The 122,681-nt window shown below is 38.7% G+C and overlaps 4 protein-coding genes across 4 annotated transcripts; 1 reads left to right on the plus strand and 3 right to left on the minus strand.

Annotated features, from left to right (window-relative positions):
• The first annotated feature begins 3,410 nt into the window (after window positions 1-3,410).
• On the plus strand, window positions 3,411-77,635 carry wscd2 (WSC domain containing 2). Its single transcript, XM_026939907.3, has 9 exons — window positions 3,411-4,086; window positions 40,136-40,743; window positions 51,995-52,109; window positions 57,956-58,140; window positions 60,376-60,497; window positions 62,972-63,146; window positions 64,858-65,022; window positions 65,303-65,503; window positions 73,879-77,635. The coding sequence occupies exons 2-9, from the start codon at window positions 40,446-40,448 to the stop codon at window positions 74,229-74,231; spliced, it is 1,614 nt and encodes a 537-aa protein (XP_026795708.1). The 5' UTR covers window positions 3,411-4,086; window positions 40,136-40,445; the 3' UTR covers window positions 74,232-77,635.
• Window positions 77,636-82,445: 4,810 nt separating this feature from the next.
• On the minus strand, window positions 82,446-85,901 carry LOC113542542 (chemerin-like receptor 1). Its single transcript, XM_026940141.3, has 2 exons — window positions 85,193-85,901; window positions 82,446-84,536 (listed from the first exon to the last, which is right to left on the minus strand). The coding sequence occupies exon 2, from the start codon at window positions 84,520-84,522 to the stop codon at window positions 83,494-83,496; it is 1,029 nt and encodes a 342-aa protein (XP_026795942.1). The 5' UTR covers window positions 84,523-84,536; window positions 85,193-85,901; the 3' UTR covers window positions 82,446-83,493.
• Window positions 85,902-86,160: 259 nt separating this feature from the next.
• Window positions 86,161-89,673, minus strand: LOC113542541 (chemerin-like receptor 1). The gene is made up of 2 exons (XM_026940140.3): window positions 89,528-89,673; window positions 86,161-87,920 (listed from the first exon to the last, which is right to left on the minus strand). Exon 2 carries the CDS (start codon window positions 87,896-87,898, stop codon window positions 86,858-86,860), a length of 1,041 nt encoding a protein of 346 aa, XP_026795941.3. The 5' UTR covers window positions 87,899-87,920; window positions 89,528-89,673; the 3' UTR covers window positions 86,161-86,857.
• Window positions 89,674-116,665: 26,992 nt separating this feature from the next.
• Window positions 116,666-119,670, minus strand: LOC113542443 (chemerin-like receptor 1). The gene is made up of 2 exons (XM_026939996.3): window positions 119,522-119,670; window positions 116,666-119,168 (listed from the first exon to the last, which is right to left on the minus strand). The coding sequence occupies exon 2, from the start codon at window positions 119,156-119,158 to the stop codon at window positions 118,214-118,216; it is 945 nt and encodes a 314-aa protein (XP_026795797.1). The 5' UTR covers window positions 119,159-119,168; window positions 119,522-119,670; the 3' UTR covers window positions 116,666-118,213.
• Window positions 119,671-122,681: the final 3,011 nt, after the last annotated feature.

The following is a 122,681-nucleotide window of genomic DNA, read 5'->3' on the forward strand; positions in this document are numbered from 1 at the left end:
TCTGCTAAATAGATGGCCTAAACAAAGTATTATGCTGTTCTATGTCCTTCTGAAGGGCTGTGAGAAATTTCCAGAATGACAGAGGGAGTGAGTATCAGTGGAGATTGAGTGTCACGTATTTGTTGTTTGACCTGGCAGAGGAATGGCATGCTGTATTTATGATCAGAGAAGATGATATCCATACACATATCAGCAATATGAAAAGATGCATGTATTGATGAATTAAATGTATGGATGGATGGATAAATAGGTCTATTAAATACAAAAAAAAACTTTCTGTGCATTGCGAAGCAGTTTCATAAATTATTTTATTATTATTATTATTATTATTATTATTATTATTTTTAATAATACATAAAAAATATTATTCATTTGTATAGTTATTTATTTATTTATTTATTTATTTATTTTAAAAAACAAGAAAAAAGGAAACTTTTTTCTATGAAGACAAAATAACAGGTATAATTATCCAGCATGTGAACATCTAATTTCCAGCACATAAACTGTGCCTTAATTTTACAAAATAAAAATATACAGTATAATGTGTGTGAATCCATGTTATTTAGTCCTTATATACAGGATTTAGATAGACAATGTGGCCTGAGCATGTCTTGGTGGGACCTTCATTGATGGTTGTTTTTATTTGTCTGTGTGTGTCTGTGTGTGTGTGTGTGTGTGTGACACTTCATTGCCTACAGTCACCTAAAAGTTGTTTGCAGTTGAAACGGCACAGGTAAGGGTGAAGCAAGGTATCATTTCCCTTTCAGGTTGAAAATGATCAATTATTAGCTTTGCACTGCCTTTTTTTTTTATTTTTTAAACTTTTCACATCTGATTGAATCCTCGTGGTGTCTGCATTCATACATTGCATGTCCTTGCATTGATTTTCTTTTAGGGACTGGATTTTTCAGGAGCTGTGCCTGTATAGGATGCTTTTAGATCAGACTGGCGGGTTAGTATGAATTTGCCTTATCTCTGCAAAAACCTTCAGATTACATAGAATCTTTGAATGCCTAGGGGTATATTCTTAGAAAACAGGGCTCCTCAGGGATTGTTTGGATGGTTATGGGTTCTAGGTTCTTAAACATGATCTAATTTGCAGTGTTGAATTCTTTGCCTTTTAAAGTGTGTTTTCGCCAGGCATAATATTGCTACCATTATATCAAGGGCTTGTTTCTGTTTATGCAGCCTGTATGCACAAACCTGGATCACACTAACTGATGACATAAGCAGAACGTAGTAATTTTCTTTAAATCACAGGTCTATGGATAGCAGATCTTCATCATATAATCTGACATGGAAGACACATTGCACATTCAGCCAAGATTTTATTGGAACAATCTCATAGACGAATAATAACTGTAAAAAGGCCAGTGTAATTGCACACTCTGGCTTAGTTGTCTCCTCAATGTCTTTGATCAATGTGGGCCAATAGAATATATTCCAGACTTTGTCTTTAGTAGATTCAGTGATATATGACCTTGCTGTTAGATTCTAATGTACTCTGAGTGTAGTGACTCTGTGATAACCACTTTATAGTATTTTTCTAAGCCTAAGGCGCTATGTGGATTGGCTTTCAGAAACTGCTCTGCAATTACCTTGCCTTCTTGTACACATGCTGCTCTGTGTATTTGCTTTAAGGAATCATAATTTGAGTTTGAGATGATTTTTTTGTGTTGTTGTTGAAGTAGTATTGGGCCAGGGAGTTAGATACGAATAGTATGTCTTGTGTGTTTGAGTGTGTGTTTAATGACTCATTAAAATTAAGAATGAATTTTTCAAGATAGTTAGCCATGCCAGGAAAGCTTTAACTACATCTGTGGGTTTAACTACATCTGTGGGTAGTGACATTTTGCTAATCACTTTAGTCTTAGATGGATTAGGACATTTGTCACAGAGAATACTGTAACTGCTTTCACATATTGTTATAGTTTGTAATGAGTCTTTTGGCCTTTGTTTGGAATCTTCTGATTTTTGCTTACAGCTATATTTTTATTTTTTGCATATGGGTTTTTCTGGACCTGGGCAGATTTTTTTAGTTAAGTTGCCTTGTCAGGCTCTCTCACTTCCTCCACATGGACCAACAAACATTCATATTTAGTGACTTCAGATTCTGCAAAATTGAGAGTTTATGCTTGTGTCCATGGGAACATTGGAGCGCATTTGCACCTGCACTGACAATCTCACATCTTCTATATACTCAGAGGCCACTTTATTAGGTAAATGTACCCTGTAGCTACTCTCAATAACCATTTTATCAGGTAAACCTATCATATCAGTGCGCTTTCAGGTGTACAATTACTGACGGGAGCCCATCTGTTGCTGTACACAGTTTGTCAGGCCCCACTACCGTGTCCATCAGTGGAAAGGGAAGGACCACCACTCCGACCAGATGTTATCGGTCCAGCAGTGTCACTGACATGGTAGTGTGTGTGAGATGCTGATAGGAGTGGATCAGTTTGCAGCAGGGTTGGGGTCAGTGTCACTGTTTTACTGAATGACTCATCCTCAAATAATATGCATTCAGCTGTGGTGCTACGATGGGTCTAGAGTGGGACCATCAAACTGTACATTGGGGTACAATCCCAATGTAGGTATACTTACAAAGTTCACTTTTGGTAGGTGAACTAATAAATCAAGTGTAGATACTAGGTAATTGTATCTAATAAAGTGGCCTACAAGTGGTCAGACATCATGTTATATTCAGTCAGTGAACAGAAATAGATGAAATGCATAATTACTACCACACAGTGAGTGACTATGAGGCCCAGACTTCATGTCTGAATGCCGCTGACATTACATGCATGGGTGTACAACCAACAACTGCTGGTGGTAATATTAGTTGGGATTTGAAAATCTAATATCTATAAATATTACAAAAAAGAATGATAGAGTAAACAATCCATCTCATTCATGTTCATTACAATCATGATTGTATTTCTGCTGATAGCGAAGCGGTCTAAAAAAATTTCAGCCCATGAAGATGGATCTAGGGAGCGTGTCACTCTGTGTAATCCTGACGCGACTGTCACTGATAAGCGGAATGAATCCACAGCCTTGGCTAGAAAGAAATCAGCCCCAGGGGTTAGTGCTGCTAGTTCATTTATACCAACTTTGCTCTTCTAAACACTTTAAAAAAGAGATCCAGGAGCCGTAATTAGACACATTCTTTACATCAAAGTGATTGTTGCATTTATTCCCAGTCCTGAATATTTTTTTTTTATAGGACCTGACAGACGTGATGAATTGTGGGATGCATGCCAAAAAAGGCGAATGAAGCGTTACGTGTACACTGCTGTGTTGTGCCTCTTTAAAAGCTGTAGGCAGTGCTGTGGGGCTGCAGAGCGGTGAGGACACACACACACACACACACACACACACACGTCATATTATCCATGTGAGGACCTTCTAGTGACATAATTATTAATGCATACTACCTACACCTAAATCTAACACCATGCTTAACCTCAGCAACCAAAAGGAAACCTTTTTTTTTTCCAAAATAAAAGCTGCAGTTTTTGTGAAACAAACAACAGTTTGCCTTGTGGGGACCAGCCAAATTCCTGTTACCTGCTCAGATATACCTATCCTTGTGGGGACATTTGGTCCCCGTGAGGATATCAAAACAGGCACGCACACACACACACACACACACACACACACACACACACACGAGAGGGGAAGAGAGAGAAAGAGAGAGAGAGAGAGAGGTCTTCACACAGCAGTGGTGTGTCTGCCTTCTCACGAGGACCTTTCACTAGGACCCGATTAATGCAACGGCGAAACTGGGACCACAAACCCACACGCACACGCATACACACACACACACACACCCACACGCACTCGCGCGCGCGCGCGCGCTCTGCGGCAATAATCAGCAAAGATAACGGGTTTGTAGGCGTGCACTTGAGCGTGTACCGAAGCCGATAGTCAAATCGCGACATTGTGTGTCCTCGTCGTTGCCTCAAAGCGCCGGGACGGAAAGAGAAAACGGCAAAACCGAGACAGAAACAGCGCGCGCAGGAAGCCAGTCTCGGCACGAGTTGAGCGAGGCAGCGTCTTTTGCAGCACGAGCCCTCACTTCAGGTAAATCAGTGCAAACACCCACATTAAAGCAAACACCAAGCAAGTGTTCTTGGATCCACTCATAGATTGTAACTGCTGCTTTCATTTTTACACAGACAGATTCACTCCCACGCACTAACTTATAAATCACTGAACGCATGATCATAATTTCCTTATTTCTACTGTTTCCATGATGTCTTTTTTTTATATATATATATTTATTTTTTGCTCGTTGTCCATTTTGGGACAGATTAAGACTGTCTATAGGTGAGTTGTACTGTACATAAAGTGCATTGATGCTTCTCTGTGGTTCAGTGCCAGTTTTTGCAGTGCAGAGGTTCCCAGTCTCACTGCACATTTTGAGCCCTTTCATACTGTAACATCTCTGACCAAACTCATGAAGCATATCATGAGCTTTTTTGGGAAGGCCGAATAAATAAATTACATAGTAATTTTTTTGAGACTTTGCTAAACTAGTTTGAAGAAATTCTAATTTTTATTTTTATTTTCAATGTAATTTCTGTGGCATTTGTGAACAAGAAACCCCAACGTGGACCTGTGGAAAATGAGTGCGAGTTGGATTTGTTTTGACAGGCCATCTAAAGAAGTGATGTCTAATCTGTGTACTCGCAGCAAAAGCTCCAGTGTTGGATTAACACTCAGTTTTGAATGAGCTCTTATTGTCTTTCTGTTTCTGGAAGTCTAGCCGGATGTAAATTAAGGCTGTAGGTCTCTATTCAGCATGGTGTAATTTGCAAGTAAAAAAAAATGTTTTAGAGGCCAATCTATATCATATTTAATTAACTCCTCCAGTGATTAATCAACATCTATTGTGTTGCTATCAAGCTGGACATGAATGAACACGACAAAAAAATTTGCCAGTGGAACAGTGCAGAAAATGTAGCGAGGCACATGCTTCTTGAGGACAGTGCTGACATTTGGATTAAAAGATTAGAGAAAGAGAGAGAGAGAGAGAGATGGTCAGGGTTTGAGGTGGCTGATTCTTGGTTGTTCCATGCTTCGCTGAAATTTCTCTGGCTTTTCTGAAATGTGTCATCACTTTTATTCTATAGTTTTTTTTCCTCAGTCTTTGTGTCTTTGCCAGATTTATTATGGAAACCCCATTTTGTCTTTGAATCTCTCTGTATCTTTCTCCGTGGGTGTGTTAAAACACTTTGCTGAAATGTAATTATACACTGTTAATGCTTTACTCATGGTCTGGTAATGAGAGTGCTTATGCATGCTCACACTCACGCTCTTTCTGTCGTGAGTAAATGCATGCCAGGTCACGATTTATACAGAGACACAACGAACTGCTAAAATCCTCCCAACACTGTAATGCAGTGCTGAGTAGAAACATTTACGTAAATACATAACTCATGGCAGCTGACTAAATTCACTAGCAAGTAGGCCAGTAAGAAAGACATGTACTGTATGAATACTGTTACAGATAGAGATTCAATAATATAGAATCATTCGTCAATCCGTTCTGATAGTTCTGACTGCTAATATCCCATTCGAGCATTGAGCAGGACATGCTGAAATTTTGTGTTTATGATAAAGTTGAAAATTCAAGCTGAAGTTGAAAATTAATACTGACAGATACAGGCTAGCACGTGGAAGCTCTAATGTCTGGTGGAAGCTCTAAACATGGGACTGGGCAGCACATTAGAGCTTCCATGTACTAGCCTGTATCTGTCAGTATTACTTTTCTCTCAATATTTTTTGTTTTTCGCACCATTCTATGTAAACTAGAGCGTTGTGTGTGAAATTCTCAGGAGATCAGCAGTTTCTGAAATACTCAAACCAGCCCATCTGGTACCAACAACCATGTCACAATCAAAGTAACAGAGATTTTGATGTGAACATTATACTGAAGCTTTTGACCTGTATCTGCATGATTTTATGTAGTGCACTGCTGCCACATGATTGGCTGATTGGATAACTGCATGAACGTGCAGGTGTACAGGTGTTCCTAATAAAGTGGCTGGTGAGGGTATATACTGTATACAATTACTAGGTAACTGGCAGGTCCATGTGGTACATTTAAATATTGACAAGAAATGTTATTTTGGAGTCTTTTACTCTCTCTCTCTCTCTCTCATAGTTAATATATGCCTGATCACGGTTTACTTAAGAAATAGTAGGACGACACTTCAGACACTCTTAGAAAATGATTATGGCTATGGCTGAATCATCCTCTGTGGGAATTGCACTTAACTAGCTAACTAACTTGGCATACTTTATTATGTTATATATATTTGCTCCCACTTTTTTTTTTTTTTTTTTTTGCATAATCAATTCAGTTTCCAAAACATAGCACTGGGCAGCATTAGAGCTTCCGCTTGGCTGGTAGGCTAGTCAATAACTTTATGATTTGTCTGCCCCTGAAACTGAATTTTAATTAAATGGCAACACATAAACACTGTAAAGACTCTTAGCAGGTACCGTGTATGCTTTGTATTCTTATGTATTGTTTTGCAAGTCAAGGACAGATTATGCAGTCCTTGATAACATGAGTAAACACACGCAGAACAAATAAATTTGAAAAGCTAAGCAGCTGTCGAGTGGCAGTTTGTATCTTCAGTGTGAGTATGGGCTTATGTTGTGGGACTCATAGTAGGACTATGAAGAATGTCTTGGCCATAAAAGTTAAACAGACCCCATTATTTCCTCCTGAATATGTATCACCAAGTGGAACAAATAGAATCTGACAGTGGTCTGACTTTGATGACTTTGAAGCTGAAGATTTCAGAAATGCCAGTTATTTGGGTCACTAATTGGCATCTTTCCTTATCCTCCCACAGCACGCTTGCAGGGCATTGGTCATTTTGGTCAGGCTGAGTTTACAGTTCACTGGACAGACTGATGGCTTCTGATCTATTCCAGTACACTACAGACGGCTTTTAATTTAATCATTTAGCAAAAAAATGGATGCAAAATGAAGCTTTTTATCCAATAATACATTATTCAGTAATTGATTACTGCATTAGTGAATTATATATATATATATATATAGTACAATATAACAAATGATTGTCTTATTTTTTTAGCTGTATAGAAACCCTAATATGAAATATATGAATAATCTGTTCCCTACATTTTTTTCCAAATTGTTATGACCTACGTGTGTCTAGGATACACAATATGTATCACAATGTATTTGGCTGTTAACAAACTGCCAGCAAAACAGTACTGTTACATTAAAAAAAAAAAAAAAAAGCTTACAAATGAGTTCACAAAATTTTCTATAAGACTTATGGGAGGAGTCTTCAGTGTAAGCGCTTTGTAACAGTCAGAGATAGAGATAAAGATAAAGAGATAAAGTCTTCAGGGTGGAGGGCTCTGTGGTTTATTGGTAAAAATATTAACATATTCCAATTTTAATGATTTAGAACTTATATAACAAAAATTACTTTTCAAGATTCAAAGCAATACAAAATGTTAACATCAAATCAACTGCTCACAGAGTGTGTAATTTTTGTTAAAAACATTTTAAAAAATTGTAAAGACAATGTAAAAAGATATCACAATGCTCTTGATGTCGCTCAAAAGTCTGTTGTGCCAGAGTTTGTCATCATATAAATATTATATCGCCTAGCCCTATGTGACACCATATAATTTTATTCAAATAGTAATTCATATACACTCTAAACAAAGTGTTACTCTCTGAACAGCTAACGCCTCAAGTTGTGCGGTCTTACATGCATCTTTACTGATTTTAATAAATAAAAGCAACTTTTCTCACCAGTGTAACCTCTCAATCTCCCAAATTATTATTTGTTTTAAAGCATATTCAGTAATTACTATCTATCTATCTATCTATATATATATATATATATATATATATATATATATATATATATATATATATATATATATATATATATATATATATATCATTACGAAATACAGTGGAACGAATAGGAAAGATGTGTTACAGGAGTGAAAAGTATATTCTGTTGATGAGTCCTGGGAGTTTAAAGGGTTAAATAATGGAATGTATAATAATATTGGACTCAGACTCACAGGCTCTACTATATTGAAAGAGCTTGGAATTCTGAGAATGGATATGTCCTGAATGATTGTAGTTGAGATTTAGTCTGTTTATATTCATGTAAGCAGGAGTATTTGTGTTTTTTTTTTTTTTTTTTTTTTTTTTTTTTTTTGTAATTTCATCTGGACAGGTTTATACAGTATCTCTGTTATTCATGTCAGAAATACGAACCTCCCCATAACTCGTCACACACTCTCAAGCGTCTGCACTGTTTAAGGCTTTGAACGGTGCACCACATTTCATATCAAGACTCTTGTGACACAGATTCTTGCCAAGCGCTTGGCAGTGGGTGTGTCAGAGCTCTGCGGTATCAAGGACAGGGTGACTTTTAAACTAAGGCCCAATACACCATGGTGATGGAAAATCTATTCCTTATTGAACATGAGATCGAACACAGCCCAGTAGGCGATATACAAGGGTCATCACATCATGAGGCATTCAATCAGTAGAATTAGGGAGCAAGACTAATCATGCTGCTGCTTCTTTTTTTTCTTTTTTGCCTATATAGACATTTTATGGTTTATTGTTGACTGGCTGCTCTAGTCAGTGTCCTTAAGTGAATGTTTGTAGTTGATTTCATATCTGAGTGTATAAACATGCCTTAAAATTATAATAAAAAAAAAAATTAGAATCCACTCCTAACAATTGTTTCTATTTTATCATAGGGTTAGGCAGTGTGGCCAACATATTATATTGTGATACTTTTTTATAAAATTATTTTTGCAAAACATTATTTTTGTAAATCAGTGAAGCCATATTTATGGATAACTAGTACATGATCACATTTTCGTCCAGGATTTAACATTAACATGGAAACGTAGGGAAAATTAGAAGATTTGTATAAAATACATTTTCATGTTTGGTTAGGCTGCTTTCATACCTGACTTTTTTTTTTTTTTTTTCTCAACCGCCAACGCACATTTGAGAAGCATCTGCAAGGTAGGCAGAATACAACTACGCATTTAAAAAGAGCTGCCTGTAGCATTTTTTTTTGCCACAGTGAAGCTTCCAAATGTAAAAAAAAAAAAAAAAAAAAAAGAAAGAAAGAAAGAAAAAAAAGGAAGAAAAAGTTTTTTCAGAAAAGTACTTTTTAGCCTTTTTAACCTCCTGACCAATCAGGTTGCAAGTTGAGGACAAGCAAGCAAACTGCTGGTTAAAAAAAATAAGTCATGTTGTGAGCAAATTATTTATTTGACTTTATTTCATCTTTATTACTGATAATAATAAATTTAATCTAGAGCACAAGCTAGGATACTGATCCTACACAACCTGATACTAGCTAGGACTAGTAAGAGCGGTCTTGTTTTGTGGCATGGTTGGGAGAGTGCAAGTTCTAAAAAAAAAAACAATGAAAATGGGCCTCATGGGGAAAACGTTCAAGTCTGTCTGCTTTACATAATGTATTATTACTGTTCTTTTGGTTTTCAATAAACAGACATGTCAAAAAACATCTCTCGATCTTTAACATTAAGACTGAGTAGTAGTTTTATAACTACAGGAAAGAGAGAGAGAGAGAAAGAGAGAGAGATTCCACCAATTATCAAAGGTAGACAGTCAATCCTCTGACATTTTAAAATCTATTTGAATTACTAAATGGATTTCAGTGATGTTATAACCCATGATAGTACATGCATTTGTCTAAATGCAACCATAAAGATTTCAAACAAAGATAGATTTTCTTCTCTAATTTTTTTCCCCCTCTGATCCTCCACATCTTCACATTAACCACCAAATGACCCAAAACATCATGGAACAGCAAAGCGAACAGCAAGGAAAACATGTGCCAGCTCAGAGAGCTGATCTTTGCATGTAATATTTATGGAAATGAAAAACGAATCTCTGAATCTGCTGTAATAGAAGGAAACCCACTGCTTATATACAAACTTATAACTGTTAAAGCACTTCACACAGTATGCAAAATCATTTAATAGCCTACAGTCTAGAGTTCAGTCCAGAGTCCAAAAGTTTGGGTCCGCATCCTCTAGAAATGTTTTATTTCATTACTATTCAACAATCAGATACATGATGCAATTGAATAATCACATTCAAGAATTTGTTGGTTAAACCTGAAGGTTTTTTTTAGCAGTTAAATATAATTTAGCCATTAAAGTCTATTTTCCCCACATCTGACATTGGTCAGAGGTTTTCCACCATGAGAAAGCCTTCAGGACAGAGGAGTTGACATGACAAGCTGTGTTTTATTTATTTATTTTTTTTAGAAAAACGACAGGCTGCTGAGGGAACGACTTTATAGCTGATGTAGCACGAGTGATAAGAGGAACTAACTTATCTCTTAAAGTTATATATAACTATAAACAGTTAAAAAGTATGATGTGTCATTCATTAGTAAATTAAAAATTGTTATAACTGGCATAAAAGGAATAACAGGTTTATAGGAAAATAATTAATGTCTCAGTTGTTGATTATTTTCTTATAACAGCACAGGCCCATGTTTTTTACTCCCTACTTAATTCATACACAGACTGTCAAATCTTGTTTCTTTAGTTACATTTAACAACGGGAACAACCAGGAATGCCATGTTTTTGAAACTTCCGTGGAGCTTTTGTCCCAAACACAGAATTATGGTGAGAAGCGTACATGTACTGCATTCAAATTTGGGCAAAATACAGTTTGTTAGAAGATACTTATTTATGGTGCCTTTCGAATACATAAAGCAAAATATGAAACCAAGTTCTTGTTGCATGTCCTGGAAGCCAATAATTTTTACGTCTTTATGTTCTGTAGGTCAGTCAGCATCTCTACTGGCTCTCAAGCTATGACTGATGCTCTGTGTGAGCAGTATCACTGTGTGTTGCTGATTGATGCTCATGGCTGAAGGGTGCTCCAGGGGCAGCCCACATAGAGCCATAATGGAGGATGGGGATTTGTGGCTGTGAGGGTGATGGACGTAGGCTCGTCGTGAGCCTTGGCCTGTGGAAAAGGCAAAGAAAGTGGCATGAAAGAACCACAAAAGTGGTCTCATTAAAGAAAACTACCAAGAAGGCTTTGATTGAATGCATATCATACATGTTATGGTAACAGTCTCTTTTAGAACTCAGATGTGTACGATAGATTTCCTGTTGCACACATGATGGATCCGTAGCCATTAAAGCCCAGAGCTGTGATCTGTGATCTAGGATTTGGCAAAACTGAGAGTAATGGATAGGTAATGGTTGAGACCAAAGATGTCATTATCGTCATCAGGCAAAGTGTTTGGGGCCACTGCCAGTGACACAGAGACATCATCAAAATCTAGATTCCTTAAAAACACTATAAAATGCTTTGTATGTACATAAAGATAACAAAGAGGCCAATCAGCTCTCCAAACCAGATTCACAAAGTAAAGAAAAAAATACTGGGCAATCTGTTCAAACAGCATTGATTTCAAGTTCTTGACTGGCTAGGAGTCCAGGGGAGCGTAATTGGTGCCGCTCTGAGGTTGGGAAGAATGACGTTACTTTCTCCCCAGTCAGTGAGAATATATGAATGATGAGAATGAGTATGATGAGAGTGTGAAAAGAAGCAGCGGTGTGAAAAGATGTCCTGGCAGAGTTTCACCTGTCTTAGACGTTTTGTCATGTTTGTCATTTAACCCTCAACTTTCTAATAAGTAAGAGTTATAGCTAGTGGGTAGAAACTGGAAGAAAATTTGGTATAATCTAGGAACTAGGGGAAATGTTATCATGATAAACAATGGAAGTCTTTGCAACCAGACAGCATAAACCAAGATTCCGTTCACAATTCATGAAAACCAATTGTAAAAAAGTTGAAGAAAGCAGGAGAAACCTTTTTTTAATGGTAGTGTTTTCTCTCAAAAACATGTGGCAACATTAGTGACTCATAAATGTTATTTCAAATAAATGCAAACAAATTGCCATCTTTAACAAATTATACTTATTGTAAATTGCTCTCAGTCTTCAGGAACTCTGTGAATATAAAATGAATATAAAATGAATATTAAAAAAATATTTTAAAGCAGTTACAAGTCCCAGTATAGCTGCAAGCAACGATTAGCGGGCCCAAGCATCAAAGTTGCAGCATTGTCTGTTTCACGTTTGAACATACATGTGAACTTTGGCCCTCTTTGTATGATGTACAGTAGAATTATGCCACACCTTCACAATAGCATCTTGGATATCTTGACATCATGCTGACCAAATGTGGTTGGAATCTGATCTGAACTGGACAGGATGAGTAAGTAAAAGTTTGGTACCTGTCAAAACACACAAAATCTAAAATGGCTGACTTCCTGTTGGGCAGAGTTAACGTTATGATCAGGAAGTTTGTCTGTCTTAAGAAGACTCATATGGCTAAATTTGGTGCAAACTGGATTCCCACAATGAAGAAAAATGGCAGAGGGGGTGCTATCAAGCTGATGCTTGGGTCCAAGCTTTGTTTAGACCCTTATGGTCATCAATTCTGATGCATGTTTTGAAGTTTTATGAGTTTTCGAGCATGCCACGCATTTTAAAAAGAAAAATGTCTGGAACAGATACAGTCTCCTCTGAAAGGTGATGGAGAGAAGGACGTCATCCACATTCACAAGGATTTATTTAAATATTTTTTCTAGGAAAAAAGGTATTTGAAATATTCTGGATGAAGAAAGTGTCCAAGATCAACTGAACCTTATTATGCCTTATTAGCAAAAGGTCAGATCAGATTCTTGTCTAAAGGTGAATTGATTAAATGATTTTTTGTGATGTTTGTTTTGGTATGTATGTTCTTTTATATCTCTAGTGGCCTTTTTGCCTTGTATGGGAAAATGATGCTACATGACACAATGTACAGACAGAACTTGATACATGGTGGAGATGGGAAGAGAGGGCCAGAGGCTGTGATAATGTAAAAAATGTCTCATTTTTAATGGAAAAGGGAAAATAATGATAGTAGAAAATAATAATGCAGCTTCTCCTAGTCGCTTATGAACTCAAAATGAAAGCAATTTTGTTCCTGTTAATATTAAATATACTACAGCATAACAACAATTTCACTGTACACAGCACAGTATATTTATGCACTCATATAAAAAATATAAATAAAATGTTTTTCAGAATTTTTTTTTTTTTTTTCATTTCTAGCAATGGCATTGGCGCAAAACTTGCCTTCAGGCCACAGAATCAAAAACAACCAGAACAGAAGGAAAAGGATGAAATGAACCAATCAGGGTGAAGAGTGACGCAAAAACCGGCGTAACTGAGAAACCAGAGAACAAATATAGACTTTATGATCCTATTCATCTTTAAATGAACCGAGCTGTTTGGAAGGGTTGTAGGAAAGAAGCTCTTTGTGAGAGCCTCTCACCAAATGCAGCACTTGAAGTACACTAAGCCTCAGTGAACCATTGGAGTAAGAATCATGTGCTGTGGTCAGATGTGACCAAAATTAAACGTTTTGGCAGTGATGACCTATTAAAACAAGTCTGGTTGCCTCTACCAGGGGGGTTAAAATGGAGCTTTCATTAAATTAATAACTCCAAACATACTTCACAATCAACACATAAATAGTTTTGTGCGTGAGCACAAAAAACATATCTCAGACTCTGGATTAAACCCTATAGAAGAAATATAGATCTTATTATCCTATTAAGCTTCAATGTTATTAAAAATAAACCGAATGGAAGTAGAAAGACCTACTTTTATTTGGCCAGCTTCTCTGCTGATCTTCTGCTAATGCTGCTGTAAGCCTCCACTGCAAAGCCCTATTAATATTAAGCACACAGCTCCTCAAATCCTTATCACACTTAATTCACACAAATTAAGTTCCATATTGGAGTAATTAATACTCTCTCTCTCTCTCTCCCCTTGTAGCGTGTAAGGTAAAGTATTCATTATACATCTCTAATTGATTCAAGTAACACAAGGTGAATGGAAAGCCAAATACAGACAAACAATTTTTTTTTTACATAAACTACACCAGAGTGCTTATTATTTCTGAGTATTATATTGAATATTTTAAAAGATGGTAGCACATAAAGCATGATTCCAGTATGGATAGTAAGAGCTTCTTTCATGTTGAGTACTGGTGTGTGTGTGTGTTTCAGTTGTTTTTCAGGTACCTGAAACCTGAAACTCTCTTTGTCTTTTTTTTTAACATGAGTCTGGAAATTTTTTTCCCTTCAGTTAAGGGTGTGATGATATCCTGCTGGATCAGATGGAAATAGTAGTATTAAGACATTGTGTTGGGCCGTATCACACCATCTAGTCACTGATTAATTTCCTGTAACACCAAGATGACCACATGCAAATATTCCTGAACATGTACTCTCAATACATGAATAGGGCTTTATATATTTTATAATTTCCACATGTTATTATTGTGTATTCTTGTATTTTAATATAAGAAAATTTGCAGCTTAGTTGTGCATTTTCAAACACGGTATTCTTCATCGCATGACAAAAGAAACACGAAGAAAGGACAACATTTCCAGGCGTTGCCAGTCAACACCTGTATTAGACATTCCTCATCCCTCTAGCACGTTTACTTCTGAAATGAAATCATCGAGCATGCGAGGACGGGTCAGCCCCTAGAGCATGTGTGGAGATGTCATAAATTTTTCAGGGCTTGTAGTAACCAGTGCTTAATGGCTGATAAATGTGTAATGTCGAGTTTTATTATACTTACAGAAAAATCCCACTGTTAACTGTAGTAGCTACAGTAGTTGACATCGGTCCTAGAAGAGAACCTTGTAGAATACCTGCTCCCTTGTTAGAGTGAACGGATTCATTCCGCCAGCTGAGGAAGAGGTGGACAATGATTGGGATAATCGTCTTTAAGCAGTTTTAAGAATTACCCTACAGTTCAGTGTGTGTGTGTGTGTGTGTGTGTGTGTGTGTGTGTGTGTGTGTGTGTGTGTGCGCGCACACTTCTGGCAAAGATGGTGAATGTTACGTGCAAAGAGTCGTGGAGCAAATCAGACACACACACCCACACCCACACACACACACACACACACACACACACACACACACACGAGTTTGAATGATGCTAAATCTCTAACAGCTTTTTAAAAATAAAACAGATGCATAAGTAATAGATTTAGCATACTTGTATTATTCAGTCTTAGCTCCAGAACATTGATTATTAATTCACAGTCAAGGGTTTGCATAATTAAGTATTAAGAGTTATTATCACAGATAATAATTACATTTTACAAAACAAATTTCCAGTTATGTAGCAATACTGGTCTTCATGACTAAAGACCAATGCGTAGTACATAATCAAGCTTTATTAAACAAATAGCAAGACCTTAATTAACCCCTTATACGCGTCACCACCTTTCTCTCGTTCTCTATTAGTCTTCTTTTATGCTCTTTTCCTCCATATAATTTACAGAGTAAAGTACTCTCTTTCCTCCTCTCTCGTCTCTCTCTCTCTCTTCCCTTTGTCTGTATTCTTAGTTTGACTTTGACTTTCTCTCTCTCTCTCTCTGCTGGTATTGTGTGTCTGCGCAGCTCATATTTAATTCATGTTTAGAAAGGTTCTCGAATGGAGGGTTTGGCAGTGCCTGCAACATACACACACACACACACACACACACACACACACATAGGCTTGTGACTTCCTGACTGCCATGCTTTTTCAAGTGCACACACACACACACACACACACACACTATGTAAACAACCATAAAAGGCTCCTAGCCACCTGTCATTAGTTTTCTCGTCTCTGTCTTCTGCTCTCTCTCTCTCTTCTCTCTCTCTCTTGCTATCTTTGTCTCTGTCAATCTCCTTCATCTATCTATCTATCTATCTATCTATCTATGTTCTCTCTCTATAATAACCTATAATAAGCTGTTCTGGCAGCTCTGATAGCCACAGTGCCCTTCAGTGCCTGACACACAGATCATGACTGGATTGTGTCTCCTGTGTCCATGGTTGTGTTGAGACAGAAGTAAGTCTCTGGATAGGGGTTCTTCTTGGAAGCCTCTCTGAAAGAAGGAACACTTTGTTGAAGAATCTTTAAGGAATCCTTCAAATGGACAAGCTGAAGAACCATTTAACATTTAGTTAAAAGCAAAAAACTGTGGATGCCAGGCTACATGGCTCTGCATATAATCACCCACTCCAGTGGGATTTTCATTTTGATTTACATCACTGATTACTGAAGTTCTACAGGAAGGATAGCATCTGTATGGAGAGAAGGAAAAATGAAAGAGAGAACTTTCTAGAAGGGAAAAGATCAGAAACCGAAGAGAACTGACGTGGGAGCTGGAGAGAGAAACAGCTAGAAATGGAGAAGTGTTCATGAAAAGTGAAATTCAAATAGAACTTGGAGAGAAATATGAACAGACAAGAAGAAGGAAAACAACAAAGAAATGCAAAAAACAGAAAGACGTGTGTGACTGAGCTCAGCGACATATATCAAACCTTATAATAAAAGAGACTCTCTTAAGAGTCGTTAAATACGTAGAAAGATATCGGTTTATACATAATGAATAAAACAATTGGAACATGCCTCTCTCTCTCTCTCTCTCTCTCTCTCTCTTGCTATCTTTGTCTCTGTCTCTATCTATCTATCTATAAATAAAACAATTGTAGGCATGCTGTTGTGGGAAAATAATCAACAATGTCGTGGTGTGTTCACAGTTTCATTTGTTTGTTAAAGACGACACTTCATACATATTATTTGTTTATACTTACATTTAATATTATCACTTACATTATAGCAGTTATAAATACCTTACCAGTCACAAATTCCCACTCTCAGCACACATCAGAGTTCGAGCACGACAAGTGATGCTTGTGTGTCGTGTGTTTTGTTGTTCGTTCTCCATGTGCTTTTGTTTATTATTACAGTGCGCCTTTGTTTCTGTTATAGTCTTGTCTCTGCCCCTGCCCTATTACTCGTCTGTTACTGATTGTGTTCACCTGTTCTGTGTTTGATTCTTAATTAGTTTGCACTTTTATATCCTCTATGTGTCACTATTTTTCTTATCGAATGTTTCATGCTTTACCAAGCCATAGTTTCCTTTGTTGTAGTTTATGTTCCTCATTGTTTTACCTGTGCCTCTGTATTAGTTTAGTAGGTATTTGGATATAACAGTTATAATCCTATCTGCCTCAATACCTTGATCCCTGTATCATTATTCTTTTTTTTTTTCTAATTATTCACGTACCATGATTCTTGGACTCCTCATAATCAAGATGTACATTACAACCAGCCTATGTTTTTGCAGCCTAGGCAGCCTATAAAGATGAAAACCTTCCAGTGTCACAGCTTTATATGTGAATGTTACAAAGCACTGACACTGGAGACTCCTTCCCAAATTGCTTAATATGTCTCAGGGAAAGTTTCACAATATTAACAATTACACCTTACATACAATTATATACGTTACATACTGCTAATAGCTGTTACTATAGAAAACATAACATACTATAGATAACATATTGGAACGAGCGCATTAATACAAACCTGTGATTTCCCTTACAGCCAGAACTACAGTCAGAGCTGCTCTTAGGTGAACATTCTAGGTGATTCTAGCTGAACATTCACCTGTGAGTTCATGAGAATCAGTTTTGTGAGTCAGTAAATAACAAGAAGGACTGTTATCGGTTTTGTTTGTAAAATAATGGACAATTTGCTTATTATTAATTAGCAGTCACTGCCTGTCTCTTTTTTTTTTTTTTTTTTTTTTTTTTTTTACTGTTGCTTGGCACACACCTGAACAAAGCTAGCTAACACTTACTCTGCATTCCAAAATCACATGCCATAAGGATACAAGAAGTGTCAGATAACTAACAGTGAATATCTTTCACTACTGTTGTAGAGAGTTTATTATCATGTAATGGACATGGACTGGATGCAGACCAGACTGCACTCATGCTATTTTTGTAAACAGGGTTGCCAGGTCACAGCTAAATTTCCAGCCCAACTTAATTTAATAAAAATGCACACACACACACACAATTGAGATGATCCCAAAACATTTCGAGGGTTGAAAAAGATTGACATATTTTTCTTCTTTTTCCTTAGTCTTTCCAGCGTGGGGAAAAAAGGTCACCGTAGTTCGCATGCATTTCTGATTCATAGTATCTTCAATTGGCTTCATCATTCATATCACCAAAAAAAAAAAAAAAAAACACCAATGACGGATTTGTTTGTTTCCACTCACAAGCTTGTTCCAAAACTAGGCCAATTTGGGGTGAAAACCATGACCTTGGCAACCCTGTTTGTAACAGCTGTATAAAATAAGCTTATTAGCTTGTTGCTTATACATCCTTATACATTATTATTTTTGCCACTAGCGTTGAACCATCCCATCCACTGACATATGCTAACAGTTTTGTGGTAAAATTCTGGGTTTTTTTTCTCTCTCTGTCTGCTAGGATTTTCTTTATAGCATTGTAGGCATCTCTGCTACAGTCACACTGACTCAATGCCTCCACCCTTTTGTGAATTCATTTAGTGAACTTCATTTAAGTCTTGCAACAGTCCTTAATATAGAGACAGAAACTAGCCCAAGAGGGCGTTGGATTATTGGAACACAGCCTTGTATATCAATGTTAGGAAAGGGATTTTTAGACTTTGAGTATCATTTTCAAGTTTTATAGAAAATTAATCAACACTTTCTGACCAATCAGAATCGAGAGTTGATAGTTATTATTTGGTCATTCATCTTAAAGCATGTTATTCAATAACTACTATGAGTTGTTCATTAACTACAATAAAAGTATTGTATTTAGTTACAATAGTGAGGAAGTTAAGTCTGGAACCACTGATTCGTTAAATATGAAACTGAATTTCTCAATTAAAAAAAAACTTCTGTTAGAAATGATGTCACTTGGGTTTAGTGTGTGATGGTAAGAAAAACAAACATGACTGCGAGCCAGTCCATTTAGAAAAGATGTAATTCAGAGTTTTCAGGGAAATAAAGCTTTAAAAATGATTGAATATACAGACAAACATTTATTAATTTGGCAGATGGTGAACAAAGTGCTTTACAAATGATGCAGAATCCAACAAACAATCCAACAAATGATAAATAATAAAAAAAAAGACAAAAATGAAGTATAATAACTATGTCATGTTGCATAACAACTATTGCAGGGAAAGAATAGAAGGAAAGTGTGCATGTGCATAAGCGTGGGTTTGAGTATGACTAAATCACACATCATTTTCAGAGAAGCAAGAATCAAAAAATGAAAAAGGAGAGGTGTCAGTGGGGGAAAAAAAAAAGTCACATGCTGCAGCAGTGACTGTAAATGTACATAAAAAGAGAGTGGGTTTGATGCTGAACAAAACGTGACACTGCTCAGGAGATGAGCTAGGCGTGTTAGGCATGAAGGGCAATTCAAATTTAGAATTTGACTTTAGAGATGAAAGAAAATAAGAGAAAGAAAGAGGTAGGAGTGAGAGGTGTGAGAAGGAGGAGATGGAGGAGAGTCATTTCCTTTCTCAGCGAAGTTTCACTTCCTTTTGCAGGTCTGTTGCAGTTGCACAGTTTTGAACGTCATGTGATACACATTCTGCTATTGTTTGTTATATTAAAGATAACTGCAATACTGTGCTTATAAAATGCTGTGTTGTTACTCTGACCGTAGTGATCATAGCCTCATGTTTCAGTGCTGTTTTTAATGTAATATGATGTATTTTCTCTCACAACTTGGAGGTGTGTAGCAACTAACAACTAAATCACGTGTGCATACACAGCACAGGGAGAGAGGGGAAATACACAAGGGGATTTAAAAAAGAAAAAAGAAGAAGAAGAATGGAGAAGTCCAATGTAGTTGAAGCAATTTAACTGCAAATTTTCCTTTAAGCATATATAGAGTCTGTTTAGTGCTCTGGGTATCTGTATTATTATTATTATTATTATTATTGTTATTATTATTTGTAATTTAAATTTTAATTTAAAAAGACAGATGTAGAAATGGCAGCACTTTCAGTATGGCGTGTGAATTCTGCCTCTGACTGTTCCTCAACCTCAGCTACGTCACTCCACTTCCTAAATGTTCTCATCTAGACATGTGCGTGGGAATGATTTTTAAATCCTGCTCACACGGTTATTTTTGTTCTTAACCTGCCTGTGATATTTTCTAACGAATCAAATTGGTTCTAATTTGAAAACTATAAACAGACTAGTAGCCTAATTTCAACCATTGCTTTAAATGACTTTTTCAGTTAAAGTAGCATACAAAACGAACATAAATGAAGGAAAAATCAGTTCACTGAAGGGGAAAGGACACGAAAGGACATTTGCTTCTGGTGTTGGTTACTTTTACTTCACATGGATTCTAGGTGAACATTGACCTGTGAGTTCATGGACGATTTGCTTATTATTAATTAGCAGTCACACCAAATGTTGTTTTGTTTTTTTTTACTGTTGCTTGGCACACACCTGAACAAAGCTAGCTAACACTTACTCTGCATTCCAAAATCACATGCCATAAGGATACAAGAAGTGTCAGATAACTAACAGTGAATATCTTTCACTACTGTTGTAGAGAGTTTATTATCATGTAATGGACATGGACTGGATGCAGACCAGACTGCACTCATGCTATTTTTGTAAACAGGGTTGCCAGGTCACAGCTAAATTTCCAGCTCAACTTAATTTAATCAAAACGCACACACAAACACACACAAAACTGAGATGATCCCAAAAAATTGAAAAAAGGTTAACACATTTTTCTTCTTTTTCCTCAGTCTTTCCAGTGTGGAGAAAAAAGGTCACCGTAGTTCGCATGCATTTCTCATTCATAGTATCTTCAATTGGCTTCATCATTCTTATCACCAGAAAAAAAAAAAAACACCAATGACGGATTTGTTTGTTTCCACTCACAAGCTTGTTCCAAAACTAGGCCAATTTGGGGTGAAAACCATGACCTTGGCAACCCTGTTTGTAACAGCTGTATAAAATAAGCTTATTAGCTTGTTGCTTATACATCCTTATACATTATTATTTTTGCCACTAGCGTTGAACCATCCCATCCACTGACATATGCTAACGGTTTTGTGGTAAAATTCTGGGTTTTTTTTTTCTCTCTGCCTGCTAGGATTTTCTTTATAGCATTGTAGGCATCTCTGCTACAGTCACACTGACTCAATGCCTCCACCCTTTTGTGAATTCATTTAGTGAACTTCATTTAAGTCTTGCAACAGTCCTTAATATGGAGACAGAAACTAGCCCAAGAGGGCGTTGGATTATTGGAACACAGCCTTGTATATCAATGTTAGGAAAGGGATTTTAGACTTTGAGTATCATTTTCATGTTTTCATGGATAATAAAGACCTGTACAACACACAGACACAAAGACATTTCCTAGGGAGCTGTTTGAAAAGGTCTAGATTTCAAAACATTCCGATGGCAACATTTGCCTGCACTTTCTCTATTTCATTGCAACAAATCAAACAAGTATACACAAAACACATGTTTCGTTTAAGGTCGGATCAAATCTGTGGCCTGCAGTGCCTGAGTAAGGCTTGCCAAGGGAAGAAGGCACTGTTTTTCTTAATCGGTTGGAAGATGGAGCATGTCCAATTCACAATTGCAGATCATTTCAAACACAAAATTGTACCATTAGATGAGTTATTGCTTTGTTTAGGATCTTTTAGAATGTCTAGTGCTCCCAAAACTGTAGACGCCACATTTCCAAACATGGCTAGGGTATGTGAGTGTGTACTTTCAGTGGGAAATTGTACCATTCCCTGGCTCAGTTGGGAATCTTTTATTGTTGAGTTGGTGGGAAAAATTTGTTTTCGCTTTGCCTTATGCATTAAAGCCGTGTTCAATTGGAGGAGCTAGTGATTACCAATAGAAAGATTCTCCACTCCATATAAGTGTGTGATAGCCATTAGATAATGCCACAAGAGCCTCTTCTTTTCTTTTGCACCCCCTTTACTTTCATCTAATTTGGCTGTATTGACTTTCTTACTTTATCCAATTCTGGAATCTTTATCTTTTTTCTCCCACTCCATGCTAGCCTACATCCTGGTGAGATGACTGATCTCTGTCAAATCAGATTATTGACAGATCATCTCATTTCATGGGTCCACATCTCAGATATATGCCGGATCGGATATACAGCTAGTCGAGAGTCACAATTGGACAAGGAGAGATATGAGAGGAAGAGGAATAGTGTGAGTGTGCACTCAAAGTGTGATAAGCAAAGTGGTGCGTAGGATGCCATTAAGGAAAATGCCAGTTTTAGTTAAACTAAAAGCAAGGATTTCTTCACGAGGAAACAGCTGTTTAAAAATTCTGTGTAAAATATTCATGTTACTTTATGATTATGTGCAGATCATTATTAGTTCTAAAGGTTGTACAGTACAGTACATTACACTTGCATTACTATGTGATTACGTTATCATTTTATAGCATGTTATTAAAATTTTATGAACCATTAGAGGTTATAAAAATGCTTGCAATTAATTTTTATAAAATTTTTACAAAAATCACCTCTAATGGATTATGAATATGGGCTTTGTAGAAAGTGTTATCAGATCTTCTTTGTGATAAAATGACATACTAATGGTCCTACATACTCAGTGGTAAATCCCTGTAAGTCATTAACAGGATGTGTTTATGAGTTAATTGATGCCTCACAGCTCATATCTTTGTTCCCAAACTGCCGTCATGCATAATCTTATATCTTATTATCTACGCAAGGTGCAAGATGTGTTAAATAGGCCATTGAATAAACTAGTGTGTGCCAATCATAATAGATACATACGGGAGGATTCGCAATTATCTAAATGGACTCTAGGCCAAGCTCCACAATTCGTTACAATGTGATTTAATGAGAGCAGTTAAAAAAAAAAAAAAAAAAGTCCAATCATGGATATTGTTTTCATCCTGGCACATTTGTGCTCATCATCTTGATTAGAATAGCACAAATGCAGTGCTTCAAAATGTTATTACACCAATGTGCTACATATGAACACATCAGTTTTAAGGGTTTATACCACATTCCCATTGAATGTTCATTTCATTAATTAAAAAACTATTTCTATAGTAACACCACACAATGGGACTTGTATGTTGGATACTCACATAAACATATTTAAATAACATGAGTACTTGTTGATATGGTGAAGTCTCTGGTTTCAGCGCTTTGTATGTCAGAGTTAAAGTTTTCTGCCTTGCCTCAGGACAGAGGACTTTGTGGTCTGTGGTTTCTCTGTAGCATGACAAGCTGCATTTTTTGTCTTATTAACTTCAAAAGAGAGAATAAAGAGAGCCTGGTGAGGGAACAACTATTATAGCTGCTACAACACAAGCGTTAACTTGTTTCGTGCACAACAATAAATGTAAATATAAATGGATAAAAAGTACAGTGTGTTGTCCTTTAATAAAAAAAAAAATTACAAAATAGTAAGCACTGGCAAATTGCTATGGTGTTCTTTCTTCAGTTTACAAAAAAATTAAACAAAGATAGTACTATGAGAGGTACTTGATATGAATCATTCATAAGAGCATTCAAACAAGAAATGTGTTACTCAAGAAAATCCAGTTATTTTGGAACATTCTGATATCCTATGAGAGCTGTGCACATTTACATACATAGGGATTTGATTGATCAGCTCCAAAGTGTATAATTTTATTACTGCAATTTTTTATACGTTACACTGTCAAGCTTAAATCTCTTCAATTCACTTGATGATTTGAAATAAAGAAATTTATAAAGGAAGACAAATAAGACTAGCCATTCAGTGGCTGAGCTGCGTTAATGGAAGATTTCGATTCGGGATGCACTCTTACACCGTTCAGTCACCATTTTGTTGTTTTCAGCTCTCTGTGAGATTTGCCTTTTATGGAGTTTTTTTCTGGGCATAAATCAGTTTATGGGGAATTAGCATTCATCAATATATGCACGCGAGTACAAAGAAAATCAGCATTACTGAAAGTTTTGTAACATCTGGCGGCAACTTTTAATTTAATTAGGCCTACGCACAACTAAGCCATTCGTATCATCCATTATCATTCCTAGTCCTTTTACTGAACTTTTATATCCAGTTATATTAGTGAACATGTTGGAATCTTTTTCGAAAAAATATCATATGTCAGTAGTATTAGTGTTTGATTGCTGATTAAATAAATAAAAAATATTTCTTGGTGGTGCACTCAGAATCTTGGACCCCAAAGCAGCCTCACTGGAAACAGTGCAAAGTATCTGAACATCTTGAACACATTTGAACACATTTTCCAAAAGCTTACTTAAATTTCTTCTCACTTTCAAGGATTTTGTAATAAATGGCTGTCCTCCCTCAAAGTGAGTGCTTGATTGGGCAATGATATAACTAGTTCTCTCTATTGACACTGTATCACCTGGAAACAGAAGCTAATCTTTAGCTTGTGAAACCGTAGCTTTGAATGATGAGACTGAAAGGCTCCTCAGGACGGATACACCATGAAGCAGTCCTTTTTTCACTACAACTCAAAGACAGTCTTTGTTCTTTCTGGTGGCTTGAGGACATCATCTGACCTCTTGCTCACAGATTGGCCTCTATTCATTGGTCATTGAAGATAATTAGTCCAAATTGAGCACCCGTTAAGGAGTTGCCCTTTTTTCTGACATCTATCTAGTTGAGCCGTTGCTTTCTATTGAATGATCTGAACAGTCCTTGAGGCACTGTACAAGTTGAATATATTTGATGTGTTAATGCTACAGTTAACAGTACAGAATTCTGTTGGTTTGTTCAGATCATAATTTTAGGGTTGATAAATGTCCTCAAGCTAAGCCAGTGGTCAGCTAATGATGGTGGACCAGTCAAATGTCAAAATGTCCATGAGACTCGAAAGCACTATCAGCTGGATCAGTTTAATTGGAACTGAGTTTTGTAGACTTCGAAGGGCTAGGCTTGTTGACCATGAATCTGTGAAACTAAATTCTGTTCTGAAGTATTCTACTTCAAATTGTCCACCTTCTAAATACAGAAAATGTAATTTAATTAAAGCTTTAATCTAGATGAGCTAAAAATATATTTCGTCATTACCTGCACGTTATATTTATATGTATAACTTATATAAGATATTAATGCTTCAAGCTACTCTTACTGTATGACGCTTGTAAGAGCAGTACAGAGCTTTAATCACTGCAGGACTCCAAAGTGTTGGCGCTTGTAAACGTTTACTAATTCTAAAACTAAATCTTTGACCACATATTTTCAGCACGCTGATAGATTTAGATCTCTTATTGGACACATGCTAATGTAGCTAGGCTTGGTGACCCACTTTCTGAAACTTACTGTATGTCTCACATTCTCAACACAGATGAGGTTAATGATAAAGCTGCATTTGTGCTTATAATCAAGGAGCATGATTTGGGTTTCTAGAAGGTTCTGAGTGATTTTTTTTGTTTTTTTGCCATTATTTGGAAATTAAAACAGGTTTCTTCCTAACTATGCTGGTGGGTAATTGGATAGTTAAAGCCTTCTGTCCAGTTCCTGATGTGCTAAAATGCTTGAGCTTGCTTGGCTTTATTTACCCAGATACAGACACATAAAAAAAAAAAAATTGGTTAATTTTGCATTTGGCATTTCAAGAGTCTAACCCGTTTTATTCTCAATCGAACTTAACCATGGAATAAGGCTACCAACCTGATACCAACCTTTGGGATGTGCTGTTATAGGAAAATAATCAAGATTGGGATGGTGTGATGTGGCACAACATATAGGTTTTATAGTTTTTTTTCCCTCAGCAGTTAGTCAATGCTAACAGTTTTTTTTTAAATTTATTAAAGAACAACGCCTCATACTTTTTATATATTTATAGTTACACTTAATGTTGTGAAATGTCAGCAAATCAAGCTAGGTTTTGTTACCTCTTATGTTATAGCAGCTATAAACATTTGAGGTTAATATGACAAAAAAGTCCAGAAAAACACTTCCATCCTAAAGACCTTCCTGTGTCGGAAAACTAAAAGTGTTACCTCCAGCAGCTTGACCTCTGAGTGTTACTGGAGACTCCTTCCATAAATGCTAAACGAACATTTCCTTACAGAAAATTTCATCATGTCAACAGTTATACATGTTAAGTCCGTTTATGTGGTGTGTCCCTTTGTTACACTGAAAAAGAAAAAAAAAAACATTCGGTGGTTCAGCAAATAAGACAAAAACAAATCTGCGATTTTTACACTTAAAAAGCAAATGATTAGAACTGCTTACTTACTTAAAAGTTCTGTACTAAATTAACTCATGTAAATATGCAACTAAAACCCAAAGTGTATATTTTACTTATTTGACTAGGTTAAATTATTTTGCAAGTGCTCCCAAAACTAGAAAAAAACAATGTTTACATGAACCGATTGCATACTAATGTGGGGGAGTGGTTTTTGAATTAGATTTGCATGTATGTTTTCAAAACTTTAAACTGATTTCATTTTGAGCATTATGGATGGGTTGTTTTAGATGTTGGCTGTTTTCTCGTTGTGTTTCAGGTTTATGGTTTGTGTGTGTGTGTGTGTGTGTGTGTGTGTGTGTACGTACATGCGCAAGTCAGTTAATTAGTCATCTTGGGTTTTTATGAAGGCTGATGTAAATGTGTTTAACCCATTGGAGTTCTACTTGTGGTTGGAAACCATTTAAGTTGTTAGTGGAACAAAAAAATTATTAACTTGTTTTATCTATGCAGAAAGAAAGAAAGAAAGAAAACTGCTTAAATTTTTTTAATGAGAATAATCCTTGGTGCCATGTAAACCTTACTTAAAATACACTTAGTTAAATTTACTAAGATTTCATGTGTGGAAGTTGTTCCCATGCTTTTTTTTTTTTTTTTTTGAGTAAATCTCCAGTATCCAATATTATTTTTTTCACTGTACTATAGAAACGGAGAAACGGTAATGTATTAGACAGAGCTGTCTACTTTGTCTTATAGATGGAACTACTGACAGAGAAAATTAATCAATACCTTCTGACCAATCACAATGGAGAAACCAGCAGTGCTGCGGTATTGAAAAGAACATGTAGTCATTTCCACAAATCCTAAGGCCTTAAGGAAGTGCTAGAAAGCCTAGACTTCTTGGTTCCTTTCTGTTACTAATATTTTAGTATCATTAAAGTTGCTCTGTTATACTGGTTTCAGATGAGCTTTCTAGTTTCACACTGGCTGGTAAATCCAGGATCCTATTGTAGAACCCCGTTCACCTACTTACCTCTCTGTTCCTCTCTTTCTCTCCATTTCACTTCCTCTCTCTGGATTGAATAAAGGCATGGGCACTTAATGGACTGTGGAGTATTACGCAGATTACAATAGGATGCTCCTGGCTGATCCTTTTGCTTAGCTTTCAGTCATTGAATTTGGCTAAACTCGAGTAGGACTGCTGTGTGGGTGGAGGATTTGCATTTGTTTTGTTGTTGTTCATCTAGACTTTGGTGGAGGTGAACATTTTGTTGCCATTGTGATTTGCATTAATTACAGAGGTTCCAATATCTGTGGTGTAGCCATAGTATTTATAAATTTGACCTCTTGCTATGGTGATACAGGAGCCACACTTTTATGCTTTTTATAGTTAAAAAAAACTTTGAACTTTGACCTGGGAATTCACAAGCCTCAGTTTTGTGAATGAATAGAAAACAAAGATGGGGCTGTCGTCTCTGGTCAATCACAGCAGACAGTAGGATTTTGTGATATTGATTTTTTACCTGCTCACGATTTACCATTAAAAAAGTTTCGATTAGCACTTTAATAATCCATAACAGATTTAAAAAATAGCACGCAAAAAATAAAACCTAATATCATGGAATAATGCTGCTGTGTGCCATTAGGTTTACACGTACATGACACGTAAGGCAACTCATAGAGAATAAGCCCATAAGCCCTGTGGAAGAACATTTTAGAGCTGATTCTGAAGATTCGTAGTCTTACCGTCTTTTGTGACTTGTCTGTTACAGATTTTGCACATAACTTCATTCAGATTGAGTATATGACCCTTTTCAAAAATAAATTGACAGACTGGAGCATATTCTGCCATTTTCTTTACACAATTATGGTAGCAATCGTTGGCTACATAACGAGGATGTGGCTCATTTTCGAAAAGTTATTTAAAAGTAAATGCAAAACTAACAAGAATAAAACTCAAATTGAGCATTTTTTTAATGGTAAAACATTTTTACCATTTATAAAGAATCTCATAATTTATGTATGTATTTATTTATTTATTTTTATTTAACCATTATTTAACCAGGTAAAGTCTCATTGAGATTAAAAATCTCTTTTTTAATAGAGACTTGGCCAAGAGGGAAGACAACAACAAATAGCAAACAGACAACAACAAATAGATACAAGACTGTTAGCATAGCATCATATCTACAGCGGCATTTATCGATGGAGCCAGCTTCCATATCCTTTAAAATAGATTTAAATTCTCCCAATGAAACCAATTCAACTAGTTGTCAGTCCTTTTGTACAGTGTTCCAAGCTGAAGGGGTGCATATTGTACCTCTATCCTTTTTTTTTGACCAGTTCTGTCCTGACATGGGGTACAGCCAGATGAAGTCTGTTTTTAGAGCGTAGCACATATCGACCATTTGTGTTCAAAAGATGCGAATAAAGATAGGACGGATCCTTACAAGTTTTAGTAGAGATTTGTAAAGATTCAATTATGCAGGCAGAGGCAGGCAAGTACAGTAGATCACCATAGAGTCAGGTTGACAATAAGCTGTGTAAAGTTAAAACAATCACACACAGATTTAAAAACCATCAGAATTTGAGGATAACCAATCCCAGGTAAAATCCCCAATTAAAAGGATCTCATTAAAACTAAGCTTGGATACTTTGCTGACTTTGGGTGGATAAGGTCTCGGTACATGCAGAAGGTGGTCTATAGCAACCAACAACCGTCAAGGAGTTGTTTTTGCTGAGCTCAATATTCAAAGCCAAAAATTTTAATTTAAATTCTTGGGAGGTCACAGCGGAAAGACTTCCTAACTCTTATTTGCAACATCTTTATCTAAAACACATTTGCTAAGCCAGGTCTCAGACACAAGAATAATATCAGGATCACAAGTTGGTGCCCACAAAGTTGGTTTATATAAATTCTTATGAATTTGCTATCATGTTAAAGCATGTTAAATCTACAAGCTACACCATTTTTCATGTAGCAATTTCATCTCAGTTCATCACAGCGCCGCCAACTCTCTGAACAAGTCTCTGTTGATGTTCTGGCAGATAATCATCTGGCTTCCGGCCTGGAGTCATTTCGCTGCTAATTTCGGGACTGTCATTCTGTTCTGCCAAATATAATTAAAGCATGAGTGAAATGCATGCCTAAAGAAAAAGTGCATATTTTCTATCAGTATAGTACATCTGCAAAGCCACCGAAGTGCAGATCATTGAGTTATACAATATTCATGTAATATTACAGCTTACATTTCATTCAATTGGCAAATGCCTTCAGTGAGTCCAGTCCAAGATTAGAGATGAGCGGTGCTGGTTCTTTCAGGCACTAAAATGCTGAAGTGCTGGGTTATCATTGGCCGCTTGCATAAATGCCCATCTGCTCACACCACCGTCCATTATTTCAATGTAGTTTTGTTCGAGCTGGCTATCCATCACCCATAAAAGCTTCCTCTCATTTTGGCTTACCCGTACAAATTTCATTTAGCATGCAGGCCATTTTTGGTTACGCTCTAGCAGCAGACAGCCAGAATGCCACTAGATCATATCTGGAATAGACACTGACACAAAGCAGCTTTACAAAAATGTAGTTTAAGATTCCTAATGAGCAAGCCAGAGGTGACAGTGCCAAGGGAAGCCAGCCTGAGATGACAAAGAAACTTTGAGAGGAACCAGACGCAAAAGGGAACCCATCCTCTTCTGGGTAATATGATTATAAATCATTACAGTATACAGATGTAGAAGAGTAAAGACAAACAATACTAAGTGTGTTATATTGTGAATTAGAGTCCTGAGTACAGCAGCAGCTCTTAGAAGGTACACTTCAATGGTTTCATCATGTAAAGTCGATTAACACACCTCAGAATCAGATAAGAGCCATCCAATCATATTTATTATGGTATGGAAAAAAGGAAAGTAATGCTACTTGTATATATGAGGTTCAAAAAAGGCTAATGCAGTACTAATGCTGTATCGGACAAGAAATAGAGGATATCAGTGACATTTTTGGTTGTGTTTGGATTCGTTGCACACAAAGTTTGTCTTTTAATCACCAAAACTACCAACATTTTGGCTCATGGTGAAACAGTGGGCACAGTGTAGTTTTCCTACAGGTTCTCCAGTGTCCTCCCACCTCCCAAAACCATGATGATAGTTGGACTGATGACTAAATTCCCTTGTGGCTCGATGGGAACAATATGGAGAGCTGGGTTCAATAAATGCCTTGTGGTCTGCTTTTCTGGCTTTCTATGCAAGCATATGTGTTTTAAGAAAGCCAGAGGAGGGAATGTAGCAATGGTGTGATTTGGGAGAACCTGCGGAGATTGAAAACAACGCGCAGCCGCATTCTGGATCAGTTGCAAAGCTCTGATGGCACGCAGGGGAAGACCTGCCAGGAACGAGTTGCGATAGTCAAAGATAGTTAAATCTTGAGATGACAAGAGCAAGCAGTGACTGGATTCTCCTGTAGTGGCTCAGTGCTAAGGGCTTTGAGCCTTAAGCCAGCGCCTGAAGCCTCAACTGCTCCAGGCGTGACATATCATGGCTGACCGTGTGCTCTGACCCCAGCTTTCAAACACTTTGGGGTATTTGAAGAAAATGTTTTCACTGCACTTGTACAGTATATGTGACAATAAAGGCTGTCTTTCTTGAAAGGAGAAACCTACATGGCCAAGTCAGGTTAGCAACATGAGCAGAGAATAGTAAGGGGCTGTCCAGAACCCCACCATTGTCAGGTCATGGTGTGATCATGAAGTTTTTCAGAAGCTCTTGAGATGACGACGCATCTCAAGGGACACACAGCAGCTCAGCTGACATGAAGCACATCCACATCATAAAAATGAGAAATGCCACAAAGAATTTAGGGTGGTCAAGCATTAAAATATCATAACTAATGTGAGCTCCAGCTGACTCCTCTCTCCTATCATTTAAACACTGGATCTTTCTTCTCTTAAATAGTGAGCATGCTTCAAGAGTGTGTTACGTTATAGAAAAATGCAGCAGAGATTTTTTTTTTCTCGGTATGTAGATCGAGAGGGAAACTATTTTAATGTAGTTAGTGTAACAGAAGATGTTCAGGAAAGTAGAGTGGAGTGGAACAGATTTGATCAGGAAAAGTAGGCTATGAGCTAAATTCACTGGCAGCAAAGACACACACACACACACACACACACACACACACACACACACATGGTTAGAAGCTGCTGGGGCAGTAAAATCTAATGTAAACATCACTGTGCTTGGAGTTTATTTGATTTAATCTGATATGATAGCTGCACTGCTGAACAGACCCTGGAAACGGAAGAATGATCTACACACAGAGAGAGATAGAGAGGGAGAGAGAGAAAGAGAGAGAGAGAGTGTGTTTGTAGGAGGTGCGGAAATAGATGTGTTTATAGATGAGCAGAGAAAGAGAAAAGAAGTGGTCGAGCGCATAGTTGGTTTAATTTAATAAAAAATCACGTCATACTTCACTAATAAGTCAGAAATTGTGTGTTCTTATTTTACTGAACAATAACACACAGTGTTGAAATCAACATCAGGAGTACATCATTTAGAAAGGACAAATTGTTAGGAATGTACACGTATTGACCTCTCAGTGGTCAAAATTCGTCATTATATATTACGTTGACTGTTGGCACGAAAACTCATTATGTTACAATATGCTTTTCTGAAATATTGTGAATATGTGATGCCTTTTTTAAATTAAATTTCTACTTTTTTAAAAATAGTTACTAGCTGCTGTGATGTTAAAATTTTGTACATAATGTTTCAAAATGTTAAGAATGTTCTCTTTTTCTGTTTTTTTCCTATTAAAATTAATAATACAGATGACGTTTTTTACTTTTTCAGTGTAAATTTCCTTTATAAATATATTTGTGATGCATATCGTGCATTGTAGAAATGCCTTCGAGAATCATGATATGATAGTTTTCTCTTAACAAAATGCATAGATGTAAGGAGAAATAGCTACCAGTGTAATAAGCACATATTTCTTTATGTCTTCGCTCTCATTAGTCTGTCTATATGACATTCACAAGTGGCATTTATTATTTTTTAAAATTCTGATATATTTTCCCTCATGAGTATCAACAGTGTTGTATTTAAAAAAAAAAAACTCTTGGTAGTAGATTTTTGGAGTCTACTGTAAGACCACTGATGCTGTCTTGCTACAACCAAACAAGACATGTTAACAAATTGCTTACATACAGTATATTATGGACATATGAAAGTCACAAATGGACAATATTCAAATCCTCAAATGACATTAGCTGAATATTCTGCATACCCAGCTTTACTGCAATTACCCTGACATGGTGCACTATGGTAAACTATGGCCTACAATATTTCTCCAGCTATAATGCCATCAAAAAATATGAAAAGAGGAAGAGTGACCTTTGAAGGATGCTTTCCAATATCCTGCTCTCAAGTGTAGCAAACTTTGAGTGTGGAAGTGTAAGGTTTCTGCTACAATAAGATAAGGCGCATGGGTGGGTGGATTAATTGAATCCACGTGCCTTCACAGAAACCATGGGTGGAAAAGGTCCCCTGTGGTAACGCACTGACAGCTGAAGGAAAGCTTGAAATGAATTGAGGCAAATCTAAACCACACACATGTGAAATGTATTAGCTCCGTACGTTACCATGGGAGGTGTTCTCTTTCGCCAAACCCACACGTTTCACATATTTCCCTGATTTCTCACATTCTGAACAAGTTTGTTCCATTCGGATCCTTATTAATATCCATCCTACAAATATTTTATTCGTCGTAGTCTCACGGCTCGGTGGTCAGGCTGGTAAGTTAGCATTGTACACACTGTTTCTGCACTTTTACTCCTGACCTGAAACTGAGAGTGTGATACGTTTTGTCAGGTGTGAAAATGTTTTTGAACGTCGGAGCAGTCCGGGAAACTGATCAGTTCCGTCAAAATATCACGGTTTGGGGTTTTGCTGCAAACGAACTCAAGTGCAGACTATACCACAAGCGAACACAGTCTGATCCCAGGGTTAGTCAGCAAGTCATATGACTTCAAAAACTTCATTATTTCTTTATGGTCTATAAAGAAAACTGAATACTTCAGTACTGTTTAATATAAATATATATATATTTTTTGCTTATTTTCTCAATTCACCCCAATTCCCACCCACCAGCCAGCTCTTCCCAATCATATGGCAGGTACAGCTAGACATGTGAAGATAACCACACCAATGACATGCTTGGAATGCGCTATCCGCCTTATCGGCATACATGATCTCACAGATGCCAAGATAACCATGATTGGTTAGTGTCGCTGTTATTGACAGAACACCCAGGGAGCACAGCTAGTTTTGCTGTCCTGGCTCCAGGCCTAGGGTGGCTGTGGTGTTATCGAGATTCAACCTCATGATATCCGGGCAATTGGGTGAATGCTTTTCTGTTATGCCCCACTCATGACAGTTAGCTGAACATCTTGTAGCAAGTGACCGAGTTTTTCTTCCATTCTCACAACACGAGCACCAATGCCGAGCTCAAATTTCGTAGTACTCAAACATAGCGTTCATTATCCTGGTTTATACCAATGGCACTGTTCAATTCTTGATGCTGGCTTTTTGGTTGCTGACAACAGTTATTATTCATTATTATATCACAGGTTATTATTAATATGTTATCGTTTCTATAGTAACAACTCATTCACAGCGACTTGAATGGCGGACGCGCCACATAATCTAAACCTGTTACAGACTAAACAGACTAAATTTATGTAGCATATAATCATTGGTATTATGATGTGTTTTTTTGTAAGGAGATGTTTATTGAACATTTTTGAAAGGAGTCAGCTCTTTGTAACAGTCAGACGGAAAACTGTTCTTTGAAGTTTTTCACCAAGTTTTCAAGAAAGTCTTGAGGATTTGCGTTTTCGGTAGCCTGTTTATAGCTGCTATAACGTACCTTGTTTCACGGACAGTCCACATCATAAAATGTAACTATAAATGGATAAAAAGTGCAACATTCTTTTGTAATCATTTGCCAATTTGCCAATGATTACAAATAACAAATGAATATAGTACTTTTTTATTCATTTATAAGAGTTATATGAGAAACACTTATAAGTCCATTTATAGGTGTTATAAGATGTTTAAATGAAAACATCATTGATTATTTTCCTGTAACAGCATGCTCCCAAGTGTTTTTATCATTAATTTAATTAATTACCCTTTATTTCTAACTAGACAATGTAAAGTCATGACCACAGCGAGACCACCTGACCTTCTGGTATTCTTTATTTAGATGTAGTTCAGGTGGTCTCGCTGTGGTCATGGCTTCACACATTGCCATTTGTACCAGTTTCCCCACAATGCATGGCTGCATACCCAGTGGTAATGAATATGTGTGTGTGTGTGTGTGTGTGTGTGTATATATATATATATATATATATATATAGAAGATGGTTAAGATCAGTAGCTTACCATGAAATCCCATGCTACTGCAGATATATAATGGTGGTCAGTATTGTATATGGTGTGCTGAGAATGAACATTGCATTGTTTCAAAAAAATATGAATATGAATAATACACTTGGAGGATTGCAGTGAAGCACTTTTTACGATTTACCTACCTGAAGTATGCAGCATTTAGGCAGACACCCAGTTATACAATAATTTCCTAATATTCAGCACAAATGAAATTGTTATTTTTGGATTATACTATAACTTACTTTGGCCAAAGTTTGAAGGCAACAGGAGGTGTTCACTTTTCTGCAACAATACTTCATGCCAGATGAGTTCTAGTTTTTGGGAAAACTAGACACTACTCTGAACAGAAGCGTAGCTAAGTGCCTGGTTTAAAGCTAACTTTTTTCTTCAACTAGCAAACGTATATAGTCATATTTGTGTCTGTAGATGTTTGTTTTGTTAAATTCTTTTTGTATTGTTGATGTAATCTGACAGGCAGTATGTAACTGAAAAGCTAGTGGACGAACATGAATAAACCAACGTCATCTCGACAGTGTGTTAGCAGTCAGGAATGCATCACAAATGCATTTCCTGCTAATGTTCCTTTTTGGGGTGACATTACATTCCCTTAACTCACATTAGTAAATTATTCACAAAAACATAAACGTCAGAATTTAAAAAAAAAATCCGATGTGATGATAAGACAGTTACAAAATTAATTTAAACCTGTATTAAATAATGTTTACTAAAAATTAATTTACATACATTAGCATGATGAACTCAGGTCTGCAGGAGTAAATATTGAAATGATTTAATATTGTTGGTTATGGACTTATGTATTTTTATTCATGGATGTAACAAACACTGATTAATGAAGATGTTCATTACGCCGCAGCATTTACTACTTTTAACCGCTTGCTACGGCGGTAGAAATGGGCTTTTCTGTATTTTCAGCTAAAGCAGCAGTCAGAACAAACATGAATAAAATTTACCTGGCAGGAAAAAAAAGCCAGTTCACTGAAGAGGAAAAGATACTTGAAGTGAAAGACGTGCAGTTACTTTTGCTTTGCGCCGACTTTATCCACACTGGGGAAAAAAGTTCATTGAATTTACTTAATTCAAATGTGTACGTTGTGTAAATGTGGGCAGCCATGTTGTTTGATTTGTTTATTTTCCTTCCTGTCAGTAATAAAAGTAAAATAAAGATCTTTTTTTCAGGTTGAAATCTTCATACTTATTACATTATATACTCATATGCTTTATTATTTGCAACATCTGACATTGCCTGGACTGTAGACTGGAATGTTAATTTCACAAGAATTGTATAAAGTAAGCTTCTATACTTGGTATTTCTGCCGAGTGCAGCCTGTCCACTGATATTCGCTCAGGTTTTTGTAGTAGAATTCTGTTTCCTCTGACTGCCTGCTAGGATTTCATTGTTAGCAACATTCACACCTCTGCAAGGGTGATTTAAATGGAAAATAGGAGTGTTATTCATTGAAGCATGTTCCCTGAGCAGACAAATCGATGCTGGAATTCACGATGTAACATGTAGTAATTATATTAAATTCAATACTGTGATAATATCATAAAATAGAATAGTCAATTAGGGTAAGTCAATTATGTACAAAAAATTATATAAGCACATGCCTGCATTCAAAGTAATCATAATTTTATATTTTTTTGTCTTGTGTGCACATCATCTGGGTGTTATCTTTACCAGTGCTAGCAGTGTTTATTTAGAAAAACGTGTCCTGATGCTTGTGCTCACCGGGGTGTTCATGATTACTGTACCACCTGTAATGAGACTAACTACCACAGATGCATCATCGAGGCTTGAGACGGAAAAATACACAGTGTTTTTAGTCCTCCTAATCCTGCTAGGAAAGAACCCAGCTGTGCTGAATATATAATAGGGCACACATTGTGTTTTTTTTTTTTTTCTTTTTTTTTTTTCAGTTTATTTTCCTCAACTCTGAATCTAAATCTGCCTGTGTGTGTTGTGCGCAGTGATGCTTGTATTTGTACCTGAAGGAAAAAGTTCAAATGACGAATAAGAGCATTCGCCACCCAGAACAGCCTGTTTACACAATTCCAAAAAATTAAAAAAAGCTTTTTATTTTATTTGTATTTTCTTGGCACACACTAAAACAGGAAATATAGTTTTTTCAAAGAAAAATAGTTTCTACTTGTTTCACCAAACAAAGTCTAGAACTTAAATAGTCATGAATCCAAACATGAGGGAAAATTAATTCATTAATTAATGTGTGTTTTAGTATTAATGGTATTAATGTTTCTGTTTGTAAAACTGTTTTACTTTGTCTTTAAGTTGGCATTAACACACACACACACACACACACACACACAACACACACACAACACACACACAATTTTCCAAAGGTTTGCGTGTCCATAGAAGATTGTGAAAATGCAGACTAGCATGTGTTATCTATTTTGTGCATTTACTTTAAATAATATGCAAATTTGGGATCTTTCTACATAAAGGGTGCCGATGCAAATAGATTCATTTAGCACCAGGACTGTGATTTACTGCAGCCTGAAAGATTTCTGAAATATTTCCTGCAAATGAATACAAGATAAACACAACTGGCAAGTATTACATTTGCATATAAGCCTGTTTCTGTCATTCGTGGACCATTTTATAGAAGCTTCAAAAATTTTTGATCTCAGCATCTCAAAATAATGAGAAATTTCTCAAAATTATGACATCGAAAAGTTGGCTTCATTCACCTCTGATGCCTCTGATGAAAAAGATTTTCTTTACATACATTAATTTAACTTGGAACAGAACACACACTCATGTCTACACTCTTATTTTATCTTCATGTCTTATTTTAAACAATTTTTCAGTGCACCTCACGTTATACTTGGCACATAATTGTGCAATTGTGTGGCAAGTTTTAGTTTTTCTTGAGACAAAATTTGACACACAAAAAATTATTGCTACACAATTCTTTCTTTGTAAATCACCTGCACTCATTTATACACACAAATATACACAAATTAGCACCTTTTTGTTTGGGATGTCAGTAAATCATGGCCTCAGACGCTTAAAAAGAGAGAGAGAACAGACGGGGGAGGTGGGGGGGACGGGTATAGAGAGAGAGAGAGAGAGAGAGAGAGAATAGAGAGGTTTTGGTTATGGAAAATTCTTCTGTCCTTGTAGCAGTGGAGTCCGATTAAGTAGTTTAAACACACTCTCTATGAGCCACTCTGTGTGTGTGTGTGTGTGTGTGTGTGTTTACAACCTCCACACACACTGCAGCCTTTGCGAGAAGGAGAGAACGAAGGATAAAACATCGTCTCCATCTCCTCTCCAAATGATCCATCCATATTGAAAAAAAAAAATACAGACAACAAAAGAAACATAAGATAGAGAAGTCTAAGTGAGTGAAATATAACTGCATCAACTCAAGTGTGTTCATTGTTCAAAGACTTGAAAAAAAAAAGCTGGTTGTTTAAGGGCCTTTAGTGCAGTTTGCTATATAGTACATTTCACAAATAACTACTGAGTCCACTAAACAAAAGGTTTTAATGAGAGGACATTTTTTTTAGTTTAAACAATTCTCTGGTCTCTGAGTAAACATACTACAGTGAACATACTTTAGGCTAATCCAAAATGGATGGATCGTGTTTAACCGAAAGCTGAGGAAATGAACCATCTACAGAGATCTCTTTACACAGTATATGATGCTGATGAGATCTTTTAATTAACAAAAGAGTACTGTGTGATTAAGTGAAACAGAGTGAGTCCACCTCCCTTAGGGTTAAGCCACTTTCTTTTTCTATTCTCACTCACTCTCTCTCTCTTTTTTTCCAGACCAAGATGGCTTATCTTGTCTGAAAACCAGCCAGAAAACACTGGACAAGACCAATTTCAATTACGATTTTTGACCCATGTGGTGGTGATTTAAAAAAATAAAGAGAACCGAGTGCACTAGGGTTCCAAATCTGATCGTCCAAAAGCTTTTTTTTTGTTATATCATCAAAGATATATTAAAGATTTTGTCAAATGATAAGAAACGACTCATTTTTCAATAGTATAAATGAAAAAAGTTTAGGAGTAATAATGCATAACACACAGAGGCACTGTATATAATTGAGCCAATATTAAGATTAGTTGTTATTAAGTTGTATCCATAAATACACAAGGAAATCCTCATATTCAGTTGAGGGTTGAGTTACGCACTTGCTTAAGCTGATTTTCTGCGCTCCCCATTGAGAGTATGCAATTCACCTGCGTGGAGTTCACACCTCCGAAGTTGCCTGATTTCTCTTGAGTTGAAGCAAGATGGTGTTTTTTTTCAATAGCATGTCAAGCCACCACGTTTAAACACAGGCTCTTGCTTTTACGCAAAAAAAAATAAAAATTGGGATAGAAAATGTGGACTGATATAGCAAACAAGAAGTATACATTTTTCTGTGTTGTAAAACACAGACTTAGTATTACTCAAGCTAATATCATGCAAAAAAAAAAAATTATGAGTCTGAGGTCAGAATCTTGTGTAACTGAGACACGCCTCTGAACATTCCTGCACTTGCAGCTGTCTGAATAGTTACACTTCTGTCTTGAGGTCCAAATACAGTACACAATTTTAGCATTAAATCCTCACTACACTCTCAGAAATTAAGGTAGCAAACTGTACTTTTCCTTGTCACTGGGGTGAGACCTTCAAGAGAACATGTTTTGTACCTTCAGTATGTATATTTAACCTGGAAACCTTTCCAAACAATTTAAGGGACAGGACGAAGAAAAGTATACTTTGGCACCTTTAGTTCTAAGAGTGTATACACACGTAACTCGTGAAGGTGTCTCTATGAAATAATAATCAACACCTGAATAAAACAATACAATAATTCTGAAAAAAAAAAAAAGGTGAAGTTAATGAACAGGGTTATCAGAAGAAGTTTGCTTTCATATAAAGATTTCTCAAAATCTTTGAAGAGGATATCTGTAATAAAATACATTGCTACTGCAAAAAAAAAATGTAACTGACTAACTGGATTGTGACCATTTTCAAATTTCCAATGATATCACTTAATGAAACAAAAATAAGAAGAACAGATTTCTCTTACCATTGCATATTTTGAGTTACAGCTCCAGTTGATCATGTAGAACGTCTGCTCTCAGTACCACATTTGCATGAACAGTGCAGCCTTGGAGTATTCAGAGATTTCACCAGAAAAGCATTACATACAGCTTGTTAATGTAGTCATCTGGGACACAACAGTCATCTGGATTGTTCTAGATTTGTGTCTGAAAAATGTGGTCATTTGCTTAAAGTTTCACATTGCCTTAAAAGTCTGAAAGAAGACTTGAAAGAAATCTGGGCTTTTCTTTCACCCTTTAGATTACAAGAGAAAATCAGATATCTCTCTGTGAAAAGGAATCCGAATTAACTGCCTTTGGCAAAGTGACTGAACAAATGCACTCCAGAGCACTTGACTGTGCTTACTTACTCTCTTTTTTCTTCTTCTGTCTGTTTTTTTTTTCTCTTTTTAGTCTGACTCTGCTTGATTGACAGCTGGCTCGGTGGGAAAGAGACCTCGAGAGAAAGATAGCGTCAGGGAAAGTGCTATCGCCTTTCGTCTCGTCTTTCACAACATGGCGTCCACACACACCCACACAATGACAGAGAAAAAGTACTGGAGTTGACTTTTTGTTCTGTAGCACATCGCCAGTTTAAAGCCTTCAATGTCCTCTCGGAGCAGCATCAGTTCTTGGAGCTGTGGAAGAAACCTTTCAAGAGGCTATTTTTAGAGAAAGAACGGCTCGTAGAACTTTTTCATGTCTGTTCGTCAGCCCAGAGGCCATGGCACGGCCCTTGCTGAAGATCCAGCGCTATTTCCGCCGCAAGCCTGTGCGCTTCTTCTCCTTCATCCTCCTCTACCTCACAGCCGGCAGTCTCGTCTTCCTCCACTCTGGCTTCTCGGGAGATTCGGGCTCTGGGGGTGGACATGGCCCACTAGCATCAGTTGAGGGGGCCATGGCTACAACCGCTGAGGGCTTGGGCATCGTGAGGAGGGCATTTAAGGACACGCGAACAACTCGAAGGTTCGGGCTCACCTGGACGAAAGCAAGAAACAGCAAAGAACCTGAGGAAGGCAGAGGTAGAGTCAGTCCATCTTATGAGTAGTACACCAATACATCAATACATTTTATTACCAATACATCAATACATCCATATCACTTGTTCTGTTTATGACTTTACAATGATTATACCATTGACCCAATGGTGTTCTATTGATCTATAATCTATTTAGATTTAATATCAATACAATTGTAACATCAGTTTTAAAATACACAGTATGTCTTAATATTTTTTGGGAATGAGCACCCAAAGTCCTTTCCCATAATTGGGGATCCATTTGATGTCAGGTGTGTGTGTACAGCTGTAAATATAAATCAGAGATTCAGGGGTAAAAAACTAAAATTGCATTTTTTGCTTCCTGTTTCAAAATACCATTTTAATGCTTTTAACTTCACTTTGTTACAGTTACATCAATATAACCTGAAATAATCTCTGAATTTAAGAAAAAAAAAAAAAAAACAATTCAGGAAAATTGAGCCAAGTCATCAAGTTTAAGGCTGAGAAACTCGTACTTGGAATTATTTCATTCTTTTTGCCCTGTACAGAACATTCTGTGATTTTTAAGATATTGGACCATATTTGACCCTCAATAAGTTCAATAATACTTTTGAACTTACACTTCTGTGTTTACACTTCTGTAATTTGAAGGTGTAAAATAGTTTGGTCTAACACTGACAACAGTGACTCAGAACCTTATCATTTAAATATCTCAGCGTATTGTACGAGTCAGCTTTGACATTTAAAGAATGAAATAAATAAGGTCAGAGCCCTGTCATACATTGCTAACCTATGACTTGCCTTTGTGTAAAACCCCAACCAAAAGATAAAATCTGTGAGTGTGTATGTAGGAAAAGCAAGAAAGAACAAAGATTTTACATTTTACAGATAACACTGTTTTTTTTGTATGATTGAGGTGCAATTTCTAGATTGTTTTAAACAAATATAAGATTATTAAGCCTATTTCTATATATTTAACTCATTTAAGCTGGAATTCAAGCTGATATCATGTTTCTCAGTGCACTACTGGCAACATCTGCGTATACATGCAATATATATATATATATATATATAATGCAAAAAGGCACACATTTGAATATTTTACAGTGCCATATACTGACATATTGTTCTTTAACACATTAGAAAAAATGTGTAAACATTCGGCAGATTGCTTTGTTATAAGTCATTCTAATTATTATAAAATAATCAACTTCGGGATGGTAACAATAACGATTTGCATCAGGATGCGTCGCACGACCCTTTTGTTCGTTATTTTCCTATAACAGCACACCATATCATGTTTTATTTCTTACAGATATAAACTCTAAAATGAAGTGTGATTAACTAGTGTAATTTGAGGTTGGAATAGTTTTAAGAAAAAGGTTAATGAGCTCAGTAACTGTGTGAACAGCAAGGTCGCATATCTTTCGTCAATTGCTTTTACGCAGTAATGACCCAGCACAGACTTGGTAATTGCTGCTCACTCCTCTCTCTCATTCTCAGTGTCTGGGGAGAAAACTGAACATGGCTCTCTTTCACTGTGTTTAATGGAAGGAGCAGTGTTTGTGCCAGCCTCTCTGTAACAAGCTTAATTGCCAGAACGAGGTTGGCAGTGGCATAGCCTCATGCTGGACACTATATAGATAGGCAAAGATAACAAAGAGAAGATTCATGGCTTTATAGGTTTGGAATGTTGTCATGTCGCTAACTAGGTGTAGAATGGAGTGAAAGTTTTCTGGCATGACAGCTGATCGTCCCATGTTTTCCTATATTACAATGTAAGGACTCAAGAAAAGTTTTTTAATGTATAATTTCTATGTACTATAAATAAGGATCTTTATTTAAGAAAATGTGTTTATTTTTTCTATGTAGATATACTATACACTATATGGCCAAAAGTATGTGGACACACCACCTTAGCTAAGTTGTTTCAACCACGCGCATTGCTAACAGGTGCATAAAATGTAGGACATAGCCATGCAATCTGCATAGACAAACACTGGCAGTAGAATGGGTCGTACTGAAGTACCTTTCAACTTGGCAATTTTCTAGAATGCTACCTTTGCTACAAGTCAGTTTGTGAAATTTCTGGCCTGCGACATCTGCCTTGGTCAACTGTAAATGAAATTATTGTGAAATGGAAGTGTCTAAGAGCAGCAACACCTCAGCCATGAAGCAGTAGACCACACAAACTCACAGAGTAGTGCCACCGAGCACACAAAAAAATCGCCTATTCTCTGTTGCATCACTCACTACAGAGTTCCAAACTACCTCTGGAAGCAACATCAGCACAAGAGCTATGCTTCCTGAAATTTGTTTCCATGGCCAAGCCTAACATCACTGCGCACAAGCCTAAGATCACTATGTGCAATGCCAAGCGTGGAGTTGTGTAAAGCGTAAATTTGTGTAAAGCACCGCCACTGGACTCTGGAGCAGTGGAAATGTGTTCTCTGGAGTGATGAATCATGCTTCACAATCTGGCAGTCCGATGGATGAAACCCTCCTGGGTTTGGAGGGTGCCTGGAGAATGCTACCTACCGGAATGCATAGTGCCACCAATAAAGTTTAGCAGAGGAGGGATAATGTTCTGGGGCTGTTTTCCAGGGTTTAGGCCCCATAGTTCCAGTGAAGGTAATGTTAATGCTACAGCAATATGGCCAAAAGTATGTGGACACTGGATCTTCACACCCATATGTGGTTGTTGATCATCTCAGATGATCCAGATTTAGTCCCTTTGCTGTTATAATAAGGTTATTATAACCTCCACTCTTCTGGGAAGGCTTTCCACCAGACTTTGGAGTGTGGTTGTTTGTGTTTGTGTTAGAACTAGAGCATTAGTGAGGTCAGGTAGTGATGTTGAGGTCTGGGGTGCGGTCAACGTTCCAGTTCATCCCAAAGGTGTTCAGTGGGGTTTAGGTCAGGGCTCTGTGCAGGACACACTCCAGCCTTGGTAATCCATGTCTTCATGGAGCTTACATTGTGCACAGGGGTACTGTCATGTTGGAAAAGGTTTGGGCCTCTTGGTTCCAGTGAAGGGAAATTGTAATGCTACAGCATACAAAGACATTCTATGCAATTGTGTGCTTCCAACTTTGTGGCACCAAACTGGGGAAGAACCACATATGGGTGTGATGTACAGGCGTCCACATACTTTTGGCCATATAGTGTACAGTATATTGTCATACCTGTGATGGATTCCACCTTCGTGTCAGGGTTTGTTTCCCGATTGTGTCCATCTGTTTCATGGACATTGTTTTTTTTTTTTTTTACTTGTGCCTGTTTCAGCGTTATTTCTTTTCAGATTGCAAGGATTTGAGCTCTTTAAAATGGTCATTTCAAAGTGTTCCTGAGTCTCTCTCTTTTTTTTTTTTTTTTTTTTACTGGAACTATATACATTGAAGCACCAAATGAATAACATTAACAATTTGACTACACCTTGATGTCCCAAAGTGTAATCTTAGCTAATCTTGGCTATTATTAAACTGTAGTGTTGCCATTGATTTATTCTGCTGGTGTTTTCATTGAGTTAATTAATGAAATTAGAGATCAGAAGTCTCTCTACACTTTTATTAAGTTATCTTGGAGCTTATGATTGGATTACATAGTGCATGTAGTGTAGACAGATAGCACAGCTGGGTCTATTTGTAGAGTTAAGAAAAAAAAACTCATCTGGCTCTGTCCCAGAGTCTTCTTAATAGAATTTATTCTAATATGATTGTGATAGTTGTAGCTAATGTAGTCTCATAGGCCAAGTGATTAAATTAGCGTGTTATGAAATAAAATGACAATTGACCTACGTTATCTTCAGGATGAAACTAGAGGTCATACCTGTTTAGTGTCCCTGTGTCCTCTGCCAGACCTAGCTGTGTTGTTTTTTTTTGTAGCTCTTGTGCAAACAGCTGATTAGCTAATTATACTGATTAGGTAATGTCTCTTCATCTTCCTATCAAGTATTGCTGTTTTTAGTGGGAGCACTGAAGACCTCCATTTTGAGCTGTTTTGAGCTACTATTGTGAAAACTTGTAATTTCTCTTTTCCTGGAAACTGTGTGGTACAGTAACCATGTCCTCTTTCCTGAAAGACCTGGAGACTATTTTTAAAATGGCCACAAAAAAGGCTCTTTTCTTATTTGGCAGGTGTGCATTAATTCCTAATATTAGGTATTTTTAAATATATTTACATTTACAGCATTTGGCAGACGCCCTTATCCAGAGCGACTTAGAATTATCTCATTTATATAACTGAGCAGTTGAGGGTTAAGGGCCTTGCTCAAGGGCCCAGCAGTGGCAGCTTGGTAGTAGTGGGATTTGAACTCCTAACCTTCCAATCAGAAGCCCAACATCTTAACCACTGAGCTACCACTTCCCAAATAAATACATATTATACCTCAACTCAATAATTAAAGCCTATGCCTATTATGTGTTTTACATTAGTACTGCAACTGAACCAAGATCCTCATTTAAGTTGTGCAGCAAGAAATGAATTATAGGCTACAGTGCATGGAGATTACCATGGCAACCATAGTGTGTGTGTGTGTGTGTGTGTGTGTGTGTGGTGTGGTGTGTTGATATTAACAAGATTAACAGAATGATGCACTTGGTGGAGGAGACTGTTTTTTGTTGTGTGTCCTCTCCTGCTCGTCTCCTGTTATATAAGGAATAAAAAAAAAACTTGGGAGTGTGCAGTTACAGTAAAATAATTTATGACAGGGTGTGGTGTGATGCAGTGGAATTACTGTTACCATCCCAGTGATGATTACTGTATTTTCCAGTGTTTGATTCCTCTTATACCACAGCAATTTGCCAGCACTAACATATTTTATTTATAAAGAACATCATATTTTTATCTGTTTAGAGTTAAATGTAATGAAAAACACGTTCCTGTTGTCACTTACATTTTAACAGTTATAGTCATTCTTACAGCATATATATATATATATATATATATATATATATATATATATATATATATATATATATATATATATATATACTGCTCTGTACAGCGAGGGTCAGATCCAGTTCCCAATTTAGCTAGCGCTTTTAATATTCTCTACTTAATTCGATTTTGGCTTTGTCAAGGCAGCACTTTTTTTTTTTGTTGCTGTTTTACTTTCCTTCTTGTTCTGTTAGAGGATCTTTATGCACTCCTTGGAGCGCTGCCATCAAAATTCATTTTCTAATTAAGCCAGACTGGCTCCTAAATCCATGAGTGCAACAGTTGCAGAACCTCAGATAGAAGCCAAAAAAAAAAAAAAAAAAACAGGGAGTTGTGCCCATCTCTTCTCATTAAGATGATCCTCAATAAGGTTTAAGCATTAAGAACAGATGGCTCTGGATGGTAAACCTTTAGTCTTGTGCCACTGGCTCTCCCCAGCCATATGTGAGATGTCATCTACAATTAACCTTTGATAAAAAACTAGATAGCTGTACCATCAGCTTTAAGATTAGAGTTGATTCATTGCTTACAGCTAGTACTTTCCAAGCTCTGCTTAAAAAAATATAAAATCAAAACTGTAGTCTGGGCTCAGGTTTCCTTATTCTTCTGTTTATCGAAATGGTGTAACATTGAACAAATCACGATTAAAAACTGCCTCATGTTCTCACAGAAATCTCAAATTTATCAGCAAGCACAAGAAAGCCCATACAGCCTCATATTCAGAGTAGATAAAAATGTTGGATGTTGGATCTTAATGCTCCTTATGCATTATGCATGAGTTTGAATAATACACATGCTTAAATTACAGACTGTGAGCTCATTAATCCTCATCATGCCCTTCTCCCTACAGAGTCTTCCTATGGCTACATTTTTAAAAATATATCTAATATAATTGGCTCAGAGTTCACTTCCTCCACTCTGCCTCCTTGTGGTCCTTGTCACAACTTCGATAATTCACTTCATTAATGCACATCTGTGAACGGCTGTTTTATGGCTCATTTCCTACTGAGTAAACTTGCAGGACATGGCAGGAACTGATCATAGACCAGTATTTTTTTTTTTTTTCATGAAATGCATGATAAAATTCTTGCATATTCTTGGAACTTCCGGCTAAAATTCAGAATGTGAGATTCATTTTAATGTTATGCAGTGTGGGCATAATGTGGGAATTTCCATTCAGATATAATTCTTTGCTATTCTTTTTCACATTCATACGGTAAGCTCCAAAATTCTGACTTTCCGAAGAAAACCAGAAATGATACCATTACACAAGTTCCTATGTTATAGTTAAGGTATATACAGTCGTTCCCTCACCAGCCTCTCTCTTTCTCTCTCTTGAGGTTAATAAGACAAAAAATGCCTCTTGACATGAAAGCTCAAAGCCCTTTGTCCTGAATGAAGACTTGTGCCGTGGCGGAAATCTTATTGACTGTTAGAGAGCACTGACACTGGAGACTCCTTCCATAAATGCTAAATAAACGTCTTTTCTTATTTCCTTATAATGACATGCCCCCAAGCATTTTATTCCTTATGGAATTCACAATTCTAGCTTTTATTATGTTATTTATTACTATATTATACCACAACACAGATGAATTCTTGAATCAGAAGGTGTGCATTGACTTTCTACAACAGCAGCTCAGACAGTAGTTCTGGCTGTAACATAAATGACAGTTTTATATTGAAGCACTTGTTTTAATAAGTTTAATAAGTACATAGGGACTTGTATGATGGACACACTATGTAACCTAAAGCTAACAGCAAACGGATTTCAAAAACGCTGTTGTCGTTTTACAAAGAAAAATGCAGAATCTTTGATATGGTGAAATTTCCTGTTAGGAAAGGTTTATTTAACATTAATGCTTTGTAAAGGTCAGTAAGTTTCCTGTCACTGGAGAGAGAGTCTTCAGGACAGATGTGTTTGCACTTTCCGGCTTCTTAGTCACATTACTGCATTTTTTTTTTTTTCTAACCGCATTAACTGCAAGAAAGAGGAAAAGGAGAGGCTGGTTAAGAAATGACTGTTTATAGCTACTACAACATAAGCGATAACAAGAACCAACTTGTCTCATGGACGTTCCACAACATTAACATAACTATAAACAGTTAAAAAGCATGATATGTCAGTGTAGAGGTATTGAAAGAGTCCATTCAATAACAAGATAATGCAGAACCCAAATTTCAATAACAATAAACAGGCCAAGATCACAATGATGTTAGAGCTAATGGATAGATCTAGAGAATAATTAGAAAGCCAGGTAGGGGGAAACACAAAGATTTCAACAGTTTCAGAATCCAAAGAGTAATCCAAAGGCAGGCAAGCAAAAAGGCAAGGAACGGTCATGCACAGAACAGGTGGAGAGTAAACAATGGCTGAGAATGTACACAAGCGGTAACAATCATGAGCATGTGCTTTATATAGTGCTTGAGCAGGAAGTGACTGTTATGTTGATAACTGAGGACGCGTTCTTAGAACGCAGTGCAGGGTGCTCTCTGGTGGAGTCGTGGGGAATTGTATTGGATGGATGTGACATTCGTTCTTTAATAAATTTCCACTTGTAATTGTTGGCAAATCACCGTAGTGTAAGCAGAATAAAGCACTTCAAACCGTGGTATCAGAGCACACTGTATCACACAGCTTGGATTATTTTTCTATAACAGCACGGTATGTCTTGTGTTATTCCTTACTTACACTATATAGACAGACAGCTGAGGGCTGAAAGTGCAGCATGTCGCTCTGCAGGTTCTATAGTAAAACTAATAAAACTGGGCCACTGGAACACCGCTGCTCTACCAAAGGAAGAGAAAGAGTTTTCATGTTCCATCTGTGCAAAACATCACAAGACCAAAATGGGGTTAGCTGAGAAGTGAAATATAAAATTTAAAAAAGTAGAAAAAAAGCATTCATGATGGACACAGATGGATTACCTACCCAGATTGTCGGTGTTAGTACGTAAGGTTTGCATTTCTTCGAACCTGATGCTGCAGCTCAGAACACAGCCAGAGTCACATGGAGCCTCATTTGACATGACGGCTTATTCTGATATCCCTTTCAACCATTTTGCACCGCTGCCTTCCCATATTTTACCTTTCTCTCCTGGCGATCTAAGCCTAAGTCTCCTTTCCAAGAACTGTTCACCAGTTGTCAGGCACAAATGTGACATTTGATTTGATATGTGTTACTTAAGCCAAGAATCATCAGCATGCTCACAGGAAGATGGAGTCAAACTCACAACCTCTTGCATCATAGCTAAGGTCTGGCTTATATCGGGGATATCAAATGTTAGAGGTGTATTATTCGAGACAATCTGACAATGTCACTATACCTTCCAGTGCTTTCTGGAACATTCCTGCTTTGTCTACTCATGACTGGGACGTTGGGACTTGGTTATCTTGGTTCATCTACAATATACACCGATCAGCCATAACATTAAAACCACTGACAGGTGAAGTGAATAACACTGATTATCTCATGACAGTGGCACCTGTGAATGGGTGGGATATTTTAGGCAGCAAGTGGACAGTCAGTTCTCGAAGCTGATGTGTTGGAAGCAGGAAAAATGGGCAAGCATAATAATCTGAGCCAAATTGTGATAGCTAGATGACTGGGTAAGAGCATCTCCAAAACGGCAGGTCTTGTACCATGTACCTACACATTGTTATAGACCAGGTACACCCCTTCATGGCAACGGTATTCCCTAATGGCAGTGGCCTCTTTCAGCAGGATAATGCGCCCTGCCACACTGCAAAAATTGTTCAAGAATGGTTTGAGCATGACAAAGAGTTCAAGGTGTTGACTTGACCTCCAAATTCCCCAGATCTCAATCTGATCAAGCATCTGTGGGATGTGCTGGGCAAACAAGTCCAATCCAATCAATGGAGGCCCCCCTCGTAACTTACAGGACTTAAAGGATCTGCTGCTAACGTCTTGGTCCCGGATACCACAGTACATGTTAAGACTCTTGTAGAGTCCATGTCTCAACGGGTCAGAGCTGTTTTGGTGGCACAACGGGGCCCTATACAACATTAGGCAGGTAGTTTTAATGTTATGGCTGATCGGTGTACATTTATTGAGTTGTTAAATTCAAATAAAGATTTATGAGAAGTTGACTCCTAAATTACTCAGCATGGCATTATTAAAATGAATCATTTGCTAAGCTGTCTAAACCACAGAGATATACAGCCTTTATTGCTACATGCTGTTGAATTCTGTTAGTCGCATGGTGTTGATTATTTTCCCGTAACAACATGTCCCATCATGTTTTATTCCTTACATACCTATGCAAGTTTGATACAATGAGATGAATTTCTTCAAATATTTCTGCTTGTTAGAAAGATATGGCACCCATGGAGTGGAGACTCAGCAATGACAGTTTGGCAGTGCTGGGATTTGAACTCATGGCCTTTTGATCAATGTAACATGAGAAACAGCACTGCCAGGCTCTCACTGCTGGGTATTTATTACAGATGGTATTGCTTTTCACTTGTGACATGACGACAATGTGTGACACTGAAAAGCGAAACCTTCGCTGCGTTGCTCTTACATCTCTTGATCTATTCAGTGAAAAGCAATCAGCAGAGTATTGCACTTTTATGAATGAAATGCTGACTTCCTGTCAGAAGTGAATGAAATTCCGTCATGCACTGTAGTTTACTTTCATCACTGCGTTGCAGATGTGCGACACTGAAATACAATCACTGCATTTCAATACAGTCACAGCCCTAAGTCATAGTCGGGGTGGGGGCGGGGGGGGTGTATTGTAATTGGAGAAGGGGAGGAGAGCAATGAAAGCATCACTTTCCATGAGCAATTCCTTTTAGTTCCTTATAGTCTCATTGTTTCTGGCCTAGCTTGCTATCAAGATTCGATTTATTATTATCAGAAATAATGATAGGTGTAACTCTGGTGACGAGTAGGTTGTTTGCTTTTGTTGTAGCTTTGGAGGCAGAAAATTGAGAGAAAGTTGAGTTGCTTGTGTGACTTGACAGTGGGCAGCCACAGTTGTGAAGCGGGACGTCACGTTGCTTCCTGGTTATTATCGCAATAATAGACATGTTGCAATATTGGCAATAAACTATTTTACATTCAGCATCACTCACGAACAAGGCAAATTTTTCACTGACACTCTGTTTCCTCCATGATTGTTTTTCTCCCTTGCTCGCACAAATGTGCAAATTGATTGGTTTGGAAATTAACGACAACAACAACAGCGACAACAACTTTGTCACTCTGTGCTTTTATGAAAAGATTTTTTTTCAACGTTGGAAGCTCTGCTGTGAAAAAAGAAAAAGAAGGCTGCAGCCCTTTTTAAAAACAGCCACATTCCACTTGTCTTGCTTCCTGTAGAATTCGATGTAAAACATGTGCTGGCACTTGAGAAAAAAAAAAAAAACGTCTATGAAAGCAGCCTTCGTGGAAGGTCTTGAATGCGCTTCTTACTGCAATCATATCCTGGTGTTTCATTCATCCTGGGTCTTGGGTTGCTAGTGTTTTCGATTTTAACCTTGTTCACTTGTTAAGGGCCACCTCTTATTTCTCTCTATTCGAAGTTTTCATTCACAGCAGACACTTGGCGGGTCAAATCCGAACAAAACTGTATATAAAGCAGATTACCTATCTTGGCAATGTGATTATCTTGCAGCATGGGATCCTGGGCCACTCTCGGGTTTTTAGGCAATTGTAATTATCAAACTGCTTATGGGTTAGTGCTTGTATAATAAAATCCAGCTCTCTTCTTAGACAGCTATTAGAAAAGGCATTAAAGTCTAATGGAGATGGCACAGATGGATGATTGTATAAAAGGGTGGGAGTAAATGTCTATTGAGATTGAATTATTTTTTTTTTAAGCTGTATGCCTGGCTGTAGATATTTAGACCTTTATAGCTGTAGCTGTAAACGGATCACTTATTGTGCTGATGATGAAGATGAAGATGAGCATGTAGATATAATCGCTTAACATTTTATATTTATATTAATGTGCTTGTTCTAATAAGTTATCGTTTCTATAGTAACAAATAACACATGCAAATGCTCCATATAAATTAATTTAAAAAGCGTGTATAATTGTTTTATGTAAGGAGATGTTTGATTAAGAATTATGGAAGGAGTCTCCAGGGTCTAGGAATAAAACATTTCGGAATGTGCTCATATAGGAAAATAATCCACTTTCCTATAGCAGCATGCCTAGATGGGTTTTATAACTTAAGAGGTGACATCAAGGTTGCAAATCATATTTTATCCCTCATATTTATCTCTAATTATTCCCTTTTCATCTCTGCATCCCCTTTATTTTTCTTATTTCTCTCTCTCTCTTGCTTTTGTTTTCATTCTCAAGCAAAGTACATCGGCTGCTATGTAGACAACACTCACAAGAGGGCACTCAGAGGCATCTCCTTCTTCGACTACAAAAAGATGACTGTCTTCCGCTGTCAGGACAACTGTGCTGAAAGGTTTTGACATTTCAACTCTTCAACTTCCACAAAACACACACACATTTAATGCATTTTGAGCTTTTGTTTCATGCTTGTTCACTTAATGTATGGTTAATAAGTCCTAGCTAGAGTTCTCTATATGTGAAAAAGCACTGAGATTATTTTTAGTCACATGTTATTGATTAATTTTGGATAAGAACTGACAAAGTGAAGTGTATATGACTCATATTTATATATTAAAGGCTGGACATGTTTCTAGATATTGTAGATTTATGCATAAACACACATGCAGTGAATGCACATTTCCATCACAGTCAAATCTCCACATCAGAACTAAATGTTCAGTATTAGGTCATTGATTTATCATATGGTTTCAAGTATTAGCTATTAGACAAACTGGAACTAGATGTTTTGTCTTTCTTTATTTCTGTTCCACTTTCTGTTCTCAGCGGTTTCATTTAACACAATAGTTTGCACAAAAGGCATGTGTGAAAGAGCACCACTTGGCTAAATGTTGCTTAGGGGGAAACTATCCATCCATCCATCAATCCATCCATCCATTTTCTGTACCGTTTTATACTACATAGGGTCGCGGGGGAGCCTGGAGCCTATCCCAGGAGACTCGGGGCACGAGGCGGGGTTTGTGAAGCCATCACAGGGCACAATCGCACACACACTTACACACCCATTCTTTTTGGACAATTTGGAACAGTCAATCAGGGGCGACTAATAAGAGAGAGAGAGAGAAAGAAAGAAAGAAAGAAAGAGTAAGCTGCAGAAACTTCATATCGCCACTAAGAGAGCTTTGTCCTGAGTTTCTGTGTTACATTTCTGTTTGTAAACTAATTTTTGGTGTTAGACATATATTTTTTAAAGGATGAGCCGTAATACAAATGATGTTCTACATCTGATATTAAATCACACACGCACACTTTTCCTTTTGCAAGCATGCACCCGTGGCCGAACGCACACGTCGGATTACACCAAATATTCGGCATAAGGTCATCTGACTTTTCCAAGGTATCTGATAGCAATTACAGGATTTGAAGTAACTAATTTACACATATACTTTATTTACACAGACAAGCACACACACACACACACACACGCACATACACATAGATTTCTTCAAATGACTATTCAAACCAAGTGTGAAAACGCCTACAACTGTACACTGGCGTCAGTTGAGGGGTGGTGGTCCAGACCACTAAGTACAGACCACTAAGCTGAGTGCAGCTGAGTGCAAACTAAAGTGCAGACTCAGCGAAGCATTTCAGTATTTCAACAGAACACACCTAGTATTTGGAAAATACACTGTACCAGAGACAATAAATGTATGAAAAAAAACAGGCTGCACTGCAGTGACTCCAGTTTTCTAAGCATGACCCAGCGTGACTCCTTTTAGCAAATCCTCGCTTATGTAAATGCATTTGTGTAAATGACTTAGTTGAAGGCACCTTGTCAGACTAGACATTGGCTGCAGGGTTAGAGAGGTCAGAAAGGGAAGCATTTTTACAGATTGTTATTTTATTTACCCTCTCTGGTCTGATCAGTGAACTGACAGCATGACTTATTTAAAAAAAAAAAAAAGAAAAAAAGAAAAACTGTTTAAAAGATGATTGGATAGAGACATGACATTTATTCTCCAGTTCAAGTATGTATCTCCTCTGTTTAGAGTCCTTGACCCTAGTCCAAATTGGTAACGTGACGCGTCACTACGAAACAAAACATAACCAGTTCAAATTGTCTTATGTATAGCCATGAACCAGTCATTAAGTGTTAAATGTAACTGCTGTCGATGTCCAGCCATGTTAGTTGCTTATAAAGGGTTAAAAATTTAAATTAAAAATTTTAAAAATTGCTTAAAAAATTAACTGGACCTTTTTGTTGATCTATACTATTCCTTTGCCATGTTTTGATGTTTATTTTTTTACATTTTTCACATTTACAGTATATGTACAATCCTGTCAGTTTATACAGACTTGGACAAATTTGTTGGTACCCTTCCATGAAAAAAGAAGAACCCACAATTTTCTCTGAAACAACTTGAAACTGACAAAAGTAATTGGCATCCATCATTGTTTATGCCATATTTAATAAAAATCAGACTTTGCTTTTGATTTTTGATTCAACAGAATATTTTAAATGATAAAACTAATGAAAACGGCATGGACAAAAATGATGGGACCCTTAACCTAATATTTTGTTGCACAACCTTTAGAGTATCTGTAGCTTTCAATGAGACTTCTGCACCTGGCAACACGTAGTTTGTCCCACTCTTCCTGAGCAAACTGCTCCAGCTGTCTCAGGTTTGAAGTGTGCCTTCTCCAGACTGCATGTTTCAGCTCCACAGATTCCATAGATGTTCGATAGGATTCAGATCAGGGCTCATAGAAGGCCGCTTCAGAATAGTCCATTGTTTTGTTCTTAGCCATTCTTGGATGTTTTTACTGTGGGTTTTGGGTCTTTATCATGTTGGAGGACTCATGACCTGAGACTGAGAGCTTTCTGACACTGGGCAGTATGTTTCACTCCAGAATGCTTTGATAGTCTTGAGATTTCCTTGTGCTCTGCACAGATTCAAGGCACCCCGTGCCAGATGCAGCAAAGTAGACGCAAAACATAACCGAGCCTCCTCCATGTTTCAGAGTAGGTGTGGTGTTCTTTTCTTTGAAAGCTTCATTTTTTTGTCTGTGAACATAGAGCTGTTGTGACTTGCCAAAGCTCTAGTTTTGTCTCATCTAAACAAAGGACATTCTCCCAGAAGCATTGTGGCTTGTCAAAATAAAATTCCAGTCTGCCTTTTTTATGTTCTTTCAACAGTAGAGTCCTCCTGGGTCTTCTTCTATTGAGCCCACTGTCTCTCAAAAAGTGACGGATGGTGCAATCAGACACTGATGTACCTTGGAGTTCAGCTTGTATCTCTTTGGACGTTTTCCTTGGCTCTTTGTCTACCTTTTGCACTATCCTTCTGTTCAATCTGGGGATGATTTTCTTCCTCCAACCCTAACCCTAGGTTGGCTACAGTCCCCTGGACCTTAAACTTAATAATATTTGTAACTGTAGTCAGAGGAACATCAAGCTGCTTGGAGATGGTCTTATAGCCTATGCCTTTAACATGCTTGTCTATAATTTTCTTTCTGATCTCCTCAGACAACAGTCTCCTTTGCTTTCTCTGGTCCATGTTGAATGTGGTACACAGATGATACCAAACAGCAGAGTGATTACTTTTCTCCATTTAAATAGGCTGAATGACTGATTACAAGATTGAAGACATGTGTCATACTAATTAAAGAAAACAATTAGCTTGAAATATGGCTATAATCTGAATATTTATAATCTTTTCTAGGGGTACCAACAAATCTGTCCAGGCCATTTTAGAGTATCTTTATAGAATAAGCAATAATTTATCTCTTTTCACACATTCTTTGCTTTACTCTATGACATACCAAAGGCATGCAGGTATACATGAGACAATTGCTTTTAATTTCATTACTTTTCAGGAGGAATGAAGCATTGTTTCAATGCACTGTATGGGTACCAACAATTTTGTCCACATCTGTAGTTCTTTACTATTTATCTATTTCGATCTAATGCATCTAAAAGCTCTACATTGTATATTGTAGCAGTTCACTTGTTCGGAATTTGCAAATAGGAAAACTTGCATTCACTTACACAAGGTTGGTGGAAATAGCCGTAAAATGATATCTCAGACCTTATATTCTGTATGTCTGCTCAGAAATATTTTCGCAATGTGTGCAACGTTTTGCTGGCATTGTACCGCAGCCATTACACTTGCAAAATCGTGTCAGCAAGTTTAGCACAATGAAAACATCCGCCTCTCTGTTTGTGGTAATAGACAGGAAAAGAATAAATAGCTGCCCTTACTGACTGCCACACTGCCAGCACTTCATCAAAATAGCACAAGCACAAGATTTTTTTTTTCCTAAGTCATACTGACTTTTTGAAATGTTTTGGTATATATTCATAAATATTTTAGTCTTGGATTTTAATAAGGGATATTACAGACTTAGAGAATGTATCCTAGATTGTACTATAGATATTAGCAGCTTATTCTTTAGCATCATATAAAAGACCAAGTGCACTTTATATATATATATATATATATATATATATATATATATATATATATATATATATATATATATATATATATGAGAGAGAGAGAGCAGTAAAAGTAATAAAACTATATGCAAATATAGTTATACTGTATATAAATTGATGATTGAACAAATGAAACAATAATGAATTTATAATGAATTAAATCCTGTCTCAATTAGTGAGTCATATCATTTGACTCAGCTCACCCATAACAGTCAGCACTTTCGGCTCCTAAACTGCTCATTGCCTTGTTTTTTTTTTTTTTTCAAACTCAGACTTTGCTATATTTTGACCTGTGACTGTTCTTTCTTGCTTTCTTAAACTTTATTACTTTTGCACTGCACTTTATAAAAACATATATATTTTTTTTTAAAAAAGCAAGCATTACGAATATGCTTTGAGCATCCCTGCATTAATGTTACTGTGCTGCTGTGTCTGTGCTTCATTTCCATTTATCTTGAAAACTTCTGCTAATGCACGTGACTACATGCAGAACATCTTCACCAAGCAGCAGTGCAGCGGATCCTCCGTGTCACACTGCCTCAAACACACAACTGAGAGTTGAAAACCAGTCATTGCACAATCATCCACTCTAACTGAACAGCACATTTTGAATAAACTATGCTGCAAGAATAATGATTTTTTTTTAAAAAGTGAGTTGACTCTCAGCATTCCACTAAAAGAGTCACCTCATTTGTAATCAGCTTGGAGAGATTTTGTGTGATATCATCATCATGAAAGTGAACAAGGCCCTATTGTTTTCTAAAGGATTATTATTGTTTTTTAAAATTATTATTAGGGCCCAAGCACTGAAAGTGCACACTTTATTATTGTTATTATTGTTATTATTATTATTATTATTATTAATTTTATTTGGGGGGGGGGGGTACATAAACTTGGTGCATATATCATACATACTTGTACGTATATGTAGCAAACTCAGTAGACACACTGTTCTCATCTACCCGAGCAACTATCGCACTGACCATCATTAGCTGCGCCCAACAGGAAGTCGGCCATTTTGGATTCCGTGAAAAGTGCACGCGGTGAACTTTTAAATACACCTTCTAGGGGTTCACGTGATTGTCTCAGTTTCACCTACGGTCACCAAACTCGGTACATATACTGTTCTCATCAAGCCGGACAACTTTCAAAAACTCCATTAACTCCGCCCAACAGGAAGTACGTCATTTTGGATTTAATGTGGGTTTTTTAAAAGCAATCTTTTTTTTTTTTTTTTGAAAAGACATCTACTATATAGCTATAATTGCACTTAATCTTTGCATAGCTGTTACATTGTAATTCAAATCAGAATCAAATCACAAACTAGGAGAAAGGCACATAAACAGAGCTCTGTTGCACCCCCTTAAATGCATGTGCCCACTACACATTACTTCACTACATTTAATTAATGGCTAATAAGGATGACAGAATATATCTCTTATATTCTTTATGCGTTATCTCCCCAAATATTAGCTGTGTGTTTGGACATGGAAAGCTTTAGACCTGGGCTTAACCTAACACATCAGCGCAAAACAAGTTACTCTACAGCACTCGCTTCACTATGCATTATTTTCATACATCCAACAGGTGGCGATGGCACCGTAGTGCTTGGGCCCGTTATCGCTGCTTGTGGCTATATTTATTACTATTATTATTAGTAGTAGTAGTGGTAGTAGTTGTATGTAAATGTGCGACAGCTGTAGGCAGCTGGCGTCTCAACTTGTTCCCTCCAATTTAAGGGGCTATTTGTATGCTGGCCTGGAGTTCGGAGCGGAGTGTTACTGCGGCCACAGGATTCAGGCGGCGAACGTGTCAGACAACGAGTGTAACATGCAGTGTAAGGGTGAGAAGAGCAAGCTGTGTGGAGGAGCCAACCGCCTGTCCATCTACAGACTGGAATTGAGCCAGGAGTCAGCACGGAGATGTGAGCAATGACGCACACACACACACACATATACTTTTAGGCAAGCAAGCTGGTGTATGCATGGATGTATATATACAGTGTCATGTAATGCAAGTGGAGACGGATGCAATTGCAGTATAAAGCATTTAACGAGAGGCAGGCAGACAAATCCAAAACTGAAGATCAAACATGTAACGAAAAACAGGCACACAGTCAGGCGATCAGCAAACAGGCGTAACTATGCAAAACAAACACGAGAATCAAGAACCAGGCGTCAAAGTCAAAAACCCGAGTCAAAAACTATACACACACATGCATGCATATACTACACCCACGTCTGTGTATGCCGTATTAGGGAGAGATTTTATTGTGTGTGTTGCATTAGGAAGAGATATTGTTGTGTGTGTTGCATTAGGAAGAGATATTGTTGTGTGTGTTGTGCTAGGAAGAGATATTGTTGTGTGTGTTGCATTAGGAAGAGATATTGTTGTGTGTGTTGTGTTAGGAAGAGATATTTTTGTGTGTGTTGCATTAGGAAGAGATATTGTTGTGTGTGTTGTGCTAGGAAGAGATGTTGTTGTGTGTGTTGCGTTAGGAAGAGATATTGTTGTGTGCGTTGCGTTAGGAAGAGATATTGTTGTGTGCATTGTGTTAGGATGAGATATTGTTGTGTGTGTTGTGTTAGGAAGAGATATCGTTGTGTGTGTTGTGTTAGGAAGAGATATTGTTGTGTGTGTTGTGCTAGGAAGAGATATTGTTGTGTGTGTTGTGTTAGGAAGAGATATTGTTGTGTGTGTTGTGTTAGGAAGAGATATTGTTGTGTGTGTTGTGTTAGGAAGAGACAATGTTGGGTGTGTTGTGTTAGGAAGAGGAAGAGTGTTGTGTTGAAGCAATAAGAGAACAAAATAACACCATCACATGAACAGAAAACTACATACATAATGTGTTTGATGCACAATTAAGGAAGATGATGCACTGTTAAAAAGGAACAGAAACCATAATACACATTAGGTAGCAAAACAGGCCAACCAGCACACCCAGAAGCTCAGGTACACAGCGTATTCGACCGTTGTCTTTGTGGCCACTGTACAACCCACTCGATACAGCAATTACACTCGCTAGAAGTGTGTAGGGAGCGCAGCAGAGCAACTTGGCAAGCAGGATGGAGTTACAATCAAACTTGGCAGAACAGAACGAAGCAGCAAGCAAGCAAGCAAGCAAAGTCAGCAAAGCACCAGCACACTTCATGTTGAATGTTGAAGTTGAAGAAGGAGCCAAACGGCCATGTCAAGGCTGCGTGAACACTATGGAGCGTGCACAATGGCCGCATTCAAGGTACGAGTGCATCTAAGATCGAAGCACTGCAAAATAGATGCCTTAGAGGCACAGACATTGCCATTTGTGTTAGGTTCATTTACAAATAAAGTTGATGTTGCTATCTTCATTCCTGTTTCCTCAGATTGAGAAGAAGAAATACAACTCAATATCTCATCTCTTGTGACACATTTCTTGCTAGTTATTGAGTAAACACACTTCTCATGTGACAGATTGTGTGTGTGTGTGTGTGTGTGCACACGCAACTAGTTTGGTAGCTGTTTCCTCTGAAGGTCCTGGGGCCCATTTTAAAGTGTTTCATGTTAAAGGAATTTTTCTGTTTCTGACCTTTCTATGTTATTCACTCTCTCTGTGACATTTGAGCTGAACTCTACAAGCATCAATCATTTTAATCACTTTAATCAGTCAAATCAGCTTAATCCAGCAATTATGCTATTTCAGTTTTAAGTAAGGAATAAGACAAAGTGTGTAACTGTTATACTGATATGATGTCCTTTTTTTTTGTAAGAAGACTTTTTTTTACATTCTTAGGAGGAGTCTCTAGTGTCAGCACTTTGTAATAATCAGAGGTAAAGCTGTAACTTTAAGTTCCACATTTTACAACATTAAATGTAACTATAAATAGATTAAAAAAAAAGCACAATATGTCATTCATTAATGAATAAAAAGCTGCAATTGTTGACAGATTGCTGTTGTATAACAGGAATAAAACACTTTGGGGCATGCTGTTATAGGAAAATAATCAACAACGGTATAGTGTCATGCCCCCTGACGTGAAGCGGAGTTACTGTTACCATGCCAAAGTTGATTATTTTGCAATAACAGCATGTGCCAAAGTGTTTTATTCCTCTTATTTTTCCATTATTATTGAAACAAACTCGCAGTGGACCGATTGTATATGTGTTTGTGAATGTGTTTCAGATGGGAGTGCCATCTTTAAAGGCTGTTTCAGGAGACCGGACAATGTCACACTAGCGCTTCCTGCTGCTGCTGTAATTCAGAACATGTCCGTGGAGAAATGTGTAGACATGTGCACAGAGAAGGTGTGTGTGTGTGTGTGTGTGTGTGTGTGTGTGTGTGTGTTCTCACACCGGAAAATTTGCTTGGTTGTGTGTATATGGGTGTAATATTTCTAGTGGGTTTTTTTTGTGCCGAATATGTAATAACTGGAAATCGATTAAACGGAAAAAACACACTAAAAATAGGTTTTTGAGGCAGAGCCACTGTGGGCATGTGGAGTACATATTTATAAGCTGTTGTCTTAGGTCACTAAAAAAGGAAGCGCTCACATCTTTCCTCTGGTAAACATTGAGGTGCAGCATCAACGTCTTCACTCAAGCTGAAAAGTATGACCTCTTAAACTAGAAGTAAAAGTAGGAGAAAGAGTCAGGAAAGAAAAAAGATGTCTGCCTCAAATCACACACTGATTTTACTCACTGATGGTAATTTAGTTCTGCTTCCACCTAGGAATGTGGGAAAACATTATGTGACAAATACAGCAGATGCAGGAACACAGCAGACTCTGGGTGAGATTGCACGTGAGCTTTAGTTACAGATGCTTTAGATACTACAAAAAAAAAATCAGAAAGAAGATTGGACCAATAAGGCTTTCCAGCTGCTCTACACTTCATCTCCTGTTCCTACACACAGTTTAGCTCAGAGAGAGAGAGAGAGAGAGAGAGAGAGAGAGAGAGAGATTGAGAGATAGCTTTTTAATATTGCAGGAAGCTTGGTGTTACATGTGCCACATACAGCAATCAGCTTATCCCATACCCCGACCACATCCACATACACTTTTTTTTACACAGATACAGAAACAACCTGAACAGGATAAAGTGGTTACTGAAGATGGTTGAGTAATATCCTTTTTTAACACATGAGAGGAAGTTCAGGGTAAGAGCTTCTAAAAGTAAAGATGACTTGCTAAAAGGCCAGGCTGGTAAATGACACGGTACCTCAAAGATCTTAAAGATTCAGAATATTTTACCCTAAGTGGTTCATTTTAGACCTAGGATTAGAGTTACCCTTTGATGTAATTCTTATCCCTACAAGCATAGGAATATCTGATCTGAAAAAACAAAACTAAACACTTTTCCTTGTGGGGACCAGCCAAATGCCCCCATATCCTCCACCAACTAGAGAACTAGAGATGGCATGATATTACTTCTTCTTTTCTAATATTAATACTCATACTGAAACTTATGAGCCGGAACCCGTACTCATCCAAATTCTGAAATAGTTTTTCTTTAAAAATGAGTTGTTTTTTTTAAAACTCTAATCCTAGGTCTAAAATGAACCACCTAGGGTAAAATGTTCTGAATCTTTTTGCTCTTTTTTGAGGTACTGTGGCCTATAACAGCTGAGTGTTTTACTTTCTGTAACTCTTATAAGCTCTTACATGAACCTTCTCCCATGTGTAAAAAAAAAAAAAAAAAAAAAAAAAAAAAAATTGAACATCAGGATATTACTCAATCTTCAATAACCTCTTTCTCTTGACCAGGTTCTTTCTCTATCTAGGTAAAAGGAAGTGTACTTGAGAGCATTTTATGTTTGGGTTTAAGTGTGGATCCTAAATGTGAAAGTAAAATTAAAAGTAAAATCCCCAGTTTTGAAATAACACTTTTAGTATTTATGAGTCCATCCATTAACTCTGTAAGTGTTACTGGGGTTTTTGCTGTGATCATTTCAGGTATATTTAAGAGGAAAGATCAAAAATAAGCAGTCGATCAGCAGACGTGGGAAGTAACAAAGTACTATTATTTTGTTACTGTACTTAAGTCAGGATTTTAAGCATCTATACTTAAAAAAACATTTTTTCCTTCACTGAATAATACAGACTTTTACTTACAACATTTCTCTACTCTACTCACACATAAGGTGACTTTTAAGCTTCAGACAGCTTCAAGGAGTGAATCTAAATTCCTAACAAATCTCAACTTTAACTGATGTGACCATTACCCAATACTGTATTCTACTGCATCTGAAAACTTTTTTTTTTTTTTTTGTGCAAAACTGGAAGATCAAAAAGGAGAAATCAAAAAGGATTTCTCTTGGTTTCTGAGGTTACGTTTGAGGTTTTATGTGTGGTGAGATCCTCAGTATGAGAGAAATGCAAAATCCCCAGTTTTGAAATAACACTTACGGTCATGGGAAATAGAAAGTATACCCACCTTCTATTCTGTTTTTATGTATCAGGGCCTAAATAACAATTGTGTGGTCCTCACCAATTTCTAAAAATAAATAAATAACCTCAGATGACAAAAAAAAAACACAACAGATTTCAATATGTAGTCATATGTAGTAAACCAGCATTCAGAAACGAGGTGGGAAAAAATAAGTACACCCTAGAATTGTTATTATATATATTATAAATTATAAATATTTATATATCTTTATTGCTGTTTGAAGTTAGTATTTAGGTGTAGGCATAGCGTTAATTAGCTGCAGAAATAATTATGTCTGTGGACGGTCCTCACAAGTAAGAGAAATGTGTTTGTTTGTGTGTGTGTTCGTGCAGGAGTTTTCTCTGGCTGCTTTGGCTGGGATTAAATGCCACTGTGGTTTCCCAACCACCCTCTTCACACTGCACGAGCCTGAGGAAGAGGATCTGTGCCTTAATCGCTGTGCAGCCGAGGACTTCGAGAGCTGTGGAAATGACGAATACTTTGTAGTTTACCAAACACAAGTGCAAGGTAATGGCAATGTTCTTGGACAGCAATGCTTTAATTCGCAAGCCAAGGAAAGAAGCGCACCATCTATTTTGCCATCTAACACACTACTTTCATTTTCTGCACATGTTTCCAAGAGTTATGGCTGTCATCGTTCAAGCATTTTAACACTGTGATTTGTAGTGTAGGTGTCTATTCACAAAATCCTGGTTCAAGATGCATGTCCATTGTTATGGCTTTTTCTTGTATTACATTTACTTTTTTGTCCTTGGGCTTTGGAAAGGTGCTATAGAAGCACGTGCTGTAGGGAAAAAAAATCAACGTGCTGGTGTGATGCAGCCTGACGCAAAGCAAAGTCAGTGGCGTTTATCTTTAGGACTTTTTGCAGTCACTGTTTTTAAGACTAATGCAGTAAGCTCAGCTAATTTGTATGCTGATTACTTCAGCATGAGCTTCAATAACTTCTGATGTTAATACTCTAATTATGTGTCTGTGTTATTTTTAATGCACAGGCATAGGTCGAGCATGGTGCACAAGAATGTAGACATGCAGTAAGACAAACTAGAAAAATCACATGAGATTAAAACCAAACTATGAAAAGAGTAACATTTTTTTTCTGTGTATATGTATATAGTGTGTGTCTAACCAGTATATGGGCTGATTGGCCACTTTGATGATGAAGAGAGTTTAGATCACCATGGTGACGCAGTGTTATTAAGACATATGATGACTTAGTTTTTGAGGAGGTTTATTTCACGTTTTGGCATCTTTCACTTCCCTGTGAATGGATAATGACGTTATAGCACTAAACACATGATTTTCACCACCAACTAAATTCCCTCTAAATGTCCTGAAAAATGCTACCCATGCAGATTCATCTTTAACCCATTTATGTTTTTGTTCTCGTGTAGGCTTTAACATTGTGACGTGGCTGATAGCATGTGCATTTACTAACTTAATGTGAATGTAAAGTGAATACAGAGCTCTCTATAAGTACTGAGACAGTGGTAAAGATCATTTTACTGCTACATACTCCAGCTTATCCAGGTGGAATTATTGGATCAAGTGTTCCAGGCATTTCTTCTCAGTCATATATGTGGTATTTATTGGTGTGGTCCGTCACACTGATCCACACAGATACCCTAATAAGCCCTAATAAGAAAGATAATAATGAAGCAACCTCAAAATACACAATACCAACCAGATAATGAGACAATTAACTAGCAGTGACAGCTGGTCACGATAATGAAAATTCTACTATCTACATTAGTATCAGTAACTCAGCATTGCTATTATGAAACCATAATGGTTGAACCTTATTGCACAGCATCTCATCATAAACATAAAACTATTATGCGTACACACAAGAACACACTCACTGAATTGCTGTATTTTTAAGTCAACCACACAAAGCTTAAAGTTGTGTTCTCTGTCCCTCCTTGTAATTTGTATTTTGATTGGAGAATCTTTGCTTAGTCTATTTATTTCTGGTTTCTCCTGCAAAGGCATTTTGAAACAACAGTGATTGAGAAAGTAAATCATTTTGTTCATGTATTCCAGCCTCTAATATATTTCATGTGCACCTTCTCCAAATTCTCTTAGCTATATTAGCCATGTAGTCACTGTACAATCTGCAAAATACACATGACTTGAATGAGCAGCTACATTTGAATTATTATTTGGCATAACAATTCCTTTTATTTGCATCTGTCTCTTTTATTTTATTCCTCCCTAGACAATCGATGTATGGACCGGCGGTTCCTGCCCACACGTTCAAAAAAGCTGACGGCTTTAGCAAGCTTCCCTGGAGCTGGAAATACTTGGGCTCGCCACCTCATTGAGTTGGCCACTGGATATTATACAGGGAGTTATTACTTTGATGGTTCACTCTACAATAAGGGTGAGTATGGACAGCATTTTTAACTGTTGGTGTATACATTATCGTGGTTAACTACAACTTTTCTGGTTTCTTTGTCTTTAGATTTTATGTTACTTAATTAAATAATTTGATTAGTTGATTGATTGATTGATTGATTATCAGTTAATTATAATATTGAAAATTTAATACCTTAGTGGACATAGCATTAATGGAAATAGACACCCAAAAAGCCTTCCTTATACAAAATATGTGTCATTTTCACAGAGACAGAATATAAACATTAAAATGTCTGACTATGCAGGTTTTAAAGGAGAGAGGGACCACTGGCGCAGCGGCAGGACAATTTGCATAAAGACACACGAGAGCGGGAGGAAAGAAATCGAGTCCTTCGACTCCAGCATCCTGATGATCCGCAACCCCTACAAGGCCCTCATGGCTGAATTCAACCGCAAGTATGGCGGCCATATCGGATTCGCTTCTCAGGCCCACTGGAAAGGAAAAGGTGAGACTGAATATACAGAGGGGATGCTAGGGACTGTTCAGGCCCCAGGCAGGGAAATCAAAGGGGACCTCTTGGCAATTTCTTCCTCTTCAATGGTTTTATAAAATATTAATATAATGACTAAACTGTAGGATAGCTGTCTGAAAGTGTTAGCATTATATTCTGCATGCTAAATGTAGCGCTAGGTCAAGCTTCCCAAGTAGAGAACCATCGTTATATCAGGTAGGCTACAACAGAACACCTTTATTAAAGTGTTGGCTTTTATACTTTGTAAGACTAAGCTTTGAGCAAAATGATAAATTCTACTAAGAAACAAAATAATTAAAAATACATGCTCCAAACCGAGCGCCAACTCCTCGCTAGCTGCTTTCTTAATTATTTAATTATTACATGATCTACATCACTTACCAGAGTTTTGCTTCCTCTTTTCATCTTCTTCTTGTTTTTTCTTTTCCAGACAAGTTCTCTTCCTTTTGAAAAACAAAAAATAAACTTGCACAAGTTCCACATGTGTATGGGATGGGGGTCCCTTTAGTGTGGTTCCTGTTATAGCATTGTACATTACCCATCGGTGGATTTTGGGCGATTTCTGCACTTTGAGAGTTTCGTGGACTTAGTGTCGGCTTTTAGGGCACCCCTCAAAACTCAACAAAACATGTTATATCTGCTATTTGTAATTTGTCTGAGGCAACGATATAATAAATAAGTTTTGAAGAGTAGATTAACACTAATACTGATGTAATTTTGTTATGATATCATTTTAAACATTACTTGACTAGTTTCACTTCTTATCATTTCCGATGAGTGGTGGGATGTGACTCTTTGATTTTTTAACGCCTCGTCCAAGGCGGATTGTGTAGAATCCATCAGCAGAGATGAAAACAGACTAATCCGAAACGGCAGGTAGAAAACACAATCAGGAAACGAAAGCAAAGTCCGAAAAACCAGGAAGTCAATCAGCGAGAAAATACAATACAAATTCGCAAGGCAAAGGCAGAAATCCGAATAAACAAACCAGGGTCATACACATGAAGAAAACAGCAAACAAGGCAAAAGAAAACGCTCAGTAATGTCCCGAAAACAATACTTCCCGTCCTCGTGTGGTGAACGCGCTGCTTAAATGTCCCTGAAAACCCCGGAAGTGTTTCTCAAGGGTGGCGTCAAAACTCAGGCGAGGGTTCCCTTTGGCGGGCAGGTGCCGGTGGTGACGTTACAGAGCCCCCCCCTCTAGGAACACCTCCTGGTGTTCTACGACGTGGACGGCCCCGGGGTCGAGGAGCGGGCCGATTGGGGTGGAAGTGATGGAAATCCTCTACTAAAGAGGGGTCCAGGATGTCATCCACATTTACCCAGGAACGTTCCTCAGGTCCGTACCCCTCTCAGTCCTCCCAGTCTGGGCGCTTTCCCAGAGCTCCTGGCTGTGGCGGACCCAGTCATCTACGGCAGGAACGTCAGAAGGTTCTCCTGACCAGGGAAACAGAGGAGGGTGATACCCCAGAATACACTGGAATGGAGTGAGTCCTGTGGATGAGTGGATGAGGGAGTTTTGGGCATACTCTGCCCACGGGAGAAACTCACTCCAGCGCTGTTGTTCCCGACTGCAGTAGGAGTGGAGGTACCTGCCAATTTCCTGGTTTAAACGCTCGGTCTGTCCATTAGACTGTGGGTGGTATCCAGAACTGAGGCTTACGTTGACCCCTAAATGGGTGCAAAAGGCTCTCCAGACTCTGGACGTGAACTGCGGGCCCCGATCGGACACGATATCTTCAGGAAGGCCATAGGTATGAAAAATGTGGTGAAATACTGTCGTCGCTGTTTCCATGGCTGTGGGTAGGCCTTTGAGAGGGACCAGTCGGCAGGCCTTAGAGAACCTGTCGATGGCTACTAGGATCGTGGTGTATCCTGCCAAACTAGGGAGGTCAGTAACAAAATCTATGGCCATGTGAGACCAGGGACGCCTGGGAATGGGCAGGGGTTCTAACAAACCCATGGGGAGCTGGCGGCTGGTTCGAGACTGCGCACAGGTGCTGCAGGTTCCCACGTTCTCCTCTACATCTTGTGCCAGTGCGGGCCACCAAAATTGGTTGCTAATCAGGGCTGTGGTGCGCCGGATACCGGGGTGGCCGGAGCTGGGCACCTCGTGCACCCATTGCATTACTCTCGGACATAGGGAGGTAGGTACGAAGAGTTTTGTGGGTGGGCAGGCTGATGGTGGGGGTTCGTTGACCTGGGCCCCCTGGATCTCCTCCATGATGTCCCACCTGATCGGTGCGAGTACTGTGGTGGGTGGTAGTATCAGCTCCGGGCTGCTAGGCGTGCTTATGGGGTCGTGACGCCAGGATAGTGCATCAGCCTTGCCGTTCTTAGTGCCTGGTCGATATGTGACCGAGAACCGGAACCGGGTGAAGAATAGTGCCCATCGAGCCTGTCTTGGGTTCAGTCTCTTAGCGTTGCATAGATATTCCAAGTTACGGTGGTCCGTCAATACTAAGAATGGGTGGCATGCTCCTTCCAGCCAATGCCGCCATTCCACCAATGCCTCCTTAATAGAAAGGAGCTCCCGATTGCCAACATCATAATTAACTTCAGCTGGGGTTAGTTTAGGATGAACTTTCCATGGGTTTCCCTGGCGTTGTGATAGTATGGCCCCGATCCCGCAGCTGGAGGCATCCACCTCAATGATGAAGGGCAGGCTGGGGTCTGAGTGCCTCAAGATCGGTGCTGTAGTAAAACTTGACTTTAGCTGGTTGAAGGCGGATCGGGCCTGTTCATTCCAATGTAGGCGTCGTGGTTTACCTCGCGGGAGTGACGTCATAGGGTTAGCGATGCTGCTGTAGTTTCTTATTAATCGCCGGTAAAACTTTGCGAACCCCAGGAACCTCTGTAATTCTTTGATCGTGGTAGGTTCGGGCCAGTCCGCGACAGCCTTGACTTTGCTGGCGTCCATCTCTACCCCCTTCTTCGAGATGACGTAACCCAGAAAGGTGATAGAGTCTCGGTGGAATTCGCATTTTGCGGCCTTGAGGTATAACTGGTGTTTCAGCAGCCGGGTGAGGACTGTTCTAACATGGTGGATGTGTTCGTCATAGGTGGACGAGTAGATAAGAATGTCGTCGATATAGGCGATGACGTAGTGATGGAGTACATCCCTGAAGATCTCGTTAATGAATGACTGAAATACTGCTGGCGCGTTGGTTAGTCCATATGGCATCACTAGATATTCATAGTGCCCCCTGGTGGTGTGGAACGCCGTCTTCCACTCGTCCCCCTCTTTGATCCTTATTAAATTGTACGCGCTGCGCAGGTCCAATTTTGTGAATATCCGAGCCTCCCTGAGCTGTTAGTACCAGTGGGAGAGGGTAGGGGTATTGGACCGTTAACGCATTCAGTCCCCTGTAATCGATGCATGGCCGCAGACCCCCGCCTTTTTTTTCAACGAAGAAGAATCCTGCTGCAGAGAAGTGGAGGGTCGGATGTAGCCCATGGCTAGGGCTTCTTTGACATATTCCTCCATTGCCTTGGTCTTGGGGAGAGAAAGGGGGTAAACCTTACTCTTAGGGGGTATCGCGTTGGGTAGCAGCTCAAATTGCGCAGTCCCATGGGCGGTGGGGGGGGAGCTGTCTGGCTCTCTCTTCACTGAACACCTCTCGTAGATCCTGGTATTCATGTGGTATGGAGATGTTTGTTGGTGTGTCAGGACTTTCAATGGAGGTCGCGAGACATGGCAGTGACTGGACCCTGCGAAGACCCCTGCAGTGGGGTGACCAGCTAACTAATTCCCCCTCCTTCCAGGACACGATGGGGTTATGGAGTTGCAGCCAGGGAAAACCCAGGATGATGGGATTCCAAGGAGTGGGGATGATGTAAAATGCTGTCTCCTCATAGTGAAGTAGGCCAAACTGTCTCCCCCGATGGGACGATTGTCGACGGCCGTCACTCGCAAGGGGGGTTCGCATGGCAGTGTGGGGAGGTGAAGGTCCTCTGCGAGCTGTTGGTCAATAAAGTTGACGGCCGCCCCGGAATCCACTAGCGCTGGAACCACAATAGTACCCTGAGTGTAGTGCAAAGTCACTTTCAGTGTCATACAGGAAGATACGAAATCGCTTCTCACCTTGGAGGTAGATGGTTTCTCGGGACAGTTGCTAACCTGGTGGCCAGCTCCCCCGCAGTAGAAGCAGAGGTTTCAGCGTACCCGACGTTGACGCTCGTCCTGAGAGACTCTGGTGCCACCCAGCTGCATAGGCTCCGGCCCCTCCTCCCGTGGTCTACTGTGGTCCTCCCGAACCGGGATTCATAGTGTGGGTGAGACACGCGTCTTTGTTGGCGGAGGAGGTTGTCCAGACGAATCGCCTTGGTAATATATTCGGACAGTGTGACGTCCGTGCTGTGGCAGGCCAACTCGGCCTGTAAAGCCGGCCGTAATCCCTCCCAAAATACCGCTAGCAGGGCAGGATCATTCCACCCACTTTGGGCCGCTAGGGTACGAAATTTTACGGCGTAATCAGCCACCGGTTCGGTGCCTTGACGCAACTCCAAAAGTTGAACAGCCATGTCACGCCCCCCTGCTGGGTATTCAAAAACATCACGGATTAGCCCAGAGAAGTAAGCAAAGGAGGTTTTTACCTGGGGGTCGGTGTCCCAGACGGCCGAGGCCCAGTCCAGTGCTCTCCCCGTGAGCAGAGACAGGAGGAAGGCACACTTGGTGTTCTCCTCTCGGTATGCCAGGGGTTGAAAAGCGAAAAAATTCGTGCATTGCCGTAGAAATCCGCGGAGTGTTCCGCGGAACAGTCGAATTTTTCTGGGAGCGCCATCCGGGCCGATTCGCCGTGCATCAGCGCGGTGATAGTAGTGGGACTCGCCGCTGCTTGCTGGAGCTGTTCGAGGGCGGCCTGTAGTGCCGCAAGTTGCTCCTGATACGCACAAATGATGGCGCCTTGGCGGGCCACCACCACCTGCAAATTTGTGCGCTCTGCTGGATCCAAAGACAGCGAAGTATTCTGTAACGCCTCGTCCGAGGCGGATTGTGTAGGATCCATCAGCAGAGATGAAAACAGACTAATCCGAAACGGCAGGTAGAAAACACAATCAGGAAACAAGAGCAAAGTCTGAAAAACCAGGAAGTCAATCAGCGAGAAAATACAATACAAAATCGCAAGGCAAAGGCAGAAATCCGAATAAACAAACCAGGGTCATACACATGAAGAAAACAGTAAACAAGGCAAAAGAAAACGCTCAGTAATGTCCCGAAAACAATACTTTGCGTCCTCGTGTGGTGAACGCGCTGCTTAAATGTCCCTGAAAACCCCGGAAGTGTTTCTCAACGGTGGCGTCAAAACTCAGGCGAGGGTTCCCTCTGGCGGGCAGGTGCCGGTGGTTACATTACAGATTTACTCTGAGTGTGTGATTCACACCTATGCACCTATGAGTGCATAGGTATTTTATTTGCTCGTATTTTATTTGCTTGTGTTTTATTTATTGATTTTAGTTCAGCATTTAATACAGTGCAGACACATCTGCTTTTAGAGAAGCTGCATAGCATGGGTGTCAGTGCTCTTTTAATCAAACAGTTTTACTCTTTTTTAAGTAATACAACTCAGCAGGTTAGGGTCAATGGGACACTTTCTGAGTGCCACAAGGCTGTGTTTCATCACCTGTGCTTTTTGCTTTGTACATGAATGACTGCAGGAGCACATATATTAATAATTATATCATGAAATATGCTGATGACACTGTCATTTTGAGTCTCTTACACAAAGACATGGACCTATCATCCTACCACAGTGAAATAGATACTTTCATTCAGTGGTGTGACAAGAACTGTCTTGTGTTAAATGTAAAAAAAGACACAAGAAATGGTCCTTGACCCAAGAAGTGTATCTGAACATAAGCCTGTGATTATTAAAGACACAGTGATACAGCAAGTGAAATCTTACAGATACCTGGGGTTTTATATGGACAGTGTTCTTCAGTGTTCAGTGTTGGAAGACACACATTGACAGTCTGTGCACACGACTACAACGGAGGCTTTATTTTTTAAGAAGGCTCAGACTGTATGGGGTGGGGAGCAACATCTTGCTTGTTTTTTACAGAGCTACGCTTGAAAGTCTTATTCGCTACGGAATCACAGTCTGGTTTGGAAACTTGTCTGTTCAACTGAAAAATAAATTGGCTCATATCCACAAAATAGCCATGAAAATCATAGGAATAAAACAATATGAGCCCATACAGACTTTATATGAACAGGCAGTGATGAGAAGAGCAATAAGTGTAAGTATCAGTACTGATTCCGAACATCCTCTCTGTAGCGAATACAAGCCGCTGCCATCGAGAAAGAGACTGAGAATGCCAATGTGTAAAACTAACAGACTGAAGCTTTCATTTGTTCCTGCCTCGATAAAACTGCTGAATTTTACCAAGAACAATGTATGTTCTTAATTGTTTTATTTAATTTGTTTTATTTATTTATTAACCCAGCCCTCTGAAATATATTCCACAATTCACATGTTCAGCAGGAGTTGCATCATTTGAATTTCCTGAAGATTATGTGTTAGCTCTCTTATTCTTTTTTAATTACTATTTTACAGTTCACCTAAATATTGATTGAAAATACACTATTAATCAAAAATTCATTAGAACTGCAGTATTTTTTTTTTTCTTTAATATGCCGTAACATATTTTGTGTTTTTTTTTTTTTTTTTTTCATTTTTCAATATATTTTACTTGACAAATAGATGCCAAAATTTTATTTTTATATGCATGTTGATGGGGTCAGGAATTGGTAATGACGTCTTCAGCAGTGTGTTTCTTATGTTTTGATGTATCCAGTAACTATAATTGCATGGTAAATTAACTTTATTAACTTTCTGCTAAGGAAAAAAAATGTGTCCTCTCTTTCTTTTTTCTTTATTTTCAGTTATGTTGTGAAATATCAAGAATGAGGTCACTGGCATGGCCACATTGCAATGTGACCCTGTTACACAAATTATGGATTTATATAAATTAAAAATATAAAAATTGAAAATTAAAAATATAAACATTAATAGCATGAATGCTAGTTAATCACGTTTTGTGTATTTGCTAATTCTGTTCAAAAAAAAAAAAACTCAGTTAAGGGGAAAGTTTAAAGTGAAGGGCTAAAGGCTAGAATCACCAGTATGATTAATAGTGCTGTTTTGGATCATTTCCCATTTCTGCAGGTTCTTTTTCCTGACGTTATTAAGCATATTTAATTTCCCTTCCTGTCTCATTGTCAGAGTGGTGTGTCAGAGTAGTTCCTACTACTCAGCTACATCACTCCAGTTCATAAAGGTTCTCAACTAAAGATGTGTGTGAGACTCTTTAAATAATCCTACCCCACGCACAGTTATTATATTTAAAGCCTAACAAATTTAGTTGGTTCTGTTTCCCAAAATATAAAAGAACTAGTAGCCTAAGTTACTAAGGATGAATGAATGAACACTGCATGTTCATGTTATTTAATGTGGACTTTCTTTGTCCAGCAAACTTAAGACCAAAAGTATGTGGACACGTGACCATTACAACCAAATGAGCTTGTTGAACATCCCATTCCAAAACCATTGGCATTAATATGGAGTTGGTCCCCTCTTTGCTATTATAGTAACCTTCACTCTTCTGGGAAGACTTTCCACTAGATTTTGGAGTGTGGCTGTTGGGGGTTTGTGTTCATTCAGCCACAAGAGCATTAGTGAGGTCAAGCAGTGATGTTGGATGAGGAGGTCTGGGGTTCAGTCAGCGTTCCAGTTCATCCCAAAGGTGTTCAGTGGGGTTGAGGTCAGGGCTCTGTGCAGGACACTTGAGTTCACTTCAACCTTGGCAAACCATATCTTCATGGAGATCACTTTGTGCACAGGGGCATTGTCATGCTAGAACGGGTTTGGGCCTTTTAGTTCCACTGAAGGGAAATTGTAATGCTACAGCATACAAAGACCTTCTAGACAATTGTGTGCTTCCATCTGTGATCCACAATCTTTTGGCAATCTCATTCCTCACACTTTTTTGTCAGACCCCAGTCTTCACTACAAAAATCAACATCTTAGCAAGTGAAAATATCTTGAATATAGTGAAATTTTAGTTCTGTTGGAAAGTGGAGAACCTGGAGGAGAACACATTAAACTCTACATAGACAGTTACCCGAGATCAGTAAAGAATTGTAAGGTGGCAATGGTACCTGCTGCACCACCATACTGCCCAGTTTCATTTCTTAATCCCATGTTTTCCAGACTGCAAAACACACTTTTGTCCTTTAGCAGGTGCTATAATTAATGTTATAATTTTAGATTTATTCTTATTGTAATATGTGAATTTATTACTGTTTTTACTGAAGATATTCTATTTCCTTCCTCACTGTGTTTCAGAATGGCCTGAGTTTGTAAAGAACTATGCACCATGGTGGGCATCACACACACTCGACTGGATCCAATACGGTAAAAATGTGCACCTGGTGCACTTTGAGGAGCTGAAGCGTGACCTTTTCATCCAGCTGAAGCGCATGGTTCTCTTCTTGGGCCTTGATGTTTCAGAGGATCGGCTGCTGTGCGTCGTGGCACAAAAGGACGGCAACTTCAAGCGCTCAGGCCTCAGAAAGCTTGAGTATGATCCATACACACCGGAGATGCGGGAAAAGATTGACAGCCTCATACACAGCGTGGACGTTGCACTCAAACTGAGGAACCTTTCAGGGGTTCCAGATGATTATAGACCGAGATGATACAACCTCCCACTCTTCCCTCATCTGGTCATTTTTGTTTCTGTAGTATTTTTGGGTTAGAAGTTTGTTTTTTCTTGCTCTCTTCCTGATGAAAAAAAAACAACAGTTTCCTTATTTTTGTGGCTCAACCAAAAAAAAGACCTTTAAGAAGAGGAACACTAAGAACACTAAACCAGCACTTTGAGCAGATACAGAAGGAAGAAAAGTTCCTAAAAGTCACATGACATGCTGACAAAGCAAGACAATCTGGTGACTATAGGCAACTGACTATGAGGGCTATAGTGGGTGAAGCACTTTTTTATGTATTGTCTCCGCTGTGTGTGTGTGTGTGTGTGTGTGTGTGTGTGTATGTGTGTGTTTGGTATTACACTCTGAAGTCTTGGAGACATGCTGTATTGAAACACAGTTTGCTGGCCAGACCAACGTTATGGCACTAAGTGATGTAATGAAGTGTGCAGCTCACATTTGGACTTGATGTCATAACCTGCTAGTTTTATGTCTTCATTTTTGCCACAGTTCAGCAAAGAGAAACATAATTATTCAAAGAGAAATGTGGTAGAGCAGACAATGAGCAGAAATATGAGGCTTTTATGTTGAAAGGAAAATTTTATTGCCACAAATTGCCAGGTTGCATGAATGAAGATGAATGAAGGCATAAGCAAACAAACAAACATAAAAGTTACATGTATAATCCAGGTGCATTGTGCAAAGCCTGAAATAAGACATATTAAGTTCGGAAGGAATGTGTGGAAAAAGTCTATTCACTTTGACAATTTGCTTAAGGTGACGCAGGCTGATGATATATCTGTGTCACAACGCCAGTGACTCCAGTATGAATCATTCTAAGGTTGACGTAAAGTGGAATATGATCTCATGTCAGTCATGTTTAGGTTCCTGTGGTCACAGCTCTAATACAATTAATCGTTCATGGCCACAAAACAGATGGTGAACAAATAACAATGTTTTGACAATCTGGTTTTAGAATGAAAAAATTTGTAGATCATAAACTCAGCATTTTGGACCCTTCTGTAGCTACACAGTGACCATTAACTGTATTATTGTGTTTATGCTAAAAGCGATGAATTAAAGGTATAGAATAAGAATCTTGTATGCAGAAGCTTTGAAACAAATGCTGCTTCCTAAGAACGCAACGTCCTCTCTCCTTTCTATTTCTAGACGTTCTCTCTTTCTCTCTCTCTCTCTCTCTTTCTCTCTCTCTCTCTCTCTCTCTCAGAAAGCTCTTTGCAAGACCACTTGATTTTGAATAACATTGTAAAATGCGACTATGGGAGTTTTTCCTTTGGAAAGAGGAGACTGTTACCATTAAATCAGCTTGCGAGCTCTTTTTCATTAACTGTATTAACTGTAGAGATGAAAATCCAAAAGCCAAGAAAATGGCTCAAGATACTGTGTATGTGCTCACGCCACCTTCTTCAGACCACTGAGAAACTACAGACTTTGATATTCAAATAGTGATTCATTAACCCCTGCACGACTTGTATGATTAACTACAGAGTTTTCCACTCACCTCTCTGATTTGTGTTTACATTACACTACCCAGTTACATTAACAAGCTGTTCATTATTTTACTGCCACCATGACTGTGTGTTCCTTTGACATTATAGGCCTCATTTAACAAAGCTGAATACAGTACAAACTAATTTATTTGTAAATCATTCACAGAAACATGTACAGGAGGTGGTATTCATGAAAACCCAGTTTGATTTTCCTGAGTTTTTGTAAATTTACATGTAAGGAGACTTATAAATGTGAACCTCGTTTGATTGGCTTCAAACTGGCTTCAATTTAGATTGTACTGTCAAGTTTAAGTCATATTTATTTCACTTACACACAGATTTAATGAACATTTTGTGAAACTCATTTTATATCTCATATCAAAATCATTTTATATTAATGACTTGAAAGGAAGAAATCCAAGCCAAGTCTATAAATTAACAAAAATAAAATAAGACAAGCCATTCAAATAGGACAAAAGTAATGGCCCCCTATAAAAGGAGGAAGAATTAGCGTGTAACTGTGGCAGCTGACATGCTGCAGTGGCTGAGCTGCATTACTGGAAGATTCAGGACACGCCGTGCTCAGGAGGCACCCTTTCACTGTTTAGATGTCATTTTGTCATTTTAAGCTCTGTGAACTTTGCCTTTTGTGGAGTTTTGTCTATGGCGCTAAATGTAATTCAGCTGAACTGAGAATGCATGTGGTAATTAATTGACATTTATCAACATGCGCATGAGTATGAAGAAAATCTGCGTTACTGAAACTTTTGTAAATCTGGCGGGATTTTTTTAGTTCGGTTTGGCCTATGAAAAGATTTACACACGACTTTACTAAAAGATTGATTAATGAGGCCTATTGGTTGCTTGTCTCTGTTGCAGTAAGTTTAAGAAGTGGTGTGGTTTCCCAGAGCTTTAGAGCTTTATACAGTATATTTAAGAAAAGCGTATTGTGCTTTTCCTGAGCAGCTCTTTAAATGACTTTGGCCATCTTTTGCTAGATTTCTGCTACATAATCTGCTGAATTCTTGTGCACCTTCTCAGACAACATGGCTTATTGAAGCTTTCTCGAATGGTACTCATACCTTGCAGTACTTTCATACAACCCAAAGTCCTGCAAAATTCATTTAAAATCCCAGAGTACTGAAGTGTGTGTGCTGTATGAAAAACATATGCTAGGTTGTTTTTTTTGTTTTGTTTGTTTGTTTGTTTGGGTTTTTTTTTTTTTTTGCAAATGATGTAATACTAGAAATGTTTATTTTATGACAGCACTGGTTATTATTAACTCTTCTATGTTGCAAATATCCCCTTTTGTTTCTTGCATTCATATTAGCTAGCCACAATAATGCAAAAGCAACTAAAGAGAAACTGAACTTTTTTTAGAATTTGGTCACCTGATTAAGGGTGAAATGCCAGATGGCCTACATGAAACATGACATTCAAGCCCTGCTTAAAATCACACACCCGGTGGTAAACCAAGTATTGCTTCCAATACACAGATATTTTTGTAAGGTTTTAATACTCTGTTTGTAGGCTGAGACTGAAAGAGATGTAATGATTCCTATTTCTTCGACAGAGCCTCAGAACCCCAGTCAATCTGAATGTATTTTCAATGGAATGAATGTAATGTAATACTATCAAATTATTAATGATTACAACAAGCTGTGTGATGTTGATTGATGATGTTCTTTTTGCTGTACACTACGTCACTGTGGACAGATCTGGCTTTCCTTTCCTCAAGAAGTGGGAAAAATGTACTACAATGGACTATTTTTGTACTTGCCTGAACGAGGCTCAAACTGTACGGGTCCTCGATAATAAACAGCTCTAAATGCAATTGCATTTTTTACTGGAATGACCATATGCTGAAATACATTGCTAATTATTTAAGTCCATACTGTATATGATATCTGTGTTACAAACATCAAAGCAATGCTGAAGAAAAATAAAAACTACATTTCTGAATGCACATCTAGTTGTTTGTAGGCCAGAAGGTTCCTTTAAATCAAGTGGATCTTTTAATCCCAATTACTTTTTACATAGCTGTATTAGTGTAATGATGTCCCATGAAATTTTTCTTGAAGGTACAGTGTATGACTTTTTTTGCATCAAATAATAATGAAAAAAAAAAACTATTGTTGAGTCAGAAGGAAAAAAGTGTTGGGACAGTACAATTTGTATGCATACATCATAAGCCAGGTCAGATATGGCACACATCATCACATCCCAACTGCAGGAACAAAAGAAGTGTGACTTCAGAGTGACCAACAGAAGCTGGTAGCCAGTCAGGAGAGAGTGAGAGTCTGTGAGTGAAACACTACAAAGTTTATAGGAAAAAGGATTCAGGACTGATGGCATTTTAGCTTTTACTTCTAAACAGGTGAGGCATTTATTTATTTATTTTGTAGCGGGTTCACTAGTGAATAATAGTGAGCTTTGTTGAATTTGTACCATTACCCAGTTGTTTTAGCTGGTAGCTGGAAAGTGCTTATTTGCTTGTGAGTCATCCGTGGTGTCTGCTCCACTTTCATGCCAAAAATAACTAGTAGGCCACTGCTGTTCTCTTTGAAACAAAGGAGTAATGCAAAAAATGAAAATATAATTAAAGTGTATGTAATCGTAATTTGATTGCAGAAATTTAAACTGAGTGCTATCAAACAGGAAGAAAACTGACCTATGCTCAACCAAATTAGCAGCACACCAAAAATTATACCAGCAAATTATAGTGCAATAATTCAATTCAATTTTATTTGTAATTGGACAAAACAATGGACATTATCACAAAGCAGCTTTACAGAAATAAATGGAATCAAAATATATTGTAAATATGTGAATTTATCCCTACTGAGCAAGCCAGACGTGACGGTGGCAAGGAAAACTCCCTGAGACGATATGAGGAAGAAATCTTGAGAGGAACCAGACTCAAAAGGGAACCCATCCTCATCTGGATGCAACGGATAGTGCAATTATAAATAAATCCCTTCTATAACTGTGTACTACATGGACAAATAGTGCAAATGTGCAACCAGTAAATTCATCACAGTTTTTGCAAGAAATCTGATTTGTTAAAATCTATCCATTGTCCACTGAATGGAGTCCTGAGTACAAAGCTGCTTGTGGCAACTGCAGAACCAAAGCCACCACAGCAATCACAGTCCCAAGTCATCACAGTACAACTCCCCATATGAGATACAAAGCCATGTGTAGCTCGACAGAAAGAGGGAGAGAGAGGGAGAGATTGTTAGGTAAGCTTTTGTCCTCTAATGGTTAAGTACAATGTACTTGACCAAATGCGTGCAGAGTGCAAGCAGGGACTCCGGCAGGACTAGCTATGACAGCATAACTAAAAGAGAGAGCCAGAAGCTAACAGAGATATGAGGGCACCCTGGGACATAAGGCAGCCAGCCGCTCCACCGTCGACAAACCTGATTGAACGCGTGAGAGTGGGGGGGCGACAGCATCCAAACATCCCAGTTCACCACAACACTCTATGCCTGTGAACCCTACACACCTGCTCCTTTATCTAAGAAAAAACTATTCACAAAAGGCTTGACTAAACAAATATGTTTTCAGCCTAGACTTAGACTGTGTCTGAGCCCCGAACACTAAGTGAAAGGCTGCTCCATAGCTGTGGGGTTTGTAAGAGAAAGCTCTACCCCCAGCTGTAGCCCTCACTATTCAAGGTACCAACAAATAGTCTGCACCTTTTGATCTAAGTAGGTGTGACAGATCATAAAAGACCAAAAGCTCACTCGGGTACTGTGGCGCAAGACCATTTACTGCTTTAAAGGTCAATAGTAGTATTTTATAATCAATACAAAATTTGATTGGGATGATGTGGTCATATCTTCTGGTTCTAGTAAGGACTCTCGCTGTTGCATTCTGTACTAACTGGAGCTTGTTTATGCATCCAGACAGCAAGGCATTACAATAATCCAATCTAGAGGTAACAAAAGCATGAACTAGTTTTTCTGTATTGCGTAGTGACAATCTATTTCTTATTTTAGTGATATTTCTGAGATGAAAGAAAGCGATCCTAGTTATATTATCTACATGAGCTTCAACTGAAAGACTAGAGTCAGTAATCACACCAAGGTCTTTGCTGCACATGATGAAACAGAAAGGTCATCCAGAGTTATTATGTAATCAGAAAGCTTACTTCTAGCTGCATGTGGCCCTAGTACAAGTACTTCTGTCTTGTCAGAATTAAGTAAGAGAAAGTTAATAAGCATCCAGTTTCTAATGTCTTTTACACATTCCTCAACTTTATTAAGCTGGTGTCTGTCATCTGGCTCTGCTGAAACATGCAACTGTGTGTCATCAGCGTAACAGTGGAAACTAATACCATGCTTACGGATAATTTTGCACAGAGGTAGCATATATAAAGAAAAGAGCAGTGGGCGTAAAACAGAACCTTGTGGAACACCAAACTTTACCTTAGTATGTGTAAAGAGGTCACCGTTTATGTCTACAAACTGCTAACCATCAGTCAAATATGACCTGAGCCAGGAAAGGGCCATTCCACTTAATGCCTACTACATTTTCTAGTCTATTGAGGAGAATAGCATGATCAATGGTATCAAAAGCTGCATAAGGTCAAGCAGCACAAGCAAGGAGACATAACCCTGATCAGAGGCCAGTCGTAAGTCATTTACCACTTTAACCAGTGCTGTCTCTCTGCTATGATGAGGCCTAAATCCTGACTGATACATTTCATGAATGTTATTCCTATGTAGGTATGAGCATAGCTGCTGTGCTACAACCTTTTCTAGGATCTTGGAGATAAAGGGGAGATTTGATATTGGCCTATAGTTAGACAGCTGACAGGGATCAAGGTCAGGTTTTTTAATCAAGGCCTTGATAACTGCTAGTTTAAAGGATCTAGTATACAGGTTGATGATTTTGATGATGAAATTAGTGAAATTAGTTCAGTAAAACATTGTAATTGTTGATCTGACATTATTATATTATTATCTACAGGGTTAGTTTTAAAACTGTCTGCTTTTAAATTAATAGTCTGAATTTTTTGCCTGATATTTTCAATTTTACCATTGAAAAAAATTCATGAAGTCATCACTGCTATATAACGATTGTGTGCATGTTTCTATTGTGGTCTTATTCCTAGTTAATTTTGCTACAGTATTAAATAAGAATCTAGGATTATTTTTGTTATCGTCAGTTAGGGTGGAGAGATACATTGATCTAGCAGCACTAAGAGCTTTTCTATAGCTCAAAAGGCTCTCCTTCCATGCTACAGTATTTGAAATACTACCAATTTAGTTTGGACTCCATTTACATTCGAGTTTTCGAGTGGTCTGTTTTAAGATTTGTGTGTGATCACTATACCAGGGTGCTAACTTTTTCTCTCTAATTATTTTTCTTTTAAGTGGAGCTACCTTATCTAGCGTGTAGCAGAACATTGATTCTAAGCATTCAGTCACCTGGTCAAGTTCTTCAGGATCAGACGGTGATCCAATCATTGTTGATAAATCTGGGAGATTACTGATAAAACTCTGTGCAGTTGCTGACGTGAATGTATGTTTGATGCGGTGACATGGCAAGGTGCATATATTATGATTAAGACAATTTAAATAAGATGAGATAATGATCTGGGACAGCTTCAGACTGTGGAAATGTGACATTATTTTCTATATTTAATCTGAATGTTAGTATTAAGTCAAGCATGTGACCACCACTATGAGTGGGTCCTATTACATTCTGATTGACCCCTACTGAATCTAGAATGGACACAACCACTGTTCTTAGAGGGTCATCTGCATAATCAAAATGAATATTAAAGTCTCCAACAATTAATGCTTTGTCTAAGGAAACAACCAGGTTGAGTATGTAGCATAAAATGAGATGAAATCCGCAAATTCACATAGGAATATCGAATATGGCCCTGGGATCTGTAAATAATAATTAGTGGAATCACCTGGGTAGACTTATTTTTAGCGGCTGTGTATGTTATGTTAGTATAAAGAACTTCAAATGCATTGAATTTATGACTAGGTTTTTGTGTGACGCCTAGATTATCCTTATGAATGACTGCGACACCTCCTCCTCTGCCAGTTAGATGGGGCTGATGTATGTAACTGTATCCGGGAGGACGAGCTTCATTTAATGCTACATACTCATTTGGTTTAATCCACGTTTCTGTTAAACACAGTACATCAAACTCCTGTTCAGTAATGGTTTCATTAACAATAAGCGGTTTAGACGCAAGAGATCTAATATTCAACAGTCCTAGCTTCAGATCACCGGTGCTGGCTATGCATTCGGTTTGATTTAATTTTATATTAATTAGGTTACTAAAACAAACTGAGTATTTCTACATTTTTGTTTAGCTCGGGGAACAGACACAGTCTCAATACGGTGGAACCTAAGTGACGACTCAGTGCAGCCAGCAGGCGATCGGTTTAGCCTGCTTGTCTGCTCCCTGGCCTTGGCTCTGGATTGTCACTGATTAACTAGGCCTGTTCTGAGACTATGTGCTATGCTGCAAAAAATGAGAGCAGCACCTTCCGGGGTGGGATGGGCACCGGATGGACCAACTTCTGCCCACATTTGCACAATAAGTGCCAACTCATGTACTGTTCTCAAAATAATGCACACATGCAGTGAAACAGGAATGCTTTAATATAGAATCAAAGGTATAAAATCAAAAATGAGATACAGAATACATATTATTCATTTATTTCGAATTTTTAAAATGATACATAAGTACTGCCCTAAACATTGCAAACTAATATATAAGATAATAAAAGCAAAATAATCTATTTAAAAAATTACAGAAAATTACAGAATTAATTAACATTAAAAGGATGCAAATCACAGTTATTAGGCATTAATGCACAAATTGATTAACATAAGGTGCAGAGTGAATATCAAATAATATTCATATTATTTAAGTATAAAGATTGATGTAGAAAGTGACAATAAATGCTCTTGCATACATTTACAGGCAAAATTTTCAGAGTGAGATAATTTCATAAGCATTTTTGCAGATACAAACCATTAACACCTAAACCTTTTAATATTAAGTAAAGAATCAAACTCTTGGGGGCATGCTGTCATTGGAAAATAATCAATGATGGGGTGGCCCAGTGGTAAGCAAAGTTACTATTAACACCCTGAAGTTGATTATTTTCCTGTAACATGTTCTGAAGTGTTTTATTACTCCTGTAGCAGAGCAATTTGCTGATGAATCTTTTTTTTTTCTTTTTTATTTAAAGAACAAAATATCGTACATTTTGCATCCATTTCTGGTTACATTTAATGCTGTGGAATGTATGTGAAACAAGTTCCTGTCATCATTTACAACACCTACAAACAGCTGTTCCCAAACCATTCTCTGTTTTTTTCTCTTTTTTTCCTTCTTTTTTTAATTACACCCCATCATGTTTTATTCCTTACTTAATTTATTAAAAAAAAAAATAAATAAAAAAAAAATAATGATAATAATAATAATAATAATAATAATAATAATAATAATAATAATAATAATAATAATAACTTTGAAAGATGACAGCTCAGTACATCCTTTCATAACCTGAAGTAAATGTAATATTTCAGTGTAAATGTTTCTTTCCAAATACATCCGCAATATTTTAGAAATATTATTCAATATTAACAGAGCACTATCTATATGTATCTCTTTAGTTCGCTGTTATTGAGCTGGCTGTTATGAAGCAGATATTAATTCCTCTTTTTGTTAATATGGGATTCTTAAAAGGCCTCTGATAACATTAGACAGTACTTGAAAGTTTGCCGTCTCCTGAGTAAGTAATAGATGTCCCTCGGAGTGTACTCCGGGCTTCCTCCTCGAGCGTGCTCTCAATCTTAGACAGAAGTGCATAACACTTCCTCTTAAAGTCCTTTCCCATGAAAGCATAAAGTATTGGGTTCATAAAGCTGTTGGCGCTGGCAAGAGTGCTTCCAATTATTTGTCCGGTCGGGATGACACTGGCATATTTTAGATTTAGTTCCAATAAGTTAAAAAAGTGATAAGGCATCCAGCAAATGAAGAAAGCAGCTATCAGTGCTGTCATGACAGTAAACGGCTTATTGGACCTTGCCATCTGGTTATTTTTCAGCTTTCGGATGATGAGGACATAACAGATAATGATGATCAGAAAGGGGATCACAAATCCAAAAATGAATCGGCATACCACTACAGCAACATGTTCTTCATCGTGTGTGAAGTTGTAGTAACAGACGTGTTTTGAGTTGTGAATTTCTGTATGTCGGAAAATGGCCGCTGGCACGCTAAGCAATGCTGAGAGGACCCAGGCTAGTAGAACCATCACCCAGGCCCTGCGTATACTGCGCTTGTTTTGTGCCCATACAGGAAACATAACCACAACACAGCGATCTATGCTAATGATGACAAGGAGGAAGATGCTGCTGAACATGTTGAGGAACAAGATAAAGGACGTAAACTTGCACATGAAGCGACCAAAGACCCAATCACCCTTAATAATATAGACAATGGACAAGGGCAGGAAGGCACAGAAGAGGAAGTCGGACACAGCAAGGCTGAGGTACCAGACAGTGTTGACTGTTTTCTTAATCTTAAACCCTGCAATCCAGATCACCAAACCATTTCCAGCAATACCAAGAACCATAATAATCACACTGGCTGTTGCCAGTAAAGCACACATCACAGTGCAATGTGATGGAGACACTTCTGTGGGCGCTGATGGTGTCAAAGGGTATGTATTATTATAATCATAGTAGTCATTGTAGTTACTTGCTCCATCTACAGCTGAATCCATGATTCTGTTTGAATCTGTAAAATGGAGACAGAATAGCTGAAGATAAAATATGAGTTTTGTTAGCAAAAGGAGCAAGACATATTGCTCAGGGTCATGAATTCTGTGATTTGTTGAAACATGTTTTGTATTGTGAATTTAAGTCCCTTTTTATATATATATATATATCCTGTATATTTAGTTGTGTGGTTCACAAAGTAACTAAGTCTAGCATAGTAATTAAGCATAGCCAGGAGAGTCATCCACCATTATCAAAGTTCAAAGATTATACATATATATATATATATATATATATATATATATATACATATATATATATATATATATACAAATACTTGATTTAGTATATTTCTTTCATTCTTTCTTTCTTTTTATCTTCCTCATTTCTCTTCGTATATGAAATATATGAAATGCTTCCATGCGTATACAATGCTTTAACTTTCATTAGGTGGTTTTGGACTCTCACCAGACACGAATAAACTTCACAAGCAAATTATTAAAATTTAATTCAGCTATGCAGAGAGAAAGTGAAAAAGAGCAGAGCAGTAGCTACTGAAATAACATGTTCTGATAACATCTAGCATATCTTCTAACTGCTCAGTAGCACCATATACCATAACACTCTGGCTTTCACGCATATCCTTGGTTTATTTTATTATGAGCAATAACTCACCTTTCAGACAACTTCTTCAGTACAGTATTTCAGCGCTAAGTGTTTTCCTCTTAATGGTGCTGGTCAAACGTTTTGGGCGATTTCTGTCTTTCAGTTCTCCTTTCAGGGCAGACACAGTTCTAAGGAAACAAACGTGAGTTGATAACTGCACATTTTATGTTTCCGCACCCTCCTGCACCCTCACTTAAGCAAGAGACGACTGTGGTTGTATTGCTGGGGTCACATAGAAAAGTTGTTCACACTTTCAAACCACAAAACACAGAACTTGTAGTTCTGCTGTCTGACCTTTTGTGTAATTTGTACTTTGACTGGACAATGTGCGCTTTATGTATTTACTTATGTATTTACTTGCTTTTTTGTCCAAATGCATTTTTAGGGGGGAAATGAGGATGATAGACCAAATAACTCCAAATAACAACCTGCCACTCTATGAGCCTTCTCAGTCACTGCTGATGACGTGTCATTGACGTGTCAGTGAAGCACGTTGAAAAATGACTGTCACTGATAGACTGCAGCCTTTGCTAAGCCCTGCTAGCTCATTTATGCTTCTTTGAATGCATATTATCATGTAGCTAGAGCTTTATAGAATTATCATTTTGCCCTGAGAGAAACAAGGTGTTATAATCAAGCAATTCTTCTCTTATTTACACTCCCACCTGTGCACACACACCTGCCATCAGGAGATCGCCCAAGCATTGGAGGGGCTTCTGTAGAACTATTCCCATAATTATTGTTTATAACTGAAATTTCTAAAATTGTAAAGCAACCTTGGGTTTGAGAATGGTGGTATATAAATTATTATTATTATTATTATTATTATTATTATTATTATTATTATTATTATTATTATTATTATCATTATCATTGTTAATTCCTATAAATTACCATTCCTTTATGATCAAAGAAGATGGCCTGAGTCAAAACTACTGAATCATTCAAATATCACCCGAAATTCCATTTCCTTTTTATGACCTATGTTTTTATTACATTTTGCCATTGACACAACTAAGAACATACCAGTAAGATGATACACTGACCATTGGACAATTAAAAAAAAGGATGCAGTACAAATGAAATTGATTTTGAAATTGAATTGGTTAGCAGGATTAACAGGTTATTATATCCTCACACATACTCCTCAAAATACATACTAGAGCAAGAGAAAGTGCTTCATATTTAATTATATACTGCATATAGTTCTTACCCTAACATGTCCTAAAATCTATCAAAAGAAGGCAAGTGCTTTCTCTTTTCCTGATAGCAGGTCTTTTTGTCCATTTTCTTAAACATTCTAATGCATACTTTCAATGAACCAATTTTTGACGGCTCAGTAAACTGACTTCCAGTACTTTGCATCATAATACTTGTGCAAATCCAAATAGCTACACTTCATAATCCCTTTATCCGTTGTGAGTCACCCAGAGGAGCCCCTCTTGCTTGTCCATTAGGGATCAAAATCTACATCTGGATTTCTGTAAAGCTGCTTTGTGACAATATATATTGTTAAAAGTGCTGTACAATTAAAATGTAATTTAATTGAATCACATTGAGACCAAAGGATTATTCAAATAGTATATTTCCTGCTGGAACTTGACCTGTTGAAATACATTATGTACAAATGAATCAGGACCTGATTTTCTATTGGTTTTATAGTTCCAGGCCAAATCAGATGTGAGTCGATGCTCTGGCGTCCATAGAACTGGAACGGGATAAGTAGCGGCTCATGGTGCGTCCTTCCTCTCCTATTGCATTTTCAATCTTAGACAGGATGGAGTTCTTAAACTTCTGCCTGAAATCATTGCCCATGAAGACATAGAGAATTGGGTTGAGGAAGCTGTTAGCTGAAGCGACTGAGGTTCCAATCTTGAGCCCAAAGGCGATGATGTCATTGGGGAGGCTCTGGTTCAGTTCAACCAGCACAAAGGTGTGGTATGGCAGCCAGCAGAGAAAGAAAGTCCCAATGAGAGCTGTCATGATTTTGAATGGCTTTGTGGACTTTGCCATCTGGTTCCTTCTCAGCTTGAAGATAATGACTGAGTAGCAGACAATGATGACCAGGAATGGTATCAGAAACCCAAAAATAAACCGGCAGATGGCTATAGATTCGTGGGTGTGCTGGCTAATGTAATTATTGTGGCACCGGGTTCTGCCTAGATGGTGCTGAACATCACGGAAAATGGTGGAAGGGATACTCAAGGAGACTGATAAAACCCATGCAAGAAGGACTATCAGTGAAGCCTTCCTTATGGTACGCTGGTTCTGTGCCCAAACAGGGAACATGACAGCCATACAGCGATCCACACTGATGATGACGAGAAGAAAGATGCTACTGAACATGTTGAGGAACATCACAAAGGAGGTGAACCTGCACATGAAAAGTCCGAAGGTCCAGTCAGATGTGGCTATGTAAAAGGTGTTGAAGGGCAAGGTGGCACAAAATATGAAGTCAGAAATGGCCAGGCTGAGGTACCAGGTGGTGTTGACAGTCTTCTTCATCTTAAAACCTGCGATCCAGATCACCACACCATTTCCCACAACCCCCAGCATGATGATGATCACATTCACAACCAGCAGCAACATGCACAGAATCTCTCCAGAGCAAATGTGGTGTACACTGTGAGACTCATCCATGTACGTCTGGTTATCTTCCGTGTAGTTTGAATAGTCAACAGACATGTAATCAAGAGTGAAATCAGTGTGGTCCATGGTAAAGTTTGTATAAGCTCCCCTGTAGAAACAAGAATACCACTTTAGCTTCATGTACTTATTACAGCAGGAGTTATGTACAGTTATCGCTAGGTTTCCTGCAGCTTATTATTATTTTATCATTACACCTGAGATGATTTTTTAATTTAGTCACAAGTTCCAGTCTCAGTTCCTGATTGAGTATCTTTAACTGATTTAACAAAATCTACTTTTAGTAAACATAAAACACAGTTTAGCATAAACATCAAAAGGAGTTAAATTGGCCATGTTCCAGATACTTTATCTTTAACACAGTTAATTTCTTTTAATTATGCCACAGCAGTTGTATAATGCTGTAATGATCAGTTCTGATTATTTAGAAGATCCGTCTGTAATTCAAATCACAGATTTTATTTTGATTACATTATGCTTTCTATAGTAACAGAGGGACTTGTATGGCAGATGCACCACATAATCTAGGCCTAATAATAAATAATAAATAACAAATGGATTAAGAAATACTTTAGCTTTCTAATACTTGATCATTTCTATAATAACAATTACACAGGGACTTGTATGATGACACTCCATATAAATAGATTAAAAATGTGAGTAATTGTTGGTATGGTGACGTTTTCTGTGAGGAGACGTTTATTTGGTGTTTTAGGAAGTAGTCCTCAGTGTCAGAACTTCATAAGTCAGAGATAGAGATTTAATGTAAGTTTTCTGACTCTGAGAAAGTTTTCTGAGAAAAAAGAGTGGCTGGTGATAGAATATTTGGTTATAGCTGTTATAATGGAAGCACTAACAGGAACTAACAGGAACTTTAAATGTAAATATAAATGGACAAAAAGTATGACGTGTCATTCTTTAATAAATAAAAAGATGTTAGCCTTGACAAATTGCTGTGGCATAAGAGGAATAAAACATGCAGTTATTGGAAAATATTCATTTGAAATGATAATATCAACTCACATTCCCTTCAATCTGTATCACACCACCTCGCTGTTAATTATTTTCCTATAACAGCACGCCCCCAAGTGGTTTATACATTACATGAGTGCTGTTTAAAAGTCTGTCATCTATTAAGATAGACTTTATTCATCCTTAAGTAAATTTCAATAATATATCATTAGTAAATTATTTTAAAAATACCATTAAAAAGTTAATACACTTGCTCATTTTGACTGACTGAATATAGTTAACCATGTAATTGTTTCAGGAGGAAATTGCCTGACAAATGAATCTGACACAATTCTTAATTAGATTCTGTCACACTCACTCAAAAAGTTAAACTTCAATCCATGTTAACTGGAAAAAGACGATCTGGATCAGTCTAATTAAGCACATTCATGTTCACCAATTAAGTCCACTTTAATAAAGCACTTAATACAGTCCCATAACAATCTGAGAGTGGACACTGAATAAGTCCTTAAATACAAACAGTTAGTTATGTGATTGAGCACTTGTTTAATCACATTTAATCAATTTAATACTTGTTTTTCATTTAAATAACTAGCAATCATGGGTAAACTGCAATAAAATGTTGTTTTAAAAAAAAGTGAAACCAATTCTAACTAAAATCCCTTGACAATATTTTAATGGTTCTTTTTCTATATAAAAAGTCATATAGTAATAGGAAGCACTTACCCTACAAGGAACTCAGACTGTGTATGTCATGCCGGTCTTTGACAGCTGTAATGTGTGGGCTGTTTGTATGGACTTTAAGAGTCAACTGCCACCTCTTATGACATTACTTCCGCAAACACCCTTCCATAATGTGGTCTTTTTTCCACATCAACAACATCCCCCAATTTCACTTCTGTTTCAGTCCTAGACAATAATGGACAAAATATGTCCTTTTGACATGGCTTGGAGCAGCAGATCCTACATCCTGTTCTGTATGTCTGGACACTAGTAAAGTTGGCTGATTTTTCTGCTGTAAAACACCTCATTTAAAAGTCACATGTTTTATTTCCAAGTATTTTTGTGATATTCGTGATACATCTCAAATGGTTTTTACTCTGAAAATCCTGCCTATATATTTTTAATATGTAGATTAATTAACAGAGCTCCTTTCTCTGTCTCTCATGAATATTTGTATATTTATATGCAAATCCACAATGCATGTTAATATTATGTAGGCAACACAGTAATTTAGATCATGGAGCATTTTGCAGAGCAATATGCAAAAGTCAGTGTTTTGTATCAAATCTGACACTTCTATTTGAATAAAACAAACACATTTTACCATATTTCTTAACTTTATAATTTAGCTAAGATTATATCTATGTGACAGAGGACTCTGAATCTTTATTACTTTTCTGAATTTGTGTCTGTCTATAGCTGTGTCTCATACATAGTGCACTATATCAGGTGTTGGCCAGCGGGGCTTAGCTCAAATTTTAGATTTATGCATCCTGTCAGCCACAGTCATGTCACATGATTACGTGGTTTTTGCTGTAAATAATGCTGCATGGCTGTGCATGGCTGAGTGAGTGGGTGTAGAGATGAATTAATTAGCTGATCTGACTGATTAGTTCTGCTTAAAAAAAAAAAAACTTCCTATGTGACCCAAACATTGCAACCACAGTGGACTCTTTCTTAAGTGGGCTTTCATGTGAATTGAGAATCATACTGATGTGTGGTTAGCAACTCAGTTAGCAATGCAGTTTTTAGAACTGCATCCGCTGTTAAAATAGAAATGAAAGACAGAAATCATCCAAAAATTAGTGCTCAGCACCAAGGAAAACTCTTAGCTCTGAAATACTGTACTGAAGACGACATTTGAAAGGTGAGTTGTTGCTCATGATAAAATAAACCCAAGATATGAGTCAAAGCCTGAGTGTTATGGTATATGGTGCTATTGAGAAGTTAGTAGATATGCTAGATGTTCTCAGAGCATATATTATTTCAGTAGCTGCTGCATGCTCTTTTTTTCACTTTCATTCTGCACAGCTGAAGTAAATTTTAATAATTTGCTTGTGAAATTTATGTCTAGTGAGAGTCCAAAACCTCCTAATGAAAGATAAACACCATGAATATTTTAAAACTTTTATTATAGTGAAATGCAAAATGGTATGCAGTTGCAGCAATGACAAAAGGGGTGACCAATACTCCTTTCTGCATAAGGCATTTCTTTAATTTCAACTATATGAAGAGCGAGGAGGACGATTAAAAAGAAAGAAATATACTAAATCAGGTTGTTCTCAAACTTTTTGCAGCCAGCCCTTTAACTGTAAAGTCCACAAATTTATTTCCTGCACCTTATTTAAATTCAACAAAATATTTGCTAAAATATTTTTTTATTCATTAATTATAGACTGATTTGTTTTTATTGAAGTGTGATTAAATGCTAATAATAAGTCAAACAGCTTAATATCTATAAAAACTATAATGTTTGAACGTTGATAATGGTGGATGGTATATATTCAGTCAGGTCCGGAAGTATTTGGACAATGACAGAGTTTTTGTGATTTCGCCTTTATACACCACCACAATGGATTTAAAAAAAAAACAATCAAGATGTGATAGAAGATGTAATAGTCTACGAAGTGTAGACTTTCAGCTTTATTTTAAGAGGTTCCACAAAAATATGGCACTTACCATTTAGGAATTACAGCCATTTTAAGCAAAGTATTTCCATTTTCAGGGGCTCAAAGGTATTTGGACAATTGACTGGCAAGAAGTTAATTGACCAGGTGTGGTCCACTCCCTCGTTACTTCAAGACAAATGAAGCAGATAAAAGGTCTGGAGTTGATATCAGGTATTGAGTTGGCATTTGGCAGCTGTTCGACTGGAGCTACCAATATGAAGTCCAAGGAGATCTCAGTGTAAGTGAAGGAGGCCATCATTAGGCTGAAAAAACAACATAAATCTATAAGAGAGATAGCAAAAACCTTAGGTGTGGCCAAATCAACAGTTGGGTACATTCTTAAAAAGTAAGAAAGCACTGGTGAGCTCAACAATATTGAAAGGCCTGGAAGACCACGGAAGACAACTAAAGTGGATGATCGCAGAATCCTTTCCTTGGTGAAGAAAAACCCCTTCACAACATCAACAGAAGTCAAGAATACTTTGGAGAAGGTAGGCATATCATTGTCAAAATCTACAATCAAGAGACGCCTTCATGAATGTAAATACAGAGGGTTTACAACAAGGTGCAAACCACTGATAACATTCAGGAACAGGAAAGCCAGATTAGACTTTGCCAGAAAACATCTAAAAAAGCCTCCCATTTTCTGGAATAAGATTCTTTGGACTGATGAAACCAAGATTAACTTGTACCAGAATGATTAGAAGAGAAAAGTATGGCCAAAGAAAGGAACAGCTCATGATCCAAAGTATACCACATCATGTGTCAAACATGGTGGAAGCAGTGTTATGGCATGGGCATGTATGGCTGCCAATGGAACAAGCTCAATGGCATTTATTAATGATGTGACTGCTGACAGAAGTAGCAAGATGAATTCTGAGGTGTATAGGGCTATACTCTCTGCTCACATTCAGCTAAATGCTATAAAACTGATAGGATGCCACTTCAGTGCAGGTGAATAGAGCATGCTTTTCATTTACTGAAGACAAGACTGAAGGCAGAAAGACCCACAAACAAGCAGCAGCTGAAGGTGGCTGCAGTAAAGGCCCGCCAGGGAGGAAACTCAGAATTTGAGTTTTGAGAACATGGGCTCCAGACTTCAGGCAGTCATTGACTGCAAAGGATTTTCATCCAAGTATTAAAATTATTTTTATATTTACAATTATGTCACTTTGTCCAAATACCTTTGAGCCCCTGAAAATGGAGGTACTTTGTTGAAAATAGCTGTAACTCCTAAATGGTAAATGCCATATTTTTGTGATGCCATTGTGGTGGTGTATAAAGACAAAATCACAAAAACTCTGTCATTGTCCAAGTACTTCCGGACCTGAAGTATATATATAAAATGTGTATGTGTGCTAAGGTTTATATTTTTAATAAAACTTTTACTCACCATCATACTTTGAATTAACATCATACTGAATTACTTTATCCAGTCAGAGCCTTTTTAACATTTTTATATTAAATTCTGTAGGGTTGTACACATCATTTGCTTTTAAAACTGTTTTTAGGAGCTAAGGAAGCCACCCACTGGGGTTGGGACTGAACAGGGGGAGTACACTGCATTAACATGGAAGTGGTACAACCTCATGGATAAGGCAACAGGTGGGATCCCATCCACCCAGGCCCCCTATCCTTATTGCCTCATCAGAAGAAAACTCCATTGTTCCTGCAGTGAGTTGCCTTGATTCAGTCCCAGAGGAGCCAGGGCAGCAGGATAGAAGAGAGAGTGGAGAGGAAGAAAGTCATGAAAGTCAAAGACATGAGGGTGAGTAAATGGTGACAAAACTGACATGGCAGAGCCAACCTAATATAATGACACACTATTAAATATTTTAATATTTTAAGTATATACAAACTAAACCATAAAATATACAAACTAAACCATTAAACCATAACTAACTATATGATACTTTGTAAATAACTGTGTATATAAACACAGATTTTATAAATAATCATGAAGTCTTAGGGCTGGAGGAAGATCATCACAATCTGGAGCAGCGACAGCTGCAGCCAAGTAGTCTCTAATGTGTTCTCCACTCTGTGGATCTGTCACTTGCAGGTCATCATGATCATCGCCGTTGTCCTTCTTCTGGCTCCATGATGTCACCATTTATTGTATTGTACAACAAGCAATGACCTCTGGAGCAAATTCTGGCTTGAAGTGACCTCCATCGTGTTTTCAAACTTACAAAGGATCTCTCAATGATGTACTAAGCTTTTGCGTGGTGAAACAACAGTGACTTGCATTTGGAGTGGCTCTCTATATCGTGTAATTAGAGAGATTGGGTGGCTAAGACAGGGGAAACCTACATCTCCTAAAATGTAGTATCCCGCTGGTGGGTACAGTGCCTTCAAGTAGATTGGGCTGTTACTTAGCACCCTGGAGTCATGGACTGATCCGGGATAGCCCACAAAAAATGTACAGGTATTTACCTTGGTGGTCACACAGTGCTTGTAACTGGATGGAATAAAATAACTTTCTGTTTAAGTAGCATGTAGAATCAGCAGATCGAGATGGATTCTAATGTGACAGCCATCAATGCTACCAGCAATTGCACCAATGCAGGACTGCCAGGCAGGTTTGCAAAGCCTGTGCTGATTTCCTCAAGCTCCTCTAAAGGTGAGAAGTGAAATATTCTGCGTTTGATATGGAGACTCTGTGGACAATCCTGTAAACTGTCGAACGGGGCATATCAAATACTCTGCAAACAACCCGGTAAGAAGTTGCTCTTGCCAGCCAAAATGTAAAGACCAGAATTTCAAAATCCTGACCCCATCCATGGTCATGATCCTCACAGAGGATGTTAATGATGTCTCAGGTCACTTTTCCCATCCAGGTTCAACCTGAGGATAGGCACTTGGTGGTTTAACAGGCAGTATGGAGCAGGAGTGCCAAACTAAAAGAATAAATATACTATAAGGGATTGTTTTAATGTAAAATATGTTATATGTGTAAACCATCCTACTGGACTGTAAAAAGGGTATTTATATCAACATAATAAGATACATTAATAAAAGATCATGTAAAAAAATTTTAATTATACGTTATTTGGTCAACATAACATCTTTAGCTACATCCAACTGCAAATTTAAAAAAAACTGAAGATTAGTCCTCCCACCTCTTCTAAGAAACACATGTAACTGAGCCATATTTTTATTTTTATTTCTATTTGTTTCTCACATGAGTTGGAAGGATCTAGTCGTAAGTTACTTAGCTAACAGCTGGATGTATTTTGTCTAATGTCTTCTTACCGATCGGTGGCATCTTTGAGCTAAGAAACGAACGAATTGATCGAGTGGCGCCCATTGTCCGGCTGCCACTCGGCTGCCAAGCAAGAGCAGACAAGGACCTACAACCGTCCAGCCCAGCCCTGGGAGTTTCAGCCTGGAGACCAGGTCCTCCTCCCCCTTCCCAGTGCCTCCTGCAAATTCTTGGCTTGCTGGCAAGGCCCATACACTGTATTGTGAACACTCCTAGAAATCTTCACCCAATCCCCTGAGCCCTTCAGACCCAAACCTGGGAGAACAAATTTGCTGGAACACATCATACACTTGATGGACCTACTCCTATTCAGCAGTGGCCCTACTGCATCCCAGAAAGCCTGGTAGCCTCATTGAAAAAGGAGATAGCGGTAATGCAAGTCCTGGGAGTAATTGAACCCTCTACGAGTGCATGGAGTAGGCTGATTGTCCTGGTCCCCAAAAAAGACGACTCACTAAGATTGTGTATGGACTTTAGGAAGCTCAACGTGGTGTCCCAGTTTGATGCCTACATTAAATGTATCCAAGTGTGAGTGGGCAAGGCAGGAGACCCCCTATTTGGGATTCAAAGTGGATAAGGTCGAGGCCTGTCCCAGACCCCACGCCAAACAGGAGGCACACACTTTCCTAGGGTTAGTTGGGTGGTACCGGAGATTCATACCGCACTTCTAGAGTATAGCTGTACACTTGACTAGCTGAACCATCAAGACAGCCAAGAACCCAGTGAACTAGACAGAAGACTATGAGAGGGCTATCATGCAATTAAAACAGCACTTGTGCACTTCTCCGGTGCTGCACAGCCCAGACTTGACAAAGAGGTTCCTGGTGCAAGTGGATGCCTCCGCCAACGGGATTGGAGCAGTACTAGCCCAAGGAGATGCTGGTCAAGACCTCTAACTCAGCCCTAAGCTCCTGCCTAGTGAAACCTGATACGCCACCATTGAGAAAGAGGGCCTAGCTATTACGTGGACCATGGACAGCCTGTGATAGTACCTATTGGTAAGGGAATTTGACCTCGAGAACAATCACCGAGCCCTGGCATGGATACATACAAACTGAAGGACTATAATTCCCGAGTGACTCGATGGTACCTTGTTCTTCAGCCATTCCAGTTCAAGGTCAGACATAAAGCTGGAAGAGACAGTGTTACCGCAGACTTTCTATTCCAATTGCCAAGCCTCACCAATCCAGGAGAGGAGGGAGGTAATGTGAAGAGGACTCTGTCACCGGCCAAGAGAGCAAGCATACTTGCTCACACACATAGCCATTTCCCGATTATTTCCCCATACGGCTACGCAGCTATCCCTAGGGTGCACACTTGGATTTGTGCTATTGCCATTTCATACACACATACACGTACATTACACATTACTTCACCCCGCAGTTTGCCATCCCAATAAACACAAGCACACACCAGGTATCTGTTGTTTGTAGGTTAATGAGGTTACAACTGAAACTGACGTAGAGAGGGTGACGTTAACCCGTCATGCTCACAGTGCGCTCTTCAATTGCCTGTTATTTGAAAACCTCTGTCCAGTAACACTAGTATTAACTACTGTAAAAATAATAATTATGGATCAATTGAATACATGCATGGGATCTGATAAGATGGTTTAAAAAAGTATAAGCAAAAACCATTGAACATAGGCCCCCTGATCACTGTGGGCCCCTAGGCTACAGCCTAGGTTAGCCTGTGCATTAATCCACCCCTGTCTGTGGTGTATTTAATAAATTTACATTTTACCTATTTTTTCCTTTGTTTTTAAACATTCTAAGGGTAATGATTAATTTTTTTTAAGAATCAGAACCTTAAAAATTAAATCTTAAAAATATATATTTACAGATTTTGTAAAAATAGATTAAAAAAATACATATAAAAATACACATATTGTAAATTAGGTCAAAGGTGAAATATTCTGGATAATTTCAGAGACGTTGAACTCATTTAGCTGATCACAGTTTTCTGGCACAGTTGCATCCATTACTGTGAAGTATAGGAATATGAACTGAAATGAGGAAAGTGCATGTGTGAGCTTTTATGTTCTTCTCAAATAGCTAGTTTTCCACAGGAATATTAAGCACTCAATGCTTAGGATACATCTAGTGTAACTATTTAGGTAATGTTCTAGCTAGTGGGGCTAGATTGCTGGCAATCATTAGCCGCTGACTGCCTAAATTAGCTGCTTTGGCATTGGAAAAGCTTGGCCCCGAGAGTCTGGTGTCCATTCATCATTAAATTAAAATGCATCAAGTAGGATTTAGCCACAGTTCTTATAGTATAACACTCCATTCTAGTACCTTGATGTTAATGCTAGCATTGCAGGTTTCCATATGGTGAGAGCAGATAGAGACAACAAGGAAAGTGGTAAAAGCAGAGGTGTAATAGAGTAATCCTAGGTTCTCATCAGCACTGAAAACAGTTTATGTATACCAGACATTAATGGTTAACATGCAACCATACTATGTCCCCAGCGAATTCACACATAGTGTGATGTCATTCATCATGTGACTGATGGACTATATACCCTCCAGCCACAAAAATCAGAGGATTTTAATCTTCTCTTGCTGCAGTTTTGACAACCTTCAGCCAATATGTCAAATGCCCTATCTGACAAAACAAAACTCTGGAGTACATTGAGCAGCAGTCTCCTTCTTAAGAGAACGTTAGCAAGTCTTTCCTCCTTGTAGCCATTAGGTTGTACAACTCTGCCCTTACACAATGTCACCTTTGCCACAAGTCAGTTCATAAAATTTATGCCCTGTTAGAGCTGACCTGTTCACTGTAAGTGCTGAAGCGAGTAGCGCATAAAAATCACCCATTCTCTGTAGCATCACTCACTCAAAACTTCCAAACTTCCTCTGGAAGCAGCATCAGCACAAGAACTGTGCATCAGGAGCTTCATGAAATGGGTTTCCATGGCCGGGCAGCTGCATACAAGCCTAAGATCAATATGAATAATTCCAAGCATCAGGTGGAGTGGTGTAAAGCGTGCAGCCGCTGGACTCTGAAGCGATGAATCCCACTTCACTATCTGGCAGTCTGATGGATGAATGTTTGGAGGGTGCATGGAGAATGCTACAGTACCTACCGGAATGCATCTTGCCAACAATAAAGTTTGGTGGAGGAAGGATAATGGTCTGGGGCTGTATTTCAGGGTTTGGGCCCCATAGTTCCACTGAAGGGTAATGTTAATGCTACATTTTAGACAATTGTATGTTTCCAACTTTGAGGAAACAATTTTATGCTTCCAACAGTTTAGGGAATGCTCCTTCTGTTCTAGCATGACTGTGACGGTCCATAAAGACATGGTTTGATGAGTTTGGTGTGGAGGAACTCCAGTGGCCTGTAGAGATGACTGACCTCAACCCCACAGAACACCTTTGGGATTAAATAGAAGTTGTGAGCCAGGCCTTCTAGCCCAACATCAGTGTCTGAACTCACAAATATTCTTTTGACTGAATGGGCACAAATCCCAACAGACACACTCCAAAATCTTATAGAAAGCCTTCTCAGTAGAGTGAATGCTGTTATAGCCACAAAGAGGGGGCCAACTCCATATTAATGCCCACTGTTTTGGAATGGGATGTCCAGCAAGCTCATGTAGGTGGGATGGTCAGGTGTCATACTTTTGGCCATATAGTGTTTGGCCATATAGTGTACTTCATTTTAAATATATAAATATATATTCTCATATTGCCTTATGTCAGTTCAGCCCAAGAAGGTCTTGGGAATTAGTTGATGCTTGTAATCAGGTGTGTTAAATGAGATAGAAAGCTGAACTTTGCAATACTGCCTTCCATGACTGTAGTTTAGGCTGTCAACTGCTAATGATTGCCAGCAAGCTAATGTTAGCATAGCCTAACCAGCCAGAATACTTACACTGGGCATATACTAAGCATTGAATGCTTAACATCCCTGGAGAAAACTAGCTTTTTGAGAAGCACTTTAAAGCTTTAAGTGCATTTAACTCATTTCAGTTCATATTTTTTCACTCAATCCACATCTCTTCCCTTCACTTTGCAGGCATGTTGAGTTTGACTACTCTAGAAGCATCTGCTTTTCCCTGGGAATCCCTGGAATGATTCACCTTTGAACTTAGATAAAATCTGTATTTTTGAGATTTGAATTTTTGAGATTTGTATTTATTAGGGTTATGAATTTTTACAATCTGAAATCTTTTTTAAAAATTTGAAATGTTACATATAGCAAAAAAAAAAAAAAAACCACAAAAAAAATTAAATAAACCACAAAAAATGGAATTTTATTTAATGTGATGTGTACATAATTCAAATATATAAAATTCTTATTCAGATACTTTTATCCGCTTTCAAGCTCCATAAACGAGCAATTTCTAATTAGTTTCATAGTGGTCATGCACTGACCACACGAGCGCTAGTCAGCATAATTTATGGAGCTGTATTGCCATCTAGTGGGCATTTACACCTGCAAATTTGTTTTGAAACTTTAATGTAAGAAAATGTACCAAATGTTAATAATTTATACTGATGATCTGACTGGTGGGGTCAAGGTCTGTTCTAGAGGGAAAACATTTCTTTGTCAGAGCAGCACCCTTTTGGGGGTCTGAAAATAGTCTGGCTTTGAGTCCAGAGATGGTCAGAGGTCAGCAGCGGAACTGGAGTTTATACCTGCAACATGGACATTTTGATCCAGTGGCCTGATATAGCCTGATGATACCAAATTTTGATAGCTTTACCAGCCAGAAAAAGCATTATCAACCTGGCCAGCTGGATAAACCTGATCATAAATGATTATATATTAATATAATATTAATATATTAATATAATTGTAATTGTATCACTCTCATGTATTGTAAAGAGACAAAAAAAAAAAAACATACAAAAGCAGAACAGAATTTTTTTGCTTTATGCATCTAACATATGTGTACCCATGATATACCATGATATGATACATGTTGGTCACTGTCAGCCACTCTCCTCTGGGTCTAAAAAGTTAAAAAATTAGTTAAAAATTCTAGACATGCCCCTGGCTATTATGTTTATACCCTTTATTGTGATCCTTTTGAATTGTCTGCATAGGTTATATAGACAGATCATATAGAACTAGAGTTTGGTAATAATGATTTACTTTTATATTTTCACAGGTATCTTGCAAATGGAGCTTCAGGTCATTGCTGTTCAACTCCCTCAGAGACAGCAACCTTGATCTTCCTATTGCCAGTCTGGATCCAGGAGCAGAACACAGAAGTCCTCTAGCGTATGTGTTTGATTGAGGTGAGGCATTACCTTTGCAGAAAAAAAACGATGCAGCTTCTCCCAGGTTACAACCTCCAAAGATGTAAGCAAATGTTTAATTACTGCCTTAGTCAGGCAAAGTTGACTATGGAGTGTAGCTGAATTATACTCACCTTCCAATGGTGAATGTACTGTATAGTGGATATAAAAAGTTTCCACACCCCTGTTAAAATAGCAGGTTTTTGTGATGTGAATAATGAAACCAAGATAAATAATGGCAGATCTACCCTGACTGCATGCGTGTGGCCACCCCTTAACGAATATTTTGTTAATGCACTATAGGGTATGTAAAGTGGGTAAATGATTACTACTGAATTAAATATAAGAAAGTATTTTTATTTATAATAATAATTCTATTAAATGGGTGTCATGGTAGTGTGGAACTACACTACCCATCAGCCCCTGCATGTCACACGAGCTTGCCAGTATCAGTATCGGGGTCAGTATCTCAGTGTCTCAGTATGCCTTGTTAAGCACCCTATTTAAGTTCTATTGACTGTGTTTTTCTTTGTCTAGCTTTTGTCATGTGTCACCCATGATGCGGGTTGTTCCTTGTCTAGAGGCCATGTTCATGCTTATAGTCTTGTTTTTGTTATTTGTTTGTGTTGTACTTAATTTAAATAAAAAGCCTGTACTTGCATCTGTCTCCAACTACCATTCCTGACAGAAAGCTAGACCAACCTATGGATGCAGCAGACTTTTTCAGGGTTCAGCGGGGACTCCTAGAGATGACCTGCTGGCTGTGGGAACAGCAGGGTAAGGGAGAATGGATAAACGTCACACTGAAACGACTCGAAGCCATGCACCCCCTGGAAAAAAATTTTTATGAAGGGCATCCCGACCGGACTGGCACCGTATACCCACCCTCCCTGGTTGCTTGGCTGAAGATGTCCCTCTATCCCTCTGCCCTGCCATTACAGCTCATGGGCATCATTCCATCTCCCTGTGCTGCCAAGGACGTCACTACGCCACCCGGCTCCACTATGGACATCACTTCACCTTCCTGATCCACTGACGACGTTGCTCTGCCTCCTTGCTCAGCTGAGGACATCGCTCCACCTCCCTGCATCACTGAGGACATTGCTCCTTCCCCTTGCTTTACAGTGTATGTTACTCCCCCCTCTTTCTTTGCGGAGGACGTTGTTCCCCCTCTTGCCTCGCGGAGGACTTCACTCACCCCATTCCTGACAATGGAGCACCAGTCCAAAGGACAGAATAATCTCAGAATGAGATAGAACTTGATGATCATTGCATCACCAAGATAAGAAATAGTAATAACTTGCCTGTTATCTGATATTTGATTTACATCAAACTAGGTGAATCTATTGATAATTGCAGAGTTCATTTGTAACAAGAGAAACACACATAAGGACTTTTATGGTGGACATCCCATATAATCTAAGCCTAACAGCCTAATAAATGGATTAAAAATGTGTTGTTATAAAACCAACAAAAGCATATAATTGATGATATAAATTTTATATAAACTGAATTACACATTTGCACAGGAACTCAACTACTGAATTGCTATGTTAAGTGTTTCAAGTCTGTAATCATACCTTGTCTGCATGCAAAAATTCTGTGATTGCTGTTAGTCACTGTTTTATTCAAGTAACATAAAACTAGTGGTTCTGTCATTTGTCCCTTTATGTAATTTGTACTTGCATTTGACAATCTATGCTTAGTCTATTTACGTCTACTTTCTCCTGCAAAGGCATTTAAAAAAAACAGTGACTGCGAAAGTATTCCATGTTATTCATGTTTATTATACCTGCTTTGTATTTCACAGGAAATCTAGGACGTATTTTGCTTGGTGTAATCACTTGACACGATTGTCACCAACAGGTTTCATGAAGGTAAAGTCTCTCTTCTTCATATTAATCTGTGTGTTTTTACTTACTGTTGGTGGTGCTGTTGCACTCAGTTCCACAAAAGTCAGAACTAATCCACTTAAAGCAAATAAGATGATATAGGTGGCACACTTTGAGCCTTATTGTTGTATACTGTATACACACTGGTGGTATGATACTGTTGATGACTGTTAGGTATAAAAATGAAGAAAAATGCATTGCATAGTTACAGTTATTATGGTATTACTCTGTGTTTCCTTGCAGTCTGAATGCTGCTGATTGGTGGTCACTGGTACTCTTAGCTACATAAGTCATGTAGCCACTGCAAAAATTGGGAACCAAACATATTCTGGTTACATTTGGCATATAGTGCATAATTTTGTAGTTTTATTAGTATCTGTCTCTTTTTTATTACTCCCTAGACGTACCAGAGGTTCCTGCCCATGCATTAAAAACAGCTGATGGCTTTAGCGAGCTTCCATGGATTTCGAAATACTTGGGCTCACCACCTCATTGAGATGGCCACTGGATATTATACAGGGAGTTACTTCTTTGATGGCTTACTATACAACAATCGTGAATGTGCATGGCATTTCTCACTGTTGGCAAATGTAGTATTGCTGTTAATAATACTTTATCTAAAGAAGAGAGGGACCACTGGCACAGTGCCAGGACAATTTGCATGAAGACATTTGAGAGCAGCAAGTAAGAAAACGAAGCCTCCGACTCCAGCACTCTTGACAATCGGCAACCCCTCATGGCTGAATTTAACTGTAAGTATGGCAGCCATATTGGATTTGCTCGAAAAGTAATGGCAATGGGGGGTTGTGGGGGCCCTAGGCAAGGAAATCTAAGCGTCCATCATGGCATTTCTTTTCTCTCTTTGTTACGTATAAATTATGCAGTTGCCTTTATAAAGCTCCAATAAAATGAGCTAACTATAGGACAGCTGTCTAAAAGTGTTAGCACTGTATTCTGCATGCTAGATATAGTACTAGATCAAGCTTCCCAATTAGGTAAACTGTCGTTATATCATGTAGGCTACAACAGAACACCCTTGGTAAAGTGTTAGCTTTTAAACTCTGTATATACTTTAAAAGACCAATCTATTAAAACAATTTGAGCAAAATGACGAATTCTACCAAAATAAAGCTCCAAAAAAGAGCACCAAGGTCTAGCTAGCTGCTTGCTTGCCAAAATAATGTTGAGTTAGTGTTACATTACTTTATTGCTTAGTCAACAGCTGTCATTCTCAATTCTCAATTAACTAACAACATTTCTGCTTCCTCTTTTCGTCTTTTGCTTTTTTCTGGCTTCCAGACAGTTATGTTCTCTTTATTTTGAAAAGTGCAACAATTCAAAATAAACTTGAGCAATTTCCACATTTTAGCAAGGAGGGTTGTCAGCCTTGTCTGTCCTGTAGCTACACCTCTGTGAATATGTTACCGTTTCTGTTAAACAATCATCACTCAAAGCTCAGATCAGAACATATGTCTTCACGCAAAATACCATATATAACACTCCCTACTGTGCTGATTTATCCTTTAAATTCAACAAACATTCTAAAAAGCCTAAATGGGTTTTTAGTGTGAGTTTTGTTTGAGTATTTTGTCTGAAAGGACTTTAGTAATTGTCCATACTTAGCATTTTTATAAAACAGTGTTGAGTGCAATTGTTGTTGTTATTGTTGTTGTTATTATATATATAAAACGTTTGTAATACAGATGTTACATTTACAAATATGTATGTAAAGTAAATGCAAAACACAGATAAAATGTCCTTCTTAACAACCTATGTACCAACCAGATAAATAACTTAACAAACCTTTACATTTATGGCATTTGGCAAATGCCCTTTTACCAACTAATGCCACCAACTACAGACTTTGATATTCAAATAGTGATTCATTAACCCCTGCACGAATTAGATTACTAACCACAGACTTTCTTTCATCATGTGACAGTATGAATGAGGTAAGTGGTGGTGATTGACACAGCAAGTGTTTGGGTGTGTGATCTGAGTGCACGGTGGGGTGTGTGGAAGTGTGCTTTTGGATAATTAGCGCTGGTTATCACTCCTGTGGGTAACCTCATTCCTGTAGGTTGGTGTTTTGTTTATTTTGTTTTTGTTTATTTTGAGTTGTGTAAATTGGTTTTTATGTAACGTGTTTTCTTGTGGTTGTGTTTTTCTTTTTGTGTGTTTATTATTTGAATCAGATGCCAGTCACTGTATCTTTAACAGTGAGGGTATTATTTTCTTTTTGTTGTAAGGTTTGTTTTTGTAATTTGGTATAATTTGAGTTGTTGTGATTTTGTGTGAATTTCTGTCTATTATGTAATTTGTTTTGTGTATTTTTGTTTATTGAACTGTCATTGGAGAGAGCTGCCAGGAGTGGCACCTTATCATTGAGGCTATTTTAAGTGATTTTTCTATCTTGTTGAATTCATTGTGAATAAATTTTGTATTTTTATACGATACCTACTTTTCCTGCCTACCTTTTTATAAGAGAAGCGAACCTGTGTGACCTAATAATAAACTTTGGGGTTTATTTCTATTTCCTGGGTGAAAATCCCCGAGGTGGCGTAGTCGAATTTTATAGAGTAGATGAACTTGGGCTTGTGTGTTAAAACCTGTACCGCACCCCGCCACAATCACATTTAAAACTACCTTTCTGAATGCACAGCTAAATGTGGACTGTGGAAGGAAGAACTATACTATAAAGTGTCTAGACAGTGTTTAGACAGCATAGATTTTATGCACTCAAAACAAGAGCTGACCATTTAATGATTCCTTGTTTTGTAATCAAGTATTATTGATTTGTCTTTTCATTCTTATAGTTTTTTTTTAGACAGGTTATGCAGTGAGGTTGATGGCAGGGCAGGAGCTTTCAGCATGTAGCCCACATTTAAAGACCTGAGGCCACATGTATAAAGCCGCTCGGAGTAAAATTTTAGTCTCAAGTGTGTCAAAATTCTAAGAATGACATAATTTTACTCTTATTCCTAAACTTAAGAATAAATGTGATTCATAAAGGTTCCAAAGAGGTCTCTTAACTTATTTAGGAGTAACAACATGGCAGCAGAGAGGAGGAGACTGTGCACTTTCCAACAACGAAAGAATGTGTTAGAATTATATGATGACAGGGAGTTGATAAAACGATACAGGCTTGATCGGCAAGGTATTCTTTTTGTTACTGACCTAGTCAGAAATTCAATAACTTCTCCCACGCTACGAAACAATGCTTTAACTGCAGAAATGAAAGTCATAATGACTCTGCGTTTTTTGGCGACTGGAAAAATGCAGCAATGCACCAGTGATGACTTAGGCCCATCACAGTCCACAGTCAGCAGGAGCTTAAATAGTACTATTATGGCACTAACCACACCAAATATAATAAGGCAGTTTATTGACTTCCCAACTGACCCTCAAACTATACAGCAAAAGCAAGCGGCTTTTATGCGGATTGCGGGCTTCCCTGGAGTTGTTGGAGCCATCGACGGCACTCATGTTCGCATCAGCTCCAACAGTAAATGTGGAGACCTACATAAATACAAAAGGATTCCACAGCATCAGTGTTCAAGTTGTGTTTGATGCCAGTTACAAGATCCTGGATCTTGTGCCAAAATGGCCAGGGTCAACACATGATGCTCAAGTTCTTTCACAGGGTGGCCTCACAGGGTTATTCGAACAAAATTATGTTCATCCTGGATGTCATCTGCTGGGTGACTCAGGATACCCTTTAAAACGCTGGCTTCTCACCCCTTATAGAAGACCACAGGGAGAACAGCAGCTTAATTATAACAGGTACTGTACTGGACTGAACTGTAGACGAGGTACCAATTTAGTTCAATGAGTGCATTCTTGACTTACGTGAGCTGTTCTTTTATTGGTTTTGCGTCATGAAGAGCACACAAACTAACAAGAGCTGTGGTGGAGAGAGGAATTGGACAGCTGAAAAGGAGATTCCATGTCCTTCATGGAGAGATTCGACACTCCCCTGAGCGTGCTTGTCGCATTATTATGGCTTGTGGCATTTTGCACAATATTTGCAAAGCACATAACCTCCCACTGCTTACTGATGATCATGATGATGATGATGATGATGACAGTGATCATGATTATGATGAGAATGATGACAATACCACTGACCACACATTACAAAGCATTTGAGGGAGAGAGTCAATAAGGGACTGCTTTGCTAACTTACATTTTGGGTAAGCAAAACTTGTAGACAATAAGTAACACACAAATTTGTCATCTCACCATTTTATTTGCAAAAAACATATGTACAATCATTGACTATTCTTTAATCTTTTCAGTTTTACTGCGTAATATTCATTTTGAATTTCCAGCAACTTTATTTGTAAATTGAGCTTTTTTCTTTTAAGACACTCGTCATCCTCAGAAGGCTCATCTGGAAGACACGGGGAGATGTCCTGAGATGATACAGGAGAAGATGCGTCGGATGGACCGGCTCCAGCATCATCCACACTACATTCACATGCAGAAAATATTAAAGAGTGCAAACATGTTTATTGAATCCGATGTGTATTTTTTTTCCACGTCCGTAGATTAAAGTAACTAAAGTCAAGGCTAACACATTATTACATGTATCATTTCCTTCTTACCATCTCTGAAACTCCTTCAGTTTGAGCAGTGCAGGGTCTGGGGCATCTGCAATGCCACAGATGGAAGGATTGGCCATTCCCAATATCTCCTCTACTATCTCAGCAATCTCAGATAGAGGATTACATGGAGGGCCTCCACCTATTTGACAAGAACTCAGCTGCTCATGGAAACAGTCATTTAATACAAAAAAGGGTATAATAAGGCTGAAATAAAATGTACCAGTGGCTCGCATGCTTTCTTTGTATGCTGCAATTTCCTTGCATACTGTTGCCAAAACATTGTATCACCTTTTCTCACAGTTCTCTGCTGAACGTCTTGTATGAGAAAATGCTGCATTTACACTCACTGCAATGTGTTGCCATGCATTTTTTTTGTCCTTACTTGTTAAATTTGGACTGAATTTTCCTCTTATCACCTCCTTCCATTTAAGGACTGACTGCACTAGAAGAAGATTTTCTTTTTTTGGACCAGTTTGGTTTTCTTTTAGAATTCATTTTTAATGGTTTGCAACTTTCTAGTCTTTCCTTTATATACACGTGAGTGCAATTTAGAATGCTGTGATTCATCAGCTTAGTTAATTAAATAGCATCACATTTGTCCATTTAATTAATTGCTCATAATTAAAATTGTGCAAAATTGTGTAAAATAAATGCATGCATTTATTTGTAATATCTTTGCACATAATGCTAAAATAATTTAAATAAATAAATAAATAAATTTAAATATTAAAGTAATTGTAATGTCTTAAACCATAAATGAATCATGTCATGCTGCTGTGACTTCACCCTTGCAGGCTCACTATTGGCTGATTCAGAGGTCAAGGGCGGCCATTTTGGGTTGACATCATTGTAGTCCTTAGTTCACAACACTTAAGAATCAGCCTTAGACTTTACTGAAAGTTGCTTTTAGCTTCTTTATAAAAGTCTCCTACTCTTAGAAAAGTCCTACTTTTTACTAAGAATTTTTTGACACTTAAGTCAAAGCTTAAGACTATTCTTAAGAGCATTTCTGAGAAGTTTTATACATATGGGCCCAGATGGCCAGTCAAAGTATATTGACAGCCACCTAGTCCCATTAAAAAAGAAAGTATTTTATTTATTAAGCCATTTTTCAAACCCAGAGACACTGTTTTCAATTTGGCTGTTTGACCTTTCCTGTCAGTTAGCTGACTGTAGTAACATCAATCAGACAAAAAACAGTATAGGGAGGAGAGAAACACTCACCTGATGAATTCACACTGTTATTCTTAGATATCAGCTAATCCTGAAATTCACTCATAAGTATTTGCCATGATTAAACCATGAAGATAATGTGAAAATATTTTAGGGCATTTTAGACAGCTTGAAAAAAGTCAGGTGAGGCCTCGGGGGGGGGGGGGAACGAGACGCTGAGTCACGAAACGCTATGGGAACGCCCCCGCGTTACCGCGCTCTGAATCACGTGTCTAATCCGTCCAATGGATGGGTGAGACGTCACGGGCGGGGTGACGTAGCGACCCGGAAGCATAAAAGCCCGAGCGGCGAGCCCCGCGTTAGCTTACTGGAAAATGAAGCAAGCGCCGCAGGGACGCCGGAAGTGTGGCACCGAGACGCAGCGTCTCGTTCCCTCTGGGAACCGTGGTTACATACGTAACCTGGAGACGTTCCCCTTCAGGAACTCGAGCTGCGTCACGAAACGCTATGGGAACGAGTATACCCACACCGCCAGACTTACGAGTCCCTGCCTTCAGGAGGAGGCAAGCCTAAGGCACAAGGACAGAGGAGCCGGGAGTGGCTCGCGCATCTAGGTCATAAAACCTGGCAAAGGTCAGGGGCGTGGACCATCCCGCCGCGTTGCAGATGTCCTGTAAGGACACACCTGCCAGAAAGGCCTTAGAGGCCGCCACCACTCGGGTAGAGTGAGCCTTGACCCCCAGGGGACTGGGGAGACCAGAGGACTCGAAAGCCAGAGAAATGGATTCTACAATCCACCGGCTGAGGGTCTGCTTAGAAGCTGGAAAACCCCTCTTAGGGGGACCAAAGCACACAAGCAACTGGTCCGCCTTTCTCCACAGGGCAGTTCTGTGGACGTACGCGTCCAGTGCTCGCACTGGACACGTACAATTGAGCTTCCGATGGTCGGGCTCCCTGAAGGGAAAGGGAAAGACAGAAAGCCTGCAGCACGACCGGCCGTATAACACCTTGATCATGCGGAGCGGGTTTCCTCTGTTTCGGAAAAAAACCCTGGTCTTGAGCCACCACTGTAGGGGTCTCATGTGCAGCATATATGCCATATGAGCTCCACCACCTCGGGGTGGAGTCTCCATTCCCCGGGCACCGGCCCCTGCTTCGACAGGGCGTCCGCTCCCACGTTGAGATGACCAGGGATGTAGGCCGCTCTCAATGAGAGGAGGTTCCCTTGGGACCACACAAGGATCTGGAGCGCCAGCCTGTAAAGGGGGCGCGAACGCAGACCTCCCTGGCGGTTGATGTAAGAGACCACCGTCGTGTTGTCGGTGCGCACCAACACGTGGCGGCCTCTTAGGTCTGGGAGAAAGTGTTTCAGAGCTAGAAACACGGCCAGCATCTCCAGGCGGTTGATGTGCCAAGTGAGATGGTGGCCGCTCCACAGACCACGGGCAGGACGGCCACTCATGACCGCTCCCCATCCGGTGAGGGACGCATCCGTCGCTAGCACTACGCGGCGACCAGGAGCTCCCAGGACCGGGCCCTGAGACAAGAACCCAAGTTCTCTCCACACAGCTAAGGCACGGCGGCATCGCCGCGTGACCTTGATCATGCGGAGCGGGTTTCCTCTGTTTCGGAAAAAAACCCTGGTCTTGAGCCACCACTGTAGGGGTCTCATGTGCAGCAGGCCAAACGGTATCACGTTGGACGCAGCCGCCAATAGGCCCAGCAGTCTCTGAAACTGCTTTACAGTGAGTGACCGGCCTACTTTCACTCTCGCGACCGCTGCGAGGACCGACTCGATCCGAGCAGGAGACAAACGTGTCTGCATCGTGGTCGAATCCCACACGACGCCTAGATAAGCGGTTCTCTGAGCTGGAGAAAGCACGCTTTTCTCGGCGTTTAGTCTTAACCCCAGTTCCTTCATATGGGCGAGAACGACATCTCGATGCCGAGCCGCCACCTGCTCTGAATGAGCTAAAATCAACCAGTCGTCGATATAGTTCAGTATGCGGATGCCCTGTAGTCGCATAGGAGCCAGGGCAGCATCCACGCACTTCGTGAAGGTGCGGGGTGAGAGTGCTAGGCCGAAGGGAAGAACCCGATACTGGTAAGCTTCGCCCCCGAAAGCGAACATCAGGAACTTCCTGTGCGGGGGAAGGATGGAGATGTGGAAATACGCATCTTGTAGGTCGATCGTGACGAACCAGTCCTCGGACCTGATCTGAGACACGACCTGAGTGACCGTAAGCATCCTGAACTTCAGTCGAGTGACTGAGAGGTTCAATTGGCGCAAGTCCAAAATGGGACGCAGCCCTCCCCCCTTCTTGGGAACAATGAAGTACCGGCTGTAGAACCCTGACTCTCTGTCGTGAGGAGGGACCACCTTGATGGCCTCCTTCCTCAGGAGAGTATGTACTTCCTGCTCCAATACCAGAGCCTGCTCGGGACCCACCACAGTGGGAAGAACCCCAGAAAAACGAGGTGGAGACGAGCCGAACTGAATTCGGTAGCCTCTTTCTACAGTACGCAGGACCCAATGAGACACATTCGGCAGAAGTTTCCACGCTGCTAGAAAGCTCACTAAGGGAATCAGTCTCTCGAGACTGACCTCTGGTGTAATAGAAGCAGTTAGCTGGGTGCCCTGAGGCGGCAAACCGACATGGGGGAAATGAGCTAACCGCTGCGAAGGCCTCAGGAGAGGCCGCGAGCCTCCCAGACCCGCTACATTGCCGGGCGAGAACTGGGAGAGGCGCTCGCCGGAGACCGCTGCGCCCTGAAGCACCATAGGTGGCAGGGTTGGCAGATCGACCTCCTGAGGGCACTGGGGGGACCCGGGCACCGTGAGATGAGGTGTACGCCGCGTCGCCCCAGAGGGGCCCGCCCTCGGAAGCCCTGGGCCAAAACCGTCAGGGCTTCTTAGCCGCGGCCCTCCTGGACATGAGGATGGTCCTCAGATCCGCCTTAGTGTCCGAAGGGCCAGGCCCAGAGCGTCATCGCGACTCCTGCTCCCGCCTCGGGGGAGCACGGGAGGCGACGCTCTGTTTTTGGGCCTCTCTGTAGGAGGGGGCCGTACACGGAGGGGGCTGCCCCTGCCCAGCAGCCCCACGAGCTAGAGAGCGACGGGAGAGGAACCGCTGGAACGCCGCCGCCTGAGCACGGGCCTGCTGGTATCTCTTGACGACGGAGTCTACCGCGTCGCCAAACAGGCCCGAGGGAGTAAGCGGGGCGTCCATGAGCACGAACCTTTCCTTCTCTTTCATATCGGACAGGGTCAGCCAGAGATGCCTCTCAGATCAGCGGCCCGCCTGAGCTCAGCTACCTGCTCAGACGTACTCTCCCCCTGCTCATCCAGCTCTTTAAGCAGGTCAGCCTGGTACGCCTGTAACACCGCCATGGTGTGCAGACACGCACCGGCCTGACCTGCTGCCGTGTACGCCTTGCCTACCAGCGCTGAGGTGGTCCGCAGCAGCTTGGTAGGCAACGCCGGAGCCTTCAGGGACGATGCAGCAGCAGGGGACAGATAGCTGGCTAGCGTCTGTTCAACCCTGGGCATCGCCCTGTAACCGGAGTAGTCCAGCCCCGCCACATTAGCGTAATGGGAAGATGTGGGGCTGAACAACCGGGCTGAAAATGGCCTATTCCAGGACCTCGACACCTCAGTGTGGAGGTCCGGAAAAAAGGGCAGGCTCCGGGGTGGAGGTGGCGGCCTACTGTGTAGAAAACGCTCATCCGCCAGGTCCATCTGCGAGCCCCACGAGCGCAACCGCTGCTCTGCCTCGGCAGAAGCGGGGCCGGCACCGCGAGGCACGCTAGTGAGGGCTCCCTCCTCAAAGAGAGCCCAGCGGGAGCGGAGAGTGCGCAGCGGTAAACGCTCGCAATGTGCACAGCCAGCTCCCTCGAGAGCCGACTGAGCGTGCTCCGCTCCCAAACAGGCAACGCACAACGCACAGCCTGAAGCGCTGCCCGCTCTCGCCCTTTGTCTTATCTTTGGCTTTAGGCATGCCGCCGATAAAACACAAACAAGACGGAAAAAAGACAGACAATAAACATAGAGCGCTTGCTGAAAACAGGAAGCTAACGCGGGGCTCGCCGCTCGGGCTTTTATGCTTCCGGGTCGCTACGTCACCCCGCCCGTGACGTCTCGCACATCCATTGGACGGATTAGACACGTGATTCAGAGCGCGGTCACGCGGGGGCGTTCCCATAGCGTTTCGTGACGCAGCTCGAGTTCCTGAAGGGGAATCGTTGTTTTCTAGCAAATCACAGTTACAGTGGTCATGTTCAAAAAATGAGACAGGAATTACAATGGGATTAGTGTAGTTTGCTAAATGGTTTCCAATTCTCCTTAATATCCATTTTTATCTGAGAAAATTAGACAACTAGCGAAGTACACATCGTAGCTAAGTAATGCTAATGGTAGTGACGAGCACGTCACTGGGGGTTTGTTTGAGGGACGGACTCTCTGGTTGGACTTATAGGCGAAACTTTCTGCTGACATGCACAGAAAATGCAAATACATTATTCAATTACAGAATTAAAAATTCCTGTTACACAGTCATACACTATACACTCTATTCAAGTCCAAAATTAAAATTCCTCTTACCCAGTCAGATACTGCTTTTCTCAATTGCAAAGTACAATTTTCCTCTTGCTTGCGTAACTTAAGGTGGCTAATGCTGAGATCTACCAACAAATATTCACTCTACAATCGCGCAGTTAAACAGACAAACGGTCAACTCATAAAAATTTCTTGCTAAAAGCAGGCAATTCTGATCAGCCTAACTGAGACAGTGAGGAACTTGTTGAGGTCACGGAGACATATGATCCGGTCCAGCTGCAAAGAAGCAGAAATGTCAGACAATATGCATTGTGAGGTAATGTTTGGGTAGTTCTTAAAATGCAGTTCTTAAAATAAAGTTAAAAAAAAAAGATAAATAAAATGTTATTAGCAGAAGTGTCATAAAGTAATATTTTTCGTTAGAAGAAAGTTTTCTTGTTCTCAATGGTTTGTTGCATTCACAGGCCTGCTGACTATTTTATTTATGTTTATTTAAATGTTAACTGTATGCAAAAAAAATGTTAAATAAATGTTAATATTACTTGATGGTGTCATATTTGTATAGCCCAAAATTTCAGTGTTTTCTCTGAGCAGTAGTAATTAACATATGACAGGAATTATACTCCAGTCCAGTAAACTGCTTCATTCCCAGACACTGTGACAGACACCAAAAATTCCTAGCAGAAACTCTCTGATATATCTAGATATAAAAATCAGGAAATGAAAGCTAAAATTCTGATCTATCATCTCATATTCATCTTTTGATCTCAAACCCAAATGTCTTCAGTGTAGAGCAAAAATAAAAGAATTGGCCTTGCTGTTCCAATACTTTCAGAGGGGAACGTAAGTTCCCGAATGTAGACACTTAAAATCTGAGAAGTGCCATTTCTCGTTCCTTCAGATGTGGTTATATGAACTTCTGAGAACTTTCAATCCGTGAAGAGCAAACCACCACAACACAATAAATGAATAAAGGAAATTTTAAGGCCTGAAAATATAGGTCCAGGCTTAATACTATAAAAAGTAAATAAAATGTATGTACTCATTAACAGTACTGTTTATACAATGTGTAAAGGCATATAGTGCATCTAAATGTGTGTGTGTGTTTTCCAGTGCCTGAATTTTTTGGGCTAGGACTTTTGCGATTATTGAGCTGTAGTTTTGCTGGAAATTTTGGTCTACCTGGCAACCCTGGTTAATGATATTATCTCTAATGTATTTATCTAACACACAGGAAGCACATCTGCTGTAGCAAACACAGCTGAGCAAAGGTGCATCTGAAAGCACTCAAAATGTGCTGCTAGACTGTATACTGGATGACTGTGTTGTCAACACACAACAGCATATTATGGGTTCACTAGGTTTTAACTTATAGCATAGCTTAAGTGTGAAAGCATCCTAATTTAATTTTTTTGAGGTTATATCATTATTAATGTCATCCTTCTCCACCAATATCTGTAGTCACAAGCTGTTGCTGGATATTACTGAGGGAAATAAGTATTCAATACCTCAAAAAAAATTTTATTAAATATATTTCCAATGCAGCTATTCACATGAAACTTAGACCAAAAAATCTCAAACTACACAGCTCGATTTACACAAATCTTAATTTTCCAAGCTATTAAAAAAAAAAGTTATTTGTAATAAAGTGAAATGACACAGGTTACCACAAAAAGTATTGACCCGCTAACTGAAATTCATGTAATACTTGGGGAAAAAGCTTTGTTTGGAATGACAGCTGCAAGATGCTTCCCTTATGAAGAAACTAATCTCTTACAATGTTTAGGTGGGATTTTGTCCCATTCTTCTTCGCATTCATCTTTAAGATTTAAGATCTTGAAGATTCCAGAGGGCCCACTGGTAAATATTGATCTTCAGTTCATTCCACAAATTTTCTATTGGGTTTATTTTCTTCCTATGAAACCAATTGAGAGTCTACTTTGCAGTATGTTGTGGATTGTTGTCCTGCTGGAAGGTCCATCCATGTCTCATTCTCATTGTCCCAGCAGATGGCAGTTTCTTCTCAAGAATTTCTCAGCACTTGGCTCCATTTATCTTCTCTTCAGTAATTTGGATTCCACCATGATGCTTCCACCTCCGAACTTCAATGTGGGTATACCATTTTTAGGGTCATATGCGGAGACATTTCACCTACAAACATGGCACGTCATATTGATCTATAGACTTCTCCAAATATTCTGTAGTGAACTTCAAACAAGGTTTAACATGCCTTTTCTTCAGTAATGAAGTCTTTTTCTCTGTTTTCTCTGTGCTGACTGTACCCATTGCTTCCAGCTATTTCTGGAGCTTTTTTTTTTATTGGCCCTTGGGTTTTGGGTCTTGGCTCTAGGACTGCAAAGTTGCAAGGGTCAGTGCACAAACAGGCAAAACATTCAAGCACTATGGGAAAACTCACAAACCATGCAAAAGCCCTCTGTATAATCCTGACTGTTTTAAATGTGAAAAGAAAAATCATTTTGCATCAATGTGCAGGTTAGGCCAATACAGATTATTCCAAGAATGCGATGATATTGACACTCTAGTCATAGGGGCAGTACATAAAGCAGGATGTCAGCTCAAGGGTCATGGTAGACAAAGCTGAACATTGGAGGCGAGCTAGTTGATTTCAAGTTGGACACTGATGCAGAGGTATGTGTCTCGCCCAGGACAGCAGCAGAGAAATTGCCTATAAAGCATAAGGCACACACCACCAAAACACACCACCAACAAGCCCATCTTCCGTTCTACTTTGCAAGTGCATCAGACACTTTTTTCTCAACAGACAAGCCTTTAGCCAGCTCAACCTCATATAGAATTTTGATGCAATCTCACTTTCAGCCTGCTCAGATGATATCAATCAGTCTTTGAGGGACTCTGCAAATTTCCAGGAGTGCACCATGTTTATACAGACCCCAACGGGACTCCAGCAGTGCATGGTTGCGGGCATCCACAGGTCTCACATCCATAGCCATTATGTTAAACCAAAATGGATGCAGCAATGAGGCTTCCACCACTCAAAAGGAAGAAATAGTGTTAAAAAAAAAAGAGTGGTAACCTTACGTTGGTTGTTTGGAAATGGTTTGGATAGAGAAGTCATGCACCTGGTTCAGTAATAAGAGACAGTAAAGTAAAGAGGGGATGGTGCATCCAGCAAAACTGCTAAAAATGAACCAGCTGCTAAACAGCGCATACTAGCAACTTTGCTTTCAAAATACACACTGTATTACAAGAAAATCACTGAAGTAGTGACATAGTTTTAGCAAAAGACATGGTTCCTCGATACAGCAGAAAAGGAGGGCTTTAGAAAAATGTTGGAATCCATTGACCCAATGTATGAGTGTCAGGCAGTGGAGATGGTGACAGTTGCAGGTTAAGGGTTTTTATTTTCAAACAAGTAAACAAATCCAAAACATAAAGCAGGATCTGAGTCAGGAAACAGGCAGCAGTCAGGTGATGTGCAAACAGAGTTAACTGAGCAAAAGACAAACACATAAACCAAAAACCATAGGCGTAGATGTGCCCATAAACACTAGAGCAGTAGAGCAAAAGGCTTGGTATTGCAGGTACGGGATACTTTGTACTATACAATGTACTGTGGTGAAGTTAACCCTAAATATTGCTGGCAGTGATTGTGTAATTGAGTCCAGGTGTGTGCAATCAGAATGAAGGTGAACATGAATGTGAGAGTTTGTGATGGCCATGTTTGTAGGCCACTCTGAGTTCTGAGAGTTGTAATTGATGACCATGCTTAAAGGCTGCTCTGCGTTACCTGGCGCCATTTCCTGCATCAGAACATGACAGAAGAACTGTAGAAGAAACTGTTGTGGAGACTGCTGGTGGTGGCACGGATGCTCCTGTACCTTCTGCCAGATGGCAAGAGGGTGAAGAGTCCATGAGAGGGGTGAGAGGGGTCATCTACAATGCTGCAGTAGTTGTACAAAGTGCCGATGGTGGGCAGAGAGACTTCGATGATCTTTTTCAGCTGTTCTCACAATTTGCTGTAGGGTCTTGCGGTCAGAGGCTGTGCAGTTCTTGTTCCACACTGTGAGACAGCTGGTCAGGACACTCTCTATCGTTCCTCTGTAGACTGTGGTGAGGATGGGAGGGGGTAGTTTGGCTCTCTTCAGCCTCTGTAGGAAGTGCAGGTGCTGCTGGGCCTCTTGGCTAGGCAGGTGGTGTTGACAGTCCAGTAGAGGTCCTCCGTCATGTGCACACCAAGAAACCTGGAGCTTTTGACTCTCTCCACAGTTGTTCCATTGATGTGCAGTGGTGAGTGGTCTACTGAAATTTTGTCTTCAATACAGTGTTTCAGTCACTCTATTAATGAATGCGACCCTCATTAACTGAAATCTTGCTTCAAATTGTCATTATACATTGACTGAACTATTGGAAATCAGACTAGTTTTATATATGAATTAAAAGGGTAAAATTCTGCAATACCTCTGAATCCAAGAATGAGATTTCTGGGAACTGATAATTACCATTTTAAATGAGATTGTATGTAAATTTATTCTATCTTGTGAACTTTTAGATTATTATATCTTATTATTATTAATTTCACACTCTAATTTATTCATTTTTTTTTTAATGTAAGCTAGATCTTGGGTCAAACCGACCCATATTGGTTTGGGTATAACTTCATAATGCTACATGTAAAGCATATTGTAGCTGATATAAACAGACTAACATACTTAAAATTTATAGTTATTTGTCGATTGTCTAATTTGACTTACAATTAAAGCCCAAGTAGAACTCTGGTCTCATTGCTGAATTCTGTGCAACATGGGAATCAGTGGCAGAGATGGAAAGACATACAGTAAATGGTGGAGCCAGTCTAGGGCCAGTGCATCCTGTCCCAGTGGGCTGTCCTGGTACTCTAGGGACACCTACAAACGTTGTTCCAGATCTGGGACATCACATCTGGGAACAGTCGCCACTCTCCCAGGCATACACTGCTTTACCAATTTACAGTTCTGGTAGGTGAGTCGATCTCAGTGAAGGTAACCATGGATAGACAAAAAGAGAAAGATACCAGAGGAGGTTCTGTGCAAGGTGAAGACAGCCAGCCAACCTCATGCTGCCTGGATGATTTAGCGGACTAGCATGTGGCAATATGTGAGAACTGGTCAATTTTATGGCCAGTTGAACAGCCCATCTAGCCATAGGAGCAAGGAGTAGAGAAGGTTGGACATATCCCGAATGGCTAGCTCCTTGGTGGGCATACATAGGATCCAAATACAGCAGAATCTTGATGCCTCTGGTCTCAGATGCCTCTGGCTCTAAAGAGAGGCAGGAAGGTAGAACGTTGCCTGTCCTTTGAAGGTGTCAAAAATGCCTGTGCATCTGTGCTCTTTCTACAGATGTCTCAGACATAAGCCTCAGAAATGGTTTATGTAATCTTTATGTATTTCCAATTTGGAACTTTTTACCCAATGATCTTTAATGTGAAATATAACAATGCCAGGATATAGCAATAGAATATTGATCGTATTATTCAAATGTTGCTACTTAATTAAAGGTTATTTTGTGTACTATCCAGCTACTACAACAAGCATATTTTGACATAAATATTAGACCAGATCTGAAATCAGAGTAAAGCTTCTCTCTTGATCACCAGTTCATTTATTTAGTTCATGATAAATGCATATAAAAGTATTTCATAAATGCTTTTATAAATGTATTATTTTTAAAAAAATACATACATAAAAGAAAGTGCAAAATGATATAAAAGTGTAAAATGATACATGATTACATTTTATTTAAAGTCAGTCCGACATGTTTACCATCCAAAGCTACATTCATGTCAGCTTCATTCATGATAAAATAATGAATTAAATAGTAAACCTTCCTCATTATAAGGTTCATACTGATAAAACAAATAAGGTATATACTGTATATATTTTTTACTGTGTATGCATAAACATGAATAGAGAATAAATGAATATCGAATAACAGAAAATAACTGAAAGCATATAGTGTCGGTAGTCCTCTAGGCATTAAGTATAACTGTTGGTTGATTGGTCCAATTCTTGTGCTTGTTTCATCCACTGCATTTTAATGTTGTGACTCACCAAAAGATAGATCACTGGGTTGACACAGCAGTGAGCTGCAGCCAGCACAGTAGCTACAGGTAATCCATATGAGGAATCATCAAAACTGTTTGTGACGGCCTGTAGGAACCCCATGATCAGCAGTGGAGTCCAGCAAACAAAGTAAGCCACTTTTATCAAACATGTGATTCGCTTCAAGTTCCTTTCCGCGTCATAATGCTGACAGCTGCGACAGATACCCATCAGAAATCCAGGGATCAAAATCCCAAGTAGGAACCTGTAACTAACTACAATGGTTAGGTTTCTTTTTCCTTCTTTTGTCATTATCTCATCACTAAAATCATAGTCATCAATGCACTGTTCCCCCAGGGCTGTGAATCGTAGCTCTCGGGAGTACAAAGATGGGATGCTTAGGACCACTGCAAATGTCCAGGAGCACAGAATCATGATCAGGACTACTGATGAATGCTGGAATGTAGTGCAATGCCTTCCTTTGCATTTGTTTCTCCCAGTCCTGTCAGTGATACTCCAGAGAGTCAGTATACCTGCTGTGGAGAACAAGCTGGCATAAAATACGGTGGACGAGAGCTTGCACAGAGGTGTTCCATAGTGCCAGTTGAAGTGGTACCAGCTGTAGAGGATCTGCAATGGCAGGAATGCTGAGCAGATCAGATGGGTCACGGCTAATGCCAGTACCCACTTAGCAGTGTCAGAATTGCGGTGGAAAGAGCTGCCTGCTATAATGACTAAAAGGTTGAGAACCAGGCCAAGGGTGCAGATGATGAGATATCCACTGATGTATAGCATTCTGATTGCATTTAAGTACTTATTCTGGTTTTTCTGGTCAAGCAACAGAGCATTGTAGTCAAAGTCTGTAGTATTGAAGGACATCTTGGCAAGTCTGATGAAGGATGGTGAAATGAAAAGGTATTAAATATGACATATTTGTTTTTTATTGCTCTTCCAAGTCATCTGACTGATTCTCATTCATGCCAGTTCTTACACAATGTTAAGTGCTAGATAAGAAGCAAGATGCTTACTGCCAATCCCCTTTTAAAATTTTTTTTATCTATATCTTTGCATGACTCTTGTAGTCATCATGCAGTATGCATTATATCAATTCATTCGTGGTTGAAAAATGCTCAACAAAAGAATTAATATAATGCATACTGCATGATGCTGAATAATTTTGCACATACTCTGTTTCTTTCTTTTACTATGAATGCAATGCAAAGTAAGCTCAAAATTCCTTACCTCAGACAAATATAGCCAGTCCTTGAGAAGTACTTAATAAGCCTCCAAAATTGAAAGTGAACTGCTAAAGAGTTTGCAGAAAGGGTAGTGCAGATTCCGCTCTTCCACTCCCCTTTAAAGGAATTTGCACAGAAGTTCTGGCAACTGACCAAAACTCTGCTTCCTCTGAGCCAAGTAACTTTTCATTTTCCAACTTATGCGCTGTGTGCAAACACGAGAAAAGTCTCCATGAAAAAAAACACAAGTCCTTACATAAAGTAAGGTATTAGATAAGAGACACAATTTAGACTCTCAGTTTTTACATCATTTTATTTGTTAACTAAATTTATTGTAGGTACATTTGATATTTCTTATTGTTAAATATAGATGTTTGAAAACAATGGCTGGAAACACTTCATTTTGAAAGTCCCACATTAAAATGGCTTGAAGCCAAATGTACAAATATTTAGTTTGATGTAGATTTACGCATGTCCTCACAAAGAGAGTATGACAAAGATAATCTTGGAAAGTGGACTGAATATGAATACAGGGTTCTGTTCTGTTTAGTTTCATATCTCTCTCTCTCTCTCTCTCTCTCTCTCTGTCTCTGTGACAGTGTGTCTGTGTGTGTGTTTAGTATTGCCACAGAGTCTCTCTCAAGATTCAAGATTCAAATAGTTTTATTGGCATGGTAAAAGGCTTTACATTGCCAAAGCATTTGGTAACATTAAAGTACAGATATACACAGTTACACACATTTACATTAAAAAAAAAAAAGTTTGATAAAATAATAGCAATAAGAAGGGGGAAAAAACACAATGATTTGTTTTATTACCCAAATGTTTCTGAGCATGTTGTGCATGTTTGCAGTGTTGGTGTTATTGTTAGGTTGGTGGTCCTGTTCCACTGCTTGCTCTTTTGTTTTGATAGGATTTCACAAAGCTGGCAGTCAGGTTTGAACTTGCTGAGGTTTCTCATAGCAAGTGTGGGAGTTTGTCCTTGTTTGGCATCAGTTCAATCTGATGCCAAACAAGGACAAACTTTTCCCTTTTGGGTTGTGAAGTGGAGGGAAATGTTTCCTTAATCCGTGTATAATTAGGGCATGTTGTTAAAAAGTGCAGTTCTGTTTCCACTTCATTTTGTCTGCATTTATTTCAATGGCTCTTTTCTCTCTCTCTCTCTCTCTCTCTCTCTCTCTGTGTACACATGCGTGTTTGCAGCTGTGATTCTTTCGGTTCTTCTCTATTGTTTCCCATAGGGAGGGTGTTTCATTATGAGGAATTCAGATTTTCTAGAAGTCTGGGTCAGTCAGAAAAGCATTTCAGAGAACAGTTTTAGAGTTTCAGCTGAGGTTATGATGGAAATGAGAAGTGACAGTGGAGCACATGCAGTATCTGCAAGGGAAGTGACCGATCGAAAATTTGAAGATTTCATCATTTTCATTTTGCTACGTGATCTTAGAAGCTTTGTTATACAGTATGTCCTTACTAAACACATTATTATTTGTTTAAAACTTTGATTCAGCAAAAGTGGGATGATTGTGGTGGGAGTCATATTAATTTCTACTAAAATACAGGACTTTCCCAGCTAATTCAGCACAGCCGGCAACCTTACAACTGTGATCATGCAAACCAGGGAATTTCAAAGCACTAACATAATAATTTTACCTAAACTGGCTAAAATGATTTCCGTGCTTAAATGCTTCTTTAAATTAGATGTTGAGTCCTTCGATACAAACAGAGTCTTCAGAGCTGGAAGGCGTAGTTTGAACTGTACTGTGATGTTGTTGTTTCCATTTTCTCCTTCATAGACAAAATAATTTAAAATTCCCTCTGTTCCCACTGTTATGTACAATGATGTCTGTTTCCAGCAGACATCATCGTGATAAACAGTCATTCCTGATAGTAATCCCATTTTTTACAAAATGTACCTGTAATGTGATTACCTCTTTTTGACATAACTGAAATGGATTACAGTTACCAGTTTCTGTATCTTGATTACATAACGCTGTTACATAAATTCCATTACTCTCCAAGCCTGCATGTGTATAAGTAATTGTACCCAGAGGTAGCAAACAGTATATAAAGGGAAGAAGCAGTGGCCCTAGAACAGTGGCCTTAGAATACCAAACTTTAGAGTAGGGAAGTCATCGCTAATATTTACAAACTGATAATGATCAGTCAGATAAGACAGATAAGATCTGTTCCCATAACATGTTCTAGTCTATCTAGAAGATTATGGTGTGAAAAGTCACACTGAGCTCGAGCAGCAAAAGCAGGGAGTCAAAACCGTGATTAGAGACCATTATTAGTAGGTCACTAAGATGTACTTCACTAAGATGTTACTAAACAAACAGGACTGGGGAATCGAGCACTTATTGTTAAGATGGTAGTGTGCTAGAATATTCCCATGACTTCATCTGATTTAAGCAATTTCTCACAAAAGAAGATTAAATGTTCACATTACCTTGCCTCAGTTCTGCTCAGGAATCTGTTTATTCTGTAAATACTTAACACTCACCATGGACTGGCCTTGTAAATATTTATCCTGTAACAGGATAAATTTAAACTGCTGTAAAGAGACAACCAATATTCTTCCTTCTTTGGAGGTTTGTGGTGCTTGGTCCAAATAGGTGGTGTTGTATTCAGTTGAGATAAATAAGAAGTAGCCTTGACTTTACAGATACCTGCAAAGCTTATCATCTGCAAGCAGTGGGGTGCTGTTCCAAGTTTATAAAAGAAAGAGATACTAAGCTTGAGTTTGCTGAATGTTCAATATTGTTTGCCTTTAAAATAAAAATGGGCCTGACCATGAATGGGCTCATCAATTAAAAGGCTTTATTATTATAATTGAGTGATGCAGGAACTCTGCTTTGCATCCGGGTGATTACACCACACATCCTTGAATATTTTCCTATAACAGAACAGCTTATCGTGTTTTTTTTTTTTTTCCTTACATAAAATACATTTGATTTTAGATATGTTTGGTGGTGAGTATGTAAGTTCTGATTGGATGGACTAAAATCAATAAGACGCACTAAATGGCCAAAAGTTTCACACCCATATGTACTTGTTGAACATTCAATTCTAAATTTATTCCCTCTTTGCTGTTATAATAAGCTCCACTCTTCTGGGAAGGCTTTCCACTAGATTTTGGAGTGTGTCTGTGGGGATTTGTGCTC

This window comes from Pangasianodon hypophthalmus, chromosome 24 (assembly GCF_027358585.1).
Source record: "Pangasianodon hypophthalmus isolate fPanHyp1 chromosome 24, fPanHyp1.pri, whole genome shotgun sequence".
Lineage (NCBI taxonomy): Eukaryota > Metazoa > Chordata > Actinopteri > Siluriformes > Pangasiidae > Pangasianodon > Pangasianodon hypophthalmus.

What these genes read in the sequence shown, in the direction of transcription:
- wscd2 (XM_026939907.3), top strand. Translation starts at nt 40,446, where the DNA reads ATGGCACGGCCCTTGCTGAAGATCCAGCGCTATTTCCGCCGCAAGCCT. An exon ending in CAGGACAACTGTGCTGAAAG is followed by an intron (nt 52,110 to 57,955) that starts GTTTTGACATTT and finishes CTCCAATTTAAG; the next exon opens with GGGCTATTTGTATGCTGGCC. An exon ending in GGCCCACTGGAAAGGAAAAG is followed by an intron (nt 65,504 to 73,878) that starts GTGAGACTGAAT and finishes ACTGTGTTTCAG; the next exon opens with AATGGCCTGAGTTTGTAAAG.
- LOC113542542 (XM_026940141.3), bottom strand. Translation starts at nt 84,522, where the DNA reads ATGGATTCAGCTGTAGATGGAGCAAGTAACTACAATGACTACTATGAT.
- LOC113542541 (XM_026940140.3), bottom strand. Translation starts at nt 87,898, where the DNA reads ATGGACCACACTGATTTCACTCTTGATTACATGTCTGTTGACTATTCA.
- LOC113542443 (XM_026939996.3), bottom strand. Translation starts at nt 119,158, where the DNA reads ATGTCCTTCAATACTACAGACTTTGACTACAATGCTCTGTTGCTTGAC.